This window comes from Triturus cristatus, chromosome 9, assembly GCF_964204655.1.
Source record: "Triturus cristatus chromosome 9, aTriCri1.1, whole genome shotgun sequence".
NCBI classification, from domain to species: domain Eukaryota; kingdom Metazoa; phylum Chordata; class Amphibia; order Caudata; family Salamandridae; genus Triturus; species Triturus cristatus.
Genome location: NC_140592.1, coordinates 924360617 through 924482512, shown reverse-complemented (window position 1 = coordinate 924482512; position 121896 = coordinate 924360617). Strand labels below are relative to the sequence as shown.

The 121896-nt window shown below is 42.9% G+C and overlaps 1 protein-coding gene across 1 annotated transcript; it reads left to right on the top strand.

The window, feature by feature from the left end:
- The first annotated feature begins 963 nt into the window (after positions 1-963).
- On the top strand, positions 964-106548 carry OTUB2 (OTU deubiquitinase, ubiquitin aldehyde binding 2). The gene is made up of 6 exons (XM_085626474.1): positions 964-1135; positions 50123-50218; positions 59079-59197; positions 83587-83671; positions 94246-94440; positions 105766-106548. Exons 1-6 carry the CDS (start codon positions 1133-1135, stop codon positions 105964-105966), a joined length of 699 nt encoding a protein of 232 aa, XP_085482600.1. The 5' UTR covers positions 964-1132; the 3' UTR covers positions 105967-106548.
- Positions 106549-121896: the final 15348 nt, after the last annotated feature.

Below are 121896 nucleotides of genomic sequence, written 5' to 3'. Positions count from 1 at the left end.
GTGTGTCGGACGCAGGTCGCGTTCACGACACAACAGTCAGTTCCTGGACCACGCATCCAGAGTATTTGTGTGTGTCCTTTTATTGCAACTGCAGCGACACCACACAATCTGGTCCTCCACTGCAAAATAAATCCAGTAGCCAATTTATACTGCTTTGTCACCTGTTGGAAGTGTTGCCCCAGTTACTTACCGGTAACCTTCATTGCAATTAAAGTATAGATATAATGAGAACACCCACGTTTGTAGGGAGGTGTGGCGTTCTCTTATGAAACTAGGAACACAGCCAGTTTCGACTCTTAACGGAGCTGGACCCTTCGATATTGTGAATCGCAGCAGCCATCTTTGAATAACATACCTTTCAGCCAACCTCACCAGAAATTCGAAAGAATAATAAAAGGTAACTAACTGCCTAGAAGAGACGACACCATTGAAGCATACCTGATAGCAATAAGGAGATGCACATAGAAAAAAACATTCCAAACACAATATTTACGTTTTGCTTTATCTTACATTCTACGGTGTGAATCGCAGCAGCCATCTTTGAATAACATACCTTTCAGCCAACCTCACCAGAAATTCGAAAGAATAATAAAAGGTAACTAACTGCCTAGAAGAGACGACACCATTGAAGCATACCTGATAGCAATAAGGAGATGCACATAGAAAAAAACATTCCAAACACAATATTTACGTTTTGCTCTCTCTTACATTCTACGGTATTTAATATCCAGTAAGCGGGTCGGTTAACTCGTGCGGTATTCACAGTTTCATAAACACAAACATACCGTTGTTTTGAATAAAATATACGTTAAACATGACGATTTTGCGTGCAGCCGCCTACTGCAGTTTACAGAACATTAACGTATATGGGGCCTCAACAAGGGAGAGATTTGTGCTTATTCAATATGCGACGTTCAGTATGATCTTTTCTCCCCCTTGCGATATCACAGTAAACAGACACTTTCTTTCCACACCTAATATGGCCGCGACTTGAGTTAAGCACTCGAAATGCAGCAACTCGGATGTAGAAACTTCTTTCACTGTTCCTTGGAGAGGAAATTAGGATACGGTGAATCGGAGGTTTGCCTAGCGACGCAGTGGCTTCCACTTCTGACACAAGGGAAACGACACCATGGTTAGTGTGAATTTGTGTAACCCGGTGTGTTAACGGGCAGTTTCTTGTATCCCAGGGTTACATAGAAACTAGCCAATCTGGGCGTTGCAAGCGCAACAGGGTACCAAACATCTCGCGAGATTTATACGGTTAGGCAAACAACAATACTAGGCAAAGTCTTCCTGAAATTGTTCACCGTAAATAAAAAATAAAATAAAATGTAGTGCGTTGATGTTAATATGGAGATGTTCTCAATCCTGCGATAAGACCTGTATTTTAGAAGTTAACTTTATAAATGTACTATGCAGGAATGTTTGCACAAATTCTTTATAAACGATGAAGTTTCTCAGTTTCTCAAATAGCGAAGCAAGAGGTGCGTTGAATAGTAAGGGAGTAGGGAAACTGAGTGGCCTCCCCAGGGACATAGCTGTCAAGTTTTCAGAGTGCTTAAGTGTGACATTTCTATGATTTTAGTGTGGTTATGTATGACATTCTACTGCCAAATGTGTGACACTTTTTTGTCAGTAAATTAAAGCAATGACTAGTATTTGGGTGCTAAAAGCAGAAGAGAATTTGCGAAGACTCGCCGGAGGCAGAAAGTAAACAGTCTTTATTATAAGTATGCCACTGACACCAGAGAGATTGTCTTCTCGGGCTACAGGTACCGGCAACTGCCACTCCAACCGTCGCGCATGCCCAAGATTCTACCATGGAACATGCAGATGTCATAGAACTCCTGGGCATGGGCACGCGGCAGGAGAAGTAGCGCAAGGCAGGTAGCGAGACCTTAGGGATATAGCAAACAGAAATACACAGTAAAATAACAAGCTGCACAATATAACATCTCCTTCTCATTGATAAACAAAAACTAGAAAAGGTGAGAGAGGATACCGAGTGTGAAACAGAACGTGGAGGAAGGCGGGACCAGAGGCTTTAGTCACACTCAAAGTCGTGTTACTTAGAAGGTGGTTTGACTACCCTACCATATCTGTTCACCATTGGTTCCTTGTTAACAGTACCGCTAGGGGGGGAACATCAACATTATCATGACCTTTATGTTCAAGGTTTACACCACTGGTACCAGGATTTTGTGGGGCATCCTCCGATAATTCCCCACTGAAGGTACTACAACTGTCCTCCCGAGTGGCCATACCACCAGGAACGCTCGTGCCGTCAGGAGACGCAATATCCGTCCTCTGTGGGTAAGAATCCCTACTGGCATCGGCATCCAGAATCCAATCGTAGTCTGGGGAAAAGGGAGGGACGTGGTTGTCAGAGTTAACATGAGAGGGTGGAACGATCCCGCCACTCCTTCACAAAGATAATGAAGTAAAATGCCATATTTTACCATCACTTAAGAGGGCAGAGTTATAGAAGACTTTCTTGACCTCCATGGGCTGTGAGAAGTGACTTTGTCCCTTTCTTACGAAGTCACTTCTCCATACCCTGACTTTGTTGCCCACCTGTATGCTCACTTTTTTGCATGAATGCCTCGAGTCATAATATTTTTTGCTAGTCATTTGTGAGTGTAACAACTTTTCTTTCACCTTTCCAGAAGACCAACAAACTCTCTTAGGTGTGAGCAAAACCACATTGTCTTTGGTAACAAGGGTTCTACCTCTTAGCAGTGCGAAGGGGCTAGTACCTGTGGACTCACAAGGAGTTACACGGAAAGCCCAGAGATTGTGGATGAGTTCTTTCCTCCATGAAAGGTTGTTGTGGTTGGCTCGCTGCGCAATACCTTTTATGACCCGATTAAACCTTTCGACAGCCCCATTTCCAGTTGGATGGTACAACAAAGTAGTTTTATGAGAGATACCATTCTCCATTACAAAAGTTTTGAAAGTGGCAGAAACAAATTGTGGGCCATTGTCTGACACAATACATTTGGGTAGGCCTTCTCTAAGAAATAACCTCCGTAAAAAACTAACAATGGTTTTTGCATCGGCGTTCTGTACAACTTCCACCTCCGGCCATTTTGAAAAATGGTCCACTAGTACAATGAGAAACAATTCCTCACTCTACTTTTAGTTTTCCCTATGCCAAGGTGTCCTTCATGGCAGATGTTAAGGAGTTTTGCATGTAAAGTGGTGGAAGGTATGACTTTAAAGTTTCTAAGTATTAAGTCTCCTTCGCTGGACAATTCGTCTCTTAGTTCCCAGCAGGTGTGAAATTGTTTGGGAATACATTTTTTTGCAGGCCAACCATTTTTTATATACCTTTTGAACTCAAGTAGTGTAGTGTCTCCCTCCAGGGCTAATCATTCAGATTGTGCTATGCAGGGTACCTCCTCTAGGATGTTAGCAACACAGAACGTTTCTATATCCAAGGTATTTTCTCCTGTCTCTGGCAAAGGCAAACGACTTAGACAGTCTGCCACAGTATTCTTTATTCCTGTGACGTACTGTACATTGTAATTAAAATCCATCATCCTGACGGATATGCGTGCGAGACGGGGAGAGGCACTTTGTAGGTCCTTGGTGGAGAGTACCTTGACAAGCGGTTTATGGTCACTTCTAAGGGTGACCAGGTACCCCCATATGTACTGCCTGAAGTGCTCTAAACCCCAGGCGCATGCCAAAGCTTCGCGCTCGATCACAGAGTACCTTTCTTCAGTAGGTGTGATCGAGCGTGAGGCGAACGCCACAGTTACCTCATTGCCAACTTCAGTGATCTGGGTGAGGACCGCTCCTAGACCTCTTCCGCTAGCAATCAGTGGTGACTTCACTGTGTAGGGAGGGATTAAACCCTTGAAGCGGTGGAGCATTGCAAATGTCATCTTTAATTCTATTGAAGGCCTCCTCACAAGTGGTGGACCATTCAAATTTGTTCTTTAGTTTGACGAGTTGTCTCAACGCAAATTTTTTGGAGGAGAAGTTTTGGACAAACTTAGCATAGAATTCAGAAAGGCATAGGAAGGCTCTTACTTCATCCCTGTTTTTTGGAGAGGGGGCTTCTCCAATGGCGGAGAGAAGTTCCTTTTTTGGTTTTATGCCATCACCATTTATCTCATGTCCTAGGTATGTGACATTACTAGTAGCAAATTTGCATTTACAGACATCAGCGGTAAGCCCATGATGTTCAAGGATACTTAATACCCTGTTTAATTTGTCATCATGTTCCTTCCTATTCCTGCCCATCACCATAATGTCATCCTGAAAGATAAGGAGATCCTTTTCATTCCTGAAGAGCGTACGCATCAATCTCTGGAACGTGGCTGCAGCAGAGGCCAATTCAAAGGGTACTCTTCTAAATCTAAAACATCCCAATGGTGTGACAAACGTTGTGAGGCTTCTACAGTTAGGGTGTAAGGCCACCTGGTGGTAGGCTGAACTTAGATCGATCGTGGAAAACCACTTTGCTCCATTAGTGTAGGCCAGCATCTCACTGATTTTTGGCAAAGGAAATTGATCAATAAGGATGTTCTTGTTCAGGTCGCGGAGGTCCACACATAAGCGGAGCTTACCATTGGACTTCTTAGCGACGACCAAGGGCGAACCCACTCAGCCGACTCCACTGGTTCAATGACACCAGACTCCTGTGGCCTAAGAAGTTCAAGTTTCCACCTCGCTTATAATGGAGAAGGGAATGTTCCTAAATTTATGTATGCAAGGGACTGCATTTTCTTTGAGCTTAATGTCGTGGACGAACCCTTTAAGTTTGCCAATGTCCTTGGAGAATACATGAGGATACCTCTTGACAATCAGATTGTTGTACTCCTCTTCCGTTTGTAGTGAAAGCACGGGGTCAGGGCTTTTGGGGTCAAGAATGATCCTGTTTTGAATTGGAACTGCAGTTCCCTGAGACCCAGGATCTCAATGGGTTCCCCAGTGAATGTTTTAGGAGAGATGTCCGGGTTAAGTAAATGGTTACCAATGACAGGAACAAATTTTTCTAACCAAATATTCTTATTTACAATAGTATAAGGATATCCTGAATCCGCAACAATGGAGATCTCCACACCTCCAATGTTTAAATGACACATGGGCTTTTTACCTTTGCCCAACATATTTTCCTCAACCTGTAACACAAATAAATTCATGTCATCATCATCAGAAGAATATGCATTGTCTTGTTCCTCAGGTACTACTAGTTTTACATTGCTACCACCTCTTTGTTTTCTCTGACACAGTGCAAGGAAATGACCCGCAATCCCACAGCTTGAACATTTCTGCTTGAGTGCGGGACACATTTTATCATTCGCCAAATGGTATCTGCTGCCACATCTAAAGCACTTACTATCATCTGACAACTTTGTCTTAGAATTGGTGTCTTTTCCCTGCAGCGTGTTCGAACGCTGTTTAATATGAAAACTTTTAGAAACTGTGACTTTAGCAATGGTAGACTTGTCCTCTGGAATTTCCTTTTCTTCATTCAAAACCGCTTTTGCGCATCTGCCCGTCAACTCTGTGCACTTGACAATCTCAATGACCTCTTCAAGTGGCAATTCCCCTTTTGCCCACAGTTTCTCCTGGATGTTCCTATTGGCAGCCCACATGACGATTTGGTCGCGGATGAATTTGTCATGCAATGCACCGAACCGGCAAGAAAGTGCTAAATTCTTTAAAGCAGCAACAAAGTCTTCCACAGCCTCTTCAGGACTCTGTTTACGTTGAAAAAATTTGTATCTGTTTAAAGCAATGGAAACAGTGGGTTTGAAGTATAGGGATAAATCTTCCAGTGCATTAGTGTAGACATCCCCCTCCCTAGGCTTTTTGTTGATGCGATTGTACATTTTCATCGCTTTTGCACCTAAACTGTGGAGTAGGATTTTTTTTTCTCTCTCAGGAGTAAGTTCCTCTTCATCCTCGAATGTGGAGATATAGTTCTCAAAATATTCTCGCCATTTATCCCATTTGAGAGAAGTGTCCTCTGTCGAGGGAATAAAAGGCTGTGGAGGAGAAAGGTTCCATATGTTTCCTGATGCCATAATGAGGAAGGAAAGTGATAAGCAGCAGAATTGAAATAAAAGAGTAGTAGAATATGTCAAAGCAAAAACACAAAGTGCGCAAGGTGTGTGTGCGTCACAGATGAAGAAATGTGAATACGACTATAAGGTGTGCGCATCACCGGTGAGGAGAGGGCAAAAAGCAAACAATGCGGCAAAGCAAACAGATGAATTGAGGTGTGCGTGTCACCGATAGGGAGAACGCACATAGAAAATTATGCACTGTTCAAATTGAAATTACTAGAAGGTGCGCGCATCACCGATGAGGAGAGCGCAAAAGGTAAACAATGCGGCAAAGCAAGATGATGAATTCAGGTGTGCGTGTCACCGGTACGGAGAATGCACTTAGAAAATGATGCACTATTGAAATTGGCCGTATCCCCAATTCTTAATGTCCGCCGATGCGTGCGTTTCAGTGACGTCACGCCGCACTGCCTGGCAATCTGAGGAGAATTTCAGTCAGGCCGCCGCTTGGCGGGAAAGACACACTCGATGGCCAATGCAGCGAAAGGCGCAGAGGGATGGGAAAGGACAACACCGCTCCGCCCCACAAGGACCGGAGACTGCAGACAACCGGAGAGCGTCCAGAAGAAAGGGAAGACGCGTCGTAGGGGTCCCAAAGGGTAGGCGGTCCAAAAAAGCGAAGGAGCAGCCGCTAACTGCGCAGATCTCACCGTAATGAATCCTCGCAGGCCTTCATCTGCGTCAGCACAGTAGCACCCGCATGCAGCTGGACTCGCTGGTGTGGCAATTCCCTCAGGGAAGGAGCAGAACAGGAGCCGGGAGGATGCAGTACTCGGACACCTCTGAAGTAGAAGCACTGGCAGGTCCTGCCGCACCATCAGAACTGGAGCAGGACCGAAGTAGGCAGCATGGAAGGCAACCCCTCAAAACTGGATAGCAGGGGAAGAGAAGACGACCCTTGCTAGAGTGACAAAACGCTGGTGTGCTCTCGTGGTTCCGTTGTGGTGTCAGGGCAGCTCGTCGCCAAAATTGTAAAGACTGGCCGGAGGCAGAAAGTAAGTTAAACAGTCTTTATTATAAGTATGCCAGAGAGAATGTCTTCTCAGGGGCTACAGGTACCGGCAACTGCCACTCCAACCGTCGTCGCCCATGCCCAAGATTCTACCATGGAACATGCAGATGTCATAGAACCCCTGGGCATGGGCACGCGGCAGGAGAAGCAGCGCGAGGCAGGTAGCGAGACATTAGGGATATAGCAAACAGAAATACACGGTAAAATAACAAGTTGCACAACATAACAGAATTCACTGGCATACTTTCTTTACTGTACTATGGCTAAGGTCAAGGGAAGAATAAACATTACTTAAAGAAGTTCGAATATTCTCCACTAAAGCCCATCCCGAAATCATCTCTTGTAGACTGCTGTCTTGCAACTGATCTGATTTACTTCTGCAGGCACAAAATCCAAATTTTCCATACTCCAGACCAGGATGATGTCTGAAAGACATCTGAATCTGGTGGCTGAACTGCACAGTGTGAAACTTGAAAATCTGGGATCCAGCCTGGCTTCTGTGCTTGACAAAATTGTGTGATCCTAGGCAAGCACTTTGTTTCACCACGCCTATTCTTTGTTCGTTATCACATATGAGAGTACCTTCAAACACATCAGTTGAGGATATGTGCTGTACAAAGAAGTCTTGTTTAATAAAATAACATTTTGCTCTGTGTATAATAAGAAACTAGCCCACATATAGGGTAGTCAACTGACTTCAGATTTGCCTCTTATTTCACTGATTGCATCATCAGGGCACGAATATTTCGCAGTTCATATGTTAAACCTCTCACTTTTATTAAATACTTTTAAATGCAATTATATATTTTGATGTGCGAAGATAATACGCTTTTTTTGTGTGCTAAAAACATACACTTTTTTGCAATTGAAAGACACCTTTTCATATTCTAACATTCTGATTTTTGTTCATTGTTGGTGGTAGTTATGGGAGATAATGAAGATAGCAGGAAAGAGGCAATCTAGTGAAGGAAGTGGTAAGACACCTCTGAGATTGACACCCAGGAGGTTATGCTCGAATCTGCTGGTGACTGTGGTCTGATCGGGTCAGACACAGAACGGGCCCTTATGAGAATGGAGTGAGTACAGGATGGGCTGAATGAAGTATCTCTCTGTGGGCAACAGGCTAGGAAAGAGGGACCTGTGTTTGAGCTGTTTGCAGTTTTACCTGCTCGTATTTGGTTGAGTTCTGGAAATTATCAACTGCATCAATGACATTACTACTTAAAATGGCAGCTGCGTTTCTAGCCTTCCACTGCTGAAAAGACAGCACTGAACTCCCAGCAATGCTTCCTTTGATGTAATGGTGAAGGTAATGGTGGTGAGATTTGTAAACTCTTCGATAGTCGGAGTTTTAATGCGTGACTAATGCATTTTAGTGTGGTGATTCGGACAACAGCATTAAAATGCTTTAGTCTAACCCCTGATGCGTGATACTTGGCAGGGCTGCAGGGGATCATGGCTGGTCGGCTGGAGTAGAGGTAAGCTGAAATAGAGGTGAAAGAGCTCAATTTGATCAAGTGTTGCCTGGTGGATAGAAATTAACTAAACTATTTGCTCCCAACACTGTGGCAAGTCTCAGTAGGAGAATAGGATGGTCCATGGTTTTGAAAGTGGCTGGTAGGCAGGGCACAAGTCCTAAAAAAAGAAGTGGGGGGACTAACCAAGTTAAACAGTAAGCAAGTTACATCACAGTGCCTAACATCACATCATGTGTAATCACATGAAGTGGCATCACATCCCATGACCTCAAAGGAAGTAAAGCCACAAGAAGTGACATCAGATCTTGAGACCTCACATATATTTTTAGCAGGTCTATTTTGAGCTCATTACAATGTTTAACAAATTAGATTTTTCGTTGGGCCAAAAAAGTAACGCAACCCTGACGCAAAATATGGCCCTCAACTTACACATTTATTTTGAAAAACTCTGCCACAAAGAAATTAGCAACAAGGCAAACACATATCTGTTCTACTTAATTTGTTGCAAAGTCTGCATTTTAAAATATCTTATGGGGTTATGTTATCTGTTGCAGAGATCTTTTATTTTTTTTCTCTGAGTTTTATATAGCGTGAACTTGACCCGAAGGTATCAGGTATCAGAGCGCTGTACATGAGCACCAGTTACAGTACATAAGGACACATTTATTTTTGTTAGGCACTAGGAGATTAGGTGATTTGCCAAGACTCACAGCATGTTGAGAGTCATTGCTGAGACTCGAACCCAGATCCCCAGATTTTAGGTTGACCACTCTAGCTGTTAGGCCACATCTTCTCCCCTTTGTGTGCCCAGTAAATCTCTGGGAATAAAAATAATGGTAAGATAACTCTGGAGGTTGAAATATGTGCTGGAGAAATCTGTGTTTTGTCTAGTCCCAATTTTAAATCACAGTAGCATAGAAGGTTTATGTGTCTCCTGCTCAACACATCATGTAACTTGTAAATGACAACATTATATTGTATGTAGATAGGTAAATGGGTTACTTTTTTTAACATAGAGATCCTTATGTTACTTGCAGTTTTAACACAGAGATCCTTATGTTACTTGCAGTTCATAAATTGTAATCCTTCTAATATAGCACAGTGAGCTATGAAGGACATGAGATCCCCTATCCCTTGCAATCCTCACTGTCTAATGTAACACATCCTGTACATTGACAATAAATCATATCAGTGTTTAAATCAATGTATAATGTGTATGGTTGATGTAAAGCGTTCTGACACTATGCATTGGGATGAGTAGCACTTTAAAATTAACATGGTGGTATTCTAATTGGTATTTAAGTAAATACTGGGACAGACCTATACATCTGACACTCTTACAGTGCATGCATATCTCCTATATACATATTTACAGGGACTAATAAAAGTCAAAAGAATGCCTCTCAAGTACTTGTGAAGTAATATTAAGGTGTGTGCTCTTGTTTCCCCTCCATTGCATTTGCATCTAGGTATGGGGATCCATATAGATCCCAGCCAGGATGCTCTAACAAAAGGAGGCGTGATGGCTCCTCAAATTCAGCCTTTGTTTTGGGCCGAGCTCATATTTAAAATAACAAAGCCCCCTCATTGCCTGTTCATTGCTGCTCGGAACAAAAGCAGACAATATGCAGGCACTGCTGAATGTGTCCTGGTGTCTGAAAATTATACCAGGAGTATTTCTTTGGGACCCAACGTCTTTGTGAGAAGAGTGGATAGACGTCGTCTACCCACATGTACCCTCAATTTATGCCATGCTGGTAGGTACAGTATGAACGAGGGGACAGGTTTGAGTCTCGGCGTCATCTCAAGGTCCTGTGATTTTGCGCAAATAACTTAATCTCCACGGGCCTAAAAACAAAAAATAAGTACTTGTGTAACGTAACTAGTGCTCATGTAAAACACTCCAGTACTTTCGGGTCAAGTTCATGGTATATGAAACTGAAAAAAAAATCCACAGAACTAATAAAGCAGACTTCATTACATGCTTTGGTTGAAATCAAGTTTGTAGGGTTGACAAATGACAGTGGGAAATCCAAAGCAGTTGTTGTTATTTGAGACGTATCCATGGGCTTAATGTGTGAGATGTCAGTGCACTTTGTGTGCACTTATCTCCAGGTCTTGAAATAAATTTCAGTTATTAGTACCTCATGTGCAGTATTCTGGTCCGGAAAAGACATTAAAAACAATGCAACGCTCCCCAAATACTTATGTAAGATAAGTAACCTATGATCTTACCGCTTGCCTCCTGGAAATTAGGATGGGCTGAGATGTAGAAGCAACTGGCAGAATGCAAGTTCTTCTTGGTTAATTAGCCAGTGTATGCCAAAGGTGTAAGTCATTGAAGAAACAACAGCTGGGAATTAGATTGATTGTGCAACTCTACCGTCCTGAAGATGGTCTCGGGGATCTTCTGGACCATTAGAGAGACTGAAACGTCGACGCTTTTGCACCTTTTTGTTTGGATTTATGTTCTTTGAGGCATAATGAAAGCAATATGAAAAGATCTGTTTAATTTTGATATATGGTGATTTTCGTCCATATGTACAATGAGCAAAAGGTGTTGTTTTACTACTGTGAAATTGATGGATACAATCAGTAGTACTTTGGTTGCCGTACATGTCTAATTGAATATTTTCTCTAAAATTGAATTAAAGTAAACATTTATTTATACAAGTGTTTTATGAGAAATTCCCTGATTGTGATAAATTGTGTTCACACATGTGACATGCTTTTAAAATAAGAAATAATGTTTAAATGATTCTAGAAGGGTGGGATCATACTCCCACACCAGTTACTTGTTTTGGGGTATGATTCCAAGGTGTTTAACACCAAACGCGACATGTTTCCGTGTAGCCATCCCAAAGATAGCATTTACCGCGAGGTTATAATGCACTTAAGAGTATATGGTCAGGCTGCATCACAGACAACTCCGGAGAATAGATTCTGAAGGCTACAGAGGGGCTCTACTCATGCATGGGCACCCTCTCACATTAAACCAAGCACCCTGCCTTCAGTATTAGTAAGGCCTGCCATAGGGGTGACTGATAGGTTTATATGTGCAGTGATATGGAGAGATATAGTGAACCTATATGTCAGTAAGGGGTGCATGAACCACCTTACTCAGGCTGCAGTAGCAGACCTGTGGTGTCATTTTGGAGGGCTTCCCAGGGGTGGCATAATACATGCTGCAGCCCCTGGTAGGCACCGGGGTACCTATTTCCTGGGTACATAGTATACCATATACTAGGGACTTATAAGGGTACCCCAGAATCCAATCTGGAGTGTACCTAAAGTACTGCGAATCAATTTAAAGGAGAAAGCAGATAGGCTGGGGTCCTGAATAGCAGGATCCCAGCCAAACGAAGTCAAAAACCAGCAAAACACCAGGAAAAAAGTGGGGGCAACCATGCAGTCAGATTCTACCTTCCTACAGTACCCACAACCTGCACCCAGCCCTCTTCTAATGTCACTCACCTGGCTCTGTGTTTCCAATTACAATCTGATGCAAAGCCAGAGGAAATGGGCGGACAGGGGAAAAATACACTTTCGGCTCAGAAGTTTCACTCTTGGTATTGTGATGGCCAAGGCAGCGAATGTGTGTTGCCAGCACAATTACACTGTGCAAAGAATGTGTGGGCCACTAGGCCACACTCCATGGCAACAGCGAAGGTCAATGATGGTAGAGGGTGCCTTTGTGATATCCCATTGTTCTTCAATACCCTGCCTGTCACACATAATCGAATCAGCATGGCCTATTTTATTTTGTTTTCTCATCTCATTATGACAGCCCTTCCAAGTACCATGCATTTTTGTGCCAGTCCTTGCGCAGATGGAAGCATATTATTAGTATGCGTTAATCTGACACAAGATGCGTGGTATTTGTTAGAGCTGTTGGGCTACCAATAGTTCTTCCATAATTTTGTGAAGTATTGGCAGACTGGGGCCAGTCACTTTTTCAGTAAGTGTTAGACCTGGCATAGCTTGGCGTGATTACCCCTGACTTTTTGCCTCTATCTCCTTTGTATTTAGATGCTTGGGTACTTTGCAACTGCTAATCAGTGTCAAAGTACAAGGGTTCCCTAGGTAAAGTGTAGTAGTAATTGGCTGTCCATGATTAGTATGTTGGCCTTACTAGGAAAGTCTCTATTGATGTGCACTGTGTGTGCAGGGGCTAGTAATGAAAAGGCGCACAGAAGGAAACTCAGGCCTTCGATGTAGGGCCTGCGCGAAGAGTGCTAAGTTGGCATGTTGTCCTGACAAGTGCAACCACTTGTCAGGCCTTACTTTCCCTTTTGAATACACATGGGGACCCCTGTGGTAATTCCCAGGTAATCCCTGGGCAGGGTGCAGTGTAGGTAAAAGGCAGGACATCTACTGAGGTGTGTTTTATATCTTGACAGTGAAAAACACTCCATTTCGTTTTTCACTGGTGAAAGGCCATTCTGCCAATAGGATAGAATGGGGGAGGCTGGGTATTGTGTTTTGGTAACCAAGTTTCCTATAAGGTTATAATGTAGAGGTGAAGTTTAGTATGTATGAACTCACAGTGTCCTAACACATCTTTCTATGAAAGTGGTTTTGTCACTGTGTGTTCATAAGCCACTCTTTTAGAAAGTGGCTTAGCTTTGCGCGTAAAGCATTTCTGTGTGTCTCTGCTGAATGTGGATTGACTGTCTGGATCTGTGAGGTGAGAGGAGCTGGGATAGGTCTTGACCAGGGGTGGGGGGGGTTGAGATGGCACCAGGCTGCCCTGCATCTGGAGAGCAGGGGGAGGAGAAGCCCGGGAGGTGAAAAGGCCTGGGCTGGTGCTATAAACCAATTGACCCATCTCCAGCTGAGGTATTAAGGATCCAGACCCCCAGTATCAAAGGGAGACACCCAGAACTGATTTAGGGAGGGGTCAGGGACCCCTGAGCACAAAGAACTTCAAAGACATGAAGGGGTATAACTAAGAGAACTGAAACCCCTAGAATTTGGTGTAGTTTTGAATGGTGAAATGGACAGGTCGAGTCTGCACAGGCTTTGGCCTCTTTCGTGATCAAGAAGAACCTCTGCCAAGGAAGGAGATGCTGAAGAGACTGCTGGATAGGACAGACCCTTGCTTTGTGATCTGGGGCTGGCCTGCAGTTTGTAGCTTTTACTAAGAAAGAGACTGAAGGGACATTGCAGTGGGTGGTGTCCCCCCCTTCTTGAACAGGACTGTGCTTTTTGCTGTGTCCTGAACCTCAAGGGCCCGAGGTGAGCTGGCTCCCTGTTTGGAAACACAGGAACATAAAAGTTTCCGGAGAAGGCCCAAGCAACGCGGTGTGCGCGTGCTTTTGCAGCATGAGACCCTCAGAAGTCATGCCTTGTGATCGTGGTAACACAGGAGTAAACTGAGTCGCGGACGCGCAAGGAGCGTGTCGTGGTGCAGCCGAGGCGTTGGTGAGGAGCGCCTGGTCGTTGTGTGCACCGGGAGAAGAGGAGAGACTCGGACACGCAGGGTGCGTGTCGCGCTGCAACCACAGACCCTGGTGAAGACTGCCTGGATGGTGTGTGCACCGAAATCGAAGTAGGTCTCTACAGTGCTAAGGGCGGGTCTCGGTGCCTACTGAGACCGCTGGAAAGAGGGCCTGGTCATCGGGCTCTCGGAGTGAAGCAGTAGCGGCCCGGACCGCCAGCCCCGGAGGAGTTGAGCTGCCGGCCCGAGCTCGCCGTGCCCATTTGACGGAGTTCTGGATCAAGGCCCAAGTCGCTGAAGGAGGAGAGGAGAGTGGGGTCGCGCCCCCCCAGGTGATGTGGATCACCACCTGGGGTGGGGTGCGGGCCCGGAGGGACACTCTCTCGGCCTCTTGCTTCTGTCAGCTGCGCAAGCCTGTTGCTTCTGCTCGGATCTTGGCCTGTGCTGGCCTAAGGAGGGGCAGTACTGGGGCCGGAGTGAGAAGCTGTACTTTTGTGTCATCATTGATCCATGACTGTGGGCAACTGTTAACGGAGCCCCTAAACTGTTGTATTACACTTTGCATTACTGCTGCTAACAAACTCTGCGTTATTTTTCCCTTGCAGAGTACATGATTGTGGCGCTACGTATGGCATTGTTTCTCTAGTGCACAGTACGGTGGTGTATCTGTAAGCATTGCAGTATTTCTTTTCTTTTGCATCATGTGAGATTCTAGCAAAACGACCTACCTAACCTTTTGGGAACGGTTAGAAGTAAACTTAACTGTTGGTTAGAAGCGGTGGTTGGGATTAGAACCTACCAATCCACCGGAAGAAATACTACCCATTATTATATGTTGGTTTTGTAGCGTGTGGTCATATCGTATATCCTCTTATATAAAGATTATACTTGCTTTATAAAAATTTGTGTGGAGTCTATTTGTGGTGACATCAGACATCATACTGTACACTCGTGCCTTGGAGATAAGCCTGGCTGCTCGTGCCAAGCTACTAAGGGGGTGAGCAGGGCTATCTCAGATGGTGTCCTTACTTAGCCTAACGTTGAAACGAGGGGACTGGGACTCCCGCCTCCAGCATTTGGTGGCGGCGGTGAAGGACAAGGACCCCCACTTCCAACAGTAAGGGAATCACCAACTCAGTTTTAAGGCCAAAATTAATACATTTGGTTAAATTTCTTTTATTTATGAATCCCTGAACCACAGCACAAGAGTATGTCTTAAGTAACTAGTTCTGAATCGGATCGGGACTAGTTCTAAATCGCATCAGGGGATGAATTTGTGGTTTTGATTTGGGTCATTAACTTTGTCACTGTCTCTAAGAAACTAGCTCTAATAAAAAGGGCAGGAGTAGGTTTAAGTTAGAACAACGTAATCAGAAGGGCATCCGTTTAGCAATAACCAGTAAGCCTCACTTACAGTAGAAAATATATTCTGAAAATAAAGTGTTTAGTGTGTTACATGTAACCTGAGAGAAAGTCATTTTTGGTTGACATCATTTGGTCTATCAAACATCTAGAACACAGACCATGGTTTGTAGGTGTCTTGATACATTTTATACCTAATTCTCTAGTTTGGTAAGGGTGATAGATTCTTTGTTAAAAGCTGCAAGTGTGTAGTGAGTTTTATCTTTATCCTGACCATGTGTACATCATTTAAGTTTGGCTCTATGATTCTGATGTTTTAATGTTTTTAACTTTAAGGAATGTTATGGGTCAGGCCTTGTGAATTCCACGTGGGCTATACAGTGCCTTGGAGGTGTTGAAAAAATGAGTTAAAATGTACTAATGTCTCGTCACATGTTCAGAAATGTAGGTAAAATGATAAATGTTTAACAAATTGGATAAGACTAGATTGATTAATTGGAGCATTAGAACATTTAATGATAGTTGGGGTTTCAGTTTTCTTAGGGATGGTTGTAGATGTGTATGCTAGAGCAAAGCTAATTAGAAAGTAATGCAACCGTATGACTTGTGTCATGGAGTGTGAAGTGACAGGTTTTGGTTAGAGTAGATGCCATGACACCCCGCTCTTAACAAACCCCACTGATGGCGACTTTCGCATTTAATGTAAAAGGCCTTTTTGATTAAAGTCATGGTTCTTTATCATATTATGAAAAGTTTGGACATAAATGAAAGCCAGAAACTTAATATTGCACTTCAAGGAAATGTCTGTCCATCCTCCTCATTCCAGTCCTTTCTGAGGTGGACTCCACCTCCAATAGAGGAGGAAGTCGTGACCATGCTGTTATGAATCCTGTTCCTAGTTCGGGGCATTTATGAAATAACCTAGTGCATTCTAGGTACTGTAGTCTTGTTATGACTCCATTGCACTAATTAGAGCAACACATGCAAGTCAAAAAGCACAGGACTAGAAGCACAATGTCTAAGATGGCCTGGAGTGGTGTGGCATTATATTGCTGTCAGGAGTTTAACAGCGGCCAGTGAAACAGGTTCTAGGTAAAATGTTCCATTCCTTTTTCCTAATGTCCCACCGGACTGGAAGAAGGAAGTAGTTTGGAGAGTATGTTGGAGTAGTCAGCTGACTCTTCCTTGGTGATGGGATGACGCGGACATGGTGTGAAGGCTGCTAGTCAGGTAGCACCACTGTTGAAAGGAGGCTGACGGGGACACCATCTGTGACCCTAAAGTGTGCTGTGGTGCAGGAACAGGATGGATGAAGTCTGTGCTTGACGAAATTCAACAGGATATCACTGACCAGGTGGAGTCTCAAAGCTACATCCAATTGGCAGCAGAGGAGCTGGCTATTCTGCATTTGCGGGACATAAAGAGGGCTGTAATGTACAGATAAGTGTGCATGCCATCTTCGTTCACACTGCAAAACCTTGTTCTGACCCAGTGTGTTACTCTTCACCAGAAAGGGCTGGCCTCACAGGAACAGTACCTTCATGAGGATGAGTAGGACTCCTTCATGGACATCTTCAATGTAGTAGTCTTACATGCTCAGTAGTGGTGGTTACAAGAGGATGCTTATGAAGCTCAGCAAGTGCTCCCTTGATATCTCTCTGAAAGCAGGATAAGGGCAGTGGTTCAGGAAGCAGTGATGACTGCACTGAAGGCAAAGCTTTTAGAGGACGAAAATCATTCTCCTTCAGCATTGCTCTTGTCGTTAAGTAAAGGAAGGGGGCACATCAGTCATACAGCCTGTGCACAAGGGCAATATTATCAAGGAGGGCACCCTCACTCATGTGCAGGCTCATGTGGATGATAATATTGACTGTAAAAGGGAAGTAGATTCATCCCCAACAAAGCACTCAGTCTCGTGGCAATTACAGAATCCACAACAGATGAGATATCCCCCTTCAGGGAGAATTCTGAAAAGTGATTCATAGAAAGGGAAGAGACACTGAGAAAATGTTCCTTCATGACTCATGGCACAACAATATCTTATACCGAGCCTTGACGTTTTCTGTCAGTAGATGGTCAATGTGAATTAATTTCTGACCGGTATCAAAGGATGCCCTTCCATCATCTTAAAGGGTTACAGAACATAGGCTATATTAACGTACTTTTGTGGAACCGAGTCCCATTCAAAGCTGTGTGTTATAGTACTGGCTTTCCTGGAAATGACATAAAAACAAGCAAAGCTATTATTGGACACTGTGTGTGATGGAAAGATTACCTAGCTTTGTCTTTGAGTGCATCATTGCTGCTAGAAGGCAAGTGAACGTTTGCGAATGAAAGACTACGAGCCAGAAACCAACATCCCATAAATGCCTTTTTTGGGGTTACCTGTATCTTGGGGAAAAAAGTCCACAAGGAAATTTAAAGAACTAAAATATGTCTACGCAAACCTGTATCATCATAGAGGATCATCCTCTGTATGTAGACAAGCATCCTTTCAACAACCATATACTGTCAATCTTTTCAGGGAACTGAAAGATCCAACAAGCAGGTGAAGCAGCCAGTCCTTATTTTCCAATTCAGAGGACTGTTTCCCGCTCCCTAGAAGAAGTGTCAGCACTCTTATCCATGGAGCCTATTGATTTGAACAGACTGGAGCACTCTGGGAGGCAACATCTGTGGATCTATAGGTACTGAATATAACTCTTCAGGGTTACCAAAAATAGATTGAAGCACTTGACTCTGGGACCATTTTCTCTTGGCTTACAGTTGCAGAGAAAAGTGCTGCACTGTTGGATGGTGTTAACAAATTGAAGGAAAAATGTGTCACTTTCTTTGCTTCAGGATCGGGGATATGGAATGGCGGCAGGGTTCATACTAGCCATGAATCTCTAGAGCTTGAAAACCAGGGCGATATTAAATTCAGAACAGAGATGTTGCATGTAATTGTCTCCTTTGCAGATCCAGGATGTCTGTTGTCATAATTGGATCTGAGGGATACTTACTTACAAGTGCCACTCCATCAAGACGGTCAGAGATTTGCTCTGAAGAATGGGCACTTCAAGTTTACATCGCCATTTGGATTGAAGACGTCACCAAGAGTCTTTATGATAGTGCAGGATTTATTGATGACACACTTGCACAAGCAGCCTTTCTCTGTGTTCTCAAATCTTGGTCGCTCTCACATTTCCTGGTCTCATCAGCAGAAGCAGCACACATAGCAATGGTGACATTTTTCTGTGTTTTACAGGTGCAAGGCTTCAAAATCAACAAAGGAAAATCCTGTTTGACTTCACTCCAAAATCTTTAATATACATGGGCCTGAGTTTTCACTGACCAAGGATTCATGGTAGCAAAGGGGTAATCTACCATTACTTCGCGGCCACTACTACACCATCACTACGCATTTTTTACTTAGCGGAATCTTTTACTTTGCATGCTTTATGTTTGCATGCATCTACTTTGCATATACCGTTATTTAGCAATATACCGTTACTTAGCAAAGTCAATTACTTTGATGATGATTCACATCGTTGTTTGGAAAAGGAGGTGCTGCCGTTTCCAAACAACGACGTGCAGCTCTGATGACGCCTGAAGCAGGAGAAGAGAGGAAGCACAGTGAAGCGAGGGGCCACGAGGAGAGAGAGGTAAGTGGGGCAGTGTAGTTTTTGGGTTCGTGCAGGTGGTTGTCTTTTAGGTTTTAGGGTGGTGTTTATGTAGCGTAGAGTAGTGTATTTGAGTTTAGGGTAGTGGTCGTGCAGGGGGTTGTCTTTTAGGTTTTAGGGTTGTGTTTATGTAGTGTAGAGTAGTGTATTTGGGTTTAGGGTAGTGGTCGTGCAGGGGGTTGTCTTTTAGGTTGTAGGGTTGTGTTTATGTAGTGTAGAGTATTGTATTTGGGTTTAGGGCAGTGTTGTGGTGCAAGGGGTTGTCTTTTAGGTTTTAGGGTTGTGTTTATGTAGTGTAGAGTAATGTATTTGGGTTTAGGGTAGTGGTCGTGCAGGGGGTTGTCTTTTAGGTTTTAGGGTTCTGTTTATGTAGTGTAGAGTAGTGTATTTGGGTTTAGGGTAGGGTTGTGGTGCAGGGGGTTGTCTTTTAGGGTTTAGGGTTGTGTAGAGTAGTGTATTTGGGTTTAGGGAAGTGTTGTGGTGCAGGGGGTTGTCTTTTAGGTTGTAGGGTTGTGTTTATGTAGTGTAGAGTAGTGTATTTGGGTTTAGGGTAGTGTTGTGGTGCAGGGGGTTGTCTTTTAGGTTTTAGGGTTGTGTTTATGTAGTGTAGAGTAGTGTATTTGGGTTAAGGGTAGTGTTTGCGTAGTGTAGGGTAATGTTTTAGGATAGTGTAGTGGTGTTTGGGTAGTGTAGGGTAATGTAGTGTATGAGGGTAAGGGTAAAAGAGTAAAACATGCGTCGAAGTTGTATACTTAGTAATATACTGCGAAGTAAATGCATATTTAGTACTTTTAAATGTATTTGCGAACTAAAAGCATGCGCAGTTAAATCTTGCGTAGTGATAGAATTTGCGAAGTTAAAACATCATAGTAAAAACTTGCGAAGTAATGGTCTGCTAATTAACATCATATATTCTAGCAAAGGACTTTGGCTTTAAAGCCATTGGATCGTGCAGACGTCTGTGTTCATTAAAAGGAACAGCAGTGGCACAAACTTACAAAACCCAGCAAGGGGGAGGGACTCAAATTGAAAAGCGTGATTAGTGTTGACTTTGGGTAAGTGATCTTAGCAATCTATTCTTTCTTGCAGCTCTTCACATCAAGTACAGCTCTGTAGTAGAAATCGTCAGGAAAGTTGCCTTTGCCAACAGCCTCTTACTGAGGTCATTGATGTGTGTTGAGACCTGCAGGCCCTTTGGTACTCTGGTCTTGGACTGCTTTGACCAGGTATCAACCAGGTTACTAATGACTTGTGTAAAATATGTATTGAATAGACTTAGTAAAATATCAATTACAATAGAAAATCAATTAAAAAACAGTCAATAAATGCATAAACAGCCTTAAAATACCAAGGATATAAAAACTATGACAATGGATCTAAAACAGCTCAAACAATTCAAAAACAGCAATATACAAGATGCAAACAGTTTGTGACTTCCCCAGTGAATGCCTGTCATTCAATGAAAAGCAGTAGCTAACAGTATCATGTATTGTTCTGTAGTTTGCTTTAATAAAGCCAGACCAAGTCAAGTTTTTTTTCCCTTATACGCAATAGTTTGGGGTATATATGAAAATGTGTCCTGTGGATTCAGTCTTGTAGCCAAAAAGCCAACATGATTTTGTTGGAAGGCACTTACTATTCCACAAGCATTCTACTGGGTGATTGGGATGTACATAACACAAAATCTCAAATACTTGGTTTTGCAACCAGGGTTTAAAGTGTCAGACAAATATTTCTGGTATTTATTCATGTAGGTGTCAAAAATGTAGTCTAAATGCTTGCATGACTGTAAATTGATAAATTCAATCTGTCTCAAATTTTCCCTTAGAGGCTGCCTTATGAGAGCCTTCCAGGCTGAGCATGACAGGCTAGAGAGCAATGATTTGCTCCATCTTTCCATAGTGCAGAGAATGGGTGTTTCACACACTAACACTTGTCTGGCCTTGCATTATGATGCAAGCATTTTTTCCATTACACTTGATTCATTGGGATCTCATCGCAATTAAGGAAAAAAAGGGCAGAGTTTGCAGCCTACTGATCAAGGGGTGGACAGCTTTTGGCTTTGACTCAAAAGGCAGTATCCACAGTTCCCCTTACCCATCTCCAGACTACTCCTACTGCTGCAGTATGGAAGTTGTGCTGGGAGGGTTGAAAATCATGGGAATATGCAGGGACATAGAGGAGGTTATAAAACAGTCTCAGCGATCTTCCACTATGAAGGTCCACTGCAACCGCTAGAAGATTTTCCACAGCTGGGATCTCGGATGACCTTTCGGCCCCATGTACTATCCAGTATTTAATGTTTTAAATTCCTGCAGCATGATTTAATGTTAAGGCTCTTCCTGGCTTCGCGGCGGCGAGTTGAATTGCATGCAGTAAAGATTAACATGGAGTGGCTGGTCTTGGGCCAATCTGGAGAAGGAGTCACAGTAGAAGACCAGGAGGTAATTATGGCAGAAAAAGAGGGCACTATTCAATGATTTGTGAATAAAAATCCCTCTTATAAACTATTCATACTCCTGCCGTGATTACAGAATGCAATACAGGGTGGCTCTGCCTCATTTGGAAGAGACCACACCGGTTCCTTTGATAAACATTTGTAGAGCAGCTACCAGGGCTAGTCTTAACACTTTGTGAAATATATCTGACTTTCAGTAGGTAGTTCATGGGTCTTTACTTTTGGTGTTAATCTCCTGAAAGCTAGTTCACAGTGACTTTATGATGTTGGGGATAATTACAGAGGGTGTTTAATAGCACTTCAGCCTGAAATGTGTTTTCATCAAAGGTCTGGAAATCATGTGGTAGGTTGGATATACCTCAACTAGTATGGACTAGGGTGGAGGAGTTGAGCTGCCGGCCCGAGCTCGCCGTGCCCATTTGACGGAGTTCTGGATCAAGGCCCAAGTCGCTGAAGGAGGAGAGGAGAGTGGGGTCGCGCCCCCCCAGGTGATGTGGATCACCACCGGGGGTGGGGTGCGGGCCCGGAGGGACACTCTCTCGGCCTCTTGCTTCTGTCAGCTGTGCAAGCCTGTTGGATCTTGGCCTGTGCTGGCCCAAGGAGGGGCAGTACTGGGGCCGGAGTGAGAAGCGGTACTTTTGTGTCATCATTGATCCATGACTGTGGGCAACTGTTAACGGAGCCCCTAAACTGTTGTATTACACTTTGCATTACTGCTGCTAACGAACTATCGAACTGTTGTATGACGCCTGACCTTAGTTGTGCCTGATGAACTACTTGCTGGGTGCGGTACGCTCTGCGTTATTTTTCCCTTGCAGAGTACATGATTGTGGCGCTACGTATGGCATTGTTTCTCTAGTGCACAGTACGGTGGTGTATCTGTAAACATTGCAGTATTTCTTTTCTTTTGCATCATGTGAGATTCTAGCAATACGACCTACCTAACCTTTTGGGAACGGTTAGAAGTAAACTTAACTGTTGGTTAGAAGCGGTGGTTGGGATTAGAACCTACCAATCCACCGGAAGAAATACTACCCATTATTATATGTTGGTTTTGTAGCGTGTGGTCATATCGTATATCCTCTTATATAAAGATTATACTTGCTTTATAAAAATGTGTGTGGAGTCTATTTGTGGTGACATCAGACATCATACTGTACACTCGTGCCTTGGAGATAAGCCTGGCTGCTCGTGCCAAGCTACTAAGGGGGTGAGCAGGGCTATCTCAGATGGTGTCCTTACTTAGCCTAACGTTGAAACGAGGGGACTGGGACTCCCGCCTCCAGCATTTGGTGGCGGCGGTGAAGGACAAGGACCCCCACTTCCAACAGTAAGGGAATCACCAACTCAGTTTTAAGGCCAAAATTAATACATTTGGTTAAATTTCTTTTATTTATGAAGCCCTGAACCACAGCACAAGAGTATGTCTTAAGTAACTAGTTCTGAATCGGATCAGGACTAGTTCTAAATCGCATCAGGGGATGAATTTGTGGTTTTGATTTGGGTCATTAACTTTGTCACTGTCTCTAAGAAACTAGCTCTAATAAAAAGGGCAGGAGTAGGTTAAAGTTAGAACAATGTAATCAGAAGGGCATCCGTTTAGCAATAACCAGTAAGCCTCACTTACAGTAGAAAATATATTCTGAAAATAAAGTGTTTAGTGTGTTACATGTAACCTGAGAGAAAGTCATTTTCGGTTGACATCATTTTGTCTATCAAACACCTAGAACACAGACCATGGTTTGTAGGTGTCTTGATACATTTTATACCTAATTCTCTAGTTTTGTAAGGGTGATAGATTCTTTGTTAAAAGCTGCAAGTGTGTAGTGAGTTTTATCTTTATCCTGACCATGTGTACATCATTTACGTTTGGCTCTATGATACTGATGTTTTAATGTTTTTAACTTTAAGGAATGTTATGGGTCAGGCCTTGTGAATTCCACGTGGGCTATACAGTGCCTTGGAGGTGTTGAAAAAATGAGTTAAAATGTACTAATGTCTCGTCACATGTTCAGAAATGTGGGTAAAATGATAAATGTTTAACAAATTGGATAAGACTAGATTGATTAATTGGAGCTTTAGAATATTTAATGATAGTTGGGGTTTCAGTTTTCTTAGGGATGGTTATAGATGTGTATGCTAGAGCAAAGCTAATTAGAAAGTAATGCAACCGTATGACTTGTGTCATGGAGTGTGAAGTGACAGGTTTTGGTTAGAGTAGATACCATGACACCCCGCTCTTAACAAACCCTACTGATGACGACTTTCGCATTTAACGTAAAAGGCCTTTTTGATTAAAGTCATGGTTCTTTATCATATTATGAAAAGTTTGGACATAAATGAAAGCCAGAAACTTAATATTGCACTTCAAGGAAATGTCTGTCCATCCTCCTCATTCCAGTCCTTTCTGAGGTGGACTCCACCTCCAATAGAGGAGGAAGTCGTGACCATGCTGTTATGAATCCTGTTCCTAGTCCGGGGCATTTATGAAATAACCTAGTGCATTCTAGGTACTGTAGTCTTGTTATGACTCCATTGCACTAATTAGAGCAACACATGCAAGTTAAAAAGCACAGGACTAGAAGCACAATGTCTAAGATGGCCTGGAGTGGTGTGGCATTATATTGCTGTCAGGAGTTTAACAGCGGCCAGTGAAACAGGTTCTAGGTAAAATGTTCCATTCCTTTCTCCTAATGTCCCACCGGACTGGAAGAAGGAAGTAGTTTGGAGAGTATGTTGGAGTAGTCAGCTGACTCTTCCTTGGTGATGGGATGACGCGGACATGGTGTGAAGGCTGCTAGTCAGGTAGCACCACTGTTGAAAGGAGGCTGACGGGGACACCATCTGTGACCCTAAAGTGTGCTGTGGTGCAGGAACAGGATGGATGAAGTCTGTGCTTGACGAAATTCAACAGGATATCACTGACCAGGTGGAGTCTCAAAGCTACATCCAATTGGCAGCAGAGGAGCTGGCTATTCTTCATTTGCGGGACATAAAGAGGGCTGTAATGTACAGATAAGTGTGCATGCCATCTTCGTTCACACTGCAAAACCTTGTTCTGACCCAGTGTGTTACTCTTCACCAGAAAGGGCTGGCCTCACAGGAACAGTACCTTCACGAGGATGAGTAGGACTCCTTCATGGACATCTTCAATGTAGTAGTCTTACATGCTCAGTAGTGGTGGTTACAAGAGGATGCTTATGAAGCTCAGCAAGTGCTCCCTTGATATCTCTCTGAAAGCAGGATAAGGGCAGTGGTTCAGGAAGCAGTGATGACTGCACTGAAGGCAAAGCTTTTAGAGGACGAAAATCATTCTCCTTCAGCATTGCTCTTGTCGTTAAATAAAGGAAGGGGGCACATCAGTCATACAGCCTGTGCACAAGGGCAATATTATCAAGGAGGGCACCCTCACTCATGTGCAGGCTCATGTGGATGATAATATTGACTGTAAAAGGGAAGTAGATTCATCCCCAACAAAGCACTCAGTCTCGTGGCAATTACAGAATCCACAACAGATGAGATATCCCCCTTCAGGGAGAATTCTGAAAAATGATTCATAGAAAGGGAAGAGACACTGAGAAAATGTTCCTTCATGACTCATGGCACAACAATATCTTATACCGAGCCTTGACGTTTTCTGTCAGTAGATGGTCAATGTGAATTAATTTCTGACCGGTATCAAAGGATGCCCTTCCATCATCTTAAAGGGTTACAGAACATAGGCTATAATAACGTACTTTTGTGGAACCGAGTCCCATTCAAAGCTGTGTGTTATAGTACTGGCTTTCCTGGAAATGACATAAAAACAAGCAAAGCTATTATTGGACACTGTGTGTGATGGAAAGATTACCTAGCTTTGTCTTTGAGTGCATCATTGCTGCTAGAAGGCAAGTGAACGTTTGCGAATGAAAGATTACGAGCCAGAAACCAACATCCCATAAATGCCTTTTTTGGGGTTACCTGTATCTTGGGGAAAAAAGTCCACAAGGAAATTTAAAGAACTAAAATATGTCTACGCAAACCTGGATCATCATAGAGGATCATCCTCTGTATGTAGACAAGCATCCTTTCAACAACCATATACTGTCAATCTTTTCAGGGAACTGAAAGATCCAACAAGCAGGTGAAGCAGCCAGTCCCTATTTTCCAATTCAGAGGACTGTTTCCCGCTCCCTAGAAGAAGTGTCAGCACTCCTATCCATGGAGCCTATTGATTTGAACAGACTGGAGCACTCTGGGAGGCAACATCTGTGGATCTATAGGTACTGAATATAACTCTTCAGGGTTACCAAAAATAGATTGAAGCACTTTTGCTTGACTCGGGGACCATTTTCTCTTGGCTTACAGTTGCAGAGAAAAGTGCTGCACTGTTGGATGGTGTTAACAAATTGAAGGAAAAATGTGTCACTTTCTTTGCTTCGGGATCGGGGATATGGAATGGCGGCAGGGTTCATACTAGCCATGAATCTCTAGAGCTTGAAAACCAGGGCGATATTAAATTCAGAACAGAGATGTTGCATGTAATTGTCTCCTTTGCAGATCCAGGATGTCTGTTGTCATAATTGGATCTGAGGGATACTTACTTACAAGTGCCACTCCATCAAGACGGTCAGAGATTTGCTCTGAAGAATGGGCACTTCAAGTTTACATCGCCATTTGGATTGAAGACGTCACCAAGAGTCTTTATGATAGTGCAGGATTCATTGATGACACACTTGCACAAGCAGCCTTTCTCTGCGTTCTCAAATCTTGGTCGCTCTCACATTTCCTGGTCTCATGAGCAGAAGCAGCACACATAGCAATGGTGACATTTTTCTGTGTTTTACAGGTGCAAGGCTTCAAAATCAACAAAGGAAAATCCTGTTTGACTTCACTCCAAAATCTTTAATATACATGGGCCTGAGTTTTCACTGACCAAGGATTCATGGTAGCAAAGGGGTAATCTACCATTACTTCGCGGCCACTACTACACCATCACTACGCATTTTTTACTTAGCGGATCCTTTTACTTCGCATGCTTTATGTTTGCATGCATCTACTTTGCATATACCGTTATTTAGCAATATACCGTTACTTAGCAAAGTCAATTACTTTGCTGATGATTCACATCGTTGTTTGGAAAAGGAGGTGCTTCCGTTTCCAAACAACGACGTGCAGCTCTGATGACGCCTGAAGCAGGAGAAGAGAGGAAGCACAGTGAAGCGAGGGGCCACGAGGAGAGAGAGGTAAGTGGGGCAGTGTAGTTTTTGGGTTCGTGCAGGTGGTTGTCTTTTAGGTTTTAGGGTTGTGTTTATGTAGTGTAGAGTAGTGTATTTGAGTTTAGGGTAGTGGTCGTGCAGGGGGTTGTCTTTTAGGTTTTAGGGTTGTGTTTATGTAGTGTAGAGTAGTGTATTTGGGTTTAGGGTAGTGGTCGTGCAGGGGGTTGTCTTTTAGGTTGTAGGGTTGTGTTTATGTAGTGTAGAGTATTGTATTTGGGTTTAGGGCAGTGTTGGGGTGCAGGGGGTTGTCTTTTAGGTTTTAGGGTTGTGTTTATGTAGTGTAGAGTAATGTATTTGGGTTTAGGGTAGTGGTCGTGCAGGGGGTTGTCTTTTAGGGTTTTAGGGTTCTGTTTATGTAGTGTAGAGTAGTGTATTTGGGTTTAGGGTAGGGTTGTGGTGCAGGGGGTTGTCTTTTAGGGTTTAGGGTTGTGTAGAGTAGTGTATTTGGGTTTAGGGAAGTGTTGTGGTGCAGGGGGTTGTCTTTTAGGTTGTAGGGTTGTGTTTATGTAGTGTAGAGTAGTGTATTTGGGTTTAGGGTAGTGTTGTGGTGCAGGGGGTTGTCTTTTAGGTTTTAGGGTTGTGTTTATGTAGTGTAGATTAGTGTATTTGGGTTAAGGGTAGTGTTTGCGTAGTGTAGGGTAGTGTTTTAGGATAGTGTAGTGGTGTTTGGGTAGTGTAGGGTAATGTAGTGTATGAGGGTAAGGGTAAAAGAGTAAAACATGCGTCGAAGTTGTATACTTAGTAATATACTGCTAAGTAAATGCATATTTAGTACTTTTAAATGTATTTGCGAACTAAAAGCATGCGCAGTTAAATCTTGCGTAGTGATAGAATTTGCGATGTTAAAACATCATAGTAAAAACTTGCGAAGTAATGGTCTGCTAATTAACATCATATATTCTAGCGAAGGACTTTGGCTTTAAAGCCATTGGATCGTGCAGACGTCTGTGTTCATTAGAAGGAACAGCAGTGGCACAAACTTAGAAAACCCAGCAAGGGGGAGGGACTCAAATTGAAAAGCGTGATTAGTGTTGACTTTGGGTAAGTGATTTTAGCAATCTATTCTTTCTTGCAGCTCTTCACATCAAGTACAGCTCTGTAGTAGAAAGCGTCAGGAAAGTTGCCTTTGCCAACAGCCTCTTACTGAGGTCATTGATGTGTGTTGAGACCTGCAGGCCCTTTGGTACTCTGGTCTTGGACTGCTTTGACCAGGTATCAACCAGGTTACTAATGACTTGTGTAAAATATGTATTGAATAGACTTAGTAAAATATCAATTACAATAGAAAAATCAATTAAAAAACAGTCAATAAATGCATAAACAGCCTTAAAATACCAAAGATATAAAAACTATGACAATGGATCTAAAACAGCTCAAACAATTCAAAAACAGCAATATACAAGATGCAAACAGTTTGTGACTTCCCCAGTGAATGCCTGTCATTCAATGAAAAGCAGTAGCTAACAGTATCATGTATTGTTCTGTAGTTTGCTTTAATAAAGCCAGACCAAGTCAAGTTTTTTTTTCCTTATACGCAATAGTTTGGGGTATATATGAAAATGTGTCCTGTGGATTCAGTCTTGTAGCCAAAAAGCCAACATGATTTTGTTGGAAGGCACTTACTATTCCACAAGCATTCTACTGGGTGATTGGGATGTACATAACACAAAATCTCAAATACTTGGTTTTGCAACCAGGGTTTAAAGTGTCAGACAAATATTTCTGGTATTTATTCATGTAGGTGTCAAAAATGTAGTCTAAATGCTTGCATGACTGTAAATTGATCAATTCAATCTGTCTCAAATGTTCCCTTAGAGGCTGCCTTATGAGAGCCTTCCAGGCTGAGCATGACAGGCTAGAGAGCAATGATTTGCTCCATCTTTCCATAGTGCAGAGAATGGGTGTTTCACACACTAACACTTGTCTGGCCTTGCATTATGATGCAAGCATTTCTTCCAATACACTTGATTCATTGGGATCTCATCGCAATTAAGGTAAAAAAGGGCAGAGTTTGCAGCCTACTGATCAAGGGGTGGACAGCTTTTGGCTTTGACTCAAAAGGCAGTATCCACAGTTCCCCTTACCCATCTCCAGACTACTCCTACTGCTGCAGTATGGAAGTTGTGCTGGGAGGGTTGAAAATCATGGGAATATGCAGGGACATAGAGGAGGTTATAAAACAGTCTCAGCGATCTTCCACTATGAAGGTCCACTGCAACCGCTAGAAGATTTTCCACAGCTGGGATCTCGGATGACCTTTCGGCCCCATGTACTATCCAGTATTTAATGTTTTAAATTCCTGCAGCATGATTTAATGTTAAGGCTCTTCCTGGCTTCGCGGCGGCGAGTTGAATTGCATGCAGTAAAGATTAACATGGAGTGGCTGGTCTTGGGCCAATCTGGAGAAGGAGTCACAGTAGAAGACCAGGAGGTAATTATGGCAGAAAAAGAGGGCACTATTCAATGATTTATGAATAAAAATCCCTCTTATAAACTATTCATACTCCTGCCGCGATTACAGAATGCAATACAGGGTGGCTCTGCCTCAATTGGAAGAGACCACACCGGTTCCTTTGATAAACATTTGTAGAGCAGCTACCAGGGCTAGTCTTAACACTTTGTGAAATATATCTGACTTTCAGTAGGTAGTTCATGGGTCTTTACTTTTGGTGTTAATCTCCTGAAAGCTAGTTCACAGTGACTTTATGATGTTGGGGATAATTACAGAGGGTGTTTAATTGCACTTCAGCCTGAAATGTGTTTTCATCAAAGGTCTGGAAATCATGTGGTAGGTTGGATATACCTCAACTAGTATGGACTAGGGTGGAGGAAGGAGGCATACAAGCAATTCTTACATTACTTAGGGCAATTCCCTTCCTTACTACACCACCTACATAAGCTACTCCATAAGCTTCTTTACAACAGTCCTTAAGCACCACCCTCCAACCAGTGTTTATTATGTGCTACAACAGGGTGTCTTATTGGGTATATATTTTCAAGATCATTCCAAGTATTGCAGGTATTCATCCTCTCTCCAGAGGATGGTTACCTCTGTTTGGATGTGAAACCTTTGGCATTGGAAAGTGTTGGCACTTTACAGGCAGGGGAACCCACCTAAATTAGTGCAGACTGGGCTGGGGAGTGGTAGGGCTAAGGGCTATAAGATTATCATAACTAATATGGGAATGTTATGATTAGGATGCATATATTAGGGTTAGCTGATAACTTTGCATTTAAAGGTTTTAAAATGACTGATGCATTGGCATTTACATAGAGACTGTTTAATGTTAACTAGACATGTTGGGCTTACAATATATTCAATGGCACTGAAATAGGCATATTGTATGTACAATAACACACTTTGCGACCTTGAATGTATTTCCAAAGAAAATGAATCAGCAGACTTGTATGCTTTCCAATTAGAGTTCAAGTTTTCCATTGCAGCCTGGAGAGTTGTTGCGTGGGAGTTTAAGTGAACTTTATCTGGCTTTTAGAGCTCATCTTGGAATAAAGCTGTGTTGGCCTATGTGAGGGATGATGTGATTACAGTAATTACTGCATTCCTCGCCTTTCCCCCAGATCTATACATTTGTAGATGCCTCCAGCCAGTATCAAAGACTGGACTGCATATGCTCCCTTTTGAACAGGATGCTGAGCACCTGGTCGGAGATCAGAAAAAAAAAAATGGCTTTTAAAGCTTTCTTATGTGTCAGATATAGCTTAGATTAGGGGTCTCCAATCTTTTCTGTAAGGAGAGCTACTTATGTTCAATGAAACGCATTAAGAGCTACTAATATTATTAGCATTGTAATAGTGGCCACCATAGGCAAGGTTTATAGCATTTTACTACCAGCGATCACCTCAGTGCATCAGGCATTTTCCTTAAATTATCAGTTCATGAGATCTGAAAATAAACATATATTCATCTCAAATTCACACTCTCAATTTTGGTATGCATAAATTATTTCAGCCAAGCAATGGTTTCTAAGTTAGTAGGGTTGGCTACACACAGGAGAGCTACTTCCAGGTAGCAGGAGAGATACCAGTAGCTCATGAGCTACGCATTGGAGAAGCCTGGCTCCAATAAGCAGTCAAGTACCTCGCTGAAATTAAGATAGGCAATGAATGATATTGCATACAGTATACCACAGTTAATAAATGTTTTTTATAACTCTTTTTATTGATTTTGAACACTAATCGTGAAAAACCTAAACATATACAACCTCAAGCAGAATATTCTGCTGATTCTACCATCACATCTACAGTTCAAAGAATGCATTATCAATTCATATCATTAGCCACCACATCCTAGGTATCATTCACACAATGAAGTCACGATATCCATATTGATATCAGGATTGCTGAGCATTAGAGGACAAGCTATAGTCAGATCTCGTCTCTGTACCTCATGCAGATGTCCCACAGTCTACCCTGTTTTCAAGGGCAGCCTCTAGCCTTCTCTAGCCTCCTATACAGTCTTTTCAAGTGTGCAGCACTTGGCTACGCTCACCCTGTATCCCGTTGCTGATGGGGGTGGAGCTCTTAGTTATTCCAATGTTAATGAAGATGGAAAGTTAAATGAGATTTGTTACTTAGGAAAATTAATGTTTTAATCACACCATGAAATATATGCACAGTAAAAAGTGACCCAAATAGTAAGAAATTGCACAGCAAAATAAACAGAAAAAATGTCAACAAGGAACACAAAATGTCAACAACTAGTATCCAAGTTAGAGTCACAATGTATAGTTCGGAATCATTACAGTGATCATGATCACTGTGCTGTTAGTGTTCAGGGGTTCACCCTTATTAGGATCATATCCCAATAAGTAACATTTACCAATGTTTTCCTATGGGATGAGCTCGGATTACCCATCCCTCTGCCAAAAAGTATGAGTCTCAATATGCTGGTAGCAATCACGCCAATGATTGGTAAACACTTCACAATGTGTAGACTGCAATCTTCTCTCATAGCTGACAACAATAAACTTAAATTATCCACCAGGTGGAGATTTGAGTATGTAAACTGCCTGCCAGACCTGATCTCTATTACTCTACTCTTCATTACTATTACGTTTATAACAGATAAAATACAGTTGCTGCAACCTGCTGAAAAACCCAAAACACATGATAACATTTGTATCTTTGGTTTCAGGGTTCTCAATTTAGTTTCCACAACAGACCTTTGATCAGAAGGCAAAAGACTTTTTCTCTGGGTACAGGGCCAGGTACAGCTACAGGTACCGCCAATCACTGAAAAAGTGAGAATGATTGGGTCCCTAGTAACCAGGGTTCTGGATACCTGGTCCACATCTGAAATATAACCGCACTTTGCCTGCTTGACTTGTAAGGTAAATGAGGGCAAGTAGTCAAAACCTTACTTATGGGAGGGGGTGTAGAGTAGGCTTCTGCAACGAGTAGCTCGAGATACTGGTAACTCTCGAACTACATATAAGTAGCTCTTCTGTACATGCCAGCTGTTTGAAATGGGATTCCTGGTTGGCTAGGGCATGCGCCTTAGCCAGGCAGAAACCACCACTCTAGTCAGGGCAAGGGAGTTACATACCAAAGATAACACCTACTCACCCCCTTGGTAGCTTAGCAGAGCAGTCAGGCTTATCCCAGAGGCAATGTGTAAAGCGTTTGCGCAACACACTCGCACAGCAGCGACACACTAGGCACACCACAAAAAGAACTCCACACAAGGTAAATCAAAAATAACCTTTTCTATTACTCATAGGACACATTAGAATGTAACCACGTATGTACACTGTGCCACCTGTCACTAGGTACAACTTTACAGGGGATTATACAATTCAGGGCCAATCGGGCCACTGTCATTACCATCAGAATGATCTGTTAGCAAAACGTAACCAGTAACTACTGGTAAAGGTGCTCCTAGCACCACACAGTGGGCATATACATATTAGACTTACATATATGAAGCAAACATTCTAAATTAGCGTCAGTGCACCGTAATCACTAATAAGGTGCACACATCACCTCAGGGCCGTACGCCCAACCAAAACATAAAGGTGAACACCAGGCCGTCTGGCCTACCTCGGGCTCGTCTTGGGCTTCCCCGCAATGCCTTTTGTCCCAAATGTCAGGGCTCTCTTTGCTCTGTGTGTTCACCAAGCAGCTGCCCCCGGTCTGGCGGTGCAGCTGCCAACACCGTTCCATGCCCCCCACAGCAGGGCCACACAAAAGCGACTCGGAGAAGTCTCGGTCCCCGAGGGGGGAGGGAAGCCAATACCTTGCTCCCTCTTCTCTGCCCCGGATTAGGATGAGTAGTGCTCCTGTCCTCATGGTGACCGGAGCTCAATGCAAAGAAGCTCAGCACCACTCACTATTCCTTGGGGGCTGAGCGAATGACGTAGCAGCAATCTCGCCACCGATGACTCAGGATCCTGTGCTCCTCTCCTCCATCTTACGATCTGGAGTTCGAGCCTGCTTCGCCCCCCCACAACCAGGCCCAGCCTAGCTGCCGTCTGCTTCCTTCTTCTGATTGGCAATGCAGGGTAGGCTCCTACCATGATGCAGACTCTGCGGCGTCTCTCCCACAACCATCTGTCCCGCAACTGCGTCCCTCCCACAACTGTCTTTCCCGCAATGCCTGACTTCCGATGATGGCCACTTCCGGCCCTGGGCATCTGCCCTTGCTGTACGGACCCCGCCCCCAGTCGGTCAACAGTCCCCTGACTTCCAGTTTCTTCTTCTCCTGACCATGGAGTACGGAGTGAAGTCTCCGCAACGTTGTGGCCCGGCAATGCAGCCCACCACTGCTGCACGGCCACACGCTCAGTGCGCAGGTTGCAATCTCCATGACAGAGCAGCCCTCCACCCAGGCTTCTAGGAAAATCGGTTAAGGAATACAGAGCTCAGCCAGTCTCCCCCATCGAACACGAAACAGGGAGCTGGCAGCGCTCTTCTCACGGTTGAAAGCAGGAGTCCCCCTTCTTGGGCTCAAAGGCGCAATAAAGATGGAGTGCTCCGCCCAGTGCGAAGTCCAAAGTTCCCTAAGGCAGAGCTGGGCACTGGCAGGCCAGCACGTATGGACCCCCAGGAGAAAGCATCAGGGTCCCACACCGATTTCTCCTAACGCCCAGCAGTCCTTCAGCTTCAAGCAGGTACGCAAAACATGGGGTCACAGCCCCAATATTTATACTGCCAATGTCTTTGTTCTCCCCCTGGCACAGGGTTCTGTGCCCGGTCTGAACCAGTTCTGGGGGACACCTAAACATTTCTTAATAGTGCACCATAACCTCCTTTGTTACTGTAGGCTCTGGCACCAGACACACCGCAGGGGGGAGGAGCCAGCATTGTGTAAGGCAGGCACAGTTCTATTCAGGTCCAGGTGCAACTCCCACTACTCCAAATGCAGATCGGTCTTTCAGCCTAGGGCTGACTCACCCAGCCCGTCTGGAGCCACTGCACCTCCCTAGCCCCTGTCACCCAGAGCCAGACATGCAATACACAACAGGCAGGCACAAATATACATAGCACACAGAAATGCCCACTTCTAAAAGTGGCATTTCTAAAATAGTGATAATAAATATGAGAACACCATTACGCAGCATTTGTTACCTCTATTCCAAACATACCAAACGTGATCACGCTACTCCTCTCATGTCAGGAATTACCACTGAAACACATATGAGGGAATCCCCAATGCATTCCTAAGAGAGGGCAGCCTCACAGTAGTGAAAAACCAAAATCGCTGTTTGTCACTACCAGGACATGCCGCACAGTTAAGGTACATGTCCTAACTTTTACCTACAGCGTACCCTGCCCATAGGGCTAGCTAGGGCCTACCTTAGGGGTAATTGATATATAGTAAAAGGGGAGTCACAGATGTGGCACCCACTTTATGTGCCACGTCACAGCAGCAGTAAACTGCATGTGCATGCCCTGCAATGGCAGAAGTCTGAGACAGGTGCGAAAGGCTACTTTGGTGGGTGGCGCAAGCAGCGCTGCAAGCCCACCAGTAGCATATAATTTACTGGCCCTGGGTATCTGAGATACCTCTTTACAAGGGACTGATATGTAAATTAAGTATGTCAAACAGGTGTAGAGCAATCTTACCACGTTTACCATAGAGGGCACATGCACTTTACACTGGACAGCAGTGATAGAGTCCTAAAACCACCAACACCAGGTCAGAAAAAATACCAGGAGGAAGGCAAAAAGTTTGGGGATGACCCTGCAAAAAGGGCCAAGTCTAACACCAGCCTAATAAGCTGGAACATTTTACTTGGTTAAATTAATATATGTATGCCGAATTGCATAATCAAGACAAAAATGTGTGTATTTTCAGAACTCATGAGCTGATGTTTGAAGAAAAATGGCAGAATTTCCAAAATATTTTAAAATCTGATTTTTGAGTGATAAATCACGCAGGGAATCGTATAACTATTATTATCACTTTTGTGCCGGAACACTGCGCTGCAGCTGGGATGTATTACCTGCGTAGAGGCATTCCAAACAGTCAAAGCAATTTTTAGATTACTCTTGGATAAGGTTTCAGTGCCCACCCAGAAAAGTGCATGGACAATACTTTAACAATAACTTTAAAAAAAATTGAAATATATTTACATTAAAAGTGTTAAGTGAAGTCAAAGATGCTGCAGAGTAAATGTAGTGCCCAATGAAACAACTGCACCAAACAACAAGCATGACAAATGGGCCACAGAACATTATAGTCAGTTGATTAAGTTTACCATAGTGCATCAAACGTAAATACTAACCTCAGATATATCTAATACGATGGATGGCTTAATGGGGGTGAGGGAAGTGAGCATAGTACAGAGGCCTCCCAATTCCAGTCTCTGTCTCTGTGTAAGAAAGGTTGTAATTAATAGCCTTAAGGAAAATGAGGGCACCTGGGGCACTAGGCCCAAATGGCCCCCCAGCAGCCCTACTAAAATCTGATTTGAGTTTTTGGATGGTCATCTTAACCCCTCTTTTCTCAGATTGCTGTGCTATGGCCACAGTTCTCGATAGCTGGAATATTACTGTATGAAGAGCTGGAAACCTGGGCAAAAGAGAAGAAACTGATCCCATGGTTTCAGACTGTTTTTCAACATCATAGTGACATTGAGGATAATCTCCTCATCTTAGCCTGCCTAAGCTATGCTCCCCAAGACCCGACCTCTTAATGCAGTGTATATCAATTTTGCTAACGCCTTTAATAATATCACACAAGGCCGGCTTTGGGGACATCTAAGGCAGTGGGAGATACCATCTCACCTTCTGAAGGCCATAAAATCACTATACAGTAACATGTGGGTGAAAGCTAAACTATCAGCTAATTGCTAACCTCAAGGAAAATCTTTACAAACAAAGAATTGAAACAGGGCTGTATCCTTGCACCCCCTCTCCCCCCCATAGTTTTCACTTTTATATGGCAGACATAGAAAGCCATCTAGTAGTCCCAAGGATCTGCCAACTCCATTTGATAAAGCAAAAAATACAAATCCTACAACACGCAAATGACATGATGGTACTTGATAGCAGCCAAATTGTCCCCAGATGTCGCTTGAATCGCTTGTATTATACTATGCACTAAATAATATTACCATCAATCTAAAGGAGACTAAAAAGTGATCTTTGGTAGAAACCTGATAAAAAAAGGTGGCTTGGTTCATTGGAGGCTCAAAATTAGAAAGAGTACCAAGCTTTAAATATCTTGGTGTTACGCTCAATGAAAGTGGGGGCAGGAAAACTCAGTTAGGCTCCCTGAAATCTATGGCGAAACATTTGATATGAAGGATGGGCCAACTCGAGAAGTCTTGCATGCCAAAACACCATTCATTACACTACTGATGAGGGTGGCAACTAAGTTGATGTCCACAATAACTTATGATGCAATCGTGTTTAAGGATCAACTCTATGAGTGGCTAGATAAACAACAATGTATCTGCTATCGCCGTCTTTTGCACTTCCATCCTGCATTAGCCAACCGCAAATAAGACTGGAAATTGAACTTACAAAGAAGGATTTGGTACTGCGTGCCAAATTTGTCTCATGCTGTCAAAATTTGAAAATGGCGCCAATTGGCTCAATAAAACACCTTCTGTGGGAGAAATTCCATGAGTCCGGCTCTACATGGGGCTTGCTCTTGGTAACCTCTATTAAGGGCCTGAGCTTGGAGGAACTAATAAATAACACCTTATCGTGGAGAACGATAGCAAAGCTATAAATCATGGGATCAGGACCTCAGGAATCTAAAAGCTAAACATCACAGCAGCTGGGCTGTGACTCTCTACACCCCAGGCACCCTACCTGAATATCTGAATCTACCCCTCCAATAACCTGCAAAGTTTACAGTTATGCGAATGCGTGTTAACCTTATTTCCCTAAGGTGCTTTTAGTTTGGTTGCAAGGGTGATGAAGGCGAGACGCCGTGCATACAGTGCGGACAAACAGAAGAGCCTATAATACATGTGATCTGCATAAGTGCGCTCTATAACACCCGTGAAATGCCGTTGACTTCGGCCAATATTTCAAACTCTCAATGTGAGGACATTTTGGGCACCTGTCTTAACTTGCTTAAAGGGAGAATCATGTCCTGGATGCGGACTGGCTATATAACCTGTTTAAAAGGCGAATCCTGCCAGCTAGCCAGGCGTTTTTATTTGTAAAATCTATGAAAGCTGCCATTGGTAATTTTAAAATGCTTAGGATTTTTTTTGCATTGATTGTCGTTTATTTCCACAGAGCACTTTCAGTCCTGGGGCCGCACCCTACTAGCATGGAGCACTTTAATCAGTGGTCTCCATAACTAATGTTCCATGTGAGGCGAAGGTAGAGGAGTCAAGTCAGAATATTGGAGATGGGATGCTTGCAGCTGCAAAAGGGGACCACAAACTTGAAACCTTTTCCCATCTCAAAACAGTGTTTTAATCATGTTTTATAATTGTTATTTGTGTTGAGATGTAATGATTTTAATTAATTGAACATTAGTAAGCTTAATTCATTCAATAACAGCAACAAACAACAGCAGAACCCGGGTTCCGCTTCATGTACACTATGTATTGTCTGTGATCACTACAAGGTCATTGACAGAACCTGCCAATGAAAAGCTGAGTGCTGCAAAGAATGCAGTCATGAAACAGTTGAAGAAGTTAAACAGTGTCTGCAAATAATGGCAGCTGGGGCTCACTAGCTGCCTGCTATGGTAAACAGAGGTTTCACAATCTTCCTGTCAAAAGTCTACTTTGTTACAAATAAGTTACGTTTTACTGTTGTCAAGGTCACTTTCTTGAAGGCATAAAACAAAACAAAAGCAATTAAAAAAATACAAGCACATGCAGAGCCAATAGGTCTAGCCTTAAAAAGCTGGCATTATAGTTATTTTTAATATATATTTTTATTGCAAGCATTTGCAACAAAACAGGAATACATTCCTCTAACTAAATGCGGCTGTTATAGCCTTTCAATACAAAATGTCAATAAAAAAAGAATAACTTTGGATATAATTTGTAAACATATGAGTGCTTCGTAGCAGGCAGAAGTACTTAGAACAGGTACAAAAAACTTGTTGTGCTTTAATGCATGTTACAGGAAAATATAAATGTTATTTGTGAAAGGAAAAAGTACTGCTGGCTTTGAAGCACTGTAACCTAGAGTCATGGTCTTTATTTAGTTAGACATGAGGGATAGACTGTAAGTGCTATTGGCTATAAGGTACTTGTAATATGTTGGGCACAGTCTGTGCCTCATCTGTGTCATGTGCTCGTTTTGGAAGACTTTAATTTGAAACATGCATTTTAGCTTCTCAATAGTAGTGTAATTTTCACACAATTAGCATACATACATGTATTAGTATAATTATGCTTCAAACTTGCTAGGAAGCAGTAGAACGCCTCATATTGCATTGGGGAGTTGGGAGACGATCAACAAGATTGTGTACACCAAGTGCAGATTACACAAATCCATTTCACAAGTTGCATTTCGCGTTTTTTAGACACAGGGAGATTAAGTGACAGAGGTGTTGTAAAGAGGACATCCATAGAAGTGTAGTATAAATATGTTTACTGCAGCAGCAAAGCATCCACAGACTAACAGTCTGAACCTCTACTACACAAGTGATCCTAAAGATTCTCCATATTAAATCGTAAATTCAGCTATAGTGCAGAACATAGGCAAACATAAACAATACAACAACTATGTCTAATACATGCATAATAATCACAAAATAAATATACAACAAGAGGTTAATCAAGCAATGTGTGACCAAAGAGCTTCTTTCACTGGCAGTTTATAAGCCAAAAGTCAAGTCAAAAGATACTTTATTTCGAATTTAGTGTATAAATTCATAAAAAGTCGTGTACATACAAAATTGAGAATCACAGCCCAAATATAAAGTTCCCTTGACAATTTAACAATCCATAACCGCTCTTGATTTCATTATTGATTTTAAAAAACGGACAATAAAATATATACAATCCATATGCAATAATTGTAAAAACATTAAAGCAGGTTTAACTTGGGTAAAGTTCATTTTCTTTAAAATTGGTGTCAGGTAGGTTTTCCTTGGGACAGAATAAAAATTACAAAAAAACATAAAATGTACTAGGTTTTGTGAAGACTGTCCATCACAACCGCATACCGGTAACATCTGTCCCAAATGGCCCACTTTGGGTCTAGCCAATAAAAGATGGAATGTATTACATCTAAACCTGGTTAATAAAAAAATTTCATGAGTCGTAAGGGTAGACATTAGGTAAGGTTCAGCAGTATGTGTGGTTATTAAAGCAATATGTGACCGGACACTGGGTTTTGTAAGCTCAATCCCTTCCCTCTCTTGTGTCCTATAATTCAAAAAGAGGGATTTAACCAGTTGAATGTCCTTTAGAGAACAAGGAACCCCTTCCAATTGATTCAAATCCTTTCTTAATATAAGAAAGTCACGGGATCCGTATCTTATTCTCCAAAGCCAGACAATCTCGGAGTATATCCTGAGTCAAGGGTATGTCTTGGTTGAGCCAGCACTGTAGCCAAAAAGTCATGGGGCTCATTGCTATCTGGTCGGCTATGTAAGGTACTCCAAGTTCTTCATGGGCCACCAAGTTTGGAGTGCTTAACGGGACACATAGAAGTCTTTTTAGGAACTTATTTTCCTCGACCTGTATGGGGTTTATCACAGCACGTCCCCACAGCTCACTACCATAGGTTGCTATGGCAATGCTCTTTGCTCTATATACCTGAAGCATAGCCCCTGTTGGTTTCTTCCCTATTTTAGTGGCGAAGTTAAAGATTGTTGCATTAGCCCGCGCCATCTCCCCCCTTTTTTTGTGTATAACGGCGTCCCACTTTAATTTATCATCAAATAGGACTCCCAAATAAGAGAACACCTTGGTGCTAGGAATTAGATCTCCCCCTGTTTTAAAAATGAAAGACTTCCTTGATCGTTTGCCCAAACTCATGGTGTATGACTTTGTGCTGTTTATCTTCAAGTCTAGCTTGGTCATGAACCCATGGAAAGAATTTAACAGGGTCTGGAGCCCAATTTCAGTTCTAGCTAAAAGTACAGCGTCATCCGCGTACAGCAGGACGGGAATACCCCTTCCCGCTATACGCGGGAAATCTGCACCAGTCTCTACCAGGGTCCTCTCAAGATCATTGATGTAAAAATTAAATAAAAACGGGGCCATGATACATCCTTGCCTAACGCCTTTCTTAATAAGAAAGTCACTTGTAACCTTTAAATCTTTGCCATACCTAACATTTGCTCGGGTTGAAGAATGCAAATCCCTTAAAAAGTTAATCAACCCCGCATCTACCCCTCTCGCCTCCATGGCCCGCCAGAGCTTCGACCTGTTGACACAATCAAAGGCTGATGAGAGGTCCATGAAGGCGAGATGAATCGAAACAGGATTTACCACAGTGTATTTATTAAGCAATAAATACAGGTTAAGACACTGTGTGGTAGTCGAGCGTCCTGCATGGAAACCATACTGACAATCTGTTAAAATCTTGTTTTCAGCTGCCCAATCCTTCAGCCTAATTAGAATAGCACGTCCCATTACCGTCACAACCGAGTCTATAAGTGATATTGGTCTGTAGCAGCTCGTGTCATTTCTGTTACCTTTTTTGAACACCGGCACTATAGTGGACAGTGCCCAGCTATTTAAACAGCCTTCTGTGGCTGCCGCATTAAATACCGGACAGAGAATAGCTGCCCAGAATTGGGGGTCCGATTTGTATAAATCTGGAGGAATCCCATCGGGCCCCGGAGCTTTGTTACTTGTCAGACCCTTGATTCCATCCAAAATCTCCAATTCGGTAAATGTTATTGTGGAAGCAGCTCTACAGTTCACTCTACTGTCGTTAAGTTCAGTCGGGCAATCAAACATTACTTTAAAGTGATTGACCCAATCACTTTCGCCAATATGAGCCACCAGACCATCCCCTCCCACCTGATGGAATAAGGGACCGTTTACAGTTTTCCAGAACCTAGCACTATCTTTTAGAGTGCTACTGTCTACCAGTTCTTCCCAGGCCTCTTCTTTTAAAGAGGACCTACGGAGTGCTAAAGTATCCCTATACGACCTTCTCAGAGTACGTACTGCCACTATGTCTCTGTTTTTTTTTGCAAGTGCTTCTTTTAATAGTTTGGCAGCCTTGGAACAGTTTTTATCAAACCATTTAGGGCCATGGTTGACATTATGTCCTGAACTTGTTAACAATAGTTCAGATATTTTTATGAACAAGTTAACAAAGGCGTCCAAAACGGATCTGGCCATTGTTCCAGCAGTTGTGCAGGTGTCTATTTCTCCCGTACAATGGGTCTTTACTTTTTCATTGAAAACACTGGGCGATATTTGGGTCCACTTTAGCCTCCTTTTCCCATCGGTGGGTCTTAAGACTCCTGTAGCTGGTTTAAAACATATAGGATCAGACAGTATACCACCAAGGTAAACCGACAGCAGATTATGATCGCTAAATTTGTTAGTTAAAATAAGAAAATCCCCTAAATGGGAAATTAAAGAAGATGAAATCATGATATAATCGATAAAAGTTCCATTCCCTTTACCTATAAAGGTTGGGATGGTATACAATGTGGATGGACTCATATGAGACATAACTGACCCCATATCATGTTCACACAGGAAATCATTTAGTTCCTCTCCATGTGATGTATGCTCAAAGTGTAGACCAGGTATTAGTGGGCAACCTAAATTTGCTAAATAAGTAGTGGAAGGATTACCGCATGGGTGGATATTAAAATCCCCGGTAATAATCAAACTGTGCAGGATATTGGCCATATGTTTTTTTATAAATATAGCCAGGGACTTGATGTTTCCTCCTTCTTCCACTGTAGATGGGGAGTTATAAAAGTTTATTACCCCCCACTCTACATGCCCCTTCCTTAGTGTGATTGCTAGAATTCCGGGGTGGGAATGGGTGATCAGGCGCACATCACATTTAATGTCTAATAAGACATATGTTACAAGGCCTCCCTTAGGCCTGCCACTGGCCGAGGGAGAAGCCGGAACAAAGAAAGCCTGATAACCATCTAGGTAGTAGTTGTTATCCATGTCCCAAGTTTCCTGTAGGTTTATAATCATATACTGGGTAACAAACGCAATCCAACGCGGATCACTACTTTTCCTAGCCAACCCAGCAATGTTCCAAGATAAGATATTATTTCTAGGAATCAGAGGTTTATCTATTACATTATCTTTATTTTGAACCTGTGTGGAGATTTGGGGATTTATTTCACCTAACGCCTGAGGGGTTAGTCAGTCACACTCATCAATATCTGATAGTGGCTGATATCTGTTCGTTAATTCCAATCCTTGAGAGAAGGGAGCATTAACCCTATTCCTCATAGGTTGGGAACGAGTATTTATTCGATGAGAGGGATTCTGTCTTGTGGTATCCCTTAAGTATGTGAGATCTTTACTAGTGATATCGACTCTATGCAGCCAAGGTTCCTGAGGGTAAAAGTATCTAAGGGACAAAATCACTATGTTAGAACCAGAGCCCGGATAACCCATTTGAAACTCCTGTAAAATTTTATTGGCAGTGTATGGATTATCAAAATTCACAACAATACAATCGCCATTGTGTGATTTGGTTCTTTTGCCGATCCATTTAGTTCTACGGGCCATAATTATGAATCTATTAACATCCTGTCCCCTGTATAAGTTGTTAGTAAACCATTGATTCAATTTATTTTTAAGTTGATCAAAATCTTCAGTAACCCCTTCCTTCAGTTGGGGGACATTACTCAGGATTACAGTATAAGGTACGGATTCCCATGGGAGATCAATCGAGTGGAATTCCTGCAGATGATAGTCAGAGGGTATCCGTTCCTGATTGGTCATAGGGTTATCAATGGTACTGTTGTGTTTTTTAGATTCCTGTGGCCCCTGGGTGGGTATAGATTCAGTCTGTGGAAGGGACTGGACGGCTATATTAGCCGGGACCTCTTTTCTCATGGTTAAGTCAACCTTATGTGCCTTGGAATTGCCACCTAGAGACGCTTCTGCTATAGTATTTTGTGTGATGAGTGGTCTGCTGTCAAGTTTCCCCCCACTGTTCCTTTCTATAATTGCTAGTCTGTTCTCTATACTTGTAAGCTTTTTTAAGATCGGGTCCAGAAACTTTTTCAGTAACATTTCAAGAGTTTCTGGGTTGCCCTCCTGTGCATGGCTGCCCTCAATGACGTTCTTAGTTACCTGTCTCGCCCCGGTAATATTAACAAGGTCAGTAGTGTTTGGGGTTAGGGCGTTGACTGTTATCCCACCCTCGCTTTCTTGTACACCCACTGGCTTACGTTCCCTTTTTCCCTTCTTTCTGGGGTTTGGAGCCTTAGTTGTTTTATTTTTGCCCTGTTTCCCCCTGGTTATCATCCCTCTGTCCACAACCGCTAATTCCTCATCCACCGGAATATCCATCTCCTCAGTGGGCTGAGACAATGATATATTAACCGGTGAGCCCTCAGCAACACCTAGTTCTAGTGGTGAGGGGAGTTCCGGTGTTGCTGATAGCCTATTCATAGAGCTGTGGATATCTAAGGAGAGTCTACGTTCAGTATCCAGGATCTCTTGGGTCAATACAGAGTTCGCCCTGGATAAAAAAGCATCCAAAGTGCCCACCACCCTATTGCCCAAATTACCCTTAACTTTGTTCATTGTCGGTTAGATAAGGGGATTATTTTGAACAACAGGGTTTTTAAAGTACACAAATAAACGGGATATAAGCCAGGCAGTCCAACACGAAAGGGAACAGTACCTTGGTGATTGTTAAGCCACTCTACTGATCACTCTTATGGGAAGCTCCAGCCAAATAGCGTGGCCCAGCCCAGCCTACTCCGGGCTATGACGGGCAAGGACGGGCCCGCCCTTGGCCCGGGCTTCGCCCGGGCGCTGCCCGCGCGCGTCCCGCCCTGCGTGAAGCCTGCGGGGCTTATGAGGAGCCCGGGCGCTGCCTGAAGCCGTCAGCGGCAGGCGCCCGGAACTTAGGATGCTGGGTCTTGTAGTTTTTAAGCCGTTCACCTCACGGCGGAGCAGGAGGATTCCCGGTGCTCGGCAAGCAAGGCGATACTCCCCACAAAAGCCGTTTTCCTCACGGCGAGCTTTCAGGGCTTAAGGGCAGAAGGTTTGTAGAGCGCGTCCCGCGCTGCGTGAAGCCTGCGGGGCTTATGAGGAGCCCGGGCGCTGCCTGAAGCCGTCAGCGGCAGGCGCCCGGAACTTAGGATGCTGGGTCTTGTAGTTTTTAAGCCGTTCACCTCACGGCGGAGCAGGAGGATTCCCGGTGCTCGGCAAGCAAGGCAATACTCCCCACAAAAGCCGTTTCCCTCACGGCGAGCTTTCAGGGCTTAAGGGCAGAAGGTTTGTAGAGCGCGTCCCGCGCTGCGTGAAGCCTGCGGGGCTTATGAGGAGCCCGGGCGCTGCCTGAAGCCGTCAGCGGCAGGCGCCCGGAACTTAGGATGCTGGGTCTTGTAGTTTTTAAGCCGTTCACCTCACGGCGGAGCAGGAGGATTCCCGGTGCTCGGCAAGCAAGGCGATACTCCCCACAAAAGCCGTTTCCCTCACGGCGAGCTTTCAGGGCTTAAGGGCAGAAGGTTTGTAGAGCGCGTCCCGCGCTGCGTGAAGCCTGCGGGGCTTATGAGGAGCCCGGGCGCTGCCTGAAGCCGTCAGCGGCAGGCGCCCGGAACTTAGGATGCTGGGTCTTGTAGTTTTTAAGCCGTTCACCTCACGGCGGAGCAGGAGGATTCCCGGTGCTCGGCAAGCAAGGCGATACTCCCCACAAAAGCCGTTTCCCTCACGGCGAACTTTCAGGGCTTAAGGGCAGAAGGTTTGTAGAGCGCGTCCAGTTTATAAGCCATTCAGGGCAGCAGCAAGCCATGGCAGGCATCACATGACTAGGCTGCACAAGATTAGTCACAGGTGTTAAACAAAGGTCTATCTTAAATATACAATGACCATTTATATGAGTTATTAGTTCAATTTGAAGTTTGTTATATTTAAACTTGTTCCATATATTCCCACTGGAAATTCTCTGTCACACGCCTACTGGTATTTATATTGTCTTTTGAACAAATGCTTAAGTTTTACTTGTTAGGCCTATATGAATTTTAAATTGCTACCTGCCGAAAACCTCTTTAACAGCTCATCAGGGGTAGCAAGCACTATGTAAATGCAAACCCTTCTCTTTTCTATCCCTCCACTATTCTTTTCAATCCAAATAACAGACTGACATGTCCACCGCTCAAATTCATTTCATATTTCTCTATACTAGTTCACCACTAATCCTTTTTGGGTCCCGGAGTAGCGTGCTACTTGCCGGAAAAGTACTTTGACATCTCGTCACAGGTAGTAAGTGCTATATAAATGCAATTACTAAATATAATATATATATATATATATATATATATATATATATATATATATATATATATATATATATATATATATATATATATATATATATATATTCACTTAAAAAACCATAGGTTTCACACATGTTATAGTTAGCTGGACATTTCCCTCGTAAAAAACCAATGAAATTCCCCCGTTATAGTTAGTGCAGGCAACTATAACTCACGCGACCGCAATCCTCTGCTGATGACGTCAGATATTACATCACTGTATTTAGACACCTATTTACCCATGTCTTCTTCCATTAATCTTTAGCTATACATATATTACAAATATTTATTTTTCAGAAAGACACATATGTAATCAGTGATGTAATATCTGACGTCATCAGCAGAGGATTGCGGTCGCGTGAGTTATAGTTGCCTGCACTAACTATAACGGGGGAATTTCATTGTTTTTTTACGAGGGAAATGTCCAGCTAACCTATGTTTTTTTAAGTGAATTTGCAAGGTTTTTTAAATGCTAATTCCTAACTATAACGTGTGTGAAACCTATGGTTTTTTAAGTGAATGTGTACAGTTTTTTAAATGCTAAGTTATGTATTTATTAATATATTTTTTTTTCAGGTTTTTCACCGTGCGCGCACTGTGGGCGCACTGTGGGCGCACCGAGCGCCCTCGATGCGTTGTGCGTGCCGTGCGCGCACCCCGCGCTTTTCGTCACAAAAATAAATGTTTTTTTCACCCTTGGGGGTCCTTCAGTGACCCCCTGACAAAGGCTAGGGGGTCAGGAACTGTCCACCCTGCCCCCTTTTCACGTTCTCCACCTTTGTTTTTCACTGCCTCAGACTGCGAGAGACAAAATGGCGGCCGACACTTCCTGATTTCGATCGATTCGAATGTTTACTGACATCTAACAACCAATCAGAATTCCGCTCGCGCACGGTGCGCGCCTATAGATATATATGTACTTTTAACTGAAATTTTCTCAGGAACTACTGACCTGAGGACTACCTCTCTGCCAAATTTCAAGTAATTCTGTTCAGCCGTTCGGGCTGTACCTTGGACTAAAGGTCCCTATGGAAAAATGCATGGGGAAAACGCATATTGGGACCCCCCTTTTTTCTCGGCCCCCGCTTGACTAATCACCCCGAGACTTTCAGGGTAGGAGCGGAGCGCCCCACCTATTTTGAAAAATTCACTAGGATTCGTCAACCGGCGCCAAAGTTATTTAAAATAGAATTTTCAGATTTCCTATGGAAACACGGTCCTAACTATAACTATCTACTGGCGACCGCCAGTAGATAATATATATATATATATATATATATATATATATATCATGTGATCAAGGTCCAGCTGGACTGAAATGCGTAATGGCCGACAAATAAAGAAAGAATTATCATCGCACAGATTTTGTGATCCGCGTCTGCTTCGAAGAAAGGATTGGAGTGATAGTGAGCAGAGAACCAGGATAGATATATATATATATATGTATATATATATGTATGTGTATGTGTGTATGTATGTGTGTATATGTATGTATGTGTGTATATATGTATGTGTATGTATGTGTGTATGTATGTGTGTATGTATGTATATGTATATGTATGTGTGTATATGTGTGTATATATATGTGTGTATATATGTATGTATGTGTTTATATATGTATGTGTGTGTATATATGTGTGTGTATATATATACGTGTGTGTATATATGTATGTGTGTGTGTATATATATATATATATGAACAAACTTCCCCAAAGGTTACAATGTAACCACTTTTATGCACCCTTATGAAGGTTAATGGATGTCTAATAAAACAAAATCTTTAATTTGTTAAAAGTCTCTTGGCATTTTAATGTTTCCCATATAACATTGTCAAGTGCAAAGGCATCAGATATTATGAGAAATGTAGGTTACCCAATAAGATATTGGATAAGCTATCAAATATCTTTTGGGTAGCTATGGAACAACTTTGTCTATATAACATATTTTAAATCAAGCTAATAACTTGGATACTCATTGCCATTTGTGAATGGCCTTCTCTTGAGCTGTATTAAAAAATTGTCACATGAAACTAAGGTAAATTACATTGAATATATATTGTATTGTATTGTAATTGCATTTCTATAGTGCTTACTACCCCATACGAGGCGTTGAAGCACTTTTTTTTGCGAGTAGCACGTTCCTCCTAAATCCATTAAGGATTAGTGGTGAATTAGTATAGTGAAATATGAAAGTAATTTGAGTGGTGGATATGTTAGTCAGTTACTTGGATTGAGAAGGATAGTGGAGGGATAGAGGGAAATAGGTTTGCATTTATATAGACGTCTAAGTGCTTTTTTGGGAGAAGCATGCTACTCCAGAACCCATAATGGATTAGTAGTGAATTAGTATAGTGAAAATATTAAAGTAATTTGAGTGGTGGATATGTTAGTAATTTGGATTGAGAAGGATAGTGGAGGGATAGAGGGAAAAAGGTTTGCTTTTATATAGTGCTTGCTACCCCTGATAAGGTGTTGAAGTGCTTTTCGGCGAGTAGCATGCTACTCCGGAACCCATAAAGGATTAGTAGTGAACTAGTATAGTGAAAATATTTGAGTGGTGGGTATGTTATCAACAATTCTGAGCCACATTCAGAGAGAATTTCTTCTAAATTCCCATTAAAATGTGTTATGATAAAAAGGTTTAAATAGCATGGACATACTAAATAGATTTCTCCATGGTTTCCTTTTTGATGAAGACAGATAGGAAACATGATGCTGTTGTTTATAACAATGTAAGTTTTTAATACTTTGTGCAAGAGTCGAATTTGTGGATGTTATGACTGTGATTATCGTTTTCATTTTTACCTATTAGTATGAAGTGTACGTATTACTTTTTTAAATGAAATGTATGCATTTTAATATATATATTCACAATCAAATGTGATTATGGATTAAAAGGAAATATTTTTGTAAGATACTGTGTTTATCCTTTTTGTGTCTGACCAGTTATAGCCCTGAAGGTAGTCCCAGTGTGTGAAACGAAACACTTTAGCTGCATTGTGGCAATTTACTTAATATGATTTGCAAAGGAACCTAATTGAAGGCTATTTTTGCCACAAACAAGCAGTTGATCTCAGATTTCTTGGAGCCATAGTGGATTAATGTACTATGATTTATTGATGCTGCTTATGCTAATACAATTATGTGTAATGGTGCATGTAAGAGTGCTACCCCAGCACTCTAGACAACTGAGTTTTGTAACATATCATAAGACAGGAGTGCCCAAACGTGCCAAAGAAAAATAGATGAACATTGCAGAATAATACATTAAAGACAGTGCTTTGACCTGGTGGTTGCAGGTGGGGCCCACCTATTTATCACCAATAGACTTCAATGCAAAGCAAAAGAGAGAACAACACAAAAGAGGAAAAGAGGGAGGAAGATAAAGATGACAAAACAATTCCAAAGGGAGACAGCAGGGATGAAAATCCACAAGAGTGAGATAAAGAGTCAGAGGGTGTCTTATGATGGATTAAAAAGGCACGAGGTAAAATCAAGAATTTTGCATTCTTGGTATTCGGCACCCAACCTTCGACAGCAGTGGCCGCGGACTTCTAGTATAAAGCTTTGGGCCCCACCACTTATTCTTTTACAAATTAAGCACTGCTTGAATTCCATATGTTTCCAATGTGAACTGGCTCAGCCTTTTCAGTTGCATATGGCACTGTCGAAAACCACTTGATCGGAGCTTGATCTTTTTCCCAATAATGTCCAGGGTGTCCTGCAGACAGCAGTATAGTACAAAGTGATCAAGCATGCGGCAGGCCACTCAGAGTCCAATAGGTATTAAAGAGGCAAGTAATATTTCCCAGCAACTTCCACACATGTTGAACATGGATAACCAACAGTTAGCCTTTAGACCCTGAAAGGCTTATGCAATGGGTTGACACACGGAAACCACTGCTGCATGATCTGTAATAGTTTAGGGTTGAGAGAATCCAATAGACTGAAGTTCCTGCCACCCCTTATGATAAAAGTGATTACATATACAGACATAGGGCCTTCAAAAATGGCTGCGAGAGAGACAGATCAGCCCTCAGTCCTGAAATGAGCTCTGAGGCCAAATTAAGTAATTTCAGAATTGCGGCCATTTTCAAATCAAGTGTAGGCAACAAACAGTCTCTCTGTTCTTTCCACAGTGGAAAATACTTTCCTGGCAAGTCCATGTGTAATGCAGATTTCAATAGTTACGTCCAGTGTTATTTTAAGAAAGAGACGGAAACGCCATTTAAATGAATCCGAGACCAAAAGTCCTTATAAAGGAGGGGTTTCCCTCACTGGGTGGTGTCAGATATACTCACATAATGGAACGATTATCTTTACTTGCTAAAACGCCAATTAAAAAATTATAGGATCAAACAATGTGTCTGCTTTTTAAGTTAGTAGCCTCTTTAATGCATAAAGTTGTGGCCTAGTTATAATATTAATATATCAGTATGAGAGACATCACTAACAATCGTTTTTCTTTTTCTTTTTTATAGGGCGACTGTGCTTTCCACCTAATATCAGAAAAGGTCGATATTTTATCAATTTTGAATGATCACTCGGAAGATGGAATTTACCAAAGAAAAATAAGGGTAAACTGTTGATATTTTTTTTATAAGAGATATTAACATATCACCTGTGTTATTGGTATTAAATTTAACTGATTAATTCCAGGTATGTTGTGAAGTCTAAAAAAAGAAACAGGGTAAGAGCAATCTGCCCCACTTATTATGCACAGCACTTGCGTGGGGTCGTCATATAGCTGTCAAACTATGAAACACGAGTTTTGTGACCCTGACAAACAAATAATTATTGTACCCAAGCATTAACATTACCGTTTACGTAATCTTTCACGTTATGAATAAATGACCTAGCACAACTACGAGCATTCCTTCCAACTCACGAGTCCTTTCTCCATGTTTACATAAGGACATTGGACTTGAGTCAGGTCACACTGCATTGGATTCCACACTGCTTGCTACAATACCAATGTCTGATAGAGATGGAATGGAATTGACAGTAGAAGGAAATGATTCAGTGAGGCTTGGGACAGTGACATAACATAAGCCCCCATAGTGCAGGGGGCCCCCGAGCTCAAGGGCACCCTTAGCAAAAGTGCTAGGTGGTGGGCCAGGGAGGGGGCTGGGACCTCCATGCACTTTACAGCCCCCCCCCCCCCCACCACCCCCTCAAGTTTCGTTACACCACTGGCTTGGTAAAAAATATTCCTGTCTGTGCCTTTGCCTCATTCTTGTTCACTCACACGTGCTGCCTTTTAGATCAAGAATGTAGCCTCAATCTGGGTCTGAGAAATAAAGCAAAGTGTATGAAACATTGCAGTTGGTGTAGTAAGAAGTTTTTCAGTATCAAGTAAAAATGACAATAAATACAAGAAGTAAAAAAAAAAGTTTACAATTTATTTTTTAGAATGAATCACATACAGGTAATCTAGAAATGCACAAAATAATTACGTGGAGTGACAGGGAATATAGTGGAGCTTATAGAATGCAGGTATATTTTGACAAACATACTTTGAGTTAGTAGCTTGATGTCTCTAACTCTCACATATTTCACATTACATGTGTCTACCGTGTATTTACATTCTTCTTGATTTCTTAGCCTTCTTCGGTACAGTCGACCATACTATCATAATAAGAACTCATACCTCTTGGCATTACTGGAAGCAACTTTAGCTGGTTATCGTGCTCTACCTTTTAAACATCTCTTTTCTTTTTTCTTGGTGCACAGGGTGATGGTCATCCACCCTTTTCAGTTTACACCCCCATGACTCACTCTAGGCTTCTCTACTTATCTCACTATATTCCTTTGTCCTATATCCCATTGTGAGAAATTGGGTTGTTGGAGTGGCGAGTCCTTCTCAAGCAACAGCCACAATCCCTGTCAGGGTGCACACAAAAGTCACTAAATTAACCTTTGCTGGGAAGATTTTGACTTCCAGAAAAGAGACCAAGAGTCTTCTTTAGATCTGGGCAGATGGAATACTTCGTCACAAAGGTGAAGGATATCCCGTCTGCCGTGTTACGATCTCCATAGGATATAATGGGACCGTAATATGGCAGAGGGGATCTCCGTCACATTTGAGACGGAGTATTCCCCTCCGCCAAGATCTTAATTAGGCCCTAAGTCCGAACGTAAGAATCTTCACCTCGACTTCGTCCAACTGCTCCTTGACGATGAGGTCTCCTTTTTGGACACCACTAAATGTCTCAACCCGCTGAACTTTACATTCTCAGCCATTTTTCCTTGAAATTTCCTTCGAAGTCCGAAGGTAAGTGGAGACCGGGCCCAATCCACTTTGTGTATCTGAACCGCAGTTTCACTGAACTTGTGATTTTACCCTGGTCTAGTGCAAACAAAAAACGATGAGTGACGGTATGTGCTTTTTGGCTCTATTTTCGCCTGAAACATTAAAAACTCATAACTTTGGTTCTAGTGATCGGATCTTTGTCATTTTGGTGTAATCTTATTTGTTCAAATTTACTCTATACAGACCCCCCAGGATATTGCAGCATGGATTAGCAAATTTAGCCGCAGAAATATGGAAATTTAGCGGCAGAAATATGGAAATTTAGCAGCATTTTTACGGCACTTTAGTTTACTCATAATCATTCATTTTCAGCCTTACGTCAATTGAAACTGTTTTAGCAGAGTATTCCACTTTGAAATAGGCAACCTGAGATATGGAACAGAGGAAGCAGCCCACAGATGAAGGTTGTTATCCCTTGGAAATGCAATGCTCCATTTGCTTTAGTATAGGTTCTGAAAAGCCCATCAAATATGGTCTAGTAGCATCCCATAGGAAATGATATTCTATAACCTACCTTAGTGTATGCTCTGGGGGGTCCAGATTGGAACTACAGGGAGATAGCCAAATAAATTGGAAATTATGCAACCAGTCACAGTATATGACCTGTGGAATCCACTTGGTAGCAGCAGAGGAGAAACTCATGATAAAGGCACTATACAACCGTGCAATACTTCAAAGCAAATTACTACACATGGATAAAACATCTTGGCATATGACACACTGTCCAGTGCAATGAACAATGGATTGTGATGCTCGCCTTTATAATGGCGTGCACTGCACACTGTACTAATTGCTATTATGCACTTTCTGTGAACCCGTAAGTGCACATTCAATTTTTTGTGTTACTGATCAGAGTGGAAGGTGAGCTCTGGATTTTCCTGAGCCTGTGACTTAGGGATAGCCTATCGGAAGAGCAGTTAGAACAGAGAGGGAAGGTGCTTGTTCGGTACAAATGTCTTATTGCACTTACTGATGCTGGGTGGCAGTCATTATGGTTGTTTCCGCAAATGTACATGATCAATCTTGGATGCTGTGAGTGAGGAAGCGGGGTCATATTTAAGAGCGTAGTCTCACGACAGGTGTCAGTCTATGCCAACAGTATCATTGAAACCGTTAGAAATGGGATAGATTTTTCACCTTCACCCATAAGTATGCATTCCTATGTGTGAAAAGCAGCTGAGTCACTAGGCCTTATTATCAGCATAAATGTTTCCAAATCAGATCTTAGCCAGCATGTGAGCATCCCCTACCTGCATCTAAGACCACCCATAGAAGACTCCTGATAAATGTTCCAGTACCATCTGTATTTTTTGTATATATATTTTTAGATCTGGGTTTTGTTAGTGCAGCTATTGCTTACAATATACCAAGAGGGACCTTTGCAACCACTGGTTTTGGGCAGACTTTACACTACATTTATCGCCTGAATCTCAGGGGAGATTCTGAGGCCTATTGCAGTTGCATCTAGTGGCATTTTAGTTTGTCTACATTCCTTCAATTTCGCTGGCACTTTTGTAAAAATCGCAGCATTTTTACAAAAGTGCTGATTTTGCGGCAAACCGCAAAATCGCAAAATCCTGGAGGGTCTGTCTATTGTTCGAAATTGGTTTGAGATTATTATTGTGTTGTGTTTTCATTATATCACTGTTTGAGTGCTGCAGAAATACTTTGCCCATTGCCTCTAAGTTGAGCCTGCCTAAATGCACATCTAAGGTATTATACGGCAGCGAAGTTTGGGGTAACAAAGCGGCAGATAAGATTCAACTCGCAGAATATATGTTTTTAAGACATATTCTGCAGGTTCCACAAAGTACCCCGGCCTTTCCTGTTCAAGAGGAGCTAGGTGTTAGATACATCAGTGACCTTGTTGCTCGCAGGCCTTTGCTGTGCTGGATTAAGATATGTACTGAGGAGGGCTCTAAGTTAAATAGATAGATTGTTTCGAATTGCTTATCCTATTATATGTATACAATCCCTTGGGTTGCCTATGTGAAAGCAGCTTTTATCAGCTTGGGGAGGACGGATATGTTTTACAACTGTCACTCTCTGCGCCCCTTGGAGCTTAAAAGGGTGATGGGCGTGTTCTCCGAATGTGCCTTAACACAGCGTGAACATCTAGAGCTTGTGAAACCTCTGGTACGTGGTCATCTACTGCTTAAAACTGTTCATGATTATTGAGCCATACCTTTCTCGCCTATGCAATGAAAGGGACAGATTTGTGGTGGTACGATTCAGGTTTAACTTGTTACATCATCTGTTAGCCATCCCGAGTAGTTGGTCTCACCCAGGCACTCTAGGGCCCTGTGGCTGTGACAAGTTGTCTCCATAGGATACCTTACATTTTGTGTTGCTGTGAAAATTGTTTAGTGTGCCTAAGAAGCAATTCCTCCTCCCATTATTGAAAGCTCAGAACCTATGTATCTGTAGAACCTGTCAAACAAGCACGTTCTTTTTGCTGTTTCATGTCTTCTACGTGCTGCTATGAGATCTAGGCCTGACTAACTCTGATGTGGTACCAGAGGTCATCTAATGCATTTCACTGTTGATATTATTATTATTTTTTTAACCTTTCAAGCTGGTATATGGAACATGTATGTGTGGTTGTTTCTATTGTGTTAAATTTGTGATTTTATGACAATATGCTCTTTTTGGATTGTCTCTACAATCGAATAAAGATTTATATGATGATGATGAAGCCTGCCTGCTTTTGTGCCAAGCTACCAAAGGGTTAAGCACAGATGTATTTACTGACTTTTGTGGCTTACCCTGACAAAGATTGTTTATGTGAGTGGGGCTTCCACCCTCTCAATTAATAACCCAATTTCTTACAGCTTATTTTTGGGTTTCCAAAACTGTGGCGTTCACTCCATCAGTTTTACCTCTTCACTCAATTTAATTTATCTGCCTCCCTTTAACATCAAACCAGCTGCTATCTGTAACAAATGGAGCTCAGTCCCCATTCTACTTCTTGGCATTTAAGTTGGTCCTCCCATATCTTTTGGAAATCTTCTCCCGTCACTGCATCTTCCTCTCCTGTCGTACCAGCCAAACGGCATCCCTTTTTTGCCAAACCCTCCTGTGCACAATCTCACTGTCACTTCCTCCACCTTCTTGAACCCCTTTATTTGAGCTCCCTCCACATCTCCATCTGTGGTGAGCCACTCCATCTGAAGTGCTCTGGTGTATATTTTTAAGTGTGCAAGCATTTGTGAATTATGCACAAAGCCCTGAACTGCTTGAGAATGGGAAGCCAGTGTGAGTAAAGTAATGCTGAAGTACTGTGAGCTTCTTCGCACAGGTCAGGTAAGTGAGGTGGCAGTTGAAGTCTGTATTATTAAGTTTTCAGAAGATCGAGCTAGTCACAAGTATATCAAATCACCTTGTGGTGAATGAAAAGAAGAGGGTTCCTCTTTTCATCGGGAATATGATGAAATAGCAGGTGCGACGGAGTATACATACCACCAAGATATAAATCCGTCTCTTTGTTAGACACCGTGGGGTTAAAGTTAAGTCGAGTTGGAGCATGACTGTAAGGATCAATGGTGTTAACTTGCGCCTGCCTTTTCAACTTAGAACCGTTGAAAAGAGGAACCCTCTTCTTTTTATTCCTCATAAGGCGATGATGATAAACTCTTTTACATACTTGTGACTATTTTTGCAGTGAATAGCATCTCCATCTTTCGAAAACTTCATTACACAGACTTCAATTAATGCAAAACACAAATGCTAGTTAGTTTACTTTTACTGGCTTCCCATTCTCAAGCAGATAAAGTTCAGGGCATTGTGCCTAGTCCACAAATGTTTGCACACCAAAAAGTGTACACCATTATCCAAGCTCTTGAATTGCATCAGGAATATAATTTGTATTTGTTATGGGGGGCGTGACTTATCATAAGGCATATTCTTACACCCAAAGGCATCTCGGTGCTACAAAGTCAAAGAGCTTAAGACCAAAGGCTGTGGAGACAAATAATGTCTGAGATTGTCTGGTCACTTCCTTCTTTGCATTCCGAAATTTAAATGTGTTAGTATGGGTGGCAGCGCCTTCTCCATTACTGCTGCCGCACTCTGGAACACATTACTGCTGTCTCTGAACATAACCCACCGAGATCCTCACTATATGCGGGCTTTACCTTTGAGATACTGGGTGAGAAATGAGGAATAACCGTGGCAGTTGTGATCAATATTGATTTCCCCGGTAATATCTAATTTCTATCAGGACTTTAACAGTCCCCTTGGTCATGCTGGGTTACTCCAATCCCCAGATTTACTGATGCTCCTGGTATTAGTAATTCCTGGGGCAGAGTTTCTTTGCATAACTACTGGGCCTATTAATACCTGACTGAAGGGTAGGAAAGCCTTATATTCATGGCTGGATACATCATTATATCAGTTCTCAGACACTTTGTAGCACCAAGATTCCCTTAAGTCTAGGAATATATCATATAATAAACCCTTCCCCCCTTTACAAATACAAATTAGGTTCCGCCAGATGGCTATATGTAACCACTCACTCAATATTGATGTTAAGTAAAGTTTTGGTTTCGAGATAAAAACGCTTCCTGGTGAAAAACTATTGCTCACAAATAAATTAAATTATTATTCTTTAATATAAGAACTCCCCCCTCTCCTCTCTCTTTGAAAATGTAGACCTCTATATTCCTGGAAGGCTGCGGCCAACCCCTGCTTGACCAAAGCTTAGTAAGGCCGCTGAGTTGTGCTAATACAGTAATTTTATGTCTGTATGCCGACGCCATGCTGCTCTACAGTTCTTCTTTTTAATGGCGTTCACAGGATCGATTTACAAAGAGAAAAGATTGCTACTTTGTAAAATTGGCAAAAAAGACGGTAGTGCAGTGGAAAACCAAGCTGGCAGGATCAGCAAGGAGTTGGCGCACAACCGCAGCAACATTCCAACTTTATGAACGCCTCCTGCAATCTTAGCTCTGCTCTGCTAAAGCATATACTAATAACCATTTCCTTCAATTTCTATTCCTAATCATGTAATTGTGCTGTTTGTAGTGTACTAAATGTCTGCTATACTCCTAGGTGGCGCTGAATCCAAATAGGTTCTCAAAATAAAGAGAAGGCAATAATGTAGTGTGGGTTGGATTGGTGCTGTGTAACTCCAGGGCATTGAGACGACAAACTAATTGCCTGCATTTCTCTTTACTGCCCCTGGATGGCAGGGTCGTTTCATATACATCTGCACAGTGGTTTTTAACTTCATTAGGTCTCGCCTGAGCCAGCGCTTTAGCGCTGTTCTGGCGAGAGCTATAGAAAATGGGGATTTGGAAGTGCAAACGAGTGCTTTTCAGGCCCCCAACTACAGTGCATGTGCGCCGGGCGCCCGCACCATTTGGCAGCCTGTGTGTATATTTCGCGGGCGCTTTGATGTTCTCAGTGAGCCGGGCGGCCACTGCGAACATCAAAGCGCCCGTGAAATGATTACTTTCACTTTAACGTTCGCACCTACTTGGCAGACTGGTTCTCTGTTGCTCTTTCCTCCTCTGCTCTCTCTCCTCAGAGTCCGTCCCTCCCCCTGTTGCAGCAGCTGGCATTACACGGGGGAGGGTGGCTCTTCGTGCCTACCAAAAAACAAGCATTGGCATAGCCAATAGGTCTCGCTTTTGGGACCTTATAAGTATTTAGTTATGCAACTGTTGCATAGTTAAACACTTATAAGGTCCCAAAAGCGAGACCTATTGGCTATGCCAATGCTTGTTTTAGACTCTGTTTTTTGTTAGGTCTCGCCTGACCCAGCGCATGCGCTGGTCTGGCGAGACTTATTGAGAGAACTCCAAAAAGTGCTACCAGGCCAGCCTAGAGCCACAGTGCATGTGCGCGGGCGCGCGTGCCGCGCTTTACCGCGATTACTTTCGGTTTCACGGCCGCTTTGATGTTTGATCGTGATCGATCGCGATCACTTTCACTTTCGCAGTCGCAGGGCCGCTTTGCATAGCCAATAGGTCTCGCTTTTGGGACCTTATAAGTATTTAGTTAGGCAACTGTTGCATGACTAAACACTTATAAGGTCCCAAAGGCGAGACCTATTGGCTATGCCAATGCTTGTTAACCTTTGTTTAGGTGTCCAGGCATAATGTGTTACAGCTGCCAGTTGTTGGTGCTGCAGTTGTGTGGGTGATGTGAATTTGAGAATGAAATTGCTGTTCCTTGGGGGTTTATTGTTTGTTTCTGATGGTGATGTTGGTGGTGTTTGTGGCTGGTCTTCTCCATGTATCCCTTCCCTCTGTTGGAGCTCAGTGTGAAGAAAGAGGTGTATTGCATCATATCTGGCATCAGTTGTGTGTATGTTTCAGTAATACAAAATGTGTGGGTTCCTCACCCCGTGAGCTGGATTTAATTGGCCCTCACACCGAGCTAAAGAAACACATCTGCTCCAGGAGAGTTTTCCTGCTCACTCCCTAGTACTTATCTTCCTTCTGCTGCTGGGATTGCATGTACATAAAGAGAGCTCCTGTTTTGTGTGTACTGGAGTCCAGAGCTTCATTCCTGCAAAGCAACCCACTTTGCTGCACCTAGAACAACAACAACTGAATGGCCAGGGGAACTACACAGATATATCAATTGGCATAGAGTTTCAATGCACCTGGGGTACTTTTGTAGCACTCAAAATAACCCTTATCCGTTGACCTTCTAAAGGGAAAATATGCTTATTCCCATGTTATTGAAATGAGTTATTGCCACATGGTATGGCCGCTTTAGATCTGTTGGGATCCTACATGGTGGTAAAGGTGTTTGCAAGGGATGTAGATTGATAATATTCTTCCCTAGCCATGCCTTCATTACAAGGGTCTCCCTGTGTACTGCCTTTGACTGGTGCAGGCATCATATTGTAAAGGTGATTTGTAATTAACTTTCCTGTGTTCGTTTTAGTGTCCTCACCTCGCTCTCTCCCTACCATTCAGCATAGTTGCTTTGCTATGGGTGCGCCAACCAAGTCCTCCCCAAACGTCTTTTCAGATCCTTAAGAGCTTTGCTTGAATTTTGGACGACTTTGTAATAGAATGGGAAAATCATCCTTGATCCAATTATAATACATGTATTACTTTATTATCACCAGTATGATGTAATGAATTACAATTATTGATTTACTTCCCAAGGACCTCAGCCACAGATATAAATCTGTTAGAAGAACCAGAGGAGACGGAAATTGTTTTTATAGAGCGTTGGCATTTTCATACTTGGAGTCGATTCTTGGCAATCACAGAGAGATAAGCAGGTAAGTTGCACGTTTTGTACTGAGTTTTAAATCAAAGCGAAATCTATATTCACCATCATTAAGATTTGCATATATTTGTAGAAATAAATATATGTACTACACAGTCCAAGTGGGTTTTTATTCCATTGGGAAAACTGATTCCCTACTCTGTAACCTTGAGATGTAGCCCCAATAATCCCTTTTCCTAGGTTTGGCTTGGGCATCATTTATGTACTCTTTGGGTATGCTAGTTTCACCCTGGGTGATGCCTGCTTCACCCAGGGTGATGCCTGCTACTCTCTCATTCTAAATTAATCCCAGCTTAGATCAATTGAGCCCCTTCATTTTTTAATATTTTAATGATTGTGAATGTTCACAAACAAAAACAGGATTGCTTTTGTACTCATGATTGGATGACTGATCATAATCATCTTTGGCACACATGACATAAAGTGTACCCTTAGATGACTGTGAACATCTTTTTAGTATCAACATTGACTGTAAGAAGGAAGATGACTCTTTCCAACAGAGAAAAGCCAATCCTCAGTCGGCCTAAGGAGTCTGGGGTGTTTAAGCTGATACAGAGCATTAGTAACCCTCTATGTCCCCTCACCAGCGACCAAAGGAGGACTGTCTAAGAATAAGTTACCTACAAGCTGAGACAGAGATGTGCTTCCATTACTCTGACTTGCTCATTACAAGTATCCAGTTGTCTTTGATTTTCTTAGCAAGAGCCCAAGTCCATCACTAGGTATTCAGCGAAACCATGCATTCTATTACACACACAAGTTCAAATCCTCCCACATGTAACCATCAGCAAACCTCCTACCCATCTGCAAACCGTCTATTCATACACATGCACCCACCTAGCAACACATTTGTTGACCATTTACCATTCACCTAGTCAGTCACCTACCCATATAATCATGCACCTACACATGCCCATCTACCTACTCACTTCATCTATCCTCTCATCCATTCACATATTTACTCACACACCATCCACCACACATACCTAAATCTATAATTTCAGCCTCCACTCACATACTCATCCACTCACTTTACCACCACATACACAGTTGTACTCCTTGACGGCACACTTAGCCATTTTCCCATTCACCTCCTCTCTCATTTATCCGGATCACTGACATATTATGGACTACATAAATATCCCCATAAACAAATATCGATACAAAAATATCGTTATCCAAAATATCGACATCCTATCTTTAAAATGTAAAATACAAAAATATCGAAAAAATAATATAGATGTTAAAAATATTGATGTCCAAAATATCGATTTTTTAATACATAAAAATAATGTTATATAAATTAAATAATAAAATTACCTTATAAAAAAATATGTAGATGTAATGTACATTTTAACAAATATAATAAATACATTTAATTTTAAAAAGTTAAACGTGCATATATAAAATGTATATTTACTGTAAAACAATTAATAAACTAATAACTTTATTTATTTTAAAATATTATAAATATATAAAAATTAACAACAAAAAAAATAATATATATACATACACCTATAACATAAAATCTAATTAAAAACTATATTATAAATTAAATTATTAATATATTTAATTATTTTTATAATAATTTTAAAAAGTTAAACGTACATATATAAAATGTATATTTACTGTAAAACAATTAATAAACTAATAACTTTATTTATTTTAAAATATTATAAATATATAAAAATTAACAACAACAAAAAATAATAATATATATACATACACCTATAACATAAAATCTAATTAAAAACTATATTATAAATTAAATTATTAATATATTTAATTATTTTTAAGCTTACATTTTCACACCAGTTAGTGCAACAGTAGGAATAGTGTTGGATAGCATAGAGGTAAAAATTACTATTCCTACTCCAGTGAATGCAACAGTATGGAAAGTGTTGGATAAAGGAGGGGAAAAAATTACTATTCCCACTCCAACTACTGCAACAGTAGGAAAAGTGTTGGATAGTGGAGGGGAAAAATGTTCTATTCCCACTCCAGTGAGTGCAACAGTAGGGAAAGTGATGGATAGCGGAGACGTAAAAATTACTATTCCCACTCCAGCTACTGCAACAGTAGGGAAAGTGTTGGATAGTGGAAGGGAAAAACATACTATTCCCACTCCATTGAGTGCAACAATAGGGAAAGTGTTGGATAGCGTAGGGGCTCAAATTACTATTCCCACTCCAAAGAGAGCAACAGTAGGGAAAGTGTTGGATAGCGGAGGGGTACAAATTACTATTTCCACTCCAGTGAGTGCAACAGAAGGGAAAGTGTTGGATAGCGGAGGGGTACAAATTACTATTCCCACTCTGGTGAGTGCAACAGTAGGGAAAGTGTTGGATAGCAGAAGATTAAAATTAATATTCCCAACAAAGTCAATTTAAAATAAAAAAGAAACAAAATATCAACTACAATACAAAAATTGTTAACAGAAAAATAAAAATGACAAAAATAATAAAAATTACAAAAGATAGAAACATATAATGTTAACCCCTTCAGTGCCCATGACGAGCTGGACTCGTCATGGGCCGCGGTGGCTCTGTGCCCATGACGAGTCCAGCTCGTCATAGACCCCGCCCGCTAATGCAACGGCCGGCACTGGGCGGGGAAAGGGGCGGGCACTGAAGGGGTTAAAAAAATAAAAAAAATACCAACAAACATTATTTTATAAACATTTTACAAAGAGTTTTCAAACAAATGACTATATTTAATATTCATTAATTCTAATGAAAAACATTAATTATTACAAAAAATCTATATTTTTTATTTCCTACCCTATAACACAGAGACAAGAATGCCGGGAGGGGGGGGGGATCCCTCCAAGCTGGCAAGAGCACTTATCAGAAAACAAAACAACTATGTTTCTTATCTCGGTTGAGCACAATTAATCAAATAAAATGCTTAATGCGTTGCTGAAGGTTCATTTTTAATTTTATTCCATCCAATAATGTTTTTGTACCAATAATTCCTTGGTAGCCATATACAATGATTGTTATTGATGTCAGCAGTAATCAAACATCCCAATGCATTTCGGGTCAATTGTGACCCTTCATCAGGGGTCACATAAACATGTTCTGCAAATGAAACAGGGGACTTTACCATACAGTCCTGCCATGAATTCTGCCAGTTAAAAGAAACCCGTTATATAAAAGACTAGTCATGCAGAGTCATGGACTATGTAACAAAGACCAAAAACGAAAATGAAGCAGAGTCCCAGAGGATAATGTTCGATAGACGCCGTAAGATGGTGGTGCTAGTGATCACGAATCAAGGCTGTGGGGGCATGCTTAAGGTACCGGTAACCTGAGGACTCTAGATCGAGTGAAACGAAAAGTGATGGCAATTACCAAAAGGCGTGCTCATGAATCCATACTTAAGGTGCTGGTATACTCGCAAGTTCATACTATACGTGCAAACACTCCAACCGCGTGAATGACATGCTAAAAAAAGGGTGGAGATGACAGAACGCCATGGACATAATGGTGCTCATAACCATAAATCGAATGCGGTTAAAAGGTGATGGCAAATAACAACAGTGTGTTACAATAACCATGCTTTTAAAGTCACAAGTTCATTATCACATATGCACTTCAAACATTCGGATAGGAAACAAGAGACTAATTCTCTTGAGTGCAAGTAACGATGCTTACCGAGATGTGAATTGAAAATGCCTGGGCTACCCCAACGAGAGCTGAAGCGACTCAGTGTCCGACTCTGGGTGAAATAGACGTAGCGTGAACGTGTCTTAAAGAGGCAGTGATGTGCAAGCGGTGAACACGAGCAATGAATAAAGTTAGTTGTGAGTTAGAAGCGCCTGGGCCGCCTAAACAGGACCTAAGCGACTCTGCGTGAGGCTCTGGGTGAAATAAACACAGCATGATGTAAAGGCAGTGAACACGAACTCAGAATAAAGTTGGTAAAAACAGTGCTCCAAATCATGGAACACTGCTACCGTTCGCACCGTTTTATATGAGTCAAATTTCCAACTAACTATAACGTCCCTGAAACCTATGGTTTTTTTAGTGATTTTCAAAGGTTTTTTAAATGCTAATTCCTAACGATAACATCTGTAAAACCTGTGGTTTTTTCAGTGAATTTCGAAGGTTTTTTAAATGTTACTTTCATCTTTTAATGTTTATAAAACCTATATTTTTCTATTTTCTTTTTGCAATATTTTGGAACTCTATTATACTTTTTTTTTTTTTACTTTAAAAATTAAGTAATTTTTTATATCTTCCCCAAAAAAATGTATATCTTTTTTTTTTTTTTTAGAAAACTGCACTCCCATTCCGGTAGTGTACCAAGCTCCATCACCACGCGAATCCTATCCGCCATATTGCTAAACTCGTAAAGGATCCGCATTTCGTATCTGATGGATTCGTGGCACCGCGTCCCGTGTAACATCATATACGTATGAGTTCGCGCCAACTGCTACATAGGTATCCGTCGGGTACGCCTTACCAAGCCACGTGTTATGTTGTGTACATATGGGGTCGCGCCCATTGCGTATGCGATGAGTGCATGCTGCCAGGCCCTGTGTTATGTCATAGACGTATGGTGTCGCGCCGGGTACGCCATTCCCTCGTTTTTTTAATGTCTCAAAACTATATCTAAATATCTTTAAACTGTATATGAGAGCAAGCGATAATCTAAAATATTTTAAACATTTATATATTTCTAACTGTAATAAACTTATATTATGATAAATATATTTTCTCAAAATCTTGTCGGGTGCGGCCTCCTTGCGCCCTCGATGCGCGATTGCCATGTGACCTTAAAAAAAAGCATTTGATTAGTTCATAACATTTCCCATTGTAACAGTTGGAGGACCTCACCCATTTTAGTCATTCTCTCTACAGCGTTTGATGAGACACACCCCTTCTGCTTAGAGAGCTTTTATGAAAAGTTTTTTTGCTGTGTACACATATCTTCTACTCACACAACATGCAACGATCATCTTGATCAATATTTATGGTCTGTACATTAGCCTTCCACGTGTGATCGCCATGCATCTCAAACGATACATCAGAAATCAAATGTGTGTTACATGATGCCCCTGGTGTGTGTGTGTGCACATTATTGTGCTGCCTTTCGGCCTGGGTAATGCTTGCCCGAAGGGGTATCATCACCCACGGGCAGAGTGCACATCCTGGATCACATGTGACAAACAGTAAAGAGTAATGTGTAGATTTGTGTTGCAGTATATATGCTCTGTTGTCAGGCTTTACCAGTATAGTAGTGTGTCATATGCGAAACTTTCAGATTCACGTTTGACATGCATTGCTTGACTGTAAAGAGCGTTATCACTGTGTATGACATAGCCTCACTGCTGATCCTCCCTCTATCTGAGCACATTCACATGTGTGCGCTTCGCGATAGCAACACTTTCAATAATACTGCACACCATTGACATGAGTGTCTGCGCATATACACAACCTTCACAATGACATGTGATGTTGGCCATTCAATGTTTTCGAACAGCATCTCATTAGCGATAGTTGCTGCCCTCCCCGTACATGCTACATTAATGTAAATTGCGTATTCTGCGACGTCAAAACTGCAACAGAAACACACATAAGTACACTTTCTGGCCAGGCAGGAACTGAACAACGCCCAGGTCCCCGTAACTATTATTCACACCTCTATGCTCGCCTGGCGTACGCAAGCCCTGCCCACTTTACATACGTATAAATAGGATAACGACGACGCCACATGTCCCAGTTCTTCTACACTGCCTCAGGTGATATGGCCGCATCCACCTCGCATATCACAATGCGCAATAAAAAATGACAGCAGGTGAGCAGTGGGGCCTGGGTGCACAGGGGCTGCAATTGAGCGCGATTCTGCGGGAGGGGTGGTGGTGCATCAGCCTGGGTGCGCAGGTACAAACAAGCGATATTGCCCTGCTTAATAATGTGTTCTCTGATCTCATTCAGTCGCATGTCTGTCTCATTTAAAGGACCTGCTGGACCGTACTGTAGGCCTGAGCCAGCGGGCAGTGCTGCCCTACAGACAATGTGTTGAGCGCAGTGCTGTGGGAGGGGTGGGGTGCATCAGCCTGTGTGCAAAGGTGCGAACAACCGATGTTACCCTGCATACCGATGTGATCTCTGACCTCATTCAGTCACACCTCTGTCTCATTTTAAGGACCTGCTGGACCGTACTGTAGGCCTGAACCAGCGGGCAGCGCTGCCCTACAGACACATGGCGTTGGCTTTTGGGGCACTGTGGTGAGCTGATAACTTAAGTGTACATGCACACAGGCTTGCGCCACTGCATTACACACGCACATTATGCTTCTAGCATGCGCTCTGTTCCTTTGTATGTGAACGTTGGCATAACATATTATTATTTAACCTTGTGTATTCTCGTGCACTCCAACTCCTCTTTGAACCACGATAATCACTAACAGTTCGAAGATCGTACTTCAAGAAGGAAGGATGCACTCAACTGGTGTTCTCTATTAACATTGAAAGAAACCTTCATTTACCTCCAGATGTTTCCAACATTATATTTTTTCTCCCTTTTCAGACACTGGGTTAGTGGAGCCAAAATGGGCGGAGCGGGTGCTCATCCCGTGATGATGCCCTGGGCATTGTGACGCCTTCCACCGTGGTATCAAGACACCATCCCCAACAGGAGATCTGCTGGACCACCCTGATAGCGGCACCCCGGAGTTGGAGCTCGCACCGGCACGTCCTTGGACACACCGGTTGTGGCAGGTGAGCAGTCAAGCCTCGGCACGCAGGAGCTGCAGTTGAGCACAGAGCTAATAAAGGGGCTGGGGTGCAGCAGCCTGGGTGCACAGGTGCAGGCAAGCGATGTTGCCATAGATAATAATGTAATCTCTGGCCTCATTATATCTCTGTTTCATTTTAAGGACTTGCTAGACCGCACTCTTTCTCGCGGACCCCAGCATCCCAGACACACGGGTGACAGGAGGTGAACAGTGAGGGCTGGGTGCAGTAGGCCGGTGCTATGTCTCCTCCTCCCTCTGTTCTTTTCACTCTCCCTTCCCTTCTCCCTTCCACCCACTCGCTCTCTGTCCCATTCTCACTTTCCTCCGTTCATTCTCACTACCTTTCTTTTTCTCTTAGTCATGGCACACATACTTATGTTTCTTTTTTGTCTTGCAGGTTTTGTACGCTGCTTCCGGTGGAGTCCCACCCACTTCTTTCATGTTTTACTGTTATTCGAATAAAGTTATATTTCCAGTTATTAATGTTGTGTTAATAAAAGTTATTTTTTTTACCAATCAATAACTTGAGTGTATGGGTCTTCTTTATCTGACAACACTTGTCTGTAGTTTATTGTGAAAATCGGCGGTAGATAGTAGGTTATAAGGGAAATTTTGTTGAATTTTTTGGTGCACCTACCAAATATAAACCAACAGACTATTACATAAAAGAAGCCTGGGTAATTGTACAACGGCAAGAGTTCTATGAGTGTATCACTTTATAACACCATGAGTACTGCCCATGTGATTTCAGAACCAATAAGGCACTGCCTAGGGCCACCGAGGCTTCAAGGACTGGCAAGGCCCACCCTGCATATTTAAATAAAGCCCCGAAGGTTGCCGATCCCCGGTCTTGAGTTGGCCTTGAAGCCCCCCGAACAATTCGTAAACAATACCCAGGGAGGTGTTGATCCCCTAGTCTGCGAAACATCTCTGTGCCCTCCTGCGCCTAATTTACATGTGAGATTAAGATCCCCAGTGCTGCAGAGACCCCACAATATAATAATAGGAATGGCCCCGGAACATTACCCACCAGTGGGGTCATTTAAATGAACGGGTGAGACCCTGCTTCATTTTTTTTTTCTCCATTTTTACCATCCGGTTCCGCTTTATTGAAACGATACGAGGTTTTCCTCCTCTCGCTTCAACGAGGCAAACAAGAATTTACTATCACAGGGTGCAAGTAATGCTCCCGCCCTGTAATAGCAAACATATATGTTCCGCGCTTGCACACCCCGGGACATTGTATGACCTGTGCCTGGGAGGTGGCGCTCCATTGGACCATGATGCTTTGTTTAATGCATAACTACAGAATTAGTATAAACGCATACTAACACTACTTGCACACGTGTGGTACAGCAACCAGAGTGTAGTGAAGAGGCAGAGGAAGCCCAAAATCAAAAACCATAAATCCTACCAGAGGTAGGATCACATAGTTCGATCAGCCGACGACCCTTGGATGAGTAGAAACAGATTCACCAAGAAAACGGGTCTTCAGCACAACGCAAGCAAGCGCAAAATCTTGCCAAGTGCTGCCTTCTTTTCACCTTCTCCCGCTCGTCAGTGAACAGGAAGACAGCAGTGGATCGGATAAGTAGATTTATTGCAGGAAAAGAAGACAGCTTAAATAGCCACCAACAGGACCAGACACCAAGGTATCCATCTTCTCCAGCACCGTGTACAAACTCCCCAAGATTCCCCTCTGGACAGCCCTACATTCTAACATTACATACTTACATTATAGTATCATTACATACTAACATTGTACTATGACTTACATTGAAATAGTACACAGAGCACATCACTTTACAGCAGTGAGCTCACGGTTTAATCGAGTCTTCACACCGGTAGGTGTAGTACTTCGCTTCCCACTTCCGGTATAGTATAAATGCACGGTAGAGCTCAGTAGATCGCTTCCCACTTCCTGTATGGTATAAACGCCTACTAACACTACTTCCACAGGTATCCTACAAACGCCAGAGCACATCACTTTACAGCAATGACCTCCCGGTTTAGGCTCTAGGTTTCATACCCGACTGTAGCAGCATCTCATCTCAGCACCATGTCACTCTAAGCAACACTGCACTTTCAGACCGGTAGGTGTGACTACTTCGCTTCGCACTCCCCCACAGAGGTTACAGTGCTCCTATCCTCCTGTTTCCTACTGTTTTCGCCCTTTTTCTCCCTTACTCGCTTCAATGGAATCACAAAATGGCGGCCAACACTTCCTAGTTGCAACCGCTCGCAGCGCTCACAACCAATAAGCAGCAAGCTCGTGCTCGTAATGCCTCAGCCAATCAGATGGCAGAATTCCCAAATATCGATATCTATAAATTTCGATATTTCTCCAAAACTACTGAACGGATTTACACCAAATAAACAAAAGCGTGCTTTCTAGACCAAGACCCTTCTCCCTGCCAAATTTGGGGCAATTCCATTCACCCGTTCGACCTGTAGCCTTGTCTAAAGTTTCCTACGGAAATTAACATGGAGAAAACACGTTTTGGGACCCCCCTTTTTTCTCGGCCCCCCTTGACGAATCACCCCCAAACTTCCCACATAGGAGCTGATATGAACAAAGAATTAGTTTGGAAACTTTCATGAAGATTCATCAAACAACGCCAAAGTTATAAGCAAAACAAAAAATGCTCTTCCTATGGAAACTTGGTCCTAACTATAAATACCTATGTGTATATATGTATATATATGTTAGGAAGAGCATTTTTTGTTTTGCTTATAACTTTGGCGTCATTTGATGAATCTTCATAAAATTTTCCAAACTAATCATGCTCTAGTTACCCTTGCAGGAATGAGTTGCACTCTGAGCCAGCATTGACACCAGGCCTTTAATAGGTAGAAACATCGTCTCCCTCACGATACAGGTAACAGCCTTCCCATCCTTCATCGCCTGACGCGTTTCGAAGGAATAGGTCCTTCTTCTTCAGAGGCTGGATGATCAGGTGAGTGCTTCCCGCCACCTCCCATTAAATGCCAGAATACGCCCCCAGATGGGCCGGTCCCATGACACGAAGCATTGTGGGAGATGTGGTTTTGAATAGTCGCACCTCGTACTGTCCTTAAGCAATGTAAGCCCCCAGATGGGCCTCGTGAGGCAGTGTCCGTTATTAATCCTTGCCGGCGCTCCGCAATTAGTTCCGTGTATCTTGAACCTGCGGCCCCCTCAGCATCTCGGGGTGGTGCAAACTCTACGGCTGGGCTGCCGCAAAAAATACACGCTCTAGTTACCCTTGCAGGAATGAGTTGCACTCTGAGGCAGCATTGACACCAGGCCTTTAATAGGTAGAAACATCGTCTCCCTCACGATACAGGTAACAGCCTTCCCATCCTTCATCGCCTGACGCGTTTCGAAGGAATATGTCCTTCTTCAGAGGCTGGATGAAAAGCCTATGAAGAAGGAATACATTTCCGAAACGCGTCGGCAAGGCAGTCCAAGTGTAATGGAGGGCAGGATGTCAATTGTTGCCTGAGTGCATCCCCGACCTTTTGGGCGACTTGGAGCATGATATTTAACAGCAGCCTACGCCGTGGGGAGTGCACCATCGCAAAAACAGCGGGCACCGACCTGGGAATTTGCCTGGGATAGCCGTGAGGCCACAACACCGAGGATTGTTACTCTCCTTGCCTTGGAGTCCATTGGAGGACAAGTAAAGTTTTAGAGATCGATGCAAAAGGGAAATACATCTCCCAGAAGGCAATATGCCTATGACTCTTTTAAAAGTGCCTATCAGGAGGAAAAAGACAGATCACGACAGCCTATCAGAAGGCTTGATTTAAATAAAAGCGTGATATATAGCAGCGAACTTTGTGCCAAAAGCCTATGAAGAAGGAATACATTTCCGAAACGCGTCGGCAAGGCAGTCCAAGTGTAATGGAGGGCAGGATGTAAATTTTTGCCTGAGTGCATCCCCGACCTTTTGGGCAACTTGGAGCATGATATTTAACGTCAGCATACGCCGTGGGGAGTGCACCATCGCAAAAACAGCGGGCACGGACCTGGGAATTTGCCCGGGATAGCCGTGAGGCCACAACACCGAGGATTGTTACTCTCCTTGCCTTGGAGCCATTGGAGGACAAGTAAAGTTTTAGAGATCGATGCAAAAGGGAAATACATCTCCCATAAGGCAATATGCCTATGACTCTTTTAAAAGTGCCTATCAGGAGGAAAAAGACAGATCACGACAGCCTATCAGAAGGCTTGATTTAAATAAAAGCGTGATATATAGCAGCGAACTTTGTGCCAAAAGCCTATGAAGAAGGAATACATTTCCGAAACGCGTCGGCAAGGCAGTCCAAGTGTAATGGAGGGCAGGATGTCAATTGTTGCCTGAGTGCATCCCCGACCTTTTGGGCAACTTAGAGCATGATATTTAACAGCAGCCTACGCCGTGGGGAGTGCACCATCGCAAAAACAGCGGGCACCGACCTGGGAATTTGCCTGGGATAGCCGTGAGGCCACAACACCGAGGATTGTTACTCTCCTTGCCTTCGAGTCCATTGGAGGACAAGTAAAGTTTTAGAGATCGATGCAAAAGGGAAATACATCTCCCAGAAGGCAATATGCCTATGACTCTTTTAAAAGTGCCTATCAGGAGGAAAAAGACAGATCACGACAGCCTATCAGAAGGCTTGATTTAAATAAAAGCGTGATATATAGCAGCGAACTTTGTGCCAAAAGCCTATGAAGAAGGAATACATTTCCGAAACGCGTCGGCAAGGCAGTCCAAGTGTAATGGAGGGCAGGATGTCAATTGTTGCCTGAGTGCATCCCCGACCTTTTGGGCAACTTGGAGCATGATATATATATATATATATATATATATATATATTTCTGCTCCGTGTACTGCCTTCGTTTCCGCACTCGTGAGCGGGTGCCCGGTCCAGTGGTGGCAAGCCGCTAACGTATCCAGCTCCTTACAAACGTAAATTAGGGCCAGCACTCTCGTTAGGTTAAATCCACCTTAGGATTTATTGCGAATTATAAATCAACAACAAACGCGTTTCGGCATCAGGCTTCGTCAATGTCGACGGGCGCCGTTACCGTGGCAACTTTATAACCCATGTCAATTTCATTACAACGGACAAAGGACTGTTACATTACTACAAGCGCCATCTTTAAACATGTTTCAGTCCGCATTTCGATCTATTTACATTTCATAGACAGTCCATTTAGCTCAGTAGACCCTAAGGAATAATGCACCTTATTAATCTATATGTTGAAAACATAAATTTCATTTTGGGCAAACACTGAGTCATTCCTTAAAGGGAGTCAATTAGAGATCTGCTTTTCATCGCTGATAATTATCGCGCATATTGGTCATTCCCACAAATGTTACACTCTATATGAGTTTAATCACTGCACTATCTAACCTTCAATAGGTGATCTAACAAATGTCGATCTTCGATAATTATCTTGCGCTTTCTGTTTATGCTTGATACTCATGATCGCAGATCTCCTATCTATATTGCCCTGAATGGGCACAAGCTTTACAAATATTTCTTTATAACGTGCCACATGCATCCCAGTGTTTCCCATCATATTGTTCTGATTGATTCTGCCTAAACAGGCTGTCCTGTTTATACTATTATATACATGTTGTTGCCCTGTTCTCTCCTCTGGTGAAGGTTACGTTATTTCCACTTTACTACTGATCATAGGTGAACTGCAAGCACCTCCCCACTGTTCAAACCTCCTGGATGTTTCGTCTGTAAATCTATGATGTAACGCTATTCTAATCTCCTTAAACACTTCTCTCTGTCGCCCCCTCTTATGTTCTTCAGGACGTGATCTAAGCAGAAGTATTGCAGGAAGGATCTATTACTGTTGTGTTGACTAGCAAAGTGACGTGCAACCGGATAGTTTGTGTCCTTGCTTGTTATGGCTCTCTGATGTTCTAAAATACGCATCTTCACAGGATTGATGGTGCTCCCAACGTATCGAAGATTACATGGACAGACCAAACAGTAAACTACGTATGGAGTGCTGCATGTCATAAACTTCTTAATGCCTCTCTGTCTCTCATCATTCCATACTTTATATGTAATGACTCGTTTACTTGTGGCACATTCTCTGCACTTTCCACAAGGAAAAGAGCCACGGAGACTCTGTAAACCTGTTTCTGATCTGCTCACTTCTAGGTGACTCTCCACCAATTAATCTCTTAAGGATCTGGCTCTTCTAAAAGTTATACTGGGTTCCATTGGTAGGTCTTTTCCTATAATAGTGTCAGATCTAAGGATCTTCCAATTGCTCCGTAAAATTGTTCTAATTTTGTGTGCAGCATTGGAATAGTTAGTGATCATTCGGAATTTATTTTCCATACTTGTTCCTGTTCTCTGGGTGCCTTCCTGTCGTAAAAGTTCCATCCTGTCTTTTTGTGCTACCTTTACTTCTGCTGTCTTCAAAACATCATTTGGGTATCCCCTAATTCTAAATCGTTGGATACTCTCTTTCGCTGCTCTCTTATTATCTTCTTCCCTCGAGCTGTTACATTTGATTCGAAGTAATTTCCCATAGGGAATACTGCGGATCAAGCTTAGAGTTCCCAGTTGTTTTCTTTCTGTAGAGCGCAGTGTGTATCACACTGTTCTCTCCGAATACTCGCAAATCTAAAAATGTAACCTCTGTAGTACTCATTTCTCTTGTAAATTGAAGATTAAGTTCATTGGTATTCAACGAAGAGATATATTGACCAGCTGTTTCCATGGACCCTCTCCATATAATGAAGAGGTTGTCTATGTATCTCCTCCAACAAATTATATTGTCCACCCAACCTTCATGGGTTTCGGCCCAGGCCACCTGCTTCTCTCACCAGCCCACGAATAAATTCGCGTAACTGGGGCGAAGCAGGTGCCCATTGCCGTCCCTTGTACCTGCCTATACCTCTGCTCCTGGAACAGAAAAATGTTTTTATTAAGGCAGAACAGTATAAATTCAATGATCATGTCATTGTGTTCCAAAAATCTGATTGATCGTCCTTTCAAAAAGTACTTCACTGCTTCCACTCCATCGGTATGTCTCATACTTGTGTACAAGCTGGATATATCCAGAGTTATCATGATAAAATCAGGTTCCCAGCTTATCCCCTGAATTTGTCTTAAAAAATCTTTCGTATCACGTGTATATGATGTCAACTGTGATACTAGGGGTGCTAAAAAATAGTCCACGTATCGTGACAGATTCTCTGTTAGGCCTCCAATCGAGCAGACTATCGGCCTCCCTGGGGGACTGGTAGCGTTTTTATGGATTTTCGGAAGATGGTAAAAGGTGGGGATCCGTGGGTGTTTGTTATGTAGGTAGTTGACTTCATCTTTCGACAGAATGCCTTTATGATACCATTTATCAATCATTATTTCAAATGCGTCTATACTCTGCAAGTAATCTTTTTCGCTGGCTAATATGTCATTGTCACAATCATCCAGTTGTCTAAAGGCCTCTTTGCAATAGTCTTCTTAGTTTTGCAAAACAATATTTCCGCCTTTATCTGATGGCTTCACAATGATTGTTTTATCATTTTTTAGATCTTGAATAGCTTTCTTTTGATTGTAAGTTAGATTCCATGTTCTAGCCTTATGCTTTTGTGTTCTTAGTATAAGGAGATCTTTGTTAACGGTATCATTCCTTGGTTCAGTTTCGTGCCTTTTGCTTAAATGGTGTAAATCCGTTCAGTAGTTCCTGAGAAAATTAGAGTTAAAAAGATAGATATATCTGGGCAGAGCCTAACCACACTTCTCATCGTGAGATCTGATTGGCTGTCAGTACTTCATCCAAGAAGTGTTGGCAGCCATCTTGGGACCAATATACATGATAGCACCTCATTAAAAAGCATTGCAGTTAATAGAAGGTTTTAAGACTTTAGTTACATTATAAATCATTTGTTGATGGTACCATACTCATTTTAGGAATTGTGGTGTGTTCTAAGGTGATTTTACCATGTGAAAAAGCCTTCTGCTGTGATATCATGACTCATGTTTGAGAGGAAACTATTTTCTCATGCTTTTCTCACAGAGGTTTGGAAGGTGATCTATAAGCTAAACTGAGAGCATATTTTCTGTAAATTCACATTATCTTTCTCAGTCATGTGAGAATGAAGTCTGACATTCTCAGTAAAACATGTACATCCAACAAGGGCAGAGACTGTCAGTTGATTCCTTTGTGTTCTACTGCAGCTTCCCAGAGTATTCTAAAGAACAACTAGAGCGCTAACAGTCCTACTTATGACAAACGTATTGCACACCTGAAGCCATCTTGATTGGAATAAAGTGGTAACACTTAAAACATTTAATTTACAAAGGAACAAAATGAGGGGGTTCATTTTGCAATAGAAATTATGATTAGTGCGGCAGAAAGAAAAATTAGGGCACATTTTGACTTCTCAAATCCTCTTCAATTTCATAAAAAAATTCTGACATGCAGATTGAAACATGCACTTTGAATAGCAGCAGCAGACTTCCCTGGTGAGCAGTAGCTTTACTACAGTGATCTAATGAGCAACTAGAGTGCTAACATTCAGAATTTATGGCAAATGTGTAACACATCTGAATGTCTTCTTGATGGAACCAAAGTAAAAAACTGAAAGTATTTCCTACTGAGGAGACTGCAGTAAATGAGGAAATTAGGAAACTTCATAACAAATATATCTCCCAAGATGGCCACCAGAGACAAGAGAGCCCAAATGTAGCCCAAATATCACCCAGATGTAGCCCAAGTATAGCCCAATGACAGAATGTCCCAGAGTGTTCTTAAGAACAACTAGAGCGCTTACTGTCTTACTTATGACAAAAGTATGGCACACCTGAAGCCATCTTGATTGGAATAAACTGGTAACACTTAAAACATTTAATTTAAAAAGGAACACAATGAGGGGGTTCATTTTGCAATAGAAATTATGATTAGTGCTGAAGAAAGAAAAATTAGAGCACATTTTGAGTGACTTCTCAAATCCTCTTCTATTTCATTAAAAAATTCTGATATGCACACTGAAACATGCACTTTTAATACCAGCAGCTGACTTCCGTGGTGAGCAGTAACTTTACTACAGTGATCTAATGAGCAACTAGAGTGCTAACATTCAGAATTTATGGCAAATGTGTGACATATCTGAATACCTTCTTGATGGAATCAAAGTGAAAAACTGAAAGCGTTTCCTTCTGAGGAGACTGCAGTAAATGAGGAAATTAGGAAACTTCATAACAAATAAATCTCCCAAGATGGCCACCAGAGACAAAAGAGCCCAAATGCAGCACAAATATCACCCAGATGTAGCCCACATGTAGCCCAATGACAGAAGTGTGCAAAACACTTATTTTTTGTGTATTTGTAGTTTTATATAGTGCAGACTTGTCAGGTATTGGAGTGCTTTACATGAGCACTGGTTACATCACACAAGATCAAATTCATTTTGTTTGTAGACATGGGGAGATTAAGTGATTTGACCAGAATCACAGAATGTTGAGCTGAAGCAGAAACTCCAACCTGGTTCCCCAGTTGCAAAGTCTGCAGCTCTGGAAGTAACACCACATCCTCTCCCTTAAGTGCAACATTTAATCAAGTGGTCAGCTGGATAAAAAAACATAAAGATTACAAATAATTTAAAAGTTCTTTGTCGCTATTTGAAAACTCAGAAAATATGTCCTCATTTTAGTTTTTTAGAGCACTAACCATAATTTTTATGCAAATAAGACCCTCTTATATATGTAATTTCTAAAGGAAATGCTCTAGGTATTACAGTTTTGATTACATCAAGATGACGTCAGGCGTTCCAGACTTTTGTAATAAATATAGAATGTTAGCAATCTAGTTGTTCATTGGGATACTGTTGAGAGGCAGAGGCCTGGGGCACGTACTCTGAAAATTGAAGGCAGGTAGGAGAGTGCAGAGGCAACAATTTGACCACACTGGGCAGGCAGGAAGGGCAGTGGCAGCACAACAGACTATGGAGGGCAGTGGAAAGGGGGGCAGGGGCAACAAACCAACAATACAGGACTGGCAAGAGAGGCTGTGGCAATATAATAGACCATTGTGGGCAGAAGGAAGAGGCAGTGGTAGTACAACCATACATGCCAACAGACCCGTTTCAGCCAGGAAACGTCCAATGTTTTTAAGCTCAAATGGGCTTTATTTGATCTGTCTCCTGTCTACAATCTCCTCTTTTTCACTTTAACTCAAAGGGGACAATCAATACCCCAGTTCAAAATCTCCCTCTTACCAAGTTCAAAATGTTCGCAAGTATGGTACATTGGATCATGGTAGGCAGGAGGAATTGGGGTAGGGACATGGACTCTGATAACAGAGGACAGGAGGGACATGGAGAGGTGCACCAAACTGACCCTACAGGGCAGGCATCAGGGTTTGCAGCAGCACAATACACCACACAGGGCATGCGGGACGGGAGTGCAGCACAACAATCCATAGAAAGCAACAGGGAGGGGACAGGACCATGTACATGGACAACAGAAAACAGAGGGGATAGAGGCAATGGTAGCTAGCTGACCATAATGGACAGACAGGAGGAAAAGCTGCAGCATAACAGACCATAAAGGGCAGAAGGGGCGGATCAGGGGCATTACAATGGAACAGACAAGCCAGTAGGGTGGTAATAGGGGTCTGCACATGGAAACAGAGGGCTGGGGGCAAGGGGGCAGGGCAGGAGCAGCAAGATGACCATGGAGGTCAGGAAGGATGGGCACTATAAACAAGACACACCATGGAGAGCAACAGTGAGACTATGATGGCATACACACAGACCATGGAGGGAAGGTGGGAGGGGGTCAGGGGCAGCTAGCTGACCACACAGGGAAGGTGGGAGGGGCCATGGTAGCACAGAAGACCATGCATGGCAAGCGGGAGGGTTAGTGGCAGCACAATGGGTATGATGAGCAAGAAGGAGCGTGCAGGGGCAAGCACTAAGGACCATGGAGGATAGAAGGGAGGGTCAGGACCTGGGCCCAGACAAGAGAGTTCAGGGGAAGTGGCCTCACAACAGACCGCGCGGGGCAGGCAGGAGGAGCAGTTGCAGCACAACAGACCAGGGAGGGCAGAAGGGTGTGGCAGTAAAATGGACCATGGAGGACAGGAGGAAGGGGATAGGGGCATGGCATGTGGACAGGCAGGGTGGAGATGGCAGGGATAGGTTACAGTCATCTGACAATGCTAGGCAGGTGGGAGGGGAGTGGCAGCTCAACAGAACACTCAGAGTAGATAGGAGTGGCAGGTCCGTGGAACATGGTGGGCAAAAAGGATGGAGCAGGGGCATGCACAAAGACATCGGAGAGCAGGGGGAAGGAGAATAGGGGCAGCAAGCTAAGCACAGAGGCTAAGCAGGAGGTCAATGATGGGCCATAGAATTGGGCAATGGAGGGCAGGAGGAGTGGACTGGTACATCATGCTAAATGGATGGCAGTGGCAGCACATCAGACCATGCATGGCAGGAGGGAGGAGGCTAGTCCATGGATTCAGACAACAGAGGATAGGGAGGAGGTGGATGGGGCAGCAAGCTAACTGTTCAGAGAAGGTGGGAATTAGGAACTTTATTGTTTTTAAAATGTGTGTCTGTGCGAACTACTTAAAATATGAACAAGTATGCAGCATAATCTCACTTTTATTCAGGAAGAAGAGGACGTTTTCAACAAAAAAAATTAGGGTGCAGGCCCTGGGGGATGGGGTCCCCAGGGCCAATAAATTAGAAAAAGAAGGGGGGCCACACAGTCCTCCTTCTTAAAAAAATTAAATAAATAAAAGATCGACATCGTGCCGAAGGCCAGGCCCCCTCCTTGCAGCACTCTGCAAACGCGCCGCCTGGCCAGTTGTAAGTTGGGGAATTAATTCCCCTTCAATACTGAGGGTTCCTGAGGGCCAACTAGCCCAACAGGTATCTCCAGTATGCGCCAGGGAGCTGCGTTGCAGACAGGTGTTCTGAGGCCACGCCCCTTTTTACACCTCTATGCAACGCAGCTCTGTGGCGCTTATTGCAGGTACCTAGTGGGCTAGTTTGACCCTAGGGACCCTTAGGATTCAAGGGGACTTAATCTCTCAACTTAGAATGGCCACAGGGCGCGTTTACACAGTGGTGAAGGGAGGGGACGGGGCCTGAGGTGACGTGTGCAAACACGCCCTGTGGCACGTTTTAAGTTAGGGAAATAATTCCCTTTCAATCCTGAGGGACCCTGGGGGCCAACTAGCCCACCAGGTGCTTCCAGTAAGCGCCACTACTCTGCATTGCAGAGGTGGTGCAGGCCGTGCCCCTTTTTACACCTCTCTGCAATGGCGCTTACTGGACGTACCTAGTGGGCTATTTTGCCCCTAAAGACCCTCAGGATTCAAGGGGACTTAATCTCCCAACTTAAAACGGCCACAGGGCGTGTTTACACAGTGGGGAAGGGAGGGGAAGGGGCCTGAGGTGACGTGTGCAAACATGCCCTATGGTGCCTTTTAAGTTGGGGAAATAATTCCCCTTCAATCCTGAGGGCCCCTGGTGGCTAACTAGCCCACCAGGTGCTTCCAGTAAGCGCCACTGCGCTGCGTTGCAGAGAGGTGGTCCAGGCCGTGCCACTTTTTACACCTCTCTGCAACGCAGCTCTATGGCGCTTACTGGAGGCACCTAGTGGGCTAGTTGGACCCTAGGGACCCTCAGGATTCAAATGAACTTAATCTCCCAACTAAAAACGGCCACAGGGCGTGTTTACACAGTGGTGAAGGGAGGGGACGGGGCCTGAGTTAACGTGTGCAAACACACCCTGTGGCGCGTTTTAAGTTGGGGAATTAATTCCCCTTCAATCCTGAGGGACCCTGGGGGCCAACTAGCCCGCCAGGTGCTTCCAGTAAGTGCCACTGAGCTGCGTTGCAGAGAGGTGGTCTAGGCTGTGCCCCTTTTTACATCTCTCTGCAAAGGCAGCTTTGAGGCGCTTAATGGAGGTACCTAGTGGTCTAGTTGGACCCTAGGGACCCTCAGGATTCAAGGGGACTTAATCTCCCAACTTAAAACGGCCACAGGGCGTGTTTACACAGTGGGGAAGGGAGGGGACGGGACCTGAGATGACGTGTGCAAACACGCCCTGTGGCTCGTTTTAAGAGGTAGTTTTAATCCCCTGCCCTAATATATACTAGGGGCTTACAGAGAGGTCATGCTAATCACAGGGGGACCCCAACGCATAGTGTTCCCTAGTGTATGTAGGTGTTTTCACTGTATTCTGAGTGTCTTTTAACATAGCACTGGCTCTAGGACTGGTTAGTCAGACTCAGTTACCACCAGTATCCGTCTGAAAAAGTTGAGGGTACAGGATGATTTTGCAACAAGGCTTCTTTCTGCTCTTCTGTTTGTTCTTTCTTCACGTTATCCTTCTTCCTGCACTTTTCTTCGTCTTTGAGGACTTCTGTTGCTTCTTTCTGCATTTCTTTTTTTGCTTTCGGTACGATTTTCTTCTTTCTTCACATGTCCTATCTCTGTAGGCATAGTTAGAAATTAGCATTTAAAAAACCTTTGAAATTCACTGAAAAAACCATAGGTTTCAGGCACGTTATAGTTAGGAATTAGCATTTAAAAAACCTTAAAAATTCACTGAAAAAACCATAGGTTTCAGGGGCGTTATAGTTAGCTGTACTTTTCACTCGTACAAAACCATTGAAATTCCCCCGTTATAGTTAGTTCAGATAACTATAACTTGCGCGCCCGCAATGCACTGCTGATGATGTCACATATTACATCACTCATGACATGGTCAGTGACATCACTCATGACATCACTGATGACATCTCAAATGACATCACTGACGCCCGCGCTTGCGCATTTATGAGGAAGAAGTTGCCGCTGAACCAGGAAGCTCCGGGACGCCGCACCTCAGGTAAGGCATTTTCTTACTTTTAAATACTTTAAGTTAATTTAAAATGTGGGCGGGCGGAAGGCGGTCGGCACGTAGTGGGGCTACGCGGAGTGCGCAAGTGTGCGTAGATTTGGCCACACTATGCGATGCTCCACGTAGCCCCACTACGCCCAGGGTTAGAAATAATGAGTTTAAAGTTGGCGTCCTTTGCTACTACAATGCCTTGCAGAGTGGACAAGAGTTTGGAGTTTACCCAAGCTCCCATTTTTTTTTACGGACCTTACTTGTGTTGGAGATTTTTCCATTTCCTTTGGCCAGTTGGTTGGTGGCAAAGAGTCTGGTGGGTTTCCTGTATTCTTTGTTGTTTAGACAAAATATCAGAGAAAAATATCATGTGGACAAAACATTGTGGCAAGAATACTGAGGATAAAAATGTTATGAAAGTAAGTTTTTATAGGTCAGCAAAGTTTCACACATATGTGCCTTTACGATAAATATATATCTTCAAGCTACATAGATGTGGAGTTAGAAATAGTAAATCTATACTTACCTATTTGCACTTACCTCATTGATATTTTGGTCCTTGATATTTTTGATACGATATTCTGGTCACGCAATATTTTTGTTTCCGGTATTCTGCCAGTGATCTGTATACTTCATGTCTATTTTGAAATCAGTTTTTTCTCATCCAGAAATATCTATAAGTATATATGCCATAGTTCATTTGCAAGACTACCACCCTGCTGGCAACTGCCCTCCACGACACCATGCTATCACACTCTCCCCATGCTATTGTCAATGATCACTGTAATACTTCAGCCACACCCTTCTACTTTTACCTTCCAACAAAGTACTGTCAGCCCCTAGCTCCTTTTTCACACAACACCCACAGTACCACCCATTCATCTACATTGGCAAGAAATATTGCTATCTTCAAACCACATTGATTCCTTCCACACTATCCCACTAGCAACCTCCAGCACGTGCCACCTTTCAGCTCTGCACTGCCACCAACATCACCACTTTCCTCTCTCCCACAACCCTACCCGACAGCAATTCAATATCAGACATGGTACCACATACATTTCACAATAGCAGCCATGCTGCCTTCCCACAATTATACATAAAACACACCTTCATGTTCCAGAGTGAAAATCCACCTCCTGTTGGATTTGTGAACATAGGTTTCATCTGGCTGCTATCGGGACACCATTAATGGGGTTAAATTGAATAAACACAATTGACTGCTAGTAAGTGGCAGTCAAAATATGTAAGTAGAATGTTAAGTACAAGGCTTTGTGGCTGAAGTAGGGGCATGGAAGGTTGCTACTTTCTACTGTTTCCTACATTGTTTCAAAGTAATAACGACATTTACAGAATTTGGACAAGTATTAACGCCCATTTTAATATATTAATTTTCTCAGTACTATCAGTGATCCATTGGTTTATGTCACTCGCATGGTGAATTGTTAGCTGTGTATTTTTCTATGAATGCAACATGCATTACGCCTCAGAAAATGTCCCACAAAAGTACCACAGTAGCTACATTTCTGAGGTAGAGGAATATGGCAAAGAGTTTTAAGTTATTTGTCTCTCCGCCCTTATTACTTGTCATTCTTCACTATTTTTGTTTTTCCTCAAATTTTCTTTTTTGCTGATTGTATGGTATCAACCACCCCTTCCTGCAGGATCGCTCTTAAAGTTGTACCCAGAAACAAGGCGCTATAGTTTGCTCCCACGTTTATCTGCCACGAGTTATCAAAAATATTCCCCATTGCATTGCTGATAATCAGCTGTAAAGGGGTGGGACACATTTCCAATTTTTCTTTCGCTGCAGTTCTAGAGAAAACATTTGTGCTTTTTAAGTGGATCTGCATACCTCGAAAATCTTCAAAAGATCCCGTTGCAGGCAGTTATATTTCTACCCCCTGTGCTATTCCCACTTGGAATCCAAATATATTAAAAATTCATTTAGAAGATTAATGTGTTACTGATTTTATTAACACTTCCTTATAAATATTATTTAAAATTGATTTTTAAAAAGCTAATAATAAAAATGCCTTTATTTCACATTAATTGTCATTTTCACATTTCAACTTCTAAAACCATTCTTAACTAGATTTTAGCCCTATCTAGACTGTGTGTCAGTTATTTAAAATATTTTAAACCTGTTTAATTTTTAAAGTGATCGTTTTCTTATTCGGTTTTGTTGACTTCTACTCTTTAACAGCTCCTAAATAAATGTTATGACTTTTAGATGTGATAAAACCGCGAATGCGACTAAGGATGTGAAAGCTAAATATTTTAAAATAAATAGGTGCAACGACATAGGAAGTAAATAAACATTTCAAACGGTTAGAAAAATATTCCATGACACTTGCTGTTGAAATAAGACTTCTGCTTTACCAAGAATTATGCATTATACAGATAAAAAAAGACTGCAAGCCCTAATTTGTACAATTTGTTCCAGCAGAAAACTCCCCTTAAGGAATCTGAACTTTAATTAGAAAATTTGTTTTTGACATTTGATGGAATGACTCAACATTTCGCTTCATAGAGGCAAGATTCGTCTATAGTCAAGCCGCGTGATGCCTTGATGTGCACTTAGCAGCGTTCCTAATGAATGGATTGACGAATGTTTGCACACAGGCATGCTTTGCAAAGGAATAACAATAGCAGAACAGTGAAGGCAGGCATGATTAGAATGACATTTTGCCTATATCTTTGTTAAAGGAACAATTAGACTGATGTACTGTATGTTTTGCAGTAGCAAATCCTGCATCTCGCATAACATCAGGCTTTGCACCCGCAAAACCACAAACCACAATCTACCAAAGGCAGTTTGCTAGCCGGAAATGTCTTTGCATTGTGCAATGTGCACTCTGCAGCATGGTATGCTTTGTTTGGAGTGAAGAGGAGACATGAAAGTGGCATTACCCATCCATACGAATCACAGTGACCGGTATCAATGCTTTGGGACCACAATTGCAGTCATAAGCCAATCTTACCATACTGCTTCTCCAAAGGAGGTGGTGTTGGAATTGCAAAGTGGAAGCTGTCCTTGAAGGACAGCTTCCATTTTGTGAACCTGAGCTTAGGTATTGGGGAGGAGCATCCATTGGTCCTTGTGGCCAATGCATGCTCCCAGCAATGCATTCCCCAAATGCACAAAATATATATTTTTTTAGGTGTCTGTTGTGTTGTAAACACTAATGTCATTAATACAGGGGCATGCCATATCGCTGCAGACAGCCCATTCATTTTTCTTTTTTACACACATGGAATACAGATACCACCCTCTGTTTACTCAAGAGTATTAAAGGCATACATTACAGTGCAAGCCATATGTCATTTTCAAATGCAGATTTTTGCTGCAGAATAGTCATTTCAAAAGACAGAAGCTGCAACCAGAAAAAGGTTTGCATTATGTGAATGAAGATATGGAGGTCTGTAGTCTCTTGCAAGGCTTAGCGCAGCATTCAGAGCAGTCCTGAAGGAGTTGCAAACTGATTTCCACCTTGTTAGCAATAATGAGATGGGAGATGTACACATTTTTGTAACGTGTCCCTTTGCAGCACTAGGGCTTTATAGATCCTTTGCACCACAGATGCAGAGACAGGTTGCAGCACAACAGAGAAACTGTTCTGTGAGTAGCCTCTTTTGTACATTAGGCCTATATATCTTTTTACTGAGGATGTTGTTATTGTTGTATGATTCAGAGATCATAGAGCTCTTTATATTTCTTTAACCATCATAGAAAATTATTTTCATATATTAAGATATAAATATGTATCCTTTTTTAGTTTCAAAGACATTGTGTTGCAAAGCAAACATGAGCTCACGTCAGCCGGATTTGAAGATCATGAATTTAAAAATGTTTTCAATCATGTGAGTAAGCCCTGCTAAATTATACCTTTTATATGATTTTATGAATGTATGTTTGCATTTTATAGAACAAAAAATATTAGCATAATTTCCTCTCTCATATATTGACTTGTTTTGATTTTTGATATTTGTTCAATTAATGCCTGCCTGATTTGAAAAAGTCATAATTCAGTCTTGAACTCAGTTATGTTGCTTTTGATTCAATTGACCACCATCAAACATTAACAGTAATAGTTACATTTTCTTTTTGCGAGAATGGTATGCCATTATTTTCATTTTTACCAACATTCATGACCTATGCAGCTCCCATATACAAAAATTATTTTGTAGCAAACTGCACAGACGTTAGGGCTCTCGGATGAAAGTTATTGTGTCTGCTTGTTTTCCCTACCTTCTTTGTATTGTCTTCAAACAAACATTCTAAGAGGAGACTTATTAAAAACTTCTTTAATCACTGAGTAGCATCACCACAAAACAATGTATCTTGAATATGACTTCTGAATGAAGTTCCTAAACCTACGGACAAATAGTTTGATTTCCACCACATTACTAACAAGCATTTGCAATGCAATAGGTCTTGCATTCATGCGAGTTTGAGCTATTGGCATTGTAACTGACAATGCCTTTTATTTATGTTTTGGGTTTTAAAACATAAATAAAAGCATTTTCATTTACAATACGAATAGCTTAAACTCTCGCAAATGCGAGACTTATTACATTGCAATAAAAGGCCTTCACGACCGCTTGTACATATCAGAGGAAGAGACCGGCCTGCAACGTCTTCAAAGTAGTGATAAATAGTGCAGTGAAGAAGATGTGTAAGTGTTGTAAAATACACAGACACAAAGTGTCTGTGATTTGAGTGTGCAGTGTGGCATTGCGCAATGTCATTGCTATCTTTGGCCTAATAAAAAAACACTCCAGCTGTAGTAGGGCCCTGGCTTCACCTCCTGGTGCAGGGCGTGCTGTGCTTTGTGACAGGCATGGAGGGAGGGATGGCCTCGGCTGCAGCTCCAGCCTCGTACTGCTATTACTAGGTGCTGAGGTGGTGGTATTGGTGGTGGCGGTATTTGTGGTGGTGGTATTGGTGGTGGTATTGCTGGTTGTGGTATTTGTGGTGATGGCATTGGTGGTGGTATTGGTGGTGGTATTGGTGGTGGTGGTATTGGTGGTGATGGTGGTATTGGTGGTGGATTTGGTATTGGTGGTGGTATTGGTGATGGTGGTATTGGTGGTGGTATTGGTGGTGGTATTACTGGTGGTATTACTGGTGGTGGTATTGCTGGTGGTGATATTAGTGGTGGTGGTGGTGATATTACTGGTGGTATTGGTGGTGATGGTGGTATTGGGGTGGTGGTGGTATTGGTGGTGTTATTAGTTGTGGTGGCGGTATTGGTGGAGGTAATAGTTGTGGTGGTGGTATTGGTGGTGGTGGCGGTATTGGTGTTATTGGTATTGGTGGTGTTGGTAGTGGTGGTGGTATTGGTGGTGGTGGAATTGGTGGTGGTGGTGGTATTCATGGTGGTGGAGATGGTGGTATTGATGGTGGTGGTGGTTGTAAATTACACAGACACAAAGTGTGAAGTGAGACTTACATATGATCTGAGCTATAAACACTAACAAAGCGCTCCAACACCTTTCACTCTGTGATTACACTGTCGCGGCTCAGGAGGAAGAGTGGGGGGGGGCTATTTCCTGTCCTCTCTGCTCTGTGATTTGAGTATGCAGTTTGGCATTGCGCAATGTCATGCTATCTTTGACCTAATAAAAAACACTCCAGCTGTAGTAGGGCCCTGGCTTCACCTCCTGGTGCTGGGCGGGCTGTGCTTTATGGCAGGTATGGAGGGAGGGATGGCCTCGGCTGCAGCCTCATACAGGTCCCCTGTTATTACTAGGCGCCGAGGTGGTGGTATTGGTATTGGTGGTGGTATTGGTTGCTGGTATTGGTGATAGTGGTATTGGTGGTATTGGTGGTGGCGTTATTGGTGATGGTATTGCTGGTGGTGGTATTGGTGGTGATGTTATTGGGGTGGTGGTGGTATTGTTGGTGGTTTTGGGGGTACTGGTGGTGGTGATATTGGTGGTGGTATTGGTAGTGGATTTGTTGTTGGTGGTGGTATTGCTGGTGGTGATATTGGTGGTAGTGGTGGTGGTATTGGTGGTGGTGATATTAGTGGTGGGGTGGTGGTATTAGTGGTGGTATTGGTGGTGGTGATATTAGTGGTGGGGTGGTGGTATTAGTGGTGGTATTGGTGGTGATGGCAGTATTGGGGTTGGTGGTGGTATTGTTGGTGGTGGTATTAGTTGTGGTGGTGGTATTGGTGGCATTGGTAGTGGTAGTGGTGATGGTATTGGTGGTGGTGATATTAGTGGTGGGATTAGTGGTGGTATTGGTGGTATTGGGGGTGGTGGTGGTATTGATGGTATTGGTGGTGGTGGTATTAGTTGTGGTATTGGTGGTATTAGTTGTAGTAGTGGTATTGGTGGTGGTGGTAGTATTGGCGGTGTTATTGGTATTGGTAGTATTGCTGGTGGTGGTGGTATTTGTATTGGTGGTGGTATTGGTGGTGGTATTGGTGGTTGTGGTATTGGTGGTGGTGGTGGTGTTGGTATTGGTGGGCATGGTGGTATTGGTGTTGGTGGTATTGGTGGTGGTATTGGTAGTATTGGTGGTATTCGTGTCAGTGGTATTGGTGGTGGTGGTATTCATGGTGGTGGTGGTATTGGTGGTGGTGGTATTCATGGTGGTGGTATTAGTGGGGGTATTAGTGGTGGTGGTGGTGGTGGTATTGATGGTGGTGGTATGAGTGGTGGTATTGGTGGTGGTGGTGGTATTGGTGGTGTTGGTATTGGTGGTGGTGGTATTGCTGGGCGTGGTAGTATTGGTGGTGGTGGTGGTATTGGTGGTGTGTTAGAAATGGGATCTCTGGTTGGCTAAGGCTTGCGACAAAACAAGGCACAGACCACCACTCTAGTCAGGGCATAGGAGTTACACGCCAAAAATCACCCCTGCTCACCCCCTTGGTAGCTTGGCACGAGCAGTCAGGCTTATCCCGGTGGCAATGTGTAAAGCGTTTGTGCACGCACACAGCAACAACATCCCAGGCACACCACAAAAGGAACTCCACACAAGGTTATATATAAAAATAGCCTTTGTATTATCATAACACATTAGAATAGTAAACACATTATACACGGTGCCACCTGGCACTAGATTATATTTACAAGGGATTATTTACACCTGACAGGGCCAACTGGACCACTGTCAGAACCATCACAAAGTGAACTTAGTAGATGTAGAACTTATCATAAATATAGAACACAACCAGTAACTACTGGTAACCACTGTACTCAGCATCAGCCTGTAACATAAACTACATTATGCACAGTATCACATTAGGCGCGTATTACATTCTGCGCCAACCTCAGCAGCATAAACACATTATGCAATCTTCTCATAAGTCTAAACGCATTAGACCCTAACCTCCTAAGCATGACTCACATTAGGGGCATAAATCACAGTGGAACATAATCTCACTAGCATAAACCATCATATACAAAACAACCCCATTATAAAAACCACATTTAGAGGTATAAAACAGGGTGCGTAAATCATACTACATGAAACACATTTCCTAGCACCACATAAATCACATAGTCTCCTAAGAAAAACCATAATAGAGGCATAAATTACATTAGGGCCTGGTGCCCTACAATCCTAACAGTGCCCCCTGGCCAACTGGCCATCTCAAAAAGGGGCTCAAATGCCCTATGTCCCAAGAGTCAGGGCACGCTGCCAGGACAGCGGAATCCAATTGCGCCATTGTGCAAACCTAAACGGTGCAGCTGGCACTAAGTGCTGCGCAGCTGTGAAGATATGGGGCAAAGGAGTGCATCTCACTCCTAACTTCAAAAGACATGCCCCCCAAAGCACTGTAGCCTAAACGATGCAGCTGCCCACTACTTGCTGGGCAGCTGTGAAGAATTGTGAAGGCCTGGCACCTCTGTGCCTCTTCTGTCCCTCGCAGGGACTCCTGAATTATTCTGCGCCAAACGTGGCCGCTGCCCCTATCAGGCGGGGCAGAGGGGAAAAATTGCCTGAGCCCTGCTCTGGGGCTTTTGAACAATAAAACATGCCCTCTTCGTTGGGGTGGACCGCTCTCTTGCGGGACCACCCAGGCGCCGACAATGCGCCTCGATCTGCCCCCTTGACTCTGGGGCCCACGGGGGCTCTCTTAGCCATTGCAAAAACTGCCCCCAAGCGTTGGAGCACTCAGGCTCTCAAAATGAACATGCGCAAAACAGAACTTGCCCCCAAGAACGGTGGCCCTCTGGGGCTCTTTTCAAACAGATCTGCCCCCTCTAAGGAGCGGACGGATGCTTTAAACACTTAATGCCCCCAAGCCGCCACAGGGACTTCGCACCACACATGCGGCTTCCCGCCAGAGATCGGCCCTACTCACCAGGACTTCGCTCTTCTTCTCAGTCTCCTCTGCACCCGGGCCCCCTCCTGGGACCCGGGACTTCTCTTTGGTGCTCCGGGAGGCAGGTTGGGCTCCTGTTCTCCCTCTCCCTCGCTTCCCCCGGTCCCCTCTCTCTTGGGACCGGGACTTTGAATGGGAGCCCGCGAGGCTCCGGACGCGCATTAGGCACCGGCCCCGCCCACCTCTCTACTTTCTCTACTTCCGGGTCGCGATCGGCAGCGGCCCGGCAACTACTCTTCTGCGGGCAATACGGGATAGGCTCCCGTCTTAGGTAAAGGCACTTGCGGCATAAGAGCGGGGTGGGCACCCGCAAGGCACCTTCAGAAAGCGGGGTGGGAACCCGCAGTCAAAATAAAGTAAATGGCCATAGCGGTAGTATCGCGGGGTGGGCACCCGCTCTCAGGAATCACGGTGGAATCCCTAATCTGGGGTTTCCCTCTATCTCTCTCTCCAAGCAGCGCGACGCTGCGGAGATCTCTTGTTCCTCCTTAGTGACAGGGAAAATTAAAGCGCTCCCAGAGCGCAAGATGCCGGCAAGTCCTGGGGGGGGATGAAAAAGGAGCAGAAGGTCCCAAAAGTCCTTTTAGGCATCTAGGGGCAATGCAGGGCCCAGGGAGGCATCCCTCATGGCAGCCTCCCCTGGGCCCCAGCAGCAGCACGCCTCAGCAGGATTCTGGCACAAGAACAGCACATTTTCATGGGGGTCACAGCCCCTATATTTAATCTACCTTTCCCATTGTGTCACAGCACAGGGCTTGGGGATACCAGTCAGAACTGGTTTAGGGGAGCTTTGGAGCACTTTGTTTTGCTCAGCTCCTCTCTCCTTTGTCAGGTGGGGGATCAGGGATCAGACGCACCACAGAGGGCAGAGCCAGCATTGTAGAGGGAAGCCACAGTCCTATTTGGGTCCCAGGTGCAACTCCTCCCTCCCATCTGCATGCAGATCTCTCTATTCACCACTGGCCAGACTCCCCGTCTCCTGGAGCCACCCACACCTGTCAATCACAAGCCAGACATGCAATTCACATCAGGCAGGCATACACACAGTACACAGAAATGCCAACTTCTAAAAGTGGCATTTATCCACCAGTCACCATAAATCTGTGCACACCATTGCGCTGCATTTATTCTCACGAGTTCGCACATACTAAACTCGACCCTGCACTCCTCTCTTACCAGGAATTACCATGGACACACTCATCCCCAATGCATTCCTATGGGAGGGCAGGCCACTCGCCCCACACATACACAGAGAGCGCACACACTTTACACTGGACCACAGTGCTAAAGTGCTCAGAGGCCTAAAATCACCAACACCAGGTTACAGAAAAAGGCTAGGAGAATGCAAAAAGTTTCGGGGTGAAACTGCCAAAAGGGCCAAGTCCAACATGGTGGTATTGGTAGTATTGGTGGTATTGGTGTCGGTGGTATTGGTGGTGGTATTGGCATTGGCAGTGGTATTGGTATTTGTGGTGGTATTGGTGGTGGTTATGTTGGTGGTGGTGTTGGTATTGGTGGTAGTGGTGTTGGTGGTGGTAGTATTGGTGGTGGTGGTGGTATTGGTGGTGGTGGTATTGTTGGAGGTGGTGGTATTGATGGTGGTGGTATTGGTGGTGGGGGTGGTGTTGTTAATAAAACAGGCTTTTGAAAACAACCCGTCAGGTGGCTTTAGTACAGATGACATGTAACACAGATGTGCTGTTGTCAGCTTCAGTCCATTAGCACAGGATTATGTGCTACCTAGAATTCACATGACTTAATTCGCTAATCATTTCTAAATCCATTTGACTTGGGGAAGGGAGGTAGGCTGAAACAGACATGCCGGGTTAAAGTGATTAAAAGTAGGCGTCCGTGTTACGGGGGCGGTCGTGCTGCTTAAAAAAACACAAGCGGTTTCAGCTGAAGCAGCGCATGTCTGGCATGCAGTAAGAGAAACTCAATAAAGTAAATAGTGCTTACAGACTTAATAACAGGTCCCGTGAAACAACCGAAGAAAAGGGGCCAGTTGCCATGGAAGGGTACAAATGAAGACAAGGCCATCCTAAGGAAGGACTAACAAGCCTATTAACGAATTCGAAGGCAGCATTTACGAAGGACATTGACACAAGTCAATGAAAAATAAGGGAGGAGAGTGGGTGCAGCTTCTCTCCCATACTCTACTACAGCAGTTTTGCAGAGCGAGCAGTGCATGCGCGCTGCCGCTAGGCTTGACCTACAAAGGGCAACCAAGAGTCAGGCCTTTCTCAACAACATCCAGACTTCCTTAAAAAAGAGCAATATCTGTGGTGCTCACAAACAAGTTTGGGTATTGATCCTAATCCATTGTTTTTCTAGTGAAAAAGTGGGAAGTAGATGTATACAATGTAGAGAGTAAGCAAGTTGGAAAGATATCCGTGTAAGACTGGATTTCTTTATTGCATCAGTTTTGCCATAAACACAAAAAGGGTACGTTGGCTGCTTAAGAGAAAACTAAGTGGTGTACTCTATGCTTCGGATTTAATTGATCCAGTACACCTCTCCAGACTTTGGAGGAACTGAAAACTAGGTCTCCTAGCTGGAAAAGGAATCCTCACACACTTGATAGTGTCATACTTATCGGAATCCTCTCACCACCCTGGTGGGGCAATACCTAGATTCCTGGCCATAGTGAATTCTCCAATAGCATTCAGGGAAAAGCTGCTTTTGTCTGTCCTCTATACCAATTCAGCTTAGTTTGAGCTATAACTGTGGGAACCATAGTCCTCAAAAGTGCGATATACCACTGTTTTCTTATCATTTTGAGGTTTACTGCGTACCTCTTCTGAGTCCAAAAAGTTTGTTTTGCCCCCTCATTCTGGTGTTTTCCAAGCGATTGGCAATTTGGGAAGTGCTCCTATATATAGGTGGTCCTCCGATGTAATCCTCAGAGGGACTCTCCTCTTCACTCCAAGATTTCCACCACTTTCACTCTCGCTTCACGGCAGCTCTGTCTTCCCGCTCCGACTTCCACTCCTTTGGCTCCTACATTTAGTACCTCTTTGCAAGCATGACCATTTTCAGGTGAAAGGAGAGCGTGAGAGTTCCAGGCTGGTAGTTGTTTCTCTTCTGTGACCAGCTTAGGTATCTGACAGTGGGCTGCGCTCCGCTTGTTACATGCCACGGAACAGACCTCCAAATTAAGAAATGCCCTGACGTAAGACCCCAAAGAGAGGTCACTTTTTCCGGACCTTCACAGGGCCAGAGTCTCACGGCCACCTACATGGCCATGCCACATTTTCTTATTCATCTCAATTTGGGCATTGTGATTTTTTCTTTGTTTATAGCATCCCATAGCTCAGTAGAAGGAACTGTTATATAATTTGGATGTAGTTTGAGTTCTTAGAACCTGTGTCAATTGTATGGATGTTTTTCTTGCTTGGGATTGGCATTTTCTGATTTTGTTTGATATGGCTTGGAAGAGTAGGACATCGTTCTCATATACATCATAAAATGGAGAGGCTACATTAAAAGTAATACAGAACAAATGTATTTGGATATCATTCTCAACACATAAGCCTTGATGAAGCTTCTGATGTATGAGCGAAACGTGTTGGCTGCATGGCTGTGTTTTATGTGAAGAATCAGAAGACCAATAAAGCATCCATTTTCACTACGAGCCCAATAAGATGACTATCTGGTAAGCCCTTCGCTGTCCAAAGGTAGTTTAAATTGGAAATTGTTCTCACCAGCAGTGATAAATTAGATCCACTGTACTATTACCATATTTATTTAAAGGTTGGTGATGTATTCCGTCCATCAGTAGAGGGCTGTTTCACAAGAGGCAGGATTGCATTCTACGACTAAACTTCAAGAGGTCTTTGTAAATGGTAATTGGTATGCTGCCACCTCAGCGCCCACATTCATTTTTTTACATCCTTATAAACTTGCTATGTGCAAACTGCATTGAATGAAAATCTAGGGCAAGATGTGCAAACATTAGGAATAACGATTTCCTAATTGCGATTCTCTCCGAATTGCAATTAGGAAATCGGTATTCCTAATGTATGAAACTCCTTTGAGTTTCATAAGTGATTCCTAGTGGATCACAAATCGACCTACCTCGTGCATATTAATGCAGTAGATAGGAATTTTCGACCGACTAGAAATCTTAGCCATTACAGGGATGGTGGCCTGCTGGGGTCAGCAGACCACTATGTCTGTGATTGCTTTTATCAATCAATCAGGATTTATAAAGCACAGCTAATCACGCGATAGAGTATCTAGGCACTTGCGGGTCCCAGAGTCTTATCCAAACAGCCAGGTCTTGAGGGCCATTCGGTATTCCGTAAGTGAAGTTGTGGTCCAGAAGTGCGTGAGGAGGCTGTTCCAGGTCTTTGCTGCGGTGTGAGAGAAGGCACGTCCTCCACTACTGCTTTGGTAGATGCGGGAGTATGGGCAAGTAAAAGGGAGGCAGAGCGTAGTCTTCTCGATGACTGGTGGAAGTTCAGACGGTGGTTAATGTATGCAGGTCCTTGGTTGTGTAGAGCCTTTGTGTGCAGGTCAGCAGCTTGACTGGGCATCTCTTCTGTACAGGGAGATAAAGCAATCTTTTTTTAAATGCTGCCCATTTTCCTTAAAGGAAAATGGGTTTGCGTTTAAAAAGAATAAAGGAAACTTTGCTGGTACATTTTTTAAGAGTAGGCAGTAGTCCATAGGACCACTGCCTGCTCTTAAAATTTTTTTTTGTTTTATCATTCTCAAAGAGTATGGGGTCTCCTACGGACCTTTCCCCTTTTGCGAACGGGCTACCACCAGTTTAAAACTGGTGGTAAAGTACTACTGTTTTGCGACCGGAATTCGGTAATTGCATTTTGCAATCTGTACATTTAAAAAACATTTTTCAGTTCGTAAATGGCCCGATTTGAAAAATAATTTGTACATCTGGTCCATAGTTCTATAATTCTGTCTCTTATCTTAATTCAATCAACAAAGAGAGGTCACATTTTCTAATGATATCTTGTTTACTGTTTATGCTAATGTTCTTTGAAGTCCAGTGGCTGCTCTTGCATTTTAACATATAGTAATGACTGTGATGAAGGACGATAAGGTAGTTTCTTAACACTAACCTTTATTGCAACCATTGCTACTCTTCCTTGTCACAGCCCTTCCATACTTTCTTTCTCTACGATTGGCCTGTGTAGTCAGAGTAGTTGATCATTGGCAATATAGCTTAGGTACCCCAAAACAGAAAGTTGAGAGGATGGGTGTGTATATACATATATCACTAAATGGGTGGAACAGAAAATGTAAATTTCTAAAGCTGCATGTACGGTTTCCGGTCTCCCTCATATAATTAGGACTTTAATGAGAAAGAAAAAAGTTCTGTGTAATGAAGATTTGCTTTGTATCTGGTTGATTGATATGACACCTAAAGGAATGAACAAGGATTTTAGTAAGGAGCTACATTCATCACTGAAATGGAGACACTCTAGATACACTGCTAGCATGCTTCTTTTCACTCTCACTATATCTAGTAGAAGAAAACAAGAAAAAGAACGGTAATACAAGAATTGACAAAATAAACCACTGTTTGCAGTTGATGATTTTTCGGAACATGAAGATGAGCCAGTACCTTTGCCAGTTCGCGCCCCAGTTGGTCACACTGTCTATTTGAATTAGAAACGTATGCTGGTAGCCGGAGGAGACATTCTCTTGATGCTGCTCCTGATTATAAAGGGCTGCTTCCATCCCCACCTCCTCAAGACTGATAGACTTGAGACTTAGTTGCTGTATAAATTACTATCTTACTGTCTGGCTTGCAATCAGTTGATAACCACTTAAAATACTAAATTAAGACAACCCATTATCCTCCTGTTCATAGGTTATTATGAATGACCTACTTAATAAACCAATTGATTTCCACTTTATGCGATTGCTTGTACTTTGTTTTTCACCCACTCGGTTGAGAGAACATTGCGAGTGGTGTGCTTGAGAAAAAGAGGTTACTTCCACCACCATTGACGTATGCGTTTTAAATTCTGAAAACATCTTAAAAAATTGAATTTTGAGTCTTCCTTTTCAAAGCTTTTTGCAGGCAACAAGTATTGTGTTTTTCACAAAAAACACTGTTCTTAGTTTTTCAGTGTGATTGAATCGGTGGAGACTGATGGCTCGATTTCTGACCTCCTCAAAGCATTCAACGATGAGAGCTGCTCGGATAGCATTGTCCAATACCTTCGCCTTCTGACTGCAGCAGTCCTTAAAAACCACTCAGAGTTTTTTCAACAATTTATGGAAGACGGATTTGACATCAAAGATTTTTGTGCTCAGGTTTGTGATTAAGAGTTAGTGGGACTGGAATGAAAAGTGTTTTGATACTAACCAGGTATGTTATTTCCCCTTTCCAGGTCAGATGATATTAGGCTCTACCTGTTCTAGGGGATCCACAGTTCTCCGTAATTTCATGAATTGCGTTCATGGCAAAATTTGTGAGCACTAACAATGTGAATGACCAGAACATGAGTAGTTGTCATCGGAAGTACTTGTGTTTTTTAAGCTATTTTTTTAACACCATATGGGTCCTCGCATAAGACCCAAGGACACATTTCACACTAGAATATAGCACTAAATGTCATATTTGCAGTTTGCTTTTTAAGTGGAATTTCGTGTAAATTTCCTGAGATTTCATGTAATTAGCCAAAAACAAATGACACAAATGTTGCACACCCCTATTCTGGGACTGCTTTATATCATTGTTTGTGTATATATAAACTGGGCATACAACTCCAGAAGGACGTGACGCAGACAGTGTCATTCCATTCCCAGTACAATTCAAATCCGTTAATTATGCATCTGAAGGCCCTCTGTTTCAAAACAAGGATTGGCAGAACCAAAAGGTCTGTCTTTAAGGTTCCAACGCATTTAAACACAGACATTCACAAATCTGTTTACATGTATTGTGTGCACAAATGCTGTTACATTAAATCCTGCTGTATTGGCTTTGCTAAGGCTGGCAAAACGGTAGCAAAAAGATATTCCTTTTCCTGTTGAATGCATCTAGGCAGTTGAGTGTACTTTTCAGATGTAAAATAGTGCTCCATGTAAAATAGTGCTCCATGTATTCTAATGGAGACACTTCCAAGACTGCAGAATGATATACCAGACACTCAATAAAATGAGCTGCAAGAGTAATATTCCTCTCAGTGGAGCCAAAGCCCATATATATAGATATATATGTTTTAATGAATTGATAAAAATGCATATTGCAAGCAGTTGTGCCGTGAAGCCAGACCTAAACAGGTATGGATTGCCTTCTTGGCCCACCATCGAATGCAGTTTCTGATATAACTACTTTTGGTCTCGCTTAATTTGAATTCTCCACCCACATCTTGGCTCGTTTAATAAAGGAAGCTGCGCCCCCATTGTTGCAAGGCATGAATGCATTTGAACTGGATTATTGAAGCTGCTGAATTTTAGTGAGCAGTCTACTGCAGCCAATTCACAACAAAATATATTTCAATAGTCCTGCTAATTACAGGGATTTGGCTCTCCTGGACGGAGAAGCAAAACTGAGTTAGAGTAGAGAATCATATCCATCAACAAATACCTTGATATTAAAACTTACAGAAGAAACAATTCTTGAGCCAAAAGTTAGCTTTGACGTGGTACAAGGTTTGAATGGCAAATGAACAATGTATGCCTACTGCAAGTCCAAGGCCCCTGGTATTTGTAAATCCATTGACTCTGAAATTTAAATATGGTTCAACTGTGTAGATTAACAGGAAAGCAGCATTGCTAACAAGAAGCCTCAAAAGGTTCAGCCATTAGTAAGGGCATTTTAGAGTAAACTATTGTTAATTACTGTAGGCCTAATTCTTAAAGTCATAAATCTGTCTTTGCATGTGTACTACCCAGTATCAGCACTGACTTAAAACAGTCATGTTTTTGTAGCATGTGTTGGTGTATATTCACATGCTCTGCATATTCCTACCTTCTAGTGTTTTTCTCAGATGTTTGCAAGTTGTTTTTCTTTGAAGAAGTCGTCCAAGTTATGAGGTATATAGCGACTTCTCTCTTACTTCACAATGGGCATGACCACCACCTTCTAATTAGATTGCTTTTTTCAGCCATCGGGCTTCTCCCCAACCATGAGGACACCACGTGCAAACCTTCAGGTATCTGGGACTCCGCATTTACTGTCAACCGGCGGACCTCCTAGATGGCAATTTGGGTAAGGCCTTCACGGCCATTAAATCCCAGGTACACTTCTGGAACGTGCTGACGCTCACGGTCACGGGTAGAGTGGCGCTGTCCAAAATGGTGATCCTCCCACGGCTTCTATACTATTTTGCTAACCTACCTCTTTACGTCCCACCAGCCTTCTTCACTAAGCTGTCACAACTTCTTAGGGACTTCATCTGGGGGAATAGCCGGCACAGGATGTCGCTCAAGAAACTCTACCTCCCTACGGACCAAGGAGGTTTGGCCGTACCCTGTTTCGAGCATTATTACCTAGCGGCCCAGCTGCAATGGATAGCTCGTTGGTTCGCGGATAGGGGTCGCAAGGATACTGCGTCCGTGAGCCCGCCGTACTCACTTGAGCAGTTGTTGGTGCTCTTCCACCCAGCCTCCAGGAGTGTAGTCCCAGCCCGCTCCTTCTTGCTGTGGCGTATCGCTGTTTCCGCAGGAGCCTATTCCTTACTCGGCACGTGCTCCCATATGCGCCAGCGCTGCCATTAGAGGGCACCCCCAGTGGGACGGGACCGCTTACCTCCCTCGCGCTCACACAGTGGCGATAGGCAGATATTCAGACCCTAGGAGATCTGTGCCGGGACGGAGTGCTCCTTTCGTGTGACTTGCTTGTGGAGGAGGGGGGACTACCACCGGGACAATTCCTGACTTATCACTCCTTAGTTAGGACTTTGGTTGCTAGGTGGGGAGACATGGCCGCGGAGCCCAGCACCTTACTATACAGTACTTACATGTCATGGGACAAGGCTGCCGTCTGATTCGATGGTTTGCAGCGTCGTTGAGGACACACGCGGCGATTACCCTGGAGCCGCTCAGACACAAATGGGAAGTGGATCTGGGGAGGCAGCTGACAGATAAAGACTGGGAACGTATATTGAAAGGCCCGGTGCGTATACCTAGAAATAGGCACCTCCGACAGATACAACTATTCGTCATTCTTAACAGCTATTTCCATCATGCGGACGCAAGGTGTCCTAGGTGCGCTGCATCGGGGGCTGATCTCATACACATGCTGTGGGGCTGTTGTAAACTACACTCCTATTGGCGTACAATTCATGACTCCTTGCACACTATAACGGGACGGGATATATCTTTTGACTGGGTGGTCTACCTACTGCATCACTTTCGCAGGACGCAGACAACTAAGGTGACGTCTAGGTTTCTGGATTTAGGGCTCGCGGTCGCAAAGCGCCTCATAACCAGGAGGTGGAAGGCGCAGGATCCTCCTCATCCACAAGCATGAAGGCACTCACTTGCTGCATGGGCCGGTGCGGAGGGGACTGCCATCAGACGGGAGGAGACACTAGGGTTGAGGAAGATGTCCATAGCCACGCAGTGGGAGGAGCTACTTCAGGCGCTCAGACATGTCGAGGAGGGAGATGGGAGGGATGAGCAGGTAAGGGGGGGGTTGACGCCAACAGGTTATCCGTCAGAGTGACCTCGTAGGGTTCCACGCATGACTTACACCTAGATTGGGCGATGTGGGAATACGCATCTAAACACATGACTATGTGCCGTAGCTCACTCACTGCACACCACCAGGGGAGAGGGGGAATATACGGGGCGGAGACGGTGATATAAACAAAGGAGCTGGTCTAATTTTGAGGTGGTTGAGGTTTTATATGTTTGTTTCATTATTGTTTCTTGACAGTGGATATGGATTCGGCTGAGGGACTCAACGGGATATCCTGGCGTGCTCATATATGGGAATAATGGGCCGTACATACCAATGCTTAAGATCTGTACTTTATAAGGGGTTCCGTACAACGGGGTGGAGTTTCCATGTTGCCACCCAAACGTGTCCCTATCATATGCGCCATATAATGCTGTTTCACCAAAGGAACTCATATGTAAGTGTACCGAATTTCTGTAATTGTGTTTGAAAACTTAATAAAAACATATGATAAAAAAAAAAAATGAGGACCCCACGTGCAATGCTTTCCTTGCCTTCCATTTGAAGAAGAGTCTTAGGTACTGACAGAAGAGACAGTGGGTGCATCAGAGTGTGCAGGAGCAAGCCCCAAACAAGACACTCAGTATTGTTGGGGAACACTGTCCAAGTCCCAGAGGATAATCCAGTTCCTTCCTATGTTGAAGGGTATGCTGGAGCTCACCACAGACACCATCAAGCAACCGGTCAAGGCAAGGGTGCTCACTCCATGGGTGGAGAAGAAGTACAAACCCTTCCCCAATGGCCACCTTACATCAGTGGGTTGTGTCCCTGCTGACTCTCTGATGGTCCATACCGCATGTAAGCGTGCCAATGCTCAAGTCACAGGCGATGTTCCTCCGGCCTTACAAGGAGGGAAAGAAGCTCAACACTGCTGGTAAAAGGGTACCTCCCATTGGATGGTTACCAACTCTGCCATCTGCTTTCCCCAGTACGATAGAGCACATTGGAATGTGATGCAAGAGCTCATCAAGCATTTTCCAGATGAGTGTAAGAGAAGAGGGGAAGAGTTGGTGGTGAAAGGAAATACCATTTCCATTGCCACTATCCACTACTGCCCAGACTCAGCTGACACAGTGGGTTTAACTCTAGAGTTCTGATCATACCCCATGTATGCCACCGCATCGCAGGTTTTAAACCCAAGGTACAGTAGCATCTGCTTAACCTGCCTTTCGATGGCGAACACCTCTTTGGACCGCAGGTGATCAGATTCTGGAAAGAATTAAGAGGCAACGGACACTGCCAAGGTCATGGGTGCCCTTCAGACTTCAACCCCTATTGGCTCCTTTCGGAGGCCCCTTTCCTAGAACCTATTCCCTTCTACCAGAAGCAACAGCACACTTTCCAGCAGCAGTCACCATGGGGGAAATACCAGGGGTGCCTACAAAGGCAACAGGGGCAGGGCAAAAGAGGTTCTAGTAAAAGGACCTCCACCTCCAAACAGTGACCTCCGCACCTTTCCCCAATCACACAACACCAGTCGGGCAGGCTACAGGATTTCCTCCCTCGGTGGCAGAAAATCACATCAGACAAATGGGTCCTCACAGTGGCCCGCCACGGCTACTGCCTAGAACTTTTCACAGCCGCACCCAACATCGCACCCGCAGGCGCACACTCAGCTTGGTAGAGGAAGAGGTCAAAATGCTCCTTCATAAAGGTGGATTGACCCAGTGCCCCCATGAGCAGAACAAGGAGGTTAACTCCCTGTACTTCCTCATCCCACAAGAAGAACAGCTCTTGCAGACCTATTTGGATCACAGGTTTCTCAACTGGTACATCCTTTATGAACACTTCCACATAGTCACACTGCAGGATGTCAACCCCTGCTGCAACAAGGTGACTTCATGGAGACACTAGAACTCAAGGATGCCTGCTTCCACATCCTCATTCATCTCATCCACCAAGACTACCTGCCCTTCATGGTAAATGGCCATCATTACCAGTTCAAAGTACCAATCAGCATTACCATTCCCTTCTTCACCAAGTGCCTGGCAGGGGCCACTGCCCACTTAAGGAGGAGAGGCATCCATGCCTTCCCCTACCTCGATGACTGACTGATCAAGAGTGCAAGCAGACAACAATGCCTAGCACATACCCAGGCTACCATCTCACTTCCTTAGCCTTGTTTTCACAATAACTGCCACAAAATCCTACCTACAGCCCTTTCAGAGCCAACCTTTCTTAGGGGCAGTACTCAATTCGGTCATGGGCAAAGCATGCCCTAGCCCTCAGTGGGTTTCTGCATCCAGAACTGTAATGCACCTCCTGGGCATGATGACCTCATGTATGCCATTGTACCCCTGGCGCGGCTACACATGCGCCCACTGCAGCAGTGCCTCTCGGCATGATGATCTTAATCAGCGGGTCAGATGAATTACCTAATGTTGGTAAAGGCCAGCGTACATTACTCTCTGCAGTGATAGAACGGCAAGTTTGTTGCATGGCATGCCATTTCAAGGCCTTATTCCACAAGTCACCATACCACAGATGCTTCTCAAGATGAGTGGGGAGCTAATCTCAATCAGACCACAGTACATGGAGTGTGGACCTCTCACCAACAGGTTCACCACATCAAGTACTTCAGTCTCTCCCCTCTCCCTGCTGGCGCAGACCATTTAGCATTGGGCACTGTGTCACTGCACCCACTTGATAGCAGTGCTCCTCCTGGGGATGGACAGCGACCTAGGGGACTTGCTCAGCAGGATGCATCAAGTCCATGAGTGGGAACTTCACTCGCAAGTCTTGCTTTACTACTTCCAGTCTTGGAGTACTCCACACATAAACCTCTTTGCAACTCCAGAGAATACAAAATGCACAGGCTTTGCCCATAGGTAACCACATGCGCAGTTCATGTCCAATGCTCTATAGTATAACTAGTCAATTATATTTGCTTATGATTTTCCACCTTTCCTGCGCCATCCCTTTGTGGTGCAGAAGATGCAGCAAACATCCCTGACCCTCATTCTCGTAGCCTCCACCTGGTCCAGATAGCCCTGGCTCTTTGAACTCTTGAGATGTCAGTCAGTCCACATAAAAAGCTCCCCAACAGGCCAGAACGTCTCACCTAGAACCAGGGTCTGATCAGGCACCCAGGCATCAAACAACTCATACAAGCAATCTGGCTCCCGAGGTCCTAGAGTTTGGCTACTTTTGCCTCCCACAGGAGTGCATGAACATCCTACAAGAATCCCACAGGCCAACCACATAGGCCTGTCTCCATAGCAAGGTGTAAAATATTTGATTTTTATTGCATTCTTAAGCACCTGGTCTCCATAAAGTCTGTAGTTCAGAACATCATCTGCTACCTGCTTCAGCTCCAAAAATTAGGCTTAGCCTATACCTGAAACAGCTCCACCTAGCAGCCATTGCATCTTACATACAAACAGAGAACATTCCCCCCTCTTCTGCATTACAGTGATTAAAGCCTTTAACGAAGTCCTCAAAAGGGTTATCCCTCCCAGGGTTCCCCCCGTTCCAGTGTGGAACTTTAACATAGTCCTCACCAGATTTATGGGTTCCCCTTCGAACCCTTACACTCTTGCCCTCTGCTTTTCTAGAAAGTGGTGTTCCTCTATGCAATCAACTTGCTTAGATGCATATGTGAGCTGCAAGCCCTCACACTTCAGGAACCCCTCATTCAGGTTCACAAAGATAGAGTAGTGCTCAGCACTAACCCTAAACTCCTCCCTAAGTTGGTCCTTCCTTTCCATTGAGATCCTAGTCTTGTTTGCCCTACCAGAAACAGAAGCAGAGAGAACTCTCCGATCGTCAGATGTTAAACGTGCTCCTACATACTACATCAACAGAGCCAAACCTGTCTGCAAATCTATTTCTGACTCTTGCAAACCTCATGAGGGTCAGCCTATAACTAAAGCAGGCGTTACCAGATGGATAGGCAAGTGCATTCAAACTTGCTATCATAAAGCCAACAGAACCCTCCTTCTAACACTGAGGAGCACTCTACGTGTAAAAAGGCTGCAACTATAGTCATCCTGGGAAATATCACTGTTGCTGACATATGGAAGGCAACTACCTGGTCAACCCCATACACATTCACTAATAATATTGTGTGGATATCCTAGCCCAACAGTAGGTCAATGGTTGGCCAGATGGTCCTAAGGACCTTATTCCAGACATCTACATCATCCACACGCTAGTCATCTCTAATGGAAGGGTACTGCTTTACAGTCTATGCAGAGCATGTGTATCTACAGCAACACATGCTGCTAACCGGAAATGTTACTTACCTTGTAAGCATCTTTTTATTGTGTGTAGAGCTGCAATTCACATGCACACATTCTATGCCCCTACAGCATGTGGCTCTAATTACAGATATCTCTTCTTTCTTAATGAATCCCCTTTTCACAATCCACATGTGCACTATACTGTATTCACTTCCTATCCCATACCACACATGCACAATGTGTGAAAATAGTCTAACATGAAGATTGTGCCTATGTGCATTTCCAACTAAGGGAGGAGTCACAATATACCTTGTGACCCGAAAGACTTCTTCAAAGTAAAACAACCTGCAAATGTCCAAGCCCAACAGTAGGTGTCATAGTGTGTGAATCTACAGCACTACATGATACGAACTGATGCTTTTTGCTCTAGACTTCTAGCCACAGATTCCTCGCCTTTTGAATATTTCCCAGACATCAGACTAGATCCAGAAACCTTTTAGTAATACCTCTGCATGCCATCCCATCCAGCCCCGGCAGAGTACCCAACAGTTCCGCTGTAGAGGCCATTGTGCCCAATGCCCCCGCGGCCAAGCTCAGCCCCCACAATCCAACCAGCCAAACCTCTTTAGCCTGCCCTTACAGATACACAGAGTTGGACATGACTCTTTCTGTAGGGTTATCCCCACACTTTTTGCTGCTGCCCTCCACTTTATGCTTTATTCATTTTTGTTGGCCATAGGACTCTGTGCACTTTACTACTGCTAACCAGTGCTAAAGTGCTTGTGCTATCTCCTTATATCATGGTAACATTGGCTTATGTCCAATTGGCATATTTAATTTACTTATAAGTCCCTATTAAAGTGCACTACATATTCCCAGGGCCTGTAAATGAAATGCTATTAGTGGGCCTGTATCACTGATTGTGCCACCCACTTTAGTACCCTTTAAACGTGTCTCAGGCCTGCCATTGCAGAGTCTGTATGTGCAGTTTAAACTGCCATGTCAATGTGGCAAACTAAACCTTTTGGCCCAACCCTTTCTTTTTGATCCATATAAGTCACCCCTAAGATAGGCCTTGGACAGCTCCAAGGGTGGGGTGGAGTATATTTAAAAAGTTGTACATGTTCTTTAGATTTTTACATTTCCTGGTAGACCAAAATTCTCAAATTTGTTTTCACAACTGCAAGGCCTGTCTCTCCCATAGGATAACATTGGCATTTTACATTTTATAAGTGTAATTTCCAAGTGGGAAGAGATAGCTAGTTCATGCTTGGTGTCTCTGGAATCCTAATTTAAAATCCTAACAAACGGTGAAGACTGATTTAAATTGCAATTCTGAAAATGAGACATTTAGAAAGTGACATTTTTTTTCTCTAGCCATTTGGTGCCTGCATCCTGTCTCTGGGTCACATGATTGGGTGTGGGTGACAGTGGGCTATGTGTATTTCTCCTAGATCGCCAGATACAATGGTGGGACTGAATGGGCCATCACTGGCAGGATGGGAGGGATGAGCTGGGAACAGCCCCACCTATACTTGAATAGGCTGTGTCTTATCTCCACAAGGGCTACATACCCCCTGTATGTAGTCTGGACCCAGAATAGGGAAGGCAGGGTATCTGTGCAATTCAAAGGCATGCCTCTAGAAGCTTCTCCCCACTTCAAAGGTACTACTGTGTATAAAAGAAGGACCTCAGATGGCACCACATCAGTACACTTCTAGACCGGTGGAAACTCTGCCAAGAGGAAGAAGAACTGCTGGACTGCTCCAAGGATTGCCAGTCTGCTGGACTGCTGCTCTACAAGGGACTGCTGTGATACCTGCTGCCCGCTTGTCTGGGAAAGAAGAACTGGACCTCTAACTACATCTTGAATCCAGCACCCCACATTGCCTCGAAGGGCTAGTGTGCTGGCCTCCTGATCTGAGCCTCAGAGACATAAAAGGCTCCACAACAGCTCCTGAACTTGTCTTTAGCACGTTCCAGAACCCCAAGTGGTGCCTCCTAGGTTCTGGCCCCTTGGTGTGGCTCTCGAGTTCTTGAAATCAAGCATTTGTGCTCTTCGCAACCACGCTTAAGAAGCTGCATTGGTTCCGGTGAAGTAGAGATCCTCTTTCAAAGCTGTGTGTTATTGTCACAAAGCGTTGGCGAACAAAGGGCCACATTACATTCAATCTTTGGTTAGACCATATGTACCATCGAGAAATCTAAGATCAGTAGAGGAGATGTTGGCGACTGTTCCCAAGGTAAAGAAAGGGCGCACAAATGGTCGTTTTTTTAGCTATTAGGCTCCAACACTCTGGAATGCTTTGCCCCTGATGGTTTATCAGGCTCAATCGGAAGATCTTTTTTAGGAAAAAACTCAAAACCTGGTTCTTTCGTTCAGGATTCATGGGGGGTTTAATAGTTGCATGTAGGCTTGCAGACCTGTACATAGCGCTGGGACACCTCGCACGAGGTAGCTACGTGCTTTAGAAATTGCGTTATTAGTATTATCATGGAGCAATCAACATATGCGCCCAATGACTATAAAACAATTGATGATATGTTCTATGCAGAAGAGTTCTTTTGTGCCTGTTAGGTAAGCAGTGGAAAGATTAAATTCCATTAGTTTTTCATAGAAGATGCCCTAGGATCACAGGTATCCATAGCATATTTTGTTTATATTTATTGTATGCTGGTCGCTGAAGAGTTAAGTGGCGTCTTTTTCTACCAACGAGGTCCGCCGTGCAGGATCTTCTCGAGTCAAGTGCTTATCGCCCTGCCATCGATGACTTACCGAATGAAATCCTTTATGATAGCATATTGTGGAAACAGTTCTTGTGACTGACCTTTAATGACGTATTTGTTTGTGCTTGTTCCCAGTTTTAGTCAATGTTTTCTGGCTGGTTAGATGTGTGTCAGTGGGCTCTAGTACATTTCAGAATTTACACCATTCTGGAATATCTCCTCACTTTCCAGTGAGTCATTAAGAAAGTACAGCCTGAAATAAGTCAGCAGGTCCTTGATTTAGGTACAAGTTTCGGAGTTTTTAAACACTATATATGCCGTGTGATGTAAGTGAGGCCCAGCTATTTCTGTGGGTGCCTTGAAATTGCTTATGATTAAGGCTCCCAGTTTTATAAAATATTTATTTATCCAGATTTGTTTTTTGGCCACCTTTCTGGTATTTATCCATATATATTTTGTGAGTGAATAAATTAAGTTGTAACATTTTATATTTCCATATTTATTTAACTGATAAATATGCACACAAAATATACAATGGAAGAGTTTATATGTGCAAAAGTGGCTATATATTTGCTAAGAGCCCCAAAAAGTATTACAACTATAGCTTGTAGGCACATTAAAACCCTAAAGTTTAGACGTATTTCAGAAAAGACTACTGCATGTTTGATTTGTTGTTAATAAACCCGGTCAGTGTTTTAAAACTTTATACAATTTCTAAGTTGTGCATCTATTGGGCGTCTGCTTTTATTTTGATGGATTCTAAGATTTAGGATTTAAATGTAGGCTGTTAAGTTTTAAAATCGCTTTTTACCCAAACTATGATTAATGGCAGCTTGCAAGGGGAAAGGGAGGGTATTTTATAATTCTGAACACCTTGTGTAATTTAAATGAAATGCGTTATTCCTGTTTTGTCTTTTGAGAAATTTTGTATGGTTTTCTTTATATAAACAATTACACTGTTTTACAATTACAAAATACGCAAACGGCCATAGTGAGTGCATCCTGCTCCCTAAATTGTTTTTTTTCCTGAACTTACATTTTCAGGAAGTGCAGCCCATGGCCATGGAATGTGACCATCCGCAGATCGTCGCTCTGACGCAAGCCCTGTCTATACCTCTACAAGTGGAATACGTTGACGATGCGGACACTCCTGTAAACCACCACAGGTTTCCAGAGGAAGCAAATACGCAGGTGTATATGCTCTTCAGAAGACAGCACTACAACATTCTTTATTCCGCCTCCTAGGGCGACGTTCACTTTTTAATCTTCATTGACTAGTGCAGAGGTTCAGAACAATGTGAAAAAGTGGCGGTCAAACTTATCTCAAATGCATTCAACAATCACAGACCTGTTCTGCCTAGTTTGGAGCTCGTTGTTGTGATGCATTGGACATGCTTAGAGCGAAATTCTGCTCCAGGCGCGGCTATTATCAAACAGCCTCAATGGTATTAAGAATACATATTTTGGGGAGAAGGTCTTATCCTCCTTGTCAAATCAGCATGTCATCAAATGCGGTAGGTTATGATATAGCACTTTATAAAAGAATGAGTATCCCACCCAGAAGCCACCTCGGTCACTTAGCACAGAATGTAAAGTTCTAGTTGCTCTCGGGTACGGGTGTAATGGATATTGTGCAGAGAGGAGCTACCGATAATTTTTTTTTTTGTAATAAACTGGGTTTTTTTTTCTATGAAATAAAATCTGCTGCTATGGATATCGATATACATTTTACTCAACTTTTTATAGTGAATTTAAACGAACAGATATAAATTAACACTCTTTAGCTCCATTTCTTACAATAAAATGCTTAACAATTGTGTTTCATAATTGAGGAGTCTCGTTATTAATTTGTGTGTAGTTCAATATGCCCTTGTCTGGCCAGAGTATAGTGGCTTCTCTACGGTAGCCGACTAGGCAGCCTTGGATAATGTGTGGTACTCTGGCGGCCTTATGCATAGGCTAGGTGAGTTCCAGAGAATGGCTTTCACTACCCGGAGGTGCTCACTCTTTGACCATGATACCTCGCACCCCCCCCCCGTGCCCCCCAGGTAAAAGCACCAAGGGAATGAAGGTTAGCGTATCTAGTACTCCAAAGCTCTAACTCTGGCGAGTTTCGTATTCGTCTTGAGGTCTCCATATGTACATATGCACATAGGAAGATGCAGGTAGTTGAGTTCTGATTGCAGAAGCGTTTATCTTTCTTTAACAAGAAGCTGTCGGCCTTGATCTTTTGGGTTGGGCTTCTTCTGGGCCAAGTATCTCAAGGGGTATAGCTTGGTCAGTAAGATTTAGGGGTGTGTGAGCTTCAGATTTACCGACAATCCGGCTTGCATATAATGTTTAAATATAGTGTATGACAAGCAGGGTGTACGAGAGAGGCCAAAGGAGTAGTGGAAAGCAAAAAAAATGCGGATTGGTAGGAGCACTAAGAGAGAAAACGCGATATTTTGCAAACCAATATTTTTTAGGGCTTTCAAAACAAAGAGGGTGAAAGTGTGTGTGTGTTTTTGTCTGTGTGTATGGAACAATTTCTGGTGGAATCCCACAGACATCTCACCATCACCGACTGAAAGCACCTGGACCCAACTATGTGTCAGAAAATATATTTACTAGGGGGGGGGGGGTGTAACACCCGACTGAAGCTACGCCCCTGAGTGTCTCTTCAAAAGGATACCTTGATTCTCAATCTTCCTGACAGGTACAAATTCCGCCACCAGTAGGCTGTCATATACCCATAAGCAAACATTCTTATTCAGTCTCTATTTCTTTCTCCCCACCAGTCTACCACGACTGCTTCCAGGCCCTGATTCCTCTCTCCAACAGTGCCCTTTTCAGATCCCATTTGGATCTCATACCCTCACCCACTCCCTATTTCTTAGTTACCCAGATTTCTCTTTACCCTTGCTCTTCCATCTTTCTGTATGCTGACCAGACACATACGTTCGTTGACTGCTACACACCACTACTCCACCCCCACGTAGAATACGAGCATTTTAGTCTTCTTCTCACCCTCCGAGTGCTTTGAAACAGTCTAAGGCCTATATTTAGTTGTTTAGAAGCAACCAGAACAAGATACCAAATTAGTGGTTTATATGCAATCAGTATAAGATACTAAATAAAGAATATAATTAAAGACCTTCACATATTGTTTTCCAGGCAAATTCATGTAACTGAAAAACCTGTAGTGCTAAGAGGCCTATAATGCTTCTCTTGTATTTTTTTTCTAAACTAGCATTTTCTTAGGGTATACACTTCTTTTACTTTTTCTATGTGAACCTCTTTGATTCACAGTGATGTGCCTGTGTATTACATAGTAAGAAAACCAATAGCGGCCTATCAGACAAATTGCGTTTTGTAGTATGTTTAGTAGTACTACAATAGTACTACTCATGTACCACAAAATGCTATTCACAAACCAATGTGCGGGTTCTAAGCCTCCACTCCGCCTATATTTTCTCTGTGGTGATCTCCGTCCCGGTTGCGGCGATCTCTACACAGGTAAACATACATTTCTGTAGTAAATGTGCGAGGGACAGGGGAGTGGCAGGACACTGGGTAATACTGCAAAATGAGAGTGGGTTAGGGATGGGTAAGGCGCAGTTAACAGAAGGTTAGGAAGGGGCTTAAGGACGGGGCAAACACCTACTCACTAAAGAGTAAACCATTTCTATTCACAAACGCCACTTCTAAAATTCCAACAGCCACAATGGTCTAAAACAGTAGTAAATATACCCCAGCACACCCTTAGAGTTAGACCACCGAAACACATGGCCAACCACCGGTACCGCAACAGAATAATGGAACCACCAAATAACTATAAAAGTATATTAGTAATTTAGGGAACCTTTTCTATGAGCCAAAATTTAGGTAAATTAAGAAAATCCTGTGCAATGTTAATACAAGGTTTGTTTGAACATACAATATTTTTTATTAAGCTAATCCTTTGAATTTTATAACAAGACTTAGAGCAAATAAGACTTACAACACTTTCAACACACATAGTAATGCAAGGAATGATTGTTCTGAGCTCTACCACCCATCTGCAGGTGAAACACATTTCAATATAAACAGTCACATCCAGGCTGACCACATACTAAATTAACTCACAATACCAAACATTTTCTTGTGCCTTCACTATGTCGGTGAATGTGTTTTTTGCTTTTCCCTTTTACAGGCACACAGCCAAGATCTTTGGAATGTTCAGGGAAGCAGTAATTGCCCATTACCTCGTCTAACCTGAAGTGATCTTTGACATTTTATGTCATTGTAGGAAATTGGGTTGCTGGTTGAGTGGGAGAAACCCTACTCAAGCAGCAAGCACAATTCTTGTCAGGGTGAAACACAGGCAAACCCCAAATTAACCTGTACTCAACCCTCTGGTAGCTTTGCACAAAAGCAGTCAGACTTAACTTAGAGACAGTGTGTAAAGTATGTTTGCAGCACTTCAAACAGTAATTAAGTGGAAACATAACGCAAGAAAAATCTGTGACGAGGCTATGCGTCACTTTGCACCAGTTCCAGTAAGCTGTGCGGTGAAGCTTGGCAGAGCATTGCGTCACTGTGCGTCGATTCCTATGAGGCTGCCAGCTGTGTGGCAAGGCTTTGCAGGGCTTTGCATTGGTACTCATGGGGACCACAGCTAAGTTGGCAGAGCACTTTAATCACCACTTGCAAGGGTCCAGGACTGGGGAGGCACCATTTGAGGGTTTAGGACTCACAGCAGGCAGAGTCCAGGTGCATGGTTCAAGAGGGTTGTAGTCTTTTTTGTTCTTGAGCTCCGATCAGGAGGTCAGCCAAACTAGCCCATGAACTCACTCTAGTGGTGCTGGGTGCAAGATGCAGGTCCAGTCCTTCTCACTCAAGCAACAGGGCAGTCCTTGGAGCAGAGCAGCACCACAGTCCTTCTGAGTCTTCCATAGGTCCAGAAGTGTACTGCAGAATTTGGTCTGAGGGTCCAATATGTATACCTGGTGCTCACTAAGAAGTGGCAGAAGCTTCTAGAGTCCTCTCCCTACAGGGGTGTCTGAAAATTCCTGCCTCCCTGTCCTGTTGTCACAGCCACCGGCTTCCTTACAACCTGCACAATGAGATTAAGGTCCACCTGCAGGCAGCTCCAACTCAGTAGCTATAATTGCGCTGAGGATTACAGTGACTAGGAGGGGGAAAGGTGTGGGACGGGAGCAGCGTGGAAGGAGATCAGACAAGAAAATGGTTAGCAGACAAAAATATAATCATCAATCATAAATATAGATCGTGTCAGACCATGCCTTTCTAGCACAGGCACTAAAAACTTGTCTTCATTAATGCACACTGTTTAACAGGAGATATGATACAATTCATACCTCAGAATACGTCACAGGCATTACATAAATGCTGGTTGTGATATCCAGCAAAGAGCACACACACACAGTTAAACTGTGAGACTGCTTTGTTGGTCTCTGCAAACCTATGTTGCCCAAATATTGTTTCACAGGAATGAGCAGCTCGAAAGCCTGAAGCTTCTATCTCGATGCAATAACTGAAATAATGCTAAGAGTTAGAAGGCTAGTCACCAATGATGATTTTAAACAAGATTTACACTGTGTACTTATAGGCTGCTGGAATTAGCTCTGTTCTCATACTTAAACTAGCAAGGAAATGGCGCGCCCTTCAGAAACTCTGCCACTTTAAAAAACCCAGAGCACGTCCCTTAATCAAGGCTTACCACTCAGAGCACGTCATGCTTTGTTTACAAGGAGCTTGTCGAAAGCATCTGTGCTGTCCAGCACTGCTGAAAATCGTAACCGGACTCAGACGCGATGGGGCCCCCTCTAGAAACTGCTCTCACTCACAGACTTGAAGCTCCTGTTTCACCAGAATCCAAGGAATTAAGAGCAGCTCCCCAGGGTGGAGCTGCTGATCTTAGCCCGGATCACACCCACGATGGCTGCCCTCCAGGGCAGCTGGGAAATGAAGTCCCTGGGAAAGAAAGGATGTTTTTGACCACCAGTGAGCATCCTTTACTTTTACACATAATGGTATAGCATATATATAACCCTGTTCTCACAACTGGGTGAGGCACTGCAACCACCAGCCCGCCTAACGGGACAAATGTCTTTTCCCACAACAGCTTGTGCCACCTTGAGTACAGGAGGCAACCCATAGCACACTGCACAGTTTAGGTGGGGCAGGCCCTAGAACGTGTGCCGCTGTTGCGCTGAGACCTGGCCCCAGTTTGTCTGGGGGTACAAAAGGCTAGTCTGAAACTCTTTGTGAGCATGCTGAGGCAGAATCTTTGTGATAGGCAAGTGTGTCAGATATCACCTTCTGGACAATACATTGGTCTTTTTTGTGCCCTGAGGAAGTTGTACAATGACACAGAAATGTGTGTCAGCACAAGACGGAGATGTTTATATAATCACCAGAGGACATCAACTAAGGCCACAAAAGGTTTAAAAGGACATGTATAGATGACTAGGGAATTTCAAAACATAACAATATGATGTAATTGGTTATTAGGAGAAATAAGGTATTTACACCTACATTTGGATGATATAATTGATACATATGAACCTAATGGTAATGTGATATTATTGACAATTTGAAAAATTAGAACAGTTTTTGTTGGACACTGTTGATATACGTATAGCTAAAAGTAATTAAATTCTTTATTGCATGATTAATAAAAATCATTGCAATCAAAAACATCTTCACAATCACATAATCTATAAAAACAGAAAATTCTTTACTGCAAATACTATTAACAAGTGTACCAATACATTCATAAATGTGTCATAAAATCAAACATGGACAAGATCATGCAATAAATAGTGATTCCATTGAAGAAACAAACATTTTTTTTGTAAAACGTCAAAAATTATTATAGCAAAATATTGTACATATTGTGAGTTTAAAGTGCCAGCGTGCCATAATTAGTAATTCCATAGTTCAAGGACAATAATAAAGTGCATCAATTAAATTTGTCCCAAGATAGTCTCAGTAAGATCATTGCTTAATTATTACCCTAATAGCATATACACTTTGTTCTACTAGATATCAAACTATGCAGAGGATCTCTTAAGTTCAAGTGGCACAAATCGTGCAATAAATAGTAATTCCATTGTGGAAACAAAATTATATATATAAAAAAAAATCAATAATTAATATAACAAGATGTTGCACATATTGCGTTTTAAAGTGCCAACGTGCCATAATCCGTGATTCCATAGTTCAAGGACAATAATAAAGTGCATCAATTATATCTTTCCCAAGATAATTCCAGTAAGATCATTACTTAATTATTACCCTAATAGCATATACACTTTGTTCTACTAGGTATCAAACTGTTCAAAGGATCTCTTAAATTCAAGCGATGCAAATTTAATAAATTTCAAGCTGGCGATAGCAAACATTTTTCAGCTGCATCTAAAAATTCTATCAGCTGGCACAACAGCGGAATCGACTCACCAGATAAAGACCTAATAAATGCCTGGTGTGCTGATCTAACCCCAATCTTCAAAAATAGGGGTTTTAAAAACATACACCGAATGGTAATCAATTTAGGACACACACATTCTATATGAACTAAAGATTCTGGTGGCCATCCGCATAGTCTGCAAATAGTATCCGCCCACTGCTCAATCCCGGGCGGCATAGACTTTTTTGATGGATTTATTTCCATTCGTCGATTTAGAAAGCTATTTTTTATTTTAGCCAAGAATTGTGCCGTCAGATAGGGCTAAATACGTAACAACTGGTATGAGTTGATCAAATACCATACATGCTTTTTCCCTGCTAATGCAGTTTTATCCAACTTAAGGGATTCAACTTTAATTCATTATTTAAAGATCAATTTATAATTGGGCATTATTAATTCCTGAAGTGCTGTTTGCAGACCAATATCCCTTAGGCATGTTGAAATGTGAGATCTACATTTAACAGGATAAGCAAACTTATTTATTTAAAACTAGCAATAGTTCCCTAGGGAAGCAGGGGCAGAAGAAAACATAAAGCACATACATTTCAAAAAAGCTCTTGCTGACACCAAGCTCTGCCTTTGGAGAACAAACTCTAGTCTTATTCCTGCTTGCCCTACTGATCTGGGGATCCCATAAGTTGATTTAAAAGCCTTGACCACCAGTAAATCTAGAAGCTTTGCATCTTTCCCCCTGGCAATGGGAGAGCTGTATAAAAGAGTTGGCTCTAACTTGGCTGTCATAACTTTAAGGATATAATCATAAGATTGACAATTCAATTATTTTTTAAACTTTTAAAAGCATGATTTAGAACCACGTTTTTGCCCTTTGGTCTTTAAAATGAGATTTAAAAAAGACTCTGTTTTCAACCACCACCCCTAAATATCTGTATGTTTTGACAACTTCAATTGGTCCTCCTCTAGCACTCCATATATTAAACTTCTGTTTAGTAAGTCCAATTTTCATGATTTTAGTCTTTTTAACATTCAATTCAAGACCATTTTTTTGTATATAGTCATCAAAAGCATTTATAAGTCGTTGGAGACCAATAGGTGTGTGGCTCAGAAGAATAGTATCAGCAGCATATTGGAGGTAGCTAGTTTGACCTCCCCCCAACCTTGGCACATGAGCATTTACAGAATCTAAATGCTGGGCAAGATCTGATAAAAATAGGTTTTAAAGAACACATCCTTGCTTTAGGCCGTTATATGTACTAATTTTCCTTGATAATGAATTATCATCACCCAGCCTGACTTGGACCCAGGTATCCATATACAGAAAAGTAATAGCCCTTAACAGTTTCCCTGGGATACCCCAGCCAAGCAATTTTTTCCATAACAGATTCCGAGGCACTGAATCAAAAGCTGCCTTTAGATCAATAAAGGCTATATACAAATGTTGTTTTTTTAAGACAGCCTACGCTGCAAGTAATGTTAGTGCCAACAGGTTGGTAGTGGTAGATTGGCCCTTCTGAAAGCCAGTTTGGTTAAACGGAATTATGTTTTCCTGCGCAGCCCATTTTTTCAATTAGCTCAAAAGGATTGAGGCAAAATCCTTAGGATCAACATCCACTAACAAGATTAAACAATAGTTAGCGGGATTGTCAACCGATCCGCTTTTATAAATAGGCTGCAATATATTACCTTGCCAAGATGCTGGCACAATTTCCAATGACAGTACTTCTTTAAACAATTTGTATAGAATATCAGCCGACATGTTAGCATTGGCATGAAACAAGGCATTAGGCAGCCCATTAGGACCCGGTGCACCATTTGCGTGAAGCCCATGCAGCAGAGTTACTAATTGATTACAACTTACACATTCTAAAATAGTGTTTAAATCAAGACTGGAGTAATTAATTTTCACAGGGGTAATCATCCCCTTGCGCATGCCACTCACCATATTAATTGTTGATGTATTATTTTCCACATATCCAGGGCACATATCTTGATGATTTGCCCCTTGACCCCGTACCATACTGATTTGTAATAAAAGTTACCCAGCCAGTCTCAGATACATTTACACAAAATGCCCTGCTGCCTCCCCTTTCAAGATTGTTAGTTATTGCCCAAAATCTTTTTGCATTGTTTTGTTTGGAGGCAGATTATAAGATGTTCCAAAGTCCTGCTTGATAATTAAGTTTACCCTTCCAAACTTCTTGTTTATAAAATTTTCTAAGATCCTTAATACTTTCTTTATAAACAGGATAGGACTGATGGAATCTAGGGGCATACACATCCCAAACAGCTCTATTAAGGGATTTCTTTAACCTAAGTAGCTTGGTGGTAAACCATATGTTTGTACATTTTAGTAGATTATTTGGTTTCCTATGCTGTTTGGCGGCAAATTTCTCCACCAGGAATGTAGTTATGATGTTCCATTTGTTTATCATATTGACATCCATCAGATCACACTGGTCACCTTCCTTTATTAATTTTATAACAGCTATTATTATTTCTTCTTCTTTATCTGTGTGCCAAACTAACCTCTTCAAATTATATGAGGAGTGGGCCACATTGGGAAGTTCTTTATATCTAGGATTGCACTTCACTAATGAATTCAAAGCCACTATCTGAGGATTATGATCACGTTGGAGCTGGGGGATTACTGCATATTCAGGCACTTTTGTTCTTATATTATCATATTATCTGAAATAAACATTTAGTCAATTATTGATCCTTGCTTTGAGTTTTTAAATGACTGGGTGAGCCTAGATTATTCTTTTAACAAACTAAACCCCGCCTGGAACATAATATCACAACACTCTTTTGCAGTTCCCTTAATCTTACCTTTGGCTAAGTGAATCGGAATTAGATGAAGATTAAAATCAGTAGAAACTATAAGGCTGGCTTCAGAGTGCTTGATTATTAATGAGTTTAAAATATCTCGTAAAGCATACAGCTGCATAGATTTATTTTTTCCTAGCACTTAAATATACATTGATTAAGATTAGACTAAATTCAGTGTTGTATAATACGAGACATTGTAGCCAGTCCAAATCAAAATCAACCACTTCCACTACTAGGTTTAGATCACTCGCTATGTAGCGCGAGAGTCCACACTTTGTATGGCCCATTTTGTTGGGTCGTACTGCCTGGAGACTATACTCATTGAACCCATGCAAGGAGGTCCTTTGTTCACTCCATGTTTCTTGAAGTAGTAGGATTGTAAAATCATTTTAAAATGATTTGTTTCAGGGGCAGACAGTAGATGAGTCAACCCATGGACATTCCAAGAGCATAGTCATAATTGCACAGCATTAACATCTGTATCTAAAAATGTTTAATTTCCATGTCCTCGATGCACATTCGCAAGAGTTTCTGGTAACCAGGACCAATCCTCTATTCAGACATTATTTTTCGGTAACCACTCACAGATTCAGCTCCCTCATTGGGAGTTGGTAATCAGCAAACCTGTACCGCGATTGATTAGCTGATGGACCAGTCGCTCCTCTAAGTACTGAATTTGGCTTATTACTTTCCACCTTTATTCTCTCCTTTTCCGCCTTAGGGGCCAATACCTCTAGGATCAGCGGGTAATCTATAGGGGTCCAATTCTCAATCCTAATACCACATTCCAGAAAAAACAAACTTGAAGCTAAGATTTTATTCACAATTTCATTGGTGGTCCAGGTTATAATAGTGGACTCACGAGAAGTGTATAGTGGTATTTGTTTAAACTGTACCGACACCAGATCAGTGGTTCTAATACATGATAAATCAGGAATGGTTGATATTATTTTCAATATTAAGCCCCGATTGAGGCGATCATGGGTAGCCCGAGATTCATATAGTGGATGCAGTACCAGTTTTTCCCCCTGATTATTTATACTATTAACCTGTCTATTGCCTAGGAAGCTTGATGGGCCCGATTTGATATCTTTAGTTAAAGTAATATTTGAAAATACTTTTAACGGTGTTAGACTCTGGGTTCCAATGGGCTTACTCATTTCCGCCACACTTGAGCAATTCTGAGGGTGAACTACCGAATCTTGGGGCAGTGGCTAAAAGAATTTATGGTATGAATGAGAATATGTGAGGTTGAATGAATTGGTTTTTTTTAAGAAGGGGATGCCTGTGTGCAATATGGGGAGACAGTGATGAAATTGTGTTTTTGTATTCTGCGCTTTGTGATTTGTTTTGCAAAAATAAGAATAATTGTACCTAAAACAATTACATCTAATTGAATTTTGATAATAAAAAGTGTCTCAATAAATATAAATGTTTAAATAAAAAAAATGATATTGAATGACGATATAGCGATTCTTTAATATTTTGGAGAGGCGTTTTTTTTTCTTTTTTCTTTGATTATTTCCCTGTCCCACACCCTATAACCTAATCAGGAGCCCTTTATTTCTGAAGTTTCCTGGACAAGGGCATCCAGCACACCTGTTGCAACCATGAAAAAGACAGGGATTGCCAAGGTTACGCATTAGGAGCAGGAGCTTGATTCACCGACAGCCCAGTCACAGGCTATCTCTTCTCATATCAAAATACTGACAGCATTTCATTTCATGGCCACTGAACCTTTCCTGAGGGTGATATCTAACAATGTAAGGACCTCAGAGGCAAGCCCACTCCCGATGCTTCCTTCAGGTACTGAGATACATCAAAAGAAGAGTGCACTAGTTTATTGGCATGCGACAGTCACTGGAGGAAAGGCAAAGGCTGGAAGAGGAATTGTATTCCTTTGCTACTTACCGCGTATGATAGGTGCCATTGATTGCATACATGTGGTACTCTCACCACACAGCACACCTTTTCTGTAACAGAAGCTGCTGGCACTTCATCAGTGTACAAGCTGGTGTATATGCTGCCTTTGCCAGAAGCACACACAATAGCTACATCTTCCATTAGTCACCTCTTGCACATTGCTTGGTTGCAGGATGTTTTGTTGACATGTGGCTTATTGGTAAGCAACAATATCTCACATTGGGGCTAAATATGCATCCAGTGGGTCGCATCTGAGACATAATCATTAATTTCTATAACACAATACACACACATTATCCTGATCTAAACTGCATGTTACAGGGGCGTTATAGTTAGGAAGTAGAATTTGAAAAACCTTAGAAATTCATTGAAAAAAATCAAAGGTTGCAGGGATATTTTATTTAGGCTCAGATTTCACTCGTTCAAAACCAGTGAAATTCAGCAGTTTAGTTACCTGAGCTAACTATAACTTACACCCCCTCAATGCACTGCTTATGATCTTACATATTACATCACTCATGACATGGTCAGTGACATAATTAATGACATCACTGATTAAATCATCAAGTGAATGTAAGTGTGTTTAAGAGTTTATGGGTATTAAACATATGCTAACCTGCTACAAAAGTTAAATTAGTATACTAGGTGCACTACTACTGAGTGATACTACTTCTAACAAATATGTGAGTGGCTGTGTGACTATCCTTGTGTGTATGGGTGTGCAAGTGGCTGTATGGGTATAAAAGTAGGTGTGTGAGTAGCTGTGGGGGTGAGTGGGATGCTGTCTGAGTTGCTGTGTTGGTTTGTGAGTGGGTGTGTCAGTGGCCGTATGGGTGAGTGAGTGGCTCTATGGTGGGTAAGTGAGTGTGTAGTGACTGCATGGGTGAGTGAGTGGGTGTCTGAATGGCTTTATGAGTGAGTGACTTGGTGTGGAAGTTGTGAGTGAGTGAGTGGCTGTTTGAGTGGGTGTTGGGTTAAGTGAGTTGGTGTGTGAGTGGCTGTTTTAGAGAGCATGTGAATGGCTGTATGGGAGATTGTGTGGATATGTGAGGGCTTGTATGGATGTGTGAATGGCTATGTAAGTGGTTGTGTGGGTGTATGAGTGAGTGTGTGAGTGTTTGTATTGGTGAGTGACTGGCTGTAATGAGAGGCTTTCTGGGTGTGTGAGGGGTTGTGTTAGTGACGAGGTAAATAAGTGGGTCTGTGAGTAGCTATATGGGTGAGTGTCTGACTATGTGAGTGGCTGTACTGGTGAGGGACTGGTTGTACGAGTGGCTGTATGGGTGAGTGAATAGTTGTGTGAGTGGCTGTATGAGTGAGTGGGTGTGTAAGTACTGGTATGGGTCTGAATGGGTATATGAGTGGGTGTGTGAGTGGGCATATGAGAGGTTGTATGGGGGTGTACGTGGGTGTGTGAGTGGTTCTGTGGATGATGTCATAAGTGATATCATTTGAGATGTACACACAAGAGGTTGTATGTGGTGTGAGTGGTTCTGTGGATGATGTCATCAGTGATGTCACTGGCAATGTCATGAGTGATATAATATGTGAGGTCATAAGCATTGCATTGTGGGGGCATAAGTTATAGTTAGCTCAGGTAACTATAACTGCTGAATATCACTGGTTTTGTATGAGTGAAATCTGAGCCTAACTATAACGTCCCTGTAACCTTTGTTTTTTTCAGTGAATTTCTAATATTTTCTAAATTCTATTTCCTAACTATAGCGTCCCTGTAACCTTAGTTTTTTTTAATGAATTTCAACTTCTTTTTTTAAATGTATTTCCTAACTGTAACTTGTTGAGGTTTAATTTCTATGAAATGAGCATTGTGCCCAAATGAATCGTGCCTGCCTTCTGCCTTCATTGCAGGAGGCGCCTCCCCTCCTGTTTCCTGCCTGAACCAGCGCTGCCTGCACCAGCACGAGAGAGCCACACCCAGGACTCCCTCCCTTCACTGAGTTCTCTGGCCAGACCGGACTGCGCTTCCCAGCAGTCCCAGAGGCAGGGCCAGCTGGTAGTCACTTTTTCTTGCCTACCGGCACAGAATAATTTTCACCTGTGGCTCCCACATCACAGGACGCGTGTGGGCATAGCCCGGGCCATGGGCGGGTCCAACCGTGCCCATCAAAGCATGGAGGAGGTTGAGCTGGGCCACCCCTCTTCGTATCACCCCTAGGTCAAGGTACTGTACCCCCTGCACTGCCTCCTGCTCCTGCGCTGCCTGCTGCCCGTGCCCCTCTCCCTGCCCCTGCCCTGGAAATGGCACCGCGGTTGCTTTTTATTCCAAATAAATGTATAAAATAATGTATACATTTCCTGAAAATATTTGCATTTAAACTTAATTTGGACATTGACAAACAAAAATGAGAATAAAAGTAAAATCAACATTTTGATGAGGGAGACGCGGCCAATGAAGGATAGCGGTAGAGAGAACCATTGGTTGAGTACATTTCAAACCTTTTTAAGCATAGAAATGTAATTCAAATGATATAGATCTAAATGTTGGATGTAACAACTATTCCTAAATACGCTCAAGAGATTGGATGGTGAATTCGTAGGGAAGTGGTGCCCTAAAGGGAAGTCTTCAAGATTATATGTTTGAGTAGTTGTAAATATCAACGGTGCTAAAGAGGTAGGGAGAACTACCCTAATGTGTGGTCAAAGACAACAAAACAAAATACATGCAATCACCCAGCACATGCAAATTAGTCCAATATTGAATACAAATATGCTAAGCAGTCTTTTGCGTGTTGGGAATTACATGGGATATGTTCTGTTATGCTGCTACACCAGCTGACTTATCTGCAATTTCCCTTGTGTTACCTCTTACAGCACCATATGGGGTCATTAAATATCCTACGGGTGGGATGGACTTAAGACACCCTATATATTATGTAACTATATCTTCGATTATGCACACATTTCTGTTATTCTGCCTTTTAAAAATTATGGGGAATGACTGACATTGGCCTCAGGTTCATATTATAACTATTTGACTACACAATTTTAACGGAGAATAAAATATGACAATGCAGATGGATAACACTACAGAATAATTTACGCCGCTCTAAGAAGAGAAAGATTCCCATCCACATAATCGACTGATACAGTATCGAGTGTAACAGTTTTAAGTGGCATTTATACACTTACTAAAGGTGCCTGTTCTGCCTCACGGGTTAAGTTTCCTGAACGGATAGTTCCTTCTCACTATTTCATAGCATCATAAGTAATGTTAAACACTGTAGTACGCACACACAGTAGCAAGCTGCACTCTGCGGAACAGATTGGGTCCTACAGACGTACCAGTATGCATTATACTTTCATTTTTTTAATGGGATGACACAAATATTTTTCGAGCTAATCTAGAGCTCATATCAACAGGATGTTGATGGGGTCTTTTTTCCTTTTCAAAGGAATGGGTACAAGGGTGGAGGATTCCCCATATTCGGGGCACCTCATACCGACTGATATTAGATACTTTTTTCGGATATTCCCAGCGTAAATAGGGATCGGGAGTAGCAAGAGTCTTTTCACTTTCATAACTAATATCGGGACTTACGGGACGGAATTACAACTGGCAAGGAGGTATGTTTGCCTTTTATATTAACCTATTTCATTCTTGACGTTAAGCAAGTTTTCGTCTATGAAACTTTATTGACATTTTTGTTTTTGTTGATATTTTCTCTCCTTCTAGGTATTTTGAAAGAAGCTTTAGGTATTGTAAATATACATATCTTATCACTGTTTGAATTTGTTATGATTATGGGTGCATAGTGTTAACCTCACTTATTGGACGTGCTTAGAGGTGACACAATGGATATATTTCAAAGACACAATGTATGAGTGCTTAGACTTTTGCACAAGAAGGGGATGCATTGCTGCTGCTGGAGGCCCTACCTGCCTGCATTCCACACCCTGGTGGGACTTCCTGTCCCAGGGTGCAGCTGCCCACAGCACTGATGGCGAGGGGGGGCATAGACACCCCGCTTAAAGCGCACCTCTCCCCCGCAGCGCGGGACGCATTGCTGCGGCTGGGGTACCTACCTGCCTGCATTCCACACCCTGGTGGAACTTCCTGTTCCAGGGTTCAACTGCCCACGGTGCTGACAGCGAGGGGGTCGTGGTCACTGCTCTTAAATCGCTGCCTCTCCCCCACGGCACAGGACACATTGCTGCTGCTAGGGGCCCTACCTGCCTGCATTCCACACCCTGGTGGGACTTCCTGTCCCAGGGTGCAACTGCCCACAGTACTGACGGCAAGGGAAGGTGTGGTCACCGCACTTATAGCGCTGCCTCTCCCTCCGCGGCGCGGGACGTGCAGGCAAGGCCAAGGGCGGGCCCGTCCACACCAGCCATAGCCCGGAAGAGGATAGGCTGGGCCACCCCCCTGAAATCTTGCTTCAGAGGATTGATGACATTGCAACTAATTAAGGTACTGTGTGTGCCTTAGAGCGATAACGAGAATCCTACACCTCCCCCTGTTAGTTTGCTTTCCTTCTCTCTCTCTCCCAGCCACTGGGGTGGAATAGGGAAGAGGAAAGTAGCAGAGGGAGGGGTGGGAGGAGCCTATAAGAGACTAAAGAAAATGAAAAAAAAGCCCAGAGCCCCATGGCGGGGACTGACGAGCTCGACCGAATTGACGATTTGCTGATTGAGTGTGAGGAGCTCCTTGATTCGACTGCCACCAATAGTGCACCCACTCCAAAGGCCACATCTGCATGTTTTAGCCCCATAAAATCTGGGCATTTTCCGAGTATGTTTAAAAAGCTACTTAGTAGGAAACAGCTATCAGAGGCCTCTGACACATCGCCTAAAAATTTGCCTAGTATGGGCAGTGATGTGCCTGTGTCCACTGTCGACTTTCCATGCAGCAATAGATTTCTACCTCTCTTAGACTCACCGGATCCATTAGAAACCATCACCATGGCAGGGGATCAGGAGGACATAGAGGACATTAGCGCAGACAAGACCTCCTGGCTGGGGGTGGAGGGATAGATGACCAAGAAATC

Excerpts from the sequence above, each read along its gene's own strand:
- OTUB2 (XM_085626474.1), top strand. Across the intron at positions 50,219-59,078 it reads TTTACCAAAGAAAAATAAGG|GACCTCAGCCACAGATATAA; the intron begins GTAAACTGTTGA and ends TTACTTCCCAAG. Across the intron at positions 83,672-94,245 it reads TTAAAAATGTTTTCAATCAT|TTTTTCAGTGTGATTGAATC; the intron begins GTGAGTAAGCCC and ends CACTGTTCTTAG.